This window comes from Motacilla alba, chromosome 15 (genome assembly GCF_015832195.1).
Source record: "Motacilla alba alba isolate MOTALB_02 chromosome 15, Motacilla_alba_V1.0_pri, whole genome shotgun sequence".
In the NCBI taxonomy this organism is placed as follows: domain Eukaryota; kingdom Metazoa; phylum Chordata; class Aves; order Passeriformes; family Motacillidae; genus Motacilla; species Motacilla alba.
In genome coordinates, this window is record NC_052030.1 from 698,687 (window position 1) to 839,465 (window position 140,779).

General features: G+C 55.0%; 1 protein-coding gene across 1 annotated transcript; it reads left to right on the forward strand.

The window, feature by feature from the left end:
- The first annotated feature begins 5,834 nt into the window (after positions 1-5,834).
- Positions 5,835-85,798, forward strand: RTN4R (reticulon 4 receptor). Its single transcript, XM_038152820.1, has 2 exons — positions 5,835-7,409; positions 83,739-85,798. Exons 1-2 carry the CDS (start codon positions 7,196-7,198, stop codon positions 85,163-85,165), a joined length of 1,641 nt encoding a protein of 546 aa, XP_038008748.1. The 5' UTR covers positions 5,835-7,195; the 3' UTR covers positions 85,166-85,798.
- The last annotated feature ends 54,981 nt before the right edge of the window (positions 85,799-140,779 follow it).

Sequence of the window (140,779 nt, forward strand, 5' to 3'; positions counted from 1 at the left end):
CAACCCAGGGGTGACAGCCCACCCCAGCGAGTGCTGCCCTGGAGCAGCAGAGCCCCTGGCAGGCAGAGCTCAGAGCAGGGACCCCAGCGGGCTCTTGCAGGTGTGCCTGTGCTGCCTGGAATCAGAACAGGAAACTCTTGTAAGAGCGCTAAAATAGTAAAATAAAAGCAGATCTTTATTTGGAAGCTTCCAGGTGTCCCAGTGCTCATGGGCACAGCCAGTATTGTATTTTTACAGTTTTTAGAGGTTTAACAAACTAGCATATCTAACAAATATTGCCCAACTAGAGGAGCAGTTGGTTAGGTAATTTTTCCCCCAGGTTCTGCCCCACTGGAGTTGGTCCAGGGCTTCTTTGCCTCACTTCTCGCTATGTCTTCTCAAATTCTGATTAGAAAATTGAATGTTCTTCTTGTAGGTCCTCTACTTGAAAATAAGACTAAACAGCATTCCAGGAATGTGTTAGAAGGTTAGCTTCCTACCCTGAAACCTAAGAGAAAGGGTAGGAAAAATACCAGGAGCTGTATAAACACATTTTAATGGTCTACAAAGTCACAAATACATGAAAAACACAGAAAAACCAAAAATGTTCAGGCATCAGTCGGGCTGGAGCGGCCATTCTTCATCTGCTGCTCCCAGGACTCTCCCGCTCCGTGGCTGTGTGTCCAGCACGCGCCCAGCTGCAGGATGTGCTCACCACCAGGGACTGGAGGCTCTACGGGGACTGTGCACCCCAAAAACCTGCCCAGGGTGGGTCACGTGTCTGCCTGGAGGTTTGGCTCTGGGGTGGGGCTGAGAGCAGCTGCTGCAGGAATGGAGGGGTCATGGTTGTGCAGGGCTGCCTGCTCCCTGGGGGCACCCAGCACTGCCAGCCCAGCCCAGCCCAGCCCAGCACCCATGGGATGCACAGGGCACCCAGCACTGCCAGCCCAGCCCAGCCCAGCACCCATGGGATGCACAGGGCACCCAGCACTGCCAGCCCAGCCCAGCCCAGCACGCATGGGATGCACAGGGCACCCAGCACTGCCAGCCCAGCCCAGCCCAGCACAGCACCCGTGGGATGCACAGGGCACCCAGCACTGCCAGCCCAGCCCAGCCCAGCACAGCACCCGTGGGATGCACAGGGCACCCAGCACTGCCAGCCCAGCCCAGCCCAGCACCCATGGGATGCACAGGGCACCCAGCACTGCCAGCCCAGCCCAGCCCAGCACCCATGGGATGCACAGGGCACCCAGCACTGCCAGCCCAGCCCAGCCCAGCACCCATGGGATGCACAGGGCACCCAGCACTGCCAGCCCAGCCCAGCCCAGCCCAGCACCCATGGGATGCCGGGGCTCCCCTGGCCCAGCCCCTGCAGGAGCAGCTTTTGCTGGCAGGTCTTTGTTCAGGTTTTACTGCACCTCTCCCCCTCCCTTTGGCTCCCCTGCTCGTGCAGAATCTCTGGGGTGGGCTGGCCCCAGCTGGATGTGGGGTGCCCACCAAAGCTGCTTTATCAGTGCCCTCTGCAATGGGAAAGGGGAGAGAAAATACAGGGAGAGGTGAACACTGGCAGAGATCCCTCCCTGGTCACCATCCCAGGCACAACAGCCTGGACATGGGGATGGTGATTGAATTTATTACCAAAAAATCAGAGCAGGACAAGGAGAACAAAATAAATCTTAAAACCATCTTTCCCTCACCTCTCCCTCTTCCCTGTTCTCTCTTCTCTAGAGCCAGGCTGGGAGAGCTGGGGGTGCTCCCCTGGAGAGGAGAAGGCTCCAGGGAGAGCTCAGAGCCCCTGCCAGGGCCTGAAGGGGCTCCAGGAGAGCTGGAGAAGGACTGGGGACAAGGGATGGAGGGACAGGACACAGGGAATGGCTTCCACTGCCAGAGGGCAGGGATGGATGGGATATTGGGAATTGGGAATTGTTCCCTGGCAGGGTGGGCAGGCCCTGGCACAGGGTGCCCAGAGCAGCTGGGGCTGCCCCTGGATCCCTGGCAGTGCCCAAGGCCAGGCTGGACACTGGGGCTGGGAGCAGCCTGGGACAGTGGAAGGTGTCCCCCAAACCATTCTGTGATTCCCTGCCTGCTCCCAGGGGTTCACAGTGAGTGCAGGGCGAGCTCAGGGCAGCCCCAAGCCCAGTGGGGGCCTCAGCCAGGTGAGTCTCCCCAAGGCAGGAAAGGAGCAGCTTTCTCAAGAGACGCCTGGATAAATCAGCAGCCCTTCCTGCACAGCCTCCTGAAGGATTCCTGGCACATCCCAACCTCAGCAGCACCGCCAGGACCAGGTGGGAACCTTTTACAGAGGGGATTGATGTGTCAGGCTGGAGCGGTGCTGCGATGATTTACAGGAACAGCTCGTCCACACCGACCCCATTGCTCAGGCAGGAGAGGCTGAAATGTGAGGGAAATCACAGAGCAGGAGCTGCCAGGGCCATCACTCACTGCTGGGAGCAGCAGCAGCCCGGGCATGGCTGGAGAGGCAGGGCTGGGTGCACCGACAGAGGTGCAGACTGCACAGCAGTGTTCTTGGTCCTTTCCCAGACCTCACCTATCCTGGCATTCCCAGAAAACCCTTCTGCTCCTTCAGAACAGTCCTGCCATGCACTGACAGAGGGCAGCTTTTCTCTCCCTGCCCTGCCCTGCCCTGCCCTGCCCTGCCCAGCGCAGCTCAGCTCAGCCCAGCCCAGCCCAGCCCAGCTCAGCTCAGCTCAGCTCAGCTCAGCTCAGCTCAGCTCAGCTCAGCCCAGCCCAGCTCAGCTCAGCCCAGCCTAGCCCAGCCCAGCCTGGCTCTGGTGCAGTGTTTCATGGCAGGAGGAGCAAAGCAGCCCAGGGAGCAGCTCAGGCACTCGCTGCCTCTCCCTGGGTTCATGAGCTGGGCAGCTGGCAGGGATGGAGCGCCCTGCCTGCCGGAGCTGGAGCCAGGCAGAACTCACAGCAGGGCCAGGGCCAGGGCCAGGGCCAGCCAGCAGCTCCTGCCATGTCCTGTGTCCCTGCACAGCACCCAGGGGTGGCCAGCCATGCCTCTGTCCTCTGGGCTGGCCCTGCCAGTGCTGGCCCTGGGCAGGGTGTCACAGAGAAATGGGAAGCACAGGTGTCACAGAAACATGGGAAGCACAGGTGACACATGGAGAAATGGGAAGCACAGGTGACACAGAGAGAAATGGGAAGCACAGGTGTCACACAGAGAAATGGGAAGCACAGGTGACACATGGAGAAATGGGAAGCACAGGTGTCACACAGAGAAATGGGAAGCACAGGTGTCACAGAAACATGGGAAGCACAGGTGACACATGGAGAAATGGGAAGCACAGGTGACACAGAGAGAAATGGGAAGCACAGGTGTCACACAGAGAAATGGGAAGCACAGGTGACACATGGAGAAATGGGAAGCACAGGTGTCACAGAAAAATGGGAAGCACAGGTGACACATGGAGAAATGGGAAGCACAGGTGTCACAGAAAAATGGGAAGCACAGGTGACACATGGAGAAATGGGAAGCACAGGTGTCACACAGAGAAATGGGAAGCACAGGTGTCACAGAAACATGGGAAGCACAGGTGACACATGGAGAAATGGGAAGCACAGGTGACACAGAGAGAAATGGGAAGCACAGGTGTCACACAGAGAAATGGGAAGCACAGGTGACACATGGAGAAATGGGAAGCACAGGTGTCACACAGAGAAATGGGAAGCACAGGTGTCACAGAAACATGGGAAGCACAGGTGACACATGGAGAAATGGGAAGCACAGGTGACACAGAGAGAAATGGGAAGCACAGGTGTCCAGCACGGGGCACACAGCAGAGCCAGTTTCTGTTCCTTGTCACACAGCCTGGAGGCAGGGCTGGCCCAAGGACAGTCCCTGTAGAGCATCCCTGCATGCCAGGGTCACATCCCCTGTGGAGCATCCCTGCATGCCAGGGTCACAGCCCCTGTGGAGCATCCCTGCATGCCAGGGTCACATCCCCTGTGGAGTGTCCCTGCATGCCAGGGTCACAGCCTCCCCTGCCTCACGGTGACCTCTGTGTCACAGCTGCTGGTCAGACAGCCCGAGGAGGGGCAGGAATCTGCAGCAGGAGTCAGCCCCAGCCCTGTACAGATGTGCTCTCTCCATTTCCAGATTAACCTTTCAGAAATGTCAGCCAAACAACCGCTGCCTCCCTGGTACAACCTGGAATTTCCGGGCCTGTGACTAGAGCTTCAATTAACTCCTTCGGTGCTCCTGCTCACCTTCCAGCCCTCTCCCAGGAAATTCCAGCTCCAGGGTCCTTTCTTCTGCAGCTATTTTGATGCCCCGCACGTCGGTGACCTCTCTCTCCTGCTGCACCACTTGGGATGGTGCAGTCAAAGGGCACTGCTGGAACAGGAGTGCTTGCAGGTGTGTTCAAAAGGCAGGAGCAGCCCATTCCTGACCTGTGCTAGCTGGGCTGCCACTGCAGCAGCATCAGGGCAGGGTGGGATCAGCCTCCCTCCCAGAAGATGTCCATAAACCAACAACAGAGTGTGCTGCAGCAGATCGCACAGCAATGCTCCTGGTCTCGTCCCAGACCTCACCTATCCTGGCATTCCCAGAAAACCCTTCTGCTCCTTCAGAGCAGACCTGCCATGGAGTGGCCCAAGCAGCCAAGAGTGACCCAGGGGTTCCAGCTGTAGCCCAGCTGTGGCCCTGTGGGCACACTGCTCCTCTGGCAGCACGTTCATTAAGAGCTCTCCTGTTCATGAAGAGTGTGCAGGGCTCCTGGAAAACCCAGGATGGGCAGGATGCAGCTGGGAGTCACCCAGAGCAAGCAGAGGGAAGGGGGCAGGCAAGGCAGTAGGGGCAGAGAAGATCAGGGGATGCCTGATCTGGGCTGGAGGTGTGGAAGGAAGAGGATCAGGGAATCAACTCTGCACCTTTGCACTCTGGAGGAGCAGAAGGAGAGCAGCCAGAGGGAGCCCCCTGCCCTCCCCAGGTGCCACCTGCCCTCTCCAGGGGGCTGCAGGAAGGGGCTGCAGGCCTGGGCTGCACAGAACTTCAATCTGCAGTTAGAGGGGGTCTGGACAGCTCTCCTGGATCACTTTCACATGGGGTTTCAAGGACCTATTGAGGGTATTCCTGCCCACAGCAGGGATTGGAACCAGATGAGCTGTAAGGTCCCTTCTAACCCAACCCATGCTGTGATCCTGCGATTCTGAGCCCAGCACCTTGGGCTGGCACACATAAGGCCCACAGCTTAGTCCGTAGTCCTCAGGCCTGCTGAGTAAATCACCCCCAACTGCCCCAAGTGTCCAGCTGGGAGCCTTTGGCTGAGGTTTTTTTGCCATAGATGATTGTGGGCTGGCTCAGCGTGAGGCACCCCCAGCCTCTGGGTGTGGGGAGGGGTTTTGCACACAGGAGAAACTGAACCCTGGCTCACCTTGCAGTGATGCCCACATGGAAAGGTGGAAACTGGGCAGGCCTTGGAGGGATGTGGTTGTGACAACAACCCTGAGGGCAAGCTGGACAGATGGCCAATATTGGGGTGACAAACCCTGCGAGGAATGAAGTCTCAGTAGCATTTCTGTACCCGCTGTACGCAGGTAAAGATAAATACACACAATGTGGAATGTCAGAATGGATTGGGCTGGAAGGGACCAGCTCATCCAGTGCCACCCCTGCCATGGCAGGGACACCTCCCACTGTCCCAGGCTGCTCCCAGCCCCAGTGTCCAGCCTGGCCTTGGGCACTGCCAGGGATCCAGGGGCAGCCCCAGCTGCTCTGGGCACCCTGTGCCAGGGCCTGCCCACCCTGACAGGGAACAATTCCTTATTCCCAATATCCCATCCATCCCTGCCTCTGGCAGTGGAAGCCATTCCCTGTGTCCTGGCACTCCAGTTCTTGATGAAAAGTCCCTCCCTGGCTTCCTCGTAGCCCCTTCAGACCCTGGAAGGTGCTGTGAGGTCTCCACACCACCTTCTCTTCTCTGGGCTGAGCAATCCCAGCTCCCAGCCTGGCTCCACAGGGGAGGGGCTGCAGTCCAGAGCTGCTCCCGGAGTTCCATGTCCCGTATGCTGGGGGCGCCAGGACTGTGTGCAGAGCTCCAAGTGGGGTTTCACACGGATACAGACACATCCACACATTGTCCATGCTTCTGGTGGCAGCTGAATCTCTGCCTAGCAGGGACGGAGCCGCCACCTCCCCATATCGTGGATGCTCAGCTTTCCCCGGCACAATCCTTCCCTCCTCCCTTCCTCACTGAGCAAATGAGTTCACTTAACAGAAATCCATCTTTCTGCTTCCCAGGTGGGACGGCTGCAGACGGGATCTGCCTGGCAGGAGCCCTCGTCCCTCCAGGCCAGGGAAAGGGCCAGAGGGCTCAGCAGGGTGGGAGTCCAGCTGCACCCTGCTTCGGTACAGTGTAACCCTCGTGCTCTCTGGGTAAACTGAGGCGAGCTGCTGTCCTTCCTGCCCGTGCCAGAGCGATCTCAAAGGGCAGGCATGGCGAGAGGGCTCAGCCACAGGGAGGAGTTCTCCTCCGGGCCGTACCCAAAGGGCTCTGTGACATCCTTCCCTCGGGAAAGCAGCAGCTCCGCACCCGCAGCAGCCCAGCCTGGCGAGGAAGAGGAGGCACCGCACGTTCGGATTTCTCTCGCCGCCTCCCCGGCGCGCAGATCCGGAGCAGGGGAAAGCACCCGCCGAGCTCTCCGGTGCCTCCCGAGGGGCTCCGAGCCGCGGTCCCCGCGGTCCCCGGGGCGGTGCGGGCGCGGCTGCGGCGGGAGGTGGGGAGGAGGGAGCGGGCCCGGTGCCCGCCGCCGCCCGGGCGTCCCTCTCCGCCGCTTCCTTTAGGTGGCACCTCTCCTCCAGGAATGAGGCTCCCGGCTCCGCGCAGCCCTGCCCGGGCCGCGGCCGCGCACCGCGGGGGCTCCGCCACGGAGCCACCGCCGTCGGAGCGGCCCCTCCTCCCCTCGCCAGCCCGTGCCCGGCTCCCCCGTCCTCCCGCTCACTCCTCCAGCCAGTAAATCCGATCTAGGCTGATTCCTCTCACGTCAAACCACATGATCCCATAAAACATTCATCGCCTCTCCGTCCCCGCTCGCTCGCCGCTCGCTCCCGGGATACAGCGCAGCCGGCTCCGCTCCCCGCCGCGGATCCGCCGCAGCCCCGGCCCCTGCGTGCGGCGGGCGGGCGGGCCGAGGAGGAGGAGGCAGCCGAGGCGAGGCGAGGCGAGGCGAGGCAGGGAGGGGGAGCCTCGCCTGGATGCTGACTCCAGCTCGGGGGCTGCTCATTCCCCCGATGAGCGAGGGCACCGGGAGCGCCCCCCCCCTCCCCGTGCGCCGCCGCTCCCCGCTCGGGCTGAAGTTTGGCTCCGGGATCTGCCCCGCTTTCCCAAGGATTGTACTGCTGCCGCTCCACTTTGCGCCTCCGGACGTGCCTTCCCCGGCCCCTAAGATGAAGAGGGCGACAGCTGAAGGTAGGTGCGCCCCGCTCTCCCTCCGCCGCCGCGGCTCCCCCGGACAGGGCACGGCGGCCGGGGCTTCAACTTCGCCCGGCGCCGGGAACTTCCCTCGCTCCAACTTTTTTTTTATTCCCCCGTGGGGTCTTCGGGAGCGGCCAAGGTCCGCTTGGAAGAGGGTCGGGAGAGGCGGCCGGGGTCGGGCCGGGAGAGGCGGCGGGAGGGCGCGGGGGGAGCGGGAGCGCCGCGGCTGCGGGAGCGGAGCGGCGGCGAGGCCGGAGGGGGAGCGAGCGGCGGGCACGGCTCGGCTCCAGCCGCGGAGCACGGCAGCGGCGTGGAAGGAGGACAGAGGGATGGTGGAAAGGGAGCAGCGGGGTGGAGGGAGGGCAGCGGGCTGAGCCCCCTGCAGCCGCCGCCCAGCCTCGGCTCGGCTCAGATCGGCCTTGGGGTGACCGGGCGAAGTTGGTGCCTCCGGGGGAAGCGCGTCCCCGCATCCCGCATCCCGCATCCCGCATCCCGCACCCCGCATCCCGCATCCCGCGGCGGAGGGGCCAGGACGGGCGGCAGAGGGGATGGGGCAGCCCGGCTTCTCCCGCTCGCAGCCCGGCCGCCGGAGAAGCTCCGGCCCCGCTTGCCGAGCCCGTCCCGCTCGCCGAGCCTCCGGACGGGGAAGTTCCCGGAGGGTCCGGGCGCCCCGCAGGGTCCCGGGGCGCGGTGGGGGCTCCCCGCAGAGCCTTCCCTTAGGGTCCCGCCGCTTCGTGTCCGGAAGCCGGAGGCTGGGAAGGGCTGGGGGTGCAGGGCTGGACCCCCTTTCCACTCGCTCGCAGCGCCGGGGGAGAGGCACGGAGCTCGCAGCTTGGCACGGCCGGACTCTGCCTGAACCTTTTCCCCGGACTTTGGCGATCGTCTTTGCTTCCCGGCGCCGTGTGCGGGCTGGGGCTGGGGCAGGGCTGGCACAGGGGCCACGGGGGGACTGCGGCGGCTCCCGGAGCCCCCCGGTCCCGCCGTGCCGTGGCCGCTTGCGGGGGCTCCGGGGAGCGGCGCCAGCTCGGTGGGGGACACTCGGCGCTGTGCGGGCTCAGCCCGCTCCAGAAGCGTGCGCCGCCCAGGTGTGCTCGCTGGGAGCCCAGCGCACGGATTGCAGCTCCGGAGGGATCAGCCCATCCCGGGCTGGCCAGGCGCTGGCCGGGGCAGGTTTGGGCGTGCGGAGCCTCTGCCTGCTCCGAATCTGCTCCCGCCTGGGCTGTCTCCAGCTCGCTTCCCGCTCCCGTCAACGACACAGATATAATTCTCTTTTCCTTTCTATCTTGGAGGGCACTCTGGCTGATTTATTTGTGACGATCAAAGGACACATCCGAGCTGTGATCCACACCGCACACCGCCTCCTCGAGAGGCTTGGTGTCGGTCTGAAACGCGAAATGGCCAATTTATTCCTGTTTGGGGAGCACCTTGGGAGCAGGCTCGGCTGCCAGCTTCTCGCCGGGCCCGGAGGGGATGCTGACAGCCGAGCCTCCATTTGCCGGGGCCGTGGGGCTGCCATGGATCCGAGCCCGGCGGCTCGGTGCCTGCTCCGGTGCCGGGCTGTGCCTGTGCCGTGCCGGGCTGTGCCGGGCGCTCTTTGTCACCCGCGGGGCCGGCAGAGCAGCGCGGGTGCTGGGTGTGGTGCGGACAGCCCGGTCCCCTGGGCTCCCTCCCCGCTGCTGCTGCAGCCCTGCTGCCCTCCCCACGCACAGACACTCCCGGCTGCCGCCAGCACCGCGCGGAGCAGCGCAGGGGATAATGAAATAGAAAAACTGTCTTACAACGGCTTTATTTATAGAACACGGCTTGGAGGAGTTTGGGGTTGAATTATTTGCTTTTTTTTTGCTGCGGTTTATGAATCGCTCCTGTGAGAGGCTGGCTTGCTGGCAGGTTTGGCTGGAAAGTCCTCCCGAACCTGGGGGATTCTGTTTAGCTGAGTGTCCATCCTGCTGGATCTGGACTACATTTCCCACTGTGGGCTGCCAGGATGCTTCAAGTGCCTTGTAAGCCAGAAATAGCCACCAGGGGCAGTTGGACAGGCAGAGCTTTCCCTGTTCTCAGCACTTGCTGCCTTATTAACACGATTCATTTTTACTGAAAAAGGGCTTTCTATGCTTATTCTTTCTTTTTTTTTTTTTTTTTTGTTAACCCGAATACAAACCCCTGCAATATGAGAACCTACATCAACATCACCGATGTGAGAGCAGCTCTTTTTTTTCCTCTGAGAGAATACACCATTCATTGCATTATTCTGTATTTCCTGTCTTTATAATGTAAATTTTTAATCAAGGGCCTGCTGCATTTTCTGGGCTTTGTCCCCACTTTCCCAGCCGGTGGCACAGATTTCAGACCTGTATTCCACGGGGCCATCAAAGGCTGTGTTTGGAGAGGATTTCTAAGGAGGAATGTGCTTAAAGAGGAATTTTAGGGCAAAAAGGTGGAGGTGCTGTTGCACCACTCGGTGCCGGGGCGTTGAACTGGTGCGGACATCATTGCTCCCTGCTGGATCTGGGATGTTTTCCCAGACAAAGCTGGGCCAGAGGAGGAGTTAATGAGAAGCAGTGAGAAAGTGTGGAGGGCTGTGGGCAGCACGTGCTGAACCAGCCGGGCCCCTCGTGAATTCCCTCAGCTCAGGAGCTCCAGGCTTGGCTTGGGAAAACCTCCGGGAGCCTGGTGTGCCCAGAAAGGAGTGGGAATGAGCGGGAGAGGCAAGAAGCAAGGGGACAGTTTGCCACACAGCATCTCTCTCTGCCCTGCCCTGCTCCCTGCCCGGCTCCAGGGGCTGGAATGCAAGGGCAGGAGGGTGGCTGCAGCTCCATCTGCCCATCCTGTGGGGCTGGAGGCTGGCAAGGGCCCCAGGCATGCCCAGCTGAGATCCCCCATTCCCTGTGCCAGGTGTGCCTGCTGACACAGGCCCTGTGTGATCTTCTTCTGACCCCAGCCATGACTTGGGCCTCAGCCTTCCCAAGGAACAGCCAAAATCAGCAGCACAGATGGGGATTTTCCACATTTTTCATCTCAGAGGCAGCGAGGAGCCTGCGAGCTGGGGGCAGGGCAGGGGAGGATGCCTGAGGCTGCTGCACCCCTGCACAGCTCTGCACAGCCCTGCACAGCCTTGCACAGCCCTGCAGAGCCCTGCAGAGCCTGCACAGCCCTGCAGAGCCTTGCATAGCCCTGCAGAGCCTTGCATAGCCCTGCACAGCCATGCAGAGCCTTGCATAGCCATGCAGAGCCTTGCATAGCCCTGCACAGCCCTGCACAGCCCTTCAGAGCCATGTACAGCCCTGCAGAGCTCTGCACAGCCCTGCTGTCTGAGGGCATTGGGGCTCCTTCCCTTCCCTTCCCTTCCCTTCCCTTCCCTTCCCTTCCCTTCCCTTCCCTTCCCTTCCCTTCCCTTCCCTTCCCTTCCCTTCCCTTCCCTTCCCTTCCCTTCCCTTCCCTTCCCTTCCCATCCTCCCAAGGCATGCGCCAGGAGAGGGAATGCCCTGAGCCAGAGGCTGCACACCGAGCAGGACGAGGCAGCCTGCACAGAGCTGAGCTGGAATCTCTGCCCTGAGCCTGCCCGGGCTGCTGCTGGGCCCTGCCCTGCCCGGGGCAGCTGCAGCCCGGATCCACCTGCAGGGGCCAGGGAGGAGCCCTCCCATCAGGTGTGTGTCTCCTCCCCTCGGATTTGCAATGCTCCCTGCTGCTGTCACCCTCAGTGAGACAGAGCCCCGAGTGCCAGGCACCTCTTTGGATGCTCCTGAGGAGGTTTTCTCTTCATGCAGGAGGCACAGTCCCCGTGGAACAGGAGCACCCTGCGCTGCTGCACAGAGGGGCTGCCAGAGGCAGCAGCTCAGCACGGGGCTGCAAGGGTGGGACTTTCTGGGAGGGCTTGCCCCTCCTGGGACTTTCTGGAAAGGCTTTTCCCTCCTGGGATTTTCTGGAAAGGCTTGTCCTTCCTGGGGGTTTCTGGAAAGGCTTGTCCCTCCTGGGGTTTTCTGGGAGGGCTTGTCCCTCCTGGGGTTTTCTGGGAGGGCTTGTCCCTCTTTGGAGGGCTTGTCCTCCCCCGGCCATGTGGGAAGCTCCGTGCTGTGTCCCAGAGCCCATCTGGGGTTTGTGAGTAGCAGGGTGTCAGGGCTGCTCCATCACAGACACCCAGCGCTGTGGGAGGGAGGGGTGAGGCTGGTGAGACACAAAGCCCAACTTCTCCTCCCCTTTCCTGCTGTGGCTGCAGCTCCTGGAGGTTTCCAGACCCTGAGGGAGAAGGGGACAGTTGTACTGAAAAGTCTGAATCAGCTGAAGGAGGCTGAGGGTGGGTCCTGCAGTGCTTGCACAGAGGTGCCAGAGAAATTTGTGCAGTTTGCTCAAATGTGCACACTCACCCCAGCCTGAGCTGTGTCTGACACTGCTGGGACACAGGGGAGTGGGCTCTGGGGTGGCTGCTCACCTTTGTGTGGGGTTCAGGGGGCAGTGTGGGCTCAGGGCAGATGACAGAGCTGTTTCCCTTGGGCTGTGGGCAGCTCACCTGTGGGCAGAGCACACCTCGTGGTGTGGCACAGACCCTGAGCGTGCCTGCTTTGCTTCTGGAGTGCTCCTAGAAGGCCTCTGGAGTCTGCTCTTGGCCCTGCTCCTGCCTGCTCTGTATCCTTGACCAGGTCAATGAGCCTTTCTGTGATGTAGTCTCAGCTTTTCCAGCGCTGCCCTCGGACAGTGATGCTGAGCTATGCCCCAAGGGACCCAGGATACGCTTAAACTGAGCCCAGAGCTGAGGTGTGGAGGCTGAGCAGTCACTGATCACCTCCTCAGCAGTGCCACAGTGGCAGGTGACAAGACTGATGATCTCCTGAGGGCTGTTGCTGCATCCACAGCAGGTTTGTGTCTCTGGGCTGGCCCACCTTCCTCCCAGCCTTCCCACTGCAGATTTCACAGCATTTATTGTCCCTCTCCTGGAACCAGCAGATTAGAAAAGCACTCGAGTTTTATTTGGAATCCTCCCTGGTTGTCAAGGAAAGCAGAAACACTCCACAAGCACACGCAAAGCATCAAGGAGACTGGAAACAAGGAAACACAAACACTCCAGTGCTGGGGTTTTTAGCTCAGTTTCTGGAGAGCTCAGCAGTTTGAGGCACCCCCCTGGTGACTCTCAGGCAGCAGTGCTGGGTCCTGTCCGCGTGGCTCGGGCAAGCCAGGCTCAGAACATTTGCTTTCATGAAATCATGGAATATTTTGGATGTTATAACCTGGACACACCTGGAGCACCTCTGGAGGTATCTAAAGAACCTCTTGCTCAAAGCACAGCTGATTGCAAAGGCAGACCTGGCTGCTCAGGGGCTTGTCGTGCCCAGCACGGATGTCTGCCCCAGGATGGAGCTGCCCTGTCCTCCTGCACGGCCTGCCTGGCCGAGGCAGCCCCGGCCCCCTGGCCCTGTGGGAAGCCTGGCTCTGTCCCTGGGGGTGGCAGGGCTGGGGCAGGAGCGGTGGGGAGCTCTGTGCTGGCTCCTGTGAGGTCACAGCAGGTGCTGGGGAGGTGTCAGAGGGGGTAACAGCAGGGGTCACAGCCAGCTGCCATGGCAGGGACACTCAGGGTGGCAGCAGGATACTCAGAATGGCAGCAGGGACACCCAGGGTGGCAGCAGGATACTCAGGGTGGCAGCAGGGGCATTCAGGGTGGCAACAGGGACACTCGGAATGGCAGCAGGACACCCAGGGTGGCAGCAGGGGCATTCAGGGTGGCAACAGGGACACTCGGAATGGCAGCAGGACACCCAAGGTGGCAGCAGGGGCATTCAGGATGGCAGCAGGGACACTCAGGATGGCACCAGGACACTCAGGGTGGCAGCAGGGACATTTAGGATGGCAGCAGGACACCCAAGGTGGCAGCAGAGCCTTGCAGACCCTGTCCTGTGCCTGTGTTCCCTTTGGTGTCTGCTCCTGGGGACAAGCCCTGGCCACTTTGATGTGGCCCGGCCGCAGCTGCCCCAGCCACATTGATGGTAATCAAACACAGCTGCCCTGCAGCGCTGCAGTCCTCAGCTGCACCCTGAGCTGGAGCCCTTCTCACACCCTGCAGGGACAGGGACCTCTCTGAGGACACACAGAGCTGGCCTGGCACATCCCAGAACCCTGGAGCTGCTGGGGGAGGGTCACAACGGGGCCATTGCCCTTCAGCCCGGTGTACTGTGATTTCTGTGTCCCACTGCCCCTCAGCTCAGCCTGCTGTGATTTCTGTGTCCCATTGCCCCTCAGCTCAGCCTGCTGTGATTTCTGTGTCCCACTGCCCCTCAGCTCAGCCTGCTGTGATTTCTGTGTCCAGGCTTTGGAAAGCTCCAGTGATGGAGCCCTGCTGCCCTTTCCTAGCACTGGGGCTGATTAAAAAGCTTTTCCTGGTGTCTGAGCTGAAGCTCCCAAGCTGCAGCTCTTGGCTGTGGCTCCTTGCTGTGTCACCTGGCCACACAAAGGTGTGGTTTTCTCTGCCATCCCTTCAGCTGCCCTGGAGTAGCTGGAGGCTGGCATGAAATCTCCCTTCACCTTCTCTTTGCCAAGCCCACCCATCATAATTCCCTCTGCCTGACCCTGTAGGACATACTAGGACAAATATTGGGAAGGAATTGTTCCCTGGCAGGGTGGGCAGGCCCTGGCACAGGGTGCCCAGAGCAGCTGGGGCTGCCCCTGGATCCCTGGCAGTGCCCAAGGCCAGGCTTGGAGCACCTGGGACAATTCCAGCCCAGGCAGCCAAGGACAAGGGCTGGACATCAGCTCCTCCTTCCTTCCAGGAGCTGCATCCTGAGGGATCCAAACCCTTCTGCCCCAAGGTGCTTGCTGACTGGAGCTGACTCACAGACACCTCTTTGTCCAGCATCTTTGTCCTTGCTCCGTGTCTGGAGAGCGTTCATTGCCAGCTGTGCTCTGATCCCAGCTGCAGCTGCAGTTCCACCCGAAGCAGAGGGATCCAGAGGCTCAGTGCCTGGATGGGGTTCCAGCCCAGCCTTTCTCCATCCCGCTGGAGCTGGGCTTATTCCCTCCCTGGCTGTGGGAATCCTGGTGCCTTTCCAGCACTCTGTGCTTTGTTTTCCCTCTCGTGCTGCACCTTCTGCTGGAAACAAAGGGATGTTTGCATTCCAGCGCCATGCTTCCCTTTCTTCCCTGAGTGCAGGGGATAATTACAGTGCCTCGCACTAATTGATCCCTTATTAGTGATAATGGTGATTTACGTGGTGCTTCAGGAAGGGGCATTTCTGTGGCAGAAGTGATGCTGTAATGTCACACTGGTGATGTGTCACCTCATCTCCCGTGAGCTGCTCACGGGGGAAGCGGGTTCACTTGGATTTTTTTTGTTAAAAACCAATCTTTTACGAGAACCATCTGGCTGCTAAATTCTCCTCCCGGAGCTGTGCGGTTTGCAGGGAGTTCATTTGCGTCTTTAGCTACTAAAGAGGAAGTAAAAGTGACTGATTAGTCTGAGACTGGGACCGTTCACATCAAAGTGACAGATTTTGCGAGCTGGATTTGGGGAAGTGTTTAAAACTGGTGTGTTTTCATTACATTTTGAAGACCGTGGGCAGAAGTGCACTCTCGGCACTGCAGCTCAGCGCTCATCCCTGCACCCTGCCTTCTCATGTCACAGTGAATTGTGGGGCTGCTCAAACCTGCCTCTGCTTGTTTGATGACTTTAAATATTGATTTTAATTGTGCCTCTTTCTTAAGGCTGAGTGATGGTGGGAGCAACGGACAATAATCCCTGAGCGCAACACAGCCACGTGCACCGGGAGCTGGGAGCTCAGCCTGGCTGGCTGCACAGGGGAGGGAGAGAAAGGAAAACACCGCTGGGGCCCCCAAACTCAGCTTTCCCTGCTCCCATGGGGGCCCTGCAGGGATGTGCCACGAGCTGCTGGCCAGGCTGGGCTCTCAGGAGCCTTTTGGGGGTGCTGGGGGAAGGCTGGGAGGGCTCCACACTGTGCAGAGGGGTCACTGGGAAGCCTGAGAGCAAATCCAGAGTTGGGGAAGGTGGGATTTGTCTGTGCAGAGAGAAATGGTCACCTGGGAGACACCAGGACTTGCACTACAAGGGTCTGGAGGGACAGGACACAAGGAATGGCTTCAACCTGAGAGTGAGTGGGTCTAGACTGGATATCAGGAAAGATCCTTCCCTGGCAGGGTGGGCAGGCCCTGGCACAGGGTGCCCAGAGCAGCTGGGGCTGCCCCTGGATCCCTGGCAGTGCCCAAGGCCAGGCTGGACAGGGCTTGGAGCAGCCTGGGACAGTGGAAGGTGTCCCTGCCATGGCAGGGGTGGCACTGGATAAGCTTTGATGTCCCTTCCAACCCAAACCAGTCTGGGACTCGGGGACTGCACATCCCTGGGGCACTGGCACGTTTTCAGGAGCAGCGGGAGCTGTGGTGTCCCTGTCCCTGTGCCCGGCTTCCTTCCCAAGCACACATCCTGACGGATGTGGCCCTGATCAATGCTCTGTGGCCGTGCAAACACGGTTAGCATTGGCTTTACACTAGAGGGCTGTCTGTCCCTTTCCCTTCTGAGAGCAGCAGTGTGCCGGGCACGCTCCTGTGGCAGGATCCCAGTGTGATCCCGCGGGCTGGGGATGCTGCAGGCTGCTGTGAGTGCTCAGCTCTGCTCTCCGTGCTGCTCACAGCAGCCTGCCCGGGGCTGGAGGCCCTTTGGAGCTGTTTCTGTGAAGTGGAGCTCTCTGGCTCTGCCCTCTGTCCAGCTCAGCAGGAAGCAGCAGTTTCCACACTGGATTCCTTCCCCTCCTGCTTTTCCAGGCCCCTTCTGCTGTCAGGAGTAGAGCACTGTGGTAGCACAGGGGTGTGGGATTCGCAGGGGTCCAAGGACGAGGGAAGAGACGAGAATCTTGACTCCGTGTTTCAGAAGGCTGGTTTATTATATTATCATATATATTATATTAAAAATGCTAAACTAAAACTACACTAACAGAAGGCAGGACAGGAATAGAAAGGAATGAATAACAAAGGCTAAGACTGACCAGAGAGTCTGAGCCAGCTGCCTCCTTGATTGGTCATTAATTAGAAACACCTCCCATGGACCAATCCCAGATGCACCTGTTGCATTCCACAGCAGCAGAGAGTCATTGGTTACATTTCTTTCCTGAGGCTGCTCAGCTTCTGAGGAGAAGAAAATCCTGGCAAAAGGATTTTCATAAAATATGTCTGTGACACAGGGTTGCTCTGGGTGTGGCATTTCCTGCCTCTGCCCTGCCCTGGTGAGGATCTGCAGTCCTGAACATCTGCACGTCCAGCTGTGGGGTGACAGACAGGAATTGCTCTGGGGGCTAGAGGAGCCTGCAGTGTCCCAGGGCTGAAAGAGATTTGGCAGCTTCTGCCTGAAAGTTCAGCTGGGACAGCTCCTCTGGCTCTCTTGCCACCCACAGGACTGGGACCCCTGGGGACATTGCCACCACGAAGCCTGGTTGCTTTGGTCCCCTGCTGCCATTTGTTTCATGGAATCACAGAATATCCCGAGCTGGGACCCCCCAGGATCATCCAGCCCTGCCCAGACCCCCAACAACCCCACCCTGGGCATCCCTGGCAGCGCTGGCCAAAGGCTCCTGGAGCTCTGGCAGCCTCGGGGCCGTGCCCATTGCCTGGGGAGCCTGGGCAGTGCCAGCACCCTCTGGGGGAAGAGCCTTGCCCTGAGCTCAGCCTGCCCTGCCCTGGCACAGCTTCCTGCTGGTTGAATTGAATGGATTTGTTTAATTCTGTCCCCACTCACCTTTATCCCAGGTAAAGGCAGAACCTGCTGAAGTTGCCTTTGCCTGACAGACGTGCTTTGAATTCAGGCTTGCCTGGAGAGTTCCAGCCCCAGCACAACCCCTCAGTGCCTGCTGTGTGCCTCATGCCATGCATTTGTGCTTTCCTGCTCTTCCCTCTTCCTGGGTGCCTGGGCAGCAAAGGTTTGGCTCCGTTTGGGCCTAAGTGGTGATAATTGAGAGCATGGCCAAGGGTGAGCAGGGCTGGGGAGTGGGGAATGAGCTAGGATGGCAGGAGGAGTGCAGGGGGCACTGCTGGGTCCTGGGAGCACTCTGGGCTGTGCCCAGCACACACTCAAGTGCAGAGGGTGGCTCTTTGGCACAAGTTGGTTTATGAACTCTGGGCACTTCTCTCCCTCCCTCAGTTTGTCCCTGATGCGTCCTGAGTGGGGGGAGGAGTTAATGATGGTGGCGCTGAGCTCTGGGTGGTGGCACTGACCCCAGGGATGGTGGTGGCACACTGCTGGGCCGTGGGGACCGGGTCTTGGACCTGCTGGGTCCCACGGCTGGGACAGGAGCAGAGCAGCAGTGGGCCCTGCTGTCCCTGGGGCTCAGGACAGGGATGTCCCCAGGCCGAGGGTCCCTTTGGTGCTCAGGGTCACTGCTGCAGGCAGCATCACCTGCTGTCCCTGTCCTGTCACCCAGGGCACAGCTGGCAGCTGTGGGCAGGCAGGAGGGCCCCAGCTGGCCCTGCTGGCACAGAGCTGCTGTGCCCTGCCTGTGTGCCAGCCAGCCAGGGCAGTTCAGGAACCACAGAAACATGGAATGGCTTGGCTTGGCTTGGGAGGGACCCTGCAGCCCACCCTGTGCCACCCCTGCCATGGGCAGGGACACCTTCCACTGTCCCAGGCTGCTCCAAGCAGTATGTGAGCCCATGGGTGTGGAGCTGGTGAAAGCCTTCTCCTCCTTCTCCTTCTCCTTCTCCTTCTCCTTCTCCTTCTCCTTCTCCTTCTCCTTCTCCTTCTCCTTCTCCTTCTCCTTCTCCTTCTCCTTCTCCTTCTCCTTCTCCTTCTTTCTCCTTCTCCTTCTCCTCCTCCTCCTCCTCCTCCTCTCCCCATCTCTGGGAGGAAGTGGGAAGGGGATGAGCCCTGGTGAGGAGGAAAGGGGAAGTGCAGATGTAGGTTGGTGCCTGCTCCCTTGGGGAATGACAGTTCCCTTATTCCCCTCTCTCCTCAAAGACCCAAAATGCTGAGGACACAGCGAGGGCTTGGCATGGACAGGCTCAAGGGGCTGCAGCTGCTGAGGGACATGGAGCAGGGGGACAGGGTGGTGACAAATGGCACAGGAGAAAGCTCGTGGGCAGGAGGGGCGTCCTGGGCTCCAAGTCCAGGGCAGGTGCAGCAAGGGCCACATTTGTAATTTCAGGAGACCATCCAGCCTGCAGCTCTCGCACCTCTGGCAGGGCTGCAGGAGAGCCAAGGCTTGGAGAGAGCCCTGCTCCCTGTGGGAATGCAGGCAGGGGTCACCACCAGTGCCCACCAGAGCAGCTCCTCTTGCAAAACCAGCAGCTGCTGCCCTCTGCCCCTCTGGGGACCCTGTGCTCTCCTCAGGTGACAGTTCTGGGCTCAGGGGCATCCCCAAACGCTGCTCCCTCTCAAGCATTGCCACCTCAGTGTTCCAGAGGAGCTTCCAGGAGGTGAGGCCAGGAATGGGGATCCCTGAGCACAGCACAAACACCTGGAGGGGCAGCCAAGGCTTGAGCAGCACAAGGTGATAAGAAATTATGGATCAGGAATGCTCTTTTAACAGCTATGGGGTGCCAAAGGATGAAGGATGGACTCCATGAACCTGGAGGTCTTCTCCAACCTCAGGGACCCTGGGGTTCTGTGCTGATGCTGAGCTGGGGGTCCTGTGCCACCTTTGAGGGGACCCTCTGTTCCTCCCTGCCCCAGGGGCTCTCCCTGTGCTCTGGGAGCCTGAGGCTGAGCCTGAGTGCTGCCCCAGAGCCCTCCTTGCTCAGCCAGGGCCAGCCTGCCCTGAGGGGTCATTCCCTCCTGGCTCAGTCACTTGGGTGTAGAACCATCCCCGAGGTGTCCTGGCAGCACTGTGCTCATCTGGGCCCCTGGGAGCTCTGCTGGGCACGTTCTGGGGCCTCCCTGGAGAGCTGCAGTGCCAAGGGCACCGCTGGAGCAGGTGTTGTGTTAGTAAACGCAGAGGTGGCTCCATGGCCCTTCCCAAGGACCATCCACGCTGTCCCTCCCAGGGACAAGGAGGTGGTGCTGGTTTCCTCCTCCCTGCCCTGGGCTGCTCTGCAGAGGGAGGGTCACAGTGGTGTCCCCTCCAGTGCCTCTCCTTTGCTTTGCTCCCTCCCAGGACCAAAGGCCACTGTGGAGAGTCACAGAACCATGGAACCATTAGGGCTGGAAAAGATCTCTAAGATGATCAAATCCAACCTCTGACCAACACCCCTGGTCACCAAACCATACTGTGAAATGCCACATTTTGAACACCTCCAGGGATGGTGGCTCCAGCCTGTGCCAGGGCCTGACCACTCTTTGAGTGAAGAAATTGTCCCTGATTTCCAACCTGAGGCTCCTTTGCTGTGCAGCCTGAGGCTGTTTCCCCTTCCCACTTGCCCAGGAAGGTGCCTGGTGCCACCTGAACAGGTCCCTGAGCCCTGCTGGCACAGGCTGCCGGTGCTGCCGTGCCCCAGGCTGGCAGCAGCTCCTCCTGGATGCCAGCCTGGCTCTCTGGAGCAGCACAGGGAATATGCAAATTTAACCTTTGCATTTACTGGGCTGTTCTTTTCCTGGGAAATGTCACTGGGGCACCAAGCTGGGATCGCCTGTGACTGGGACTGGGGGAAGGAGCACCAGAGGCATGTGCCTGGCTCCTGGGCATGGTCCACATGGAGCTGGCTCCTCCAGGGAGAGCTGGGAGAGCTCTGGGAGCTGCCCTGCCCTGCCCTGCCCTGCCCTGATGGCACTACAGGACATGAGATGAACGGCACGCACACTCAAGGTGAAGAAAAAAGGGAACGTTTATTTTCTGACTCCAACATTTATAGTTTTCCAAAAGTGACAGGGGATTGGAGGGTGACAGTGCCACCTCTCCAATGACACTGGGCAAACCCACAGTCCATCAAATTTCTCCTCTTCTATAAAGAAACTCAAAACAATGAGTTATCTACAGAAAGTCTATGAAAAAGTTCATTACAAGAATGTAAACATCAAAAAGCTTAAAACATCTTAAAAAATCAAAGCGACACCCTGCTCTGCCCTGCCCTGCCCTGCCCTGCCCTGCCCTGCCCTGCCCTGCCCTGCCAGCTGCAGGGGTGGATGGGATGGGATGCACAGGGTGGGATGGGATGGGATGGGATGGGATGGGATGGGATGGGATGGGATGGAGGCAGCTCCTGAGTGACAGAGGGAGCGTTGTGTCCCTCGTGTCCCCATGGCTGGGGGAGCTGTCAGCAGTGACACATCTCCTGCTGCTGGGGGGAGCTTTGGGAGCCAGTGCTGCTCTCCAGGGATGGATCCAGAGGCTGCTGCTGTGGCAGGAGGGAGCTCCCTGCTAGCTTGGAGAGGGGAAGGGAATCCCAGCTGGCAGAGCTGGCAGAGGCTGATTGGACTGTCCCAGCTCAGCCCAGACACAGGTGAAGGGCTGGCGTTCCTGGGAAGCACCAGCTGAGCCCAGCCCTGGGGCTGCGGGGCTGGGAGAGCTCCCCAGGCTTTGCCCTGGGGCTGGGGACATGGGAGCAGGGCAGGGTGTGCCATTCAGAGGACACTGGGACAGGCTCCCGGGGACAGGAGGGACAGAGCAGAGCAGGAAGAGCCCGGCCTGGGGCCAGGCAGGCTCTGCAAGGTGTGGGATTATTCACACCCAGGGGAACGGCCCCAAAGGCAGCTGGGGACTGCAGCATCCCCCCTCCCAGCAGGGGCTGCTGGGGAACATTCCCTGCCCAGCCCTCACAGGAGCAAGGGCTGTGATATCCACAGGGTTTTCCAGTGATATCCACCGAAAACAGTGAGAACCAGGCCAGCTTTTTAATGCCTGAGAGAAGAACTTTGTCCCAAAGATGAGAGCAAAATGTATCCCTTATTTCATGTGAACCATTTTAAGGAGCATCGTTAGGCTGTGTGGCAGGTGGGAATGGCTAAGGCCTGAATTATTTATTATTTACTCAGAGGGTGGGCAGGCCCTGGCACAGGGTGCCCAGAGCAGCTGGGGCTGCCCCTGGATCCCTGGCAGTGCCCAAGGCCAGGCTGGACATTGGGGCTTGGAGCAGCCTGGGACAGTGGGAGGTGTCCCTGCCATGGCAGGGGTGGCACTGGATGGGCTTTGAGGTCCCTCCCAACCCAAACCAGTCTGGGATTCTGTGATTCTGAGATCTGGGGTAGAGCTGTTGCTTCCCAAATTCCTTCAGGACCAACGTGGGCTGCTGGTGCACACATGGAGCTGCCCCTGGCAAGGGAGGCAGCAGAGGGCTTGGAGGTACTGCCTGTTTTCCCACCCAGGGAGAAGCATGCCCTGTTGTAATTGCCTGGCTGATTTGGAAAAAACCCACTGTAGTTCCTAGAAATTCAATATTGAAAGCACTGGGTGGGACCCTCTGTGGATTAATTTTGAGGAGAGAAGAAGAATGAGGAATTTAATGCTCACTCTAATGAATGTCAATCTTCTCCCATAATGAATAGGAATCACAGTTTGCTGCACATTGTTGGGAAATGAAAAGCATCCTAAGTTCCATTCACTTCCTTTTTTTTCCCTTCCCCTTTCTTTCTTTTCTGCCCTCTTTGAGCGAGATAATGCTGTGCACAGCAGATGTGAACATTCATTTGTGAGCACTGAGGATTTTTATCTCTCCCTGTACAAGGCAAGGCTCTCCTTCAGCTGAGCTTTGTAACATTTCCTGTACGATCCAAACCCTGCTTCAGAGCTGGATCCCTCACAGCCAGCTGGGGTGGGGCTTTTCCCTTTTTCTTGGGAAACCATCCCGAGAATGCAAAGCAGAGCTGGCCCGGCGTGTGCTCAATGTGTTTGCTGCTCTCAGCCTTGGTTGGAGTGGCAGAGGGGAGGCTCTGGTGTCTTTTTTGTCCCTGGAAGGGACACCCCCCCCCCCCCCCCCAGCCCATGCCACCCCCTCCCTCGGCAGAGGGCTCCCCAGGGGCGATGCCAAGGGGATTGGCAGCAGGAGCTCTGGGTTTGGGAAGGGCAGCACAGGGCAGCTCCTCCAGGCCCAGGGGCTGGGCAGGAACCTGAGGTTCAGCAAGGAGAGGGGAACCCCAGCATTGCCCTGTGGTCTTTGCAGGGCAGCCAGGATGAGGGAAGAGATGAGAACCTTGACTCCATGTTTCAGAAGGCTGGTTTATTATACTATGGTATATATTATATTAAAAATGCTAAACTAAAACTATACTAAAAGAACAGAGAGAAAGGAATTATTAGAAGGTGAGACAGGAATCGAATGGAATGATTAACAAAGGCTCGTGACTGACCGAGACAGTCCGGACAGCTGGACTGTGACTGGTCATTAATTAGAAACACCTCCCATGGACCCATCCCAGATGCACCTGTTGCATTCCACAGCAGCAGCGAGTCATTGGTTACATTTCTATACTGAGGCTGCTCAGCTTCTGAGGAGAAGAAAATCCTGGCAAAAGGATTTTCATAAAATATGTCTGTGACACTGCCCAGCTCCCTGGGCCTCAGCCCCTGGCCCTGGCAGAGGAGGATGGTCCAGGGCCTTGGCAGCAGCAGAGCATCCCCATTGCAGCAGGGGATTGCATTCTGTGCAGCAGCAGAGCCCTCGGTGTCCAGGAGCCCTCCTGGCTCTTCTCCTGCTCCTTGTCCTGCTCCTTGGCAGCTTCATCCCTGTGGGAGAGCCGCGGGATCTCCTGGGAGCTGCTCAGCTCCTGGCTGGGGCTCAGTTCAGCCAGCCTGGACACTTGTCCTTCCCCATGGCCCTGTTTGGATCCTGGGGACACCTCGGACCCTGGGGACAGTCTGGGGACACCCCAGCACGGGCCCTGGCACTGGAGGCAGCAGCAGCAGCCGCTGGAGCTGCCAGGAGAAGGCTCCATGGTTTCTGGGGCTTTGGGAGGGATTTGGGGTGTACATGGGGGCTTTGGGGTCTGTGTGGAGGTTTGGGGTGTGCATGGGGGTTTTGAGGTCTGTGTGGAGGTTTGGGGTGTATGTGGGGGCTTTGGGGTACACATGGAGACTTTGGGATCTGTGTGAGGTTTGGGGTCTCTGTGGGGGCTCTGAGGTGTGAGTGGAGGTTTTGGGGTGTACATGGAGACTTTGGGGTCTCTGTGAGGTTTGGGGTGTGCATGGGGGCTTTGGGATCTGTGTGATGTTTGGGGTCTCTGTGGGGGCTCTGAGGTGTGAGTGGAGGCTTTGGGGTGTGTGGGGGGGCTTCGGGCTGTATGTGGAGGTTTGGGGGTCACGTGGAGGTTTTGGGGTGGATGTGGGGGCTTGGGGTACACATGGGGGCCTCTGGGGTTCATGTGGGATGTTTGGGGCGTACGTGGAGGCTCTGGGGGGCGTGTGGAGGCTTTGGGGTGTCTGTGAGGTGTGGGAGCACACACAGAGGCCCCTCGTGCTGCTCGCAGGGCTCAGACCCAGAAGGGACGAGGGGCTGCAGGAGAGGGAAGGGGATGCTGAGGAGCAGGGGGACAGGGCTGAGGCCCCATTCTCCAGGGGTGAGGCCCAGGAAGGCCCTGGGAAGCGCCGAGGTGTGGGCAGAGCCTGCAGCACCCCTGGCAGTCTGGGAATGCGGTCTTGGCAGGGCAGTCAGGACGAGGGAAGAGATGAGATTCTTGACTTTATGTTTTAGAAGGTTGATTTATTATATTATGATATATATTATATTAAAAATGCTAAACTAAAACTATACTAAAAGACTAGAGAGAAAAAATTTATCAGAAGGCGAGACAGGAATAAAGTGGAATAAATAACAAAGTTTTGTGACTGACTGAAATAATCTAGACAACTGGACTGTAATTAACCATTAATTAAAAACAACTACATAAAACTAATCACAAATCCACCTATTGCATTCCACAATAACAAATAATCATTGTTTACATTTTATTCCTGAAGCTTCTCAGCCTCTCAAAAAAAAAAACCCTAACAAAAGGATTTTCATAAAATATATCTGTGAAAGGTGGTCAGGGTGCAGAGCTGGAGCAGGGGCAGGGATTCATCCCTGTGTTTTGGGGTGTGCAGAGGAAGGGGCAGCCTGGCAGGCAGGGCTCTCCAGAAGGGGTTTTCCTTTCTGTGTCCCTGTGGGCAGACGTCTCCAGCTGAGGGGATGCCGGCTGGGTGCCAGAGGAGTTTCGAGTTGCACTGGTTTAAAATATTTATTAATGCGAAGATGTTGTTAGCACTTAAGCCCAGGCAATACCGTAGAAGTCTTTTTGCTGGAGTGGAAGTTAGTGATGCTGAAAAGCCATTAAGCTGTAAATATAAACTATATTAAGTGCTCAGGAGCAGCCTTAAATATCCCTCAGCTGGCTGCTCTGCCTGTGCGAGGCTGAGTGTCTGAGAGAGGATTATTCACAGAGATCCCTCTGCACAGGGCCTGGCTCTGCCCAGCCTCCAAGAGGGGCCTGAGGGGATTTGCAGGCGGGGTTTTCACCTCAGGGATTGTTGTTCAGTGCCTGATATCCCCCAGAGTAGGGACAGGAAGAGAGACAGTTCAACCCTGCCCAGCCTGGCCTTGGGCACTGCCAGGGATCCAGGGGCAGCCCCAGCTGCTCTGGGCACCCTGTGCCAGGGCCTGCCCACCCTGACAGGGAACAATTCCTAATTCCCAATCTCTCATCCAGCCCTGCCCTCTGGCAGTGGAAGCCATTCCCTGTGTCCTGTCCCTCCATCCCTTGTCCCCAGGCCAGGCATGCATGCTGAGCCCCAGAGAAGGAGGCTGTGGGTGACATTCTGGGGTGGCTGCTGTCCCTGGACATGGCTCACGATGCATTCAGCCCCTGCTGAGGCTCCTGCCCATGCCCATGGGCTCCCTGCCCAGTCGGGGTCAGCCCTGATCCTCCCAAGCTGCCAGGTCAGGCACAGGAGCTGGGGTTTCTCACCAAGGGCTGCCAGAGCTCAGGCAGTCGGTGGCTGCAGTGCTCCTGAGCCCTCTCTCCATCTCTCTGCTCACAGGGACACAGCTGATGGGTAGGTGGTGCTGACCCTGCCCTGGGGTCCCTGGGGTCTGGCTCTGGCCCCCAGTGCCTGCTCAGCACCCCCCAAAGCTGGGCAGCAGAAGCCCCTGAACCCTGCTGTGTCTGGGGTCCTGCTGCTGTGCCAGCCCCACTCTGCTGCCCAGGCTGTGCCCAACCCTCCCAGCCTGGGCTCATGGATGCTCCAGGGCTGGAGCCAGGCTGGGAGAGCTGGGGGGGCTCACCTGGAAAGGAGAAGGCCCCAGGCAGAGCTCAGAGCCCCTGCCAGGGCCTGAAGGGGCTCCAGGAGAGCTGGAGAGGGACTGGGGACAAGGCATGGAGGGACAGGACACAGGGAATGGCTTCCACTGCGAGAGGGCAGGGCTGAATGGGAGATTGGGAATTAGGAATTGTTCCCTGGCAGGGTGGCAGGCCCTGGCACAGGGTGCCCAGAGCAGCTGGGGCTGCCCCTGGATCCCTGGCAGTGCCCAAGGCCAGGCTGGACACTGGGGCTTGGAGCAGCCTGGGACAGTGGGAGGTGTCCCTGCCATGGCACGGGTGGCCCTGGATGAGCTGCAAGGTCTCTTCCAACTCAAACCATTCCATGATTCTGTGAGTCCATGGATTTTGCTGAGCCCAGGGCAGCCTGGCCATGCAGGCCCTGTCTCCCTCTGCTGCTGGACCCTCCTTTGTGCTCCAGCCTAAGGCTGGCACTTGATTTAGTAAACTCCCTGCGCCCAGGAGAGCTCACATTTCAATCTTTAAATCCAACCTGAATAAAGATTGCAGAAGTGAGGAGCCCCCGCACGGGCTGCTGAGAGCACACAGTGATATGGATTTCTTAGGCAATTAAATTGCACATAATAGAGTAACTGGATTGTACAAATTTAAAGAGCACCTGGAATATGCAGGCATATTCTGAAATTTCTAATCTCATATTTCAGCTCTAGCCCATTAATCTGTCATATTTAAGGCCTTTATTTCTTTTCTGTTCACACTGCTGCAGAGCTGGGATATTGCTGGGAAGTGCAGCTCTTCCATGGCTGCCTGGATCTCCTGCTCTGCTCCTGGGCACCTTTCCTGCTCACATCCTGTTTTTCTTCACTTTTCATCCTCACATTCCTGGTCATCCTGGTTTTCTGAGGAGAGTGGGGCAGGGCTGGGACAGCTGCCTGGGAGCACCCTCAGCAGGGACAGCCCTTCCTGGGGACAGGGGCTGCAGCCTCACGTCACCATTCCCATGCCCAGGCAGCCCCCGTGCCCCCCTGAGCTGCTCTCCTGGCCAGCTGGGCAGCAGAGGGGTCCCCATGGAGAGGCAGGGAGGGAGCTCAGTGCCTGTGCTGGGATGCAGGAACCTCAGCAGCGAGAGCTGCTGCTTATCCTGATTATTTGGGGTCTGGGATGCAACCAGGGCCATCTGGGCCCTGAGTTTGGGGAGGATCTGGGGGAACACCTGAAGAAGAGGAAATCCAGCCCTGGCTCACGTGCCCTGGGCAGGGTGGAGTCCCCATCCCTGTGGATGTAGGGGAGGGATGCCCTGGGCAGTGCTGGGGGATCTCAGCCGGCTTCTCCAGCCTTTCTGACTCCATGATTGCTTGCTTTGTGCCCTCACCCCACAGCGGTGCCTGTGCCTGTCTCAGTCCCACGGGGGCCCTTTCCTGCCTGAGTGACAAATTCCCTGTGTGCAAACATTCCAAGTGCCCAGCTCAGGAGCCCCGCTGCTGCTGAAGCCCAGCAGGCCCCATTGTTGGAGCCCAGGACATCTCTCTGACGTCCCTGGATGTTCCAGGCCCCAGCCAGGGGGGTTGAGCCCTGGCATGCAGCCAAAGACCCCTGTGGCTTTGAGTTTGACCCATGGAACCAATTACCAACTTTGTATGAAGAATTAAATGTCACAGAGGTTTAGATAGCACAGCAGTAATGATCACAGGGAGAAGGGAAAAGTTTTAAGATTTTTGTACGTGGGGGTTTGGGACTTTGAACGTGGGGGTCTGAGGCTCCAAGATGGAGGAATCAGGGCGTGCCCTGTCCTTCTTCCTTCTTCTTCCCAGCCTCCATGATTTGGGTGATGTTGGCTCTTTTAGATTGGTTCAGAATAGAAGCTGAGTGTCTAACACAGGTGATGGGTATTGGAGCATAATGGTAAATACAGTACACGTAGTTTTTAGTATAAGAGACAGCACTGGCCCCGTGGAAGGGCAGTGTGCCCCTGGCTGACCTGCTGAACAGATCGTGGCAGGCCAGACAGAAAATGTTTTAGATAACAATTAATAAACAACCTTGAGAACGACAGCCAAAGAGTCCTGACTACTTCTTGGACAGCCGGGTTGGGAAAAGGACTTTCAACACAATCTCGGGGTTGCCCTGATGGCAGCGACTGGGATACCCCCTGGATGGCATTGGATCCCCATGCATTTGTGGGTTTGGGTCATGGGGATATCTGGGGGATTTTTTCCCTTCATAAATGCCAGGACCAGCCCAGCTGTCCCCACAGGAGATCCCTCAGGGATTGCCCTGGGGACAGGGCTGGGGCAGTCCCTGGAGTGGTTCTGTGCCCACCTGCAGCTCGTGCTGGCTCTGCTCAGCTGAGGCTTTGTCCCAGCACCGTGCAGGGCTCGAGTCAGGGCCGTGTCCCTGGAGGGCTCAGGGTGACACAGACAGGAATTCCAGCTCCTGCTCACTCCCAAACCTCAGGCCCTGTGTCTGTGCCAGTGTGGTGTGCTCGAGGGTCCCCAGGACGAGGGAAGAGACTAGAATCTTGACTCCATGTTTGAGAAGGCTGATTTATTATATTATGATATTATATTCTATTAAAAATGCTATACTAAAACTACACTAAAAGAATAGAGAGACAGATACAGACAGAAGGCTGGACAAGAATAGAACAGAATGAAAACAAAAGCTGGTGACTGACCAGAGTCCGACACAGCGGGACTGTGATTGGTGATTAAGTAAAACAATTCACATGAGACCAATCAAACCAGGTTTACCTGCTGGTAAACCATCTCCAGACCACGTTCCACATCATCAGACAGTTATTGTTTACATTTCTCTCTGCGGCTTCTCAGGAGAAAATCCTAGTGAGAGGATTATCATGCAATATCCCAGTGGCAGTGCCAGCTGGGCAGCCCCAGCCCTGTGCCACCGACCTGGCTCTCAGCTGCCCTGGGCTGTTGTTTTGGGGCAGCCTTGGCAGCCCTGGGCTGTCCCCACACCCTCACCCTGCACTGCTCTTGCCCTTGCCACAGGGACTGTGCCTGCAGCAGCCCTGGGATGGGCTCTGACTTTGGGATTCCAGCTGCTTGTAAAATCAAAAAAAGTCATGGACTGCTTTGGTTTGGGATGGACATCAAATCCCATCCAGTGCCACCCTGCCATGGCAGGGACACCTCCCACTGTCCCAGGCTGCTCCAAGCCCTGTCCAGCCTGGCCTTGGGCACTGCCAGGGATCCAGGGGCAGCCCCAGCTGCTCTGGGTACCCTGTGCCAGGGCTGCCCACCTTCCCAGTATTTTCCCAATATCCCACTGTCAGGAAAATTAACCACAAACACCAACCAGAGGTTTATGTCCAAAAAGGAGACAGAGGAGCCCTGTACCTTTATCTGAATAAAGTGGCAGGCCATGGGGCATTCCTCTGGGTCTCTCACATGGCTGGAGGGCACAGCCTCCTTTTTATCCCAATTTCCTGGCTGCAGTTCCCTCTCTTTCCCCACTGGCTGAGGTACCTGCAAGGTGCAGGCTGCCCAAATGACCTGCTACAGATCCCCTTCTAATGTGCATTCCCTCCTCCTTTTTCTTAGTGTCTCTGCTCTTTTTCTCTAAGTCCAGGGATTTAGCACAGCCTTGGGGGAGCCACAGTCTGTGTCAATTAGTGGAACTCCTCTGGTATTGATGGCTCCTCCCACTGCTTCTCTCACCTCTCAGCATCTGCCTTTATCTACCAGCAGAGCCACTGGTTGTTTTAAAGACACCTCATTCCTTACACCATCCATCCCTGCCCTCTGGCAGTGGAAGCCATTCCCTGTGTCCTGTCCCTCCATGCCTTGTCCCCAGTCCCTCTGCAGCTCTCCTGGAGCCCCTTCAGGCCCTGGCAGGGGCTCTGAGCTCTGCCTGGAGCCTTCTCCTCTCCAGGGGAGCACCCCCAGCTCTCCCAGCCTGGCTCCAGCCCTTGGAGCATCTCCGTGGCCTCCTCTGGGCTCTCTCCAGCAGCTCCAGGTCCCTCCTGTGCTGGGCCCAGGGCTGGGGCAGCTCTGCAGGTGGGGTCTCACCTGAGGCGCAGAATCCCCCTGCCCCAGTCCCTGCAGGGGGGTTAAACAAGGAGCCCTGGCAGTGCCAGAGGGAGTTCACACGAGCTCAGCTGCATCCCAGACATGTCCCAGACACGGAGTCCCAAGGCATGGAATCCCAAACATGTCCCAGACATGGAGTCCCAAGGCATGGAATCCCAAACATGTCCCAGACATGGAGTCCCAAGGCATGGAATCCCAAACATGTCCCAGACATGGAGTCCCAAGGCATGGAATCCCAAACATGTCCCAGACATGGAGTCCCATGGCATGGAGTCCCAAACACATCCCAGATACGGAGTCCCATGGCATGGAATCCCAAACATGTCCCAGACATGGAGTCCCATGGCATGGAGTCCCAGACACGTCCCAGACATGGAGTCCCATGGCCCTGCCAGAAATCTCTGTGGGGTACCCCTGGATTCAGGCATCCCCAAAAGGCTTTCTGTTGTTTTTGCCTCCCTGGGGCAGGAGGAAGGTGGAGCAGGGAGCTTGGGCTGTTCCCAGGCTGGCTCTGAAGTTCTGGGAGCCAAGGACACGGGGTGGGGGGCAGCGGGTTCAGGAGGCGGTGCCACGCGTGCCACCCTCCTGGGGCACCCACAGGGCCCTCTGGGGCTCAGGATCCCTGCAGCCCTCTCTGGCACAGCATCTTGGAGCAGCACCAGCCCCTGGGAGCTCCTCTGGCACCCAGGCCGAGGGAAAAGGCAAAATCCGGACCCGCTTTGGTTTGCTGTGCACAGCCCAGGCTGCTTGAAACCCCTGGCCTCGATTAGTGACAGCTAAATTGTTTTCCTGTGGAATTGTTCGAGAGTAAAGAGAGGTCTGGGGTGTTAATTTGCTCTTTGTTTTCGCTAAAGGAACCACGGGGGGTTGGAGTCTGGCGGCTCGGTGAGCAAGGCAGGCAGGTTTGTGTTGGTTTGTTTGCAAAACAAAGTTTCAGGGATTGACTTTGCCGAGCAGAACAAGCCAGGATGGAAGAAAAGATGTGAGTCCTCTCTCAGGAGAGCTTTAACAGTCTGCACATCTCGCAGACGCTTTAGAAATTCAGAGCTGACCCTGCTTGCTTTGTTTAAAAAAAATTAAAATATAAATAAAATTCTGCCGCACAACCCCGCCCCCGTGGCTTTCTTTGTGAGGAACTTCTGAGAGACTCGGAAATGCTCTGGCTGCTGAATAAATTATAAACCCCATCCTCGGGCAGAGGCTGCGCTGCCTGAAGCAAATTAAATCCTCTTCAGCGCAATATCGAATGGAGATGTTTGCTTCAGTTTGAGGAGCGCGGATTCAGATATTTACCTTTGCTCAGGCTGCTCAGGAGGGCAATCTGTGCCCGGGAGCCCGGCTGGGGAGGGCTGGCTGGGGAGGGGCTGTGATGCTCTCCAGAGAGGCTCCGGAGCCTTTCCGAGCCAGGGCAGCCGAGGGCCAGGGCTGGGCGGGCACAGGGCAGCCCTGGGCACCCTCGGGATGGGGCCTGGGATGCTGCTGGCTGTCCTCGGAGCAGGGATGGGCTGGAGGGGGCCAGAGCTGTCACACAGACCCCTGGTGTTACACCGGCCCTGGTGTCACACAAACCCCTGGTGTCACACAAACCCCTGGTATCACACAGACCCCTGGTGTCACACAGACCCCTGGTGTCACACAGACCCCTGGTGTCACACCAGCCCTGGTGTCACACAGACCCCTGGTGTCACACAGACCACTGGTGTCACACAGACCACTGGTGTCACACCGGCCCTGGTGTCACACAAACCCCTGGTGTCACACAGACCCCTGGTGTCACACAGACCACTGGTGTCACACAGACCCCTGGTGTCACACCAGCCCTGGTGTCACACAGACCCCTGGTGTCACACAGACCACTGGTGTCACACAGACCCCTGGTGTCACACCAGCCCTGGTGTCACACAGACCACTGGTGTCACACAGACCCCTGGTGTCACACCGGCCCAGGTGTCACACAAACCCCTGGTGTCAACCAGCCCTGGTGTCACACAGACCCCTGTCCCTGCTCAGCATCTCAGACACCCCAGATCCACGTGGCAGGTGATGCTCCAGGGCTGCTGAGCACCTCTGAGCTGGGGGTGAGCTCCTTCTGGGCACCCAAAGAGGGGAAAAGTGGGTCCAGGGCTGCTCAGCTGTTCTGTTCCCACAGGTGACAGGAGAGGCACGAGCCATGGCTTTGTACGTTAATTATGCTGGGATTCAGCAGCACCCGGTGCTGCAGAGCAGTGCCAGCTCCATCCCCCTCCTGCCTGCTCCCTGCACCCAGGATGTGCCACCTGCAGCTGGCTCTGGCCCCAGCCTGGTGCCAGCAAAGGCTCGGAGCTCATGGGAGCACAAAGGAGAACAGAAAACAGAACCCCCCTGGATCTTCTCCTGTCAGAAATATTACAGATTGATCTGTATTTTATCTGGGAAGGAGGATGGCTCCTTAACATCATTAAGTGGTGACCTTTAAAACTCATCTTCTGCTGCCAGCCTGGGCAGGCAGTGGATGGAGCGGAGACGGATGGCGGCGGTGGGGAATCAAATAAATTGTTTGCTGAGATCACTGCGGGTGTGTTTGCAGTGCTGTGGAGGTCCCTGGGCCACTGCTCACTGTCTCTTTCTTTTTTACAGCAGAATAAATCCAGTTTGGTGCCCAAGATGAATTTTCAGGGCCATATGTCATGTTTTACAAGGGGCTGACAGCTCAAATTGGGGCAGAATAATGGTGCCCAGCCTGAAGTCACCTCAATGGCTTTATTAGATTCCTCATCCCCAGGCAGAGGAGCAGGCTGGGTTTGGGGGTGCTTTCTGCTGGGAGGCTGGTCCTCTTTAGCTCCAGCCTTGAACGTCAGTGTGTGGGGAATGCTGCCAGGCGTGGTGCCAGCTCCAGGGCCAGGCTGGGATGTGCACAGGTTCACACTGGGGTGCTCCAGGTCCGGGACCTGTCCCCTGCACCCCTGGGACAGGGGGTGGACATTCCTCACAGCCTGGCATCCCGCAGGGGTCCATCCCACAGGGCTCTGGGCAGGACTGCCTTGCACCCTGTGAGCTCCTGGCAGCCCGTGGTGGTGGGGACCTGCTCCCTCGTGCCCTGGCTGTGCTCTCCTGTGTCTGGAGCCCCTGCAGGATGCTGGGGAAAGCAGGATTTCCTCAGGGATGGAGCTGGATCACAGCTGGCAGTGCTGCCCCACGGCAATGTCCTCACGCTGCTGGCTGTCCCCTCCCAGCTCCTGCAGCCTGGAGGGGTGGCTGGAACCTTAAAGGTCCCTTCCAACCCCAAATCCATCATTCTAGCACTAATTGCTTGGGCAGGAGAAATTGCCCAGGAGAGGCAAGAAAGAGTGGGAAGGAATGAGGTGGAAGCAGAATGGCTGTAACTCCCTGAGGGGGTTCAGCTGCCTCAGGGCACTGGGGCACTGCTGGATCCCTTCCCCTGGGGCTGGGCTCAGGGTTGTAATTCCTGCCATAGCCTGGAGCTGGATCCAGGAGAGGAAATCCCACTTTGGGTCCATTTCCAGGAGGGTAAATCCCAGTTTGGGTCCATTTCCATTGGTGCTGCTCTCGTCCCTGGGGCTCCCAGCACAGCCTGGGATGGTGCTTGGGATGGAGGATGGCACAGGGCAGAGGGAGCGCAGGCAGCCTTGGTGCAGTGAGGGTCAGCCTCAGGGAAGTGCTGCATCCTTTTCATGGCCTTTTCATGGCCCTTTCCTTGACCTTTCATCCTTTTCATGACCCTTTCCTTGACCTCTGAGAGGTCAGTGAGGACTCAGAGCTTGTTCTGTGCGCTCAGTGAGAACAAACCAGGGGCACAGGGACAGAGGAGCTGCATCCCCAGGCATGACAGGCCCTGAGGACACAGGAATAGCTCCGACAGCAGCCCTGGTCCTCCTCTGGGGACAGAAACTGGGGGTTTCCCAGGCCCTGGGCTGCTGGCACAGCTCCTGTGCCCCCTGGGCTGGGGTGTGTTTGCCCCTTGTCCCAGGGCCGTGCTCCCAAGGGAAGTGAGGACAGAGTTCCCATGTCTCCAGCGAGGATGTGCCTGACTTTGGGATGTCTTTGCAGAGTCAGACAGCTCTTAAAGCAGAAGGTTACCCTAATTTATGGGCCCTGGATTTATGGGAGGTATATATCAGGCACAGAGTAATAGCTTTCCTGTGGCCCATCTCCTGGGGGGACATCCTGGAGTCTCTGGGAGCAGGGACAGCTGTGGGAACACTCACTGGTGGCACTGCTTTAACTCCTTCAGCTCAGCAGCAGGGCAGGGACAGCCCTGCCACTGCCCCACGCTGCCCAAAGTGCCCAGGCTGTGCTGGGAGGAAGCTGGCAGTGGGCTCCAAAGCCTTCTGGCAGGGAATGGGAAACTCAACAAGGGGAGAGTTCCTGTGTGGGTTGCTGTTATTACGGTGATTTTGAGATTGTGTTAGAAAGTTGGTTTTTTTTCAATTCGGCTGTTTAAGAAGGAGTTAGAGGTTTTGGGCTGTTGTTTTTAAGGTTGTTTATTAATTGTTATTTGGAATATTTTCTGTCTGGCCTGCCGCGATCTGTTCAGCAGGTCAGCCAGGGGCGCACTGCCGTACCACGGGGCTGGTGCTGTCTCTTATACTATAAGTTATGTATTTGATATTTATTATTATGTTCCAATACTTATCACTTATGTTAGACAGTGACTTTCTACTCTAGACTAATTTGAAAGTGCCAACATCATCCAAATCATGGAGGCTGGGAAGAAGAAGAAAAAAGGACAGGGCACGCTCTGATTCTTTTATTTTGGAGCCTCAGACCCCCATGTACAAAGTCCCAAACCCCCACGTACAAAATCTTAAAACTTTTCCCTTCTCCCTGTGATCATTACTGCTGTGCTATCTAAACCTCTGTGACATTTAATTCTTCATACAAAGTTGGTAATTGGTTCCATGGGCCAAACTCAAAGCCACAGGGGTCTTTGGCTGCATGCCAGGGCTCGACCCCCCTGGCCAGGGCCCCAAAGCCCCCTGGCCGGGGCCCGGATCATCCAGGAATGTCAGAGAGACTTCCCGGGCTCCGACAATTTCCCAAAGCTCAATCCTCCCAATCCGTGCCTTTCCCTCAGGCCTTTCCTGCAGTGCCCTGTGCCCACCCCTCTCCATGCCCCCCAGCAGGGGCAGTTTGTCCTTCCTGTCCCTCCCTGTCTGTTGCCAGAGCTGCTGCTGCAGTTCCTGGGCTCTCTCTCCCTCCTGGCCCTGGCCCCTGCCCCAAGGTGTCCCTTCAGGCAGCGTCACCTCCTGCTGCTCCTGCTGTGGATGCCCTCGTGTCCCTCGGCTGGTGGCACAGGAAGAAGGCTGGAGGGGCAGATTGGCTCCTCTCTCACTGCCCATTCCCAAAGCCCCTGGGAGCAGCCCCTGGGAGGGTGGGGATGGAGCTGTGGGGAGATCTCTGTGCTCTCCCTGCCCCTGATGCTGTGCCCCATTGTCCCCCACACTGGGGCTGCCCAGGCTGGGGTGGTGCCCAGGCAGCAGAGCTGAGCTGCGGGTGCTGGAACCATCTGTGGAACAGGACCCTGGGGTATTCAGCAGGCCAGGACAGCTGGAGCTCCTCTGGGAGCTGAGGATCCCAGCAGCTGCTGGAAAGCTCAGCAGGACCCCGTGGGAGCTGCTGGTGCAGCCCGGAGCAGCCCAGGGCTGGCAAAAGCTCTACTGGGTTTGGTGCTGGCAGTGCTGGGGACTGGGCTGGGCTGGCCAGGCTGCACGCCCTGCAGGATAAATCCCTCTGTGACTCATTCCCCAAGCTGCAGGCAGGTCTGGAGCAGCTGATGGTGCAGGGGCACTGGGAGGAGTGGGGAGAGGGAAACAGAGGTGGGAGCATGGGCAGGGGTCCCAGGCACCGGGCACTGCACCTGCCGGCCCCACCCAGGGCAGAACACAAGCCTTCCTCCCATCCCAGAGAGCAGAAATGGCTGGAGCAGCTCTGCTCCCTGAGCCTCTGCTCTCACTGACATCCTGAAAAGCCTGAAATCAGCAGGAATTCCTTGGATTTCTTCTCAGAGCCACTGGGGCAGGCTGAGCCCTTTCCCATCCCACCGCCCCCTCCAGCTGGAGCTGCACTTCCAGAGCTGCTTTGCTGTGGCTGTAGGAGGAGGGGGGTTGAAAATCTGCTATTCCTGGGGCCCAGGCTCTCCTGTCCCTCCTCCTCCTCCTCCTCCTTCCCTGCAGTCCCTGTGTGGAAATGGCTGTGCCCACTCAAGGAGTTGGCACTGCTGCTTGAAGATGTTCTGCTTCTTTAACAGAGCCTCAGCAGTTACAAAAACTTGTCTTTAAAAATTCATGCTGTTCTGTATCATGTTAAATATTTATTCTAAAGGAACAATGCGTTCCCCCCTCCCCCCTTCTGCTATGATACCTATTTTGCATATGAGCTGATTAATTATTAAGCATCTACATTTTATTTTGACAAACAGAAGATGTGCTCCAGTCAGTTGGATGCCGTTGTGTTCTGCTGAGCTGTGAATTCACCTTCCCTCTCCAGGCACGGAGATCCTCCCTGGCTGTGTCCTGGGGCTCCCCCACGCCGGGATCCCGAGCTGCCCACGGCCAGTCCTGGACCTTCGTGTCCTCAACCCTGCAGAGCCCTGGCCATGGAGGAAACTGCAGGATCCCCTTTCCCCGCTCACCCAGCAGAGAGCCAGGGCGGCTGCTCAGCCCAGGTGTGTTTTTACCTGCCCCATCAGCTGGCTGTGCTCAGGTGAAGGTGACGAACCTTTCCTGATGGGCATGCCCCTGGGCTGGGGCAGGAGGAGGTGCTGCTGGTCCGGCCGGGCACCCAGGGTGTGCCAGGGCAGCATGGAGAGCCCGGTGCCAACTCCCACCCCTGGAGACCAGGGAACGGGGGAGAACTGGGATGAGCTGGGCCCGAGGCAGCTGTGTGCCAGCTGTGTCCCAGCACGGAGCTGCTCCATGACAAACGTGGATGGTGGCACGAGGTCCCAGGGGACATTTGCTGCAGTGGAGCTTGGAGCTCCTCTGGGGATGCCAAGACCCAAATTCCCTGAGTGATTGCTGGGAGTGGGAGGGCAGAGCCGTGTCCTAGGAATAGAGAGCTGCCCTGGGGACACAAACGGGTGTGTCCTCCCTGAGCCCGCTGGGCACTGCCCCCTCGGTCCAGCTGGAGCCTCCTCGCAGGAATTCTGTGGGACAGGGAAGCACGCAGTGTGCAGCTCAGCTCCCTGGGGCCCAGGTGTGTGCTCCTCCCAGCAGGAATGGGTCCTTCCCTGGGCAGTAGCTCTGGCACACATGGGATAGGTGGAGGAGAGGAGCTCTGGCACCCAGGGGCCTGTGCTGCTGCAGGGGCACCCCATAGCACCGCTGCTCTGACCCTGCAAACTCGGGAACAAGGGCTGAGCAAGGAGCTGATCCCAGGGCAAACCCGACTTCAGGATCATCAGGAATTAATCCTGCCTAGAAAAAGGGATTACAGTTCAGGAGAGATGCTGAAAACCCAGCATTTGTATTCCCTGTGAGATTCCAGTGTTAGCCCCTCTTCTCCCTGCCCCAGATTCCCAAGGAAGAACAAAAATAACTCTGAAGTTTTCCCATGGAAATGTGATCTGGCTGCTTTGCAAACATGGGAGCATCTCTCTCTCTCTCTCTCTCTCTCCCCGTGCTTCCCAAGCAGGCTTTGCACCAGTAAAAACACAGCCACAGGATCCATTTTGGAACTGATGCTCAGCAAACCAGGAAAATGAAGCAAATTGGGCTGAGGTGTTTGTTTGGGGAGCACAGAGCTGAAATGTGGAACGAGGCTGAGAGGTGGCACAGAGCAGAAAAGTGGCACAGACTTGAAAGGTGGCAGAGGGCTGAAAGGTGACACGGGGCTGAAAGGTGGCACGGGGCTGAAAGGTGGCACAGGGCTGAGAGGTGGCACAGACTTGAAAGGTGTCATGGGGCTGAGAGGTGGCACGGAACTGAAAGGTGGCACAGAGCAGAAAGGTGGCACGGAACTGAAAGGTGGCACAGGGCTGAAAGGTGGCACGGAACTGAAAGGTGGCACAGGGCTGAAAGGTGGCACAGAGCAGAAAGGTGGCACAGAGCAGAAAGGTGGCACGGAACTCAAAGGTGGCACAGGGCTGAAAGGTGGCACAGAGCAGAAAGGTGGCACAGGGCTGAAAGGTGGCACAGAGCAGAAAGGTGGCACGGGGCTGAAAGGTGGCACAGGGAAAGGTGTCGTGACAGCTCCTGCGGGGGCTGATGGAGCCCCGGGAGAGGCTGCAAAACCCAGCCCAACGGGATGGTGCCTGGCTCACAGCAAATGGCCCGGGGCAGATTGCCACGGGACTGGTGTTCTGTGTGCTCCTGCTGCAGGGGTGCTGTGATCCACCAGCTGCATCCCCCGGGGTCACTCTGCCACGGGCTGCACTGGGATTCCAGCAAAGCCCTGCAAACCTGGGGGTGGGCAAGGCACCAAGGCAGGGCAGGGCTCTCGTCCCAAACCCAGGGCTGGGTTTGCTGCCTGCCCCACCGCTGCTTTTAGCAATGACAGGGATGATGAATGTCGACAGTGCCACCTTGGAAGGGGCCGTTTTGGGGAGGCAGGCAGTGGCTGGTGTAGAAACAGAGCTGTGCCCTCCCCTCGAGCAGCCAGAGCAGGGGGCCCTGAGCAGGGAGCTGCAGGTGCTGGCTCCAGCCTGGGCCTGGTCGCCCTGAGGGGCTCTGCTGGGACAGGGATGGAGCAAGGTTCAGCAGGGGAGTGTCCCAGGGGAGTGACAGGACAAGAGGCAATGCATTTGAGCAGCCAGAGGGCAGGGATGGATGGGATATTGGGAATTAGGAATTGTTCCCTGGCAGGGTGGGCAGGCCCTGGCACAGGGTGCCCAGAGCAGCTGGGGCTGCCCCTGGATCCCTGGCAGTGCCCAAGGCCAGGCTGGACAGGGCTGGGAGCAGCCTGGGACAGTGGGAGGTGTCTCTGCCATGGTAGGGGTGGCCCTGGATGGGCTTTAGGGTCCCTTCCAACCCAAACCATTCTGTGATTCGGTGCCATGGGGGAATGGGAAGACTCTTACAAAGGCAGGATGGAGCCTCCTCTGCCTCCGTGCCGGGCTGTGCCTTGCAAACTCTGTCTGGGGATGCAGGGCTGCCTGGCTCCCATGGACCAGGCTCAGGAGCAGGGCCAGCAGTGGGGCTCAGCAGAGCCAGCAGCGGGGCTCAGCAGAGCCAGCAGTGGGCTCAGCAGAGCCAGCAGTGGGCTCAGCAGGCACAGCCGCAGTGACTGGGTGCAGGAATGCAGGCTGGGTTTTGGACAATGGCTTGGAAGGCCCCGGCTGATGGAGCAGCTGCTGCTCCCCCCAGCCTTTATGGCTGGGGTTGCTCACTGTGACTTTCCCTGAACTGAATTCCCAGCGGGAACCTGGGTCTTGCTTTGCTACCTTCTGCTGGATTAAAGAGCCTTTGCGTGTCCCCTGGTTTCCTCCCCTGGAAGTCCTCCCCCACTGCCTGCTCCAGGCCCTCTCCCGGGAAAGCCCCTCTGGAAATAGCAGGCTGAGTGTTTCCAGCTTCCAGAGTGCTTCAGCAAAGAATCACATCCAGGGCTCTTAATGCTCCACCTTTCCCATCTCCTTCAGTTCCTGAGTGCCAGGCTCAGGCTGGGAAGTGCCTGGGGACACTTCTATCCTCACCAGCCTGTGCTTGGCAGAGAGCAGAGCTGCAGCTGGACCGAGGGACAGCCCTGCCACCCCCAGCTGCTGCTGCTGGGGACACCTGGGCCACCCTCTGCAGGGCTGGCAGACCTGCACACACAGCTCTGCCACGGGCACTGCCCAGGGGAGAGAGAGACTGGCGGGTTGTACTGGGTCATACTGGGTTGTGCAGGGTCATACTGGGTTGTACTGGATTGTGAAGGGTCATACTGGATTATATGGGATTATACAGGGTTGTACTAGGTTGTGCAGGGTTCTGCTTGGTCATACTTGGCTGTATTGGGTTGTGCTGGGTCATACTGGGTTATATGGGGTCATACGGGGTTGTGTAGGGTCATACTGGATTATATGGGGTCACACTGGGTTTCCCTGGGTCACACTGGGTTTCACTGGGTCACAGTGGGTCTCACTGGATCATACTGGGTTTCACTGGATCATACTGGGTTTCCCTGGGTCACACTGGGTTGTGCTGCTGGTTTGGGTCTCTAAGTTTCCCTGGATGAAGTCAGGGCAGCCCAGTGATCCCAGCAGTGTGGCACTGGGAGCTGGAGGAGGCCCCTGGGATCCCTGCTGGGAACTCCACAACTCCTGCCAGGAGGGGACATCGGGGGGGGGGGGGGGGTCGGGCTGTGCTGCCAGGAACAGGGACAGGAGGAGAGGGAAAGGCCTCAGCCTGGGCCAGGGCAGCTCAGGGTGGACATCAGGAGGAGTTTCTGCATTGAAAGGGTGCTCAGGCCTTGGAGCTGCCCAGGAAGGTTTGGAGTGCCCATCCCTGGAGGTGCCCTGGATGTGGCGCTCTGCTCTGGGCTGGGGACAAGGTGGGATCAGCAGAGATTTGACTCAGTGACCCTGGAGCTCTTTTCCAGCCTGGATGGTTCCACAGTTCTGTGACACTAATTCCACACGGCAGGAGCAGCTCCCAGCAGCACCATGCAGAGGCAGGGGCTGTGTGGGGCAGAGCTGTGGGACAGCAGCTGCAGCTCAGGTTCCACCTTGGAGCTGCAGGACTTTGGAGTGGCTCAAGCACTGGGACACCGGAGTGCAGGGAGCTCTCCTGGCCAGGCAGGGCTTGCTGCCAGCAGCTGGAGCTGAAATCCCTGTTTGAGGAGCAGGAGGTGCCTGCTGGGACACGGTGGGGTCTGGGGCAGCTGGATCAGAGCAGAGAGGTGGCATTTCCCTCCTGAGCAGCTGGGAGAGAGAACTCAGTCCAGGGAGTTCTGCTGTGTCTGCTTTGGAGGGGTCAGGGGAACGATTCTGTCCTAGGGCTGGGCAGTGCTTCCCGGCAGGAATGGCACAGGCTGCTGTGGCTGCATGCCCTGCTCGCCCCGGCACACTCAGGGGCTGCAGGACAGTGCCCAGGGCACAGCTCCAGCCCTGCAAGGCTGGCCATGGGCACGGGAATGGGAATGGGGAATAGGAATAGGGAATGGGGAATGGGAATGGGAATGGGAATGGGAATGGGAATGGGAATGGGAATGGGGATGGGGATGGGAATGGGATGGGGATGGGGATGGGAATGGGGATGGGGATGGGGATGGGGATGGGGATGGGGATGGGAATGGGGATGGGAATGGGGATGGGGATGGGGATGGGGATGGGGATGGGGACGGGAATGGGGATGGGGATGGGGATGGGGATGGGGATGGGGATGGGAGTGGGAATGGGATGGGACTGGGAGATGGGAGTGGGAATGGGATGGGACTGGGAATGGGGGGGATGGCAATGGGAGTGGGAATGGGATGGGACTGGCAATGAGAATGGGAATGGGGAATGGGAATGGGAATGGGAATTGGGAATGGGGAATGGGAATTGGGAATTGGGAATGGGAATGGGAATGGGAATGGGGATGAGCTTGGACATGGGCATGGGGATGGGAATGGGAATGGGACTGGCACTGGCAATGGGAAGGGTTGGAGCTGCTGGTCTTGGAGGGCTTTTCCAAGCAGACTCCATGGCTGCGTGCACAGAGAAGGAACAGCTCCCCAAGGCACACACCTTGCCCTGGCCACTGCTCTCAGCCCTGCTGGGGGATCTGCTGATCCAAACCAGCTGCAAAATCCAGCTTTGCACAGCATTCCCTGGGTGGGAGGTGGCAGTGGCTGAGCTGTGGCCCAGGGCTGTTGTGTGCAGAGAAACCAGGGTAAGCACAAAGCAACTGGGGGAAAAAAATTAAAAATAAATAAATTTTTAAAAAAGTTTTTAAAATTTAAATGAGTTTTATTTCTTTTCATGTTGCAAGGCTGCATTTTCTTTCCCTCATTTTCTGCTCCTCTTAGAGGCTGGTACTGCTGAAGTGGTTGTTTTGTGCTTGTTCCTTTAATTAGTTTCTTAGCAGCTTCCCAGCTTTCCTATGGAGACTTGTTCTTCTTCTGAAGTTGATTTCTTAAGGTTAGGCTTAAAAAAGCTCATCCATACGGAAAGGCATGAAGTGAAAGGGAAAGCCAGGCTGTAGGAATGATGCAGACACGTTGGCTGGGCCTCAGTGTCCAGGTCTGATGCACTGGGAGAGATCCAGGGGCTGGGATTTGACCTTACAGGTCACAAAGACTGATGATCATCAATCAGCAATCACCACAGAAAGGGTCAGAGGACTGAAGCACTTTTCCCATTAGGAAGGGCTGAGAGATTGGAATTACCCAGCCTGGAGAGGAGAAGGCTCCAGGGAGAGCTCAGAGCCCCTGCCAGGGCCTGAAGGGGCTCCAGGAGAGCTGGAGAGAGACTGGGGACAAGGCATGGAGGGACAGGACACAGGGAATGGCTTCCACTGCCAGAGGGCAGGGCTGGATGGGATCTTGGGAATTAGGAATTGTTCCCTGGCAGGGTGGGCAGGCCCTGGCACAGGGTGCCCAGAGCAGCTGGGGCTGCCCCTGGATCCCTGGCAGTGCCCAAGGCCAGGCTGGACACTGGGAGGTGTCCCTGCCATGGCAGGGGTGGCACTGGATGAGCTGCAAGGTCTCTTCCAACCCAAACCATTGCATGATTTTATATCCAATCAGGGTTTCCAGGTTGAAGTTTTTGGGACTTGGGCACCTCAAGCACTGAAATTCTTCAGCAGCCCCTCCCTGTTCCCTCTGGCTGGAGCACGGGGCTGATTTTTCCTGCTCCCTTTGGAAATGTCAGCCCCTGTGCTCAGGAGCTTTACAGCCACCTTGTGCCTTGCAAGCCAAGATCACTTTTTAATGCTAACAAGGAATCAATTTGTTTTGAATGTGCAAAGATTTTATGCCACTGAGAGAGAAGGGTTTTTAATATGGATATAATAAGCCTTATGCTGTGTCCATGGTTTGAGTAATCCATGGATTTCTCATTGTCCTGCCTCAGAAAAGATGCTGGAGTAAAGGAAAAGCTGCTGAGAAGGGCAGCCAGGGTGAGCAGAGGGCTGGGGTGGGCACAGACCCACAAAGAGGTTTTACACCTTTTTGCCAGAGGTGTCCAGGGCAGGGCAGGGGGCACAGAGGAACTGGTCACATTTCTAACCCTGGTGGCCCTCCGGGAACAGGTGAGGCTGGAGCCTCACCACACATCCATCACCTGTGGAGGGCTTTGCCCAGGATGCCGTGGGAGCCAAAGGACAGAGTGAGTTGAAGAGAGGAAAGGCAGAGTGGCTTTCTGGGAGCCCCTGTGGCCATGGAGCAGGTGGTGTGTAGCCATGATATTTTATGAAAATCCTTTTGTCAGGATTTTCTTCTCCTGAGAAGCTCAGAGGCCTCAGCTTCAAAATGTAACCAATGACTCCCTGCTGCTGTGGAATGCAACAGGTGCATCTGGGATTGGTCCATGGGAGGTGTTTCTACTTAAAAACTAATCAAGGATGCAGCTGGGTCAGACTGTCTGGTCAGTCACAGCCTTTGTTATTCATTCCTTTCTATTCGGGTCTCGCCTTCTGAAGCATCTTTCTCTCTATTCTTTTAGTGTAGTTTTAATATAGCATTTTAAATATAATATATATAATAGTATAATAAACCAGCCTTCTGAAACATGGAGTCCAGGTTTCTGAGTCTCTCACCCTTGTCCTGGCTGCCCTGAAAACCACAGTGGTGCTTGTGAATAATTCCAAATCTGGAGCTCTCCAAAGCTCTGCCTGTTCCCTGTGCCTGTGCAAGGGCACGCTCTGCCCTGCCTCACCTGCCCGGACCCACGTGGAGCCTCTGCTGTGCCAGGGCAGGAAGAAAGCCCCATGATCTCTGTAGTGCTTCCAGTGCCTGGACAAACAAAGAGTTTTAAAAGTGTTCACAGGAGCAGCCAAGGCCCAGATTCCAAGCTGCTTGGGTGCTGCAGAAACAGGGATTTAACTTTTAGAAGCTGCAGATCTCATCCTGGCTCATATCTGTCTTTTTTTTTTTTTTTTTTTTTTCTTTCCTTCTTCATTTTTTTTTTTATGGTTTTCTAAAATTACCAAAAAGCACCCACAGATGGTGGAGTTCTGATTGGTTTACTGTGTGTGTGAGTGTGAAAATCCACAGCATGCTGGTGCTCCCTGCTTGGTCTCCAGAGACACACAGACCCTGCAGCTGATTGGTGAGATGAATATCACAGAACTGTGGGATGGCTTGGGTGGGAAAGGACCTTAAAGCTCTTCCAGCTCCACCCCTGCCATGGCAGGGACACCTCCCACTGTCCCAGGCTGCTCCCAGCCTTGTCCAGCCTGGCCTTGGGCACTGCCAGGGATCCAGGGGCAGCCCCAGCTGCTCTGAGCACCCGTCATGGATCACATGGCCAGCACAGATACCTGAAATCACGGCAGGAGGTTTTGCTGGGAGTGGGATGAAAACAAGAACTCCCCCTCCCCAAGCTTGCTGTGAGCCAGGGCCTGGCTGTCACCTCCCGAGGACATTTCTGTGCTCAGGACACCTGATGTCACCAGTCCACGAATGCAGGGTAGTGACAAATCTGTCCCAGATCTCCATCAGCCTCTGTGTGAGCTGGGGTCAGAGTCACTCTGGCTGGACCACGTGGCACCTTCAGCAAGGTGCTGTCACTGCTGTCCTGCTGTCACCGCTGTCCTGCTGTCCTGCTCTGCTCTGGGACAGGCTCCCTTCCTTCCTGGAGCTGGTGCAGGGCCGTGTTTGGGATTCGGTGTGAGGATAATGCTGAGAACACCCTGCGGCTGTGGCTGGTGCCAGGCCGTGTTCGCTACAAACCCAGGAGTTCTCAGGGTGCCAGGCTGTGACAGTGAGCTGGGATGGAAGGTGGCCAGGAGAGCTGGGCCACACTGGCCAGAGGGATGTTCCTCACCACAGAAGGTCCTGCCTGGGGTAGGAAGCAGGGAGGGGTGGAGACTCCATCCCTGCATGTGCAGATGTGCAGATGGAGGAATGGCCTGGGCAGTGTCTGGGGAATGAGTCAGTGCTTGGGCTCCATGGCCTTGGGGGGTCTTTTCCAACCTTAACTCTGTGACTGTTCAGTGCCTGGAGGGGCTCCAGGAGAGCTGGAGAGGGACTGGAGACAAGGGATGGAGGGACAGGACCCAGGGAATGGCTCCCACTGCCAGAGGGCAGGGCTGGATGGGATCTTGGGAATTAGGAATTGTTCCCTGTCAGGGTGGGCAGGCCCTGGCACAGGGTGCTCAGAGCAGCTGGGGCTGCCCCTGGATCCCTGGCAGTGCCCAAGGCCAGGCTGGACACTGGGGCTGGAGCAGCCTGGGACAGTGGGAGGTGTCCCTGCCATGGCAGGGGTGGCACTGGATGGGCTGTAGGGTCCCTTCCAACCCAAAGCATTCCATGATTCTGTGGTTCTGTGGCTCTCATGCAGGGAGAACCCAGAGCTCACATGCAGCATCCAGAGAAGTCCTGGGGTCTCTGGAATCCCATCCATGTCCATCCCAGACACCATCTCAAGGAGCTTTTTATTCTACTGCTGGAGCTTCCTTAGGCTGGCATCCGGCTGCTGAGGGCCTGCTGAGGAAACGCTCTTCAGTAGATTGGAAAAGGAATCTCTTGGATAAGAAAGAGACCCTCAAGTGCTGATTTTCTGCCCGGTTGCCTCTTCTTGCAAGAGGCAGCTGAACTGCAGTGGGAAGAAGGTTCTGCAGCACTTTGCAGCTCACACACTCCACCAGGCCCTCGGTGTCCCCACTCATTTGAGCTCATTTTTCTCCTCCTTCCCTTTCCACAGGAACCTTTTCACTCCTTCACAAAGAACTTGCAATAAGAGCATTTCCAAAATCATTGTTTATTCAATATTTATGAAATCCTCAGAATGCAAATTAAGTTGTAACAAATGAGCACACAGGTGGGTGCTTTGCTCCTACACAATTCCTGAATTACCCTCCTGGAGCCCTGATTTTCCATGGCTTCCTTGCAACACCCTGATGGTGCCTGGGAGCTCTGTACTTCACCTCTCTCTGTGAATTTCCTTCCATCCCTGCCCTCAAGTCCTCCAGCAGGAGTGGAGGTCTGCCCCTGAGCTGGACTTGACACATTTTGAGCAGGAAGACAATGAAATAATGGAATGCTTTGGGTGGGAAGGGACCTCAAAGCCCATCCAGTGCCACCCCTGCCATGGCAGGGACACCTCCCACTGTCCCAGGCTGCTCCCAGCCCCAGTGTCTAGCCTGGCCTTGGGCACTGCCAGGGATCCAGGGGCAGCCCCAGCTGCTCTGGGCACCCTGTGCCAGGGCCTGCCCACCCTGCCAGGGAACAATTCCTAATTCCCAAGATCCCATCCATCCCTGCCCTCTGGCAGTGGAAGCCATTCCCTGTGTCCTGTCCCTCCATGCCTTGTCCCCAGTCCCTCTCCAGCTCTCCTGGAGCCCCTTCAGGCCCTGGCAGGGGCTCTGAGCTCTGCCTGGAGCCTTCTCCTCTCCAGGGGAGCACCCCCAGCTCTCCCAGCCTGGCTCCAGAGCAGAGGGGCTCCAGCCCTTGGAGCACTGGAATGTCCTGCTGGGCTCTCCCAGGTTTCTGCCTTGGCATCTCCAGCAGCTTGGAGTGCCCAGGGTGAGGCAACCACTGTGCCACTGGCAGGGAAATCTGTTATTTGCATCCAGAGGTTCAGGATATCTGTGTAAGCTGTCCCAGTGGGTTCCTAGTCTGGAAGTCCCCTGTGTAAGCCCAGGCCCAGCAAAGCCAGGTGTGGGTGCTCTGCCTGCCCTCCACCTCCCCAGGCTCCAGGTACAGGGTGCTGCCTGGTGCCTGGGGCCGTGTTCTCCTGCCCAGCTCTGCCACCAGGCTGCCTGTGCCTCACACTGGGCTCTCAGCTCTGCTGAGAGATGCTGCCCTGCTCTGTCCTGCAGAGGCCCAGCCTGGCATTCTCCAAGGCAAAGACTCAAACAGCAGCACCAAAATCGAGAAGAAAATCCCGTATGTCTCCTTTTCCTGTAGCACCAAAGCTTTGGTGCCTTTTGGGTTTCCCTCCTCTGGCAGCTGTAGAACGAAGGAGATCATCAAGATTTAATTCAGCCTGTGCCTTGAACATGATCTCTGTACTTGTCCTGCAGCCCCTTCCCTTCTCCATCTGCCTGCCTGCCTGCATCTCAGCATGGATCAGATCCAGTCAGCTGGATGGAATGGAGCTGTTCTCCACCCAGGAGCCACCTCTTGCTCTCTCTTATTCCCTGAGCTGCTTTTTGTTGCTCGGGTGTTGTGGAGAAAGAGCAGCTGGGATGTCCCTGTCCCCAGCCCCGCTGTGCCCTGCCATCCCTGGTTCCCAGCTCTCCCTGGAGGTTGGGTTTGCAGTGTGGGATGAGGTGTTGGGAGCAAGAGCTCTGAGCTCCTCCCTGTGCCCTTCCTCCAGCTGGGACAACGTTTTGTCCCTCCCCACTGACACCGATTCCAGAGGCATTCCTGTCACCTGCAGAGGAGCTGTGGCACTCTGTGCCCTTCCAGAGGCATTCCTGTCACCTGCAGAGGAGCTGGGGCACTCTGTGCCCTTCCAGAGGCACTCCTGGCACCTGCAGAGGAGCTGGGGCACTCTGTGCCCTTCCAGAGGCACTCCTGGCACCTGCAGAGGAGCTGTGGCACTCTGTGCCCTTCCTGCAGCTCTGGAGTTGGGGCTGGGGCTGGGGCTGCCATCCCTCCTGCTGTCAGGAACAAAACTCTGTGGGTAGAGATTTATCCCTTCCCCTTGCTCCTGAACACAGCCCTTCTGGGCTGCCTGACGTAAATCCTATAAACGTGGAATCTCCTGAGCCGGAAGGGCCCCACCCGGATCCTCCAGCCCCCAACAACCCCAGCCTGGGCATCCCTGTACCCCCTGGAGTCGTCCCTGGCAGTGTTTGCCCTGGGTGTGCAGGGACAGCCTGGAGGAGATGGCCAGGAAGGTGAAGGGAGACAATTTAAAGGGCCTGGAGAGGCAGGACAAGGGGAAAGGGATTCACACTGATAAAAAGCAGGGTTAGATGGGATCTTGGGAATTAGGAATTGTTCCCTGTCAGGGTGGGCAGGCCCTGGCACAGGGTGCCCAGAGCAGCTGGGGCTGCCCCTGGATCCCTGGCAGTGCCCAAGGCCAGGCTGGACTGGGCTTGGAACAGTCTGGGACAGTGGGAGGTGTCCCTGCCCATGGCAGGGGTGGCACTGGATGGGCTTTAAGGTCCTTCCCACCCCTGCCATCCTGGGATTCTGTGCTGTCTCCATGAGCTGACCCTGTGGGTGGTGGGGCAGCCCTGGCAGGAGGGGCAGAGCTCCCTGGGGCACTGCAGATGCCAAGGGGATGCATTCCCTCGGTGCTGGTGGATCCCAGCGTTGAGAAGGCCCCGTCCCTGTGTCCAGGCAGATAAACCCCCCCTGCTGGCCCTGTCCCATGTCCTTGGATGGGCCCTGAGCAGGGCACAGCATCGCTGGCTCCCGGGAGAGCAGCGGCGGTTCCAGGAGAATATTTATCCTAACAGAAGGAGGCAGAGCCATTGTTTACCCTGCTTTTGTTAATCAGTTTGTTTCCCTTCGTGATCCCAAAATGAAATTAAAAGGCTCTGTTTACATTGCTGAATTATTATCTGCTCCAGCAGGTAAAGCACTTTGGTGGAGAATTAATGGAGCCACGGACAGATTTGTGTCAAAAATATGTGCCTATTTTCCCAGCGAAGGATTTGTTTAACTGAGCTGGAATCTCATGGCTTTATGTTTAAATAAAACATCAGCCACCAGCCACCCGCCAAAGCTGCTGGAGGCTGTGGCCCTGGGAGGAGTTCACCTTTAAAACAGCTGAGCTGGAGGCTTTTCTGCTGCTGCATTCCGAGGTGATGCTCCAGGAGCAAAGGCACCCTTGGAGTGCAGCTGAAGAATTTGTAATCTTCTCCAAGCAAAGATCCAGCCCTGATACCAAGGAAACACAAGGGAGGGTGCACAGGGCTCGTCCTGAAGCTCTTCTGCTGAATTGTGCTGGGGGCAAGGTGGGGATTTCTGTCAAATTCTCTCCTCTCGTCCCACAGCACAACCCAGCACAGGGCTAGGCCCTTGCACCTGCCTCAGAAGGCTGAAAAATATCCAATTCTGCTCATTTTTGCTCCAGCTGCACTAAATTTATAAGCCAGCACAAGGAAGACAAGATCTAAAAACCAATTTAGCAAAAAATAGCCTTTGCAACTAAAAATTAATGCTTGGAAAGGCCTAAATGAAGCTTGAAAATAGCTTTTTTTCCCCCTCTCCAGCCGATGATTCACGTGCCTATTTGCAAACAATTCAAATGCAGTAAATTGAGAGGAAATATAAATCAGGTTCCTAAGTGAAGCTGCATAAATCCAATAAATGATTGATGAGAGGATCCTGTTTTAAGGCGCTGCTGTCTGTCTCCAGTGCTGCGGCAGAAAATAACGGGGCCTCCTCCTCTGTGGCCGTAGCCAGGGGAGCAGGGAACGGGCACAGGAGCCAGAGCTGCCGGTGCAGCCCTGCAAAGGCTTCAGGGGTCCCCAGGAAATGTGGCACCATGTCTTGGTTTGAACAGGCAGGTGTCTGCTAAGGAGGGGAGGAGCCTCCCCTGAAATGGAAAATGCAAACCCCCTCCCTCCGAATTGTTATAATTTTGAAATTCAGGGACTCTCAGGCAAAGATATGGGAGCAGGAATCACAGTTCTTTATCCAGGGGTGCTGTGGATGGGCCTGGTCTCCCTCTGGGAATGCAGTGGGAAGAAAGTTGCTCCTCTGGGAATGCAGGGCAGAGGCTGCTGGGATGTTCAGGGAGCGATGGATGTGCAGCAGCAGCAGCAGCAGCTGTTGGAACAGCCCCCAGGACAGTGTCTGGAAATGGAGATTGCAGCTGCCAGCACCCTGCCCCCAGCACGGAGCTGACCCCAGAGCATCCTCCCCAGTGCCCCCAGGAGCCCTGTGCCCATCGGGAATGGGTCACACAGGGCATCCTCCCCAGTGCCCCCAGGTGCCCTGTGCCCATCGGGAATGGGTCACACAGGGCATCCTCCCCAGTGCCCCCAGGAGCCCTGTGCCCATCGGGAATGGGTCACACAGGGCATCCTCCCCAGTGCCCCCAGGTGCCCTGTGCCTGTCCTGCTGGCATGGAACGGGAATGGGTCATACAGAGCATCCTCCCCAGTGCCCTCAGGTGCCCTGTGCCCGTCCTGCTGGCATGGAACAGGGATGGGTCACACGCTGCTGCCACAGCCCTCGGGGCACATCCTGAGTTTTCCATCCCCACTGAGATGGGATCATGGAGAACAGGACTCAGCTCAGAGGAGTCACTCTGCAGCCATGTGGAGCACGATCATTTTGGGGTGCCACCTCCCCCATGTCTCCTGGAGCCCTCTGAGGGACCGTGGGGACCGTGAGGGGCAGGGCTGTGCCCCACCAGCCAGAGCTTCCATCTCATTGCCCTCATCCTGCCCCACCAGCAGCATCCCAAAAGCAGGAGGGAAGAGGATGAGCTGCTTAGGAGGCATCAGTGCAGCCAGCAGTGCAATGCCAAGGTTCTAGGAAGAGCCTGAACAAAATCCAGAGCCTTGGCATCGGGAGGTTCAAGCACTTTTTCAGCATGTGACAGGCCAAGGCAGCTGCCACCAGCTGCTGCTCCCAGCCTGGCATAAATCAGCAGTAGAGGAACAAGGTGACTTGTCTCCACTCCAGGTTGTCCCTCTTTGGAGCTGGCACTGACACAGTTTTCATGAAAAATTTATTTTGCTAGAAAATGGGTTTTCAATCAAAGCAAGCGTTTCTGCACAAAACATTATTTACATTGACATTTCCCCATTTTTTCTCAATGATACACTTCCCTTCCTTCCTTCTCCCACTTTCTTCCAAAGAGACAAGCCCAAAAATAATTCAGAGGCAGAGTTAATTTTTCAGTGAAAGTGTCTGGCTTTGGGTAACAGAGGACTGCATATTTTGAGAGAAAATCAAACATTTTCCCTCCAAACTAAGGAAAAGTGAGTTTTCAGAAATGAACGAATCCACTGGTGTTGGAGTGGGGGTATCAGAACGATCTGGGGAAGGGTTTGCAGAGAGGAATGGGGGATGCTGTGTCCCACAGCAGCCCTGAGCACGGGGAGGGGACAGCAGTGTCCCCCGCCTTGGGTCCATCCTCTTCCTCAGGAGCCGGAGTGTCACTATAGGACACGAAATGACAACACGCACACTGCTGCTCTCAGGGTGAAGAAACAAGGGAACATTTATTTTCTGGCTGTAACATTTATAGTTTTCCAAAAGTGACAGTGGATTGGAGGGTAACAGTGCCACCTCTCCAATGACACTGGGCAAACCCACAGTCCATCAAATTTCTCCTCCTCCATAAAAGAATGCAAAACAATAAGATATTTACAGAATTGTGTGAGAAAGTTTGTTACAAGAATGCAAACATCAGAAGGCTTAGCAAAATCTTAAAACATCAGAGGGACACCAGAGCCCACGAAGTGCCCGGATTCCCTGTGCCCATCTCCTGCTCCTGCCCAGCCCTTGGTTTGAGCCTAAGGAGGCTGGATGAGGCACCTAATTAAGGCACCTTATTAATCCGCTCTGGTGGCACAGGAGGGAGGAAGCACTGTTCTGGGGACACCCGCTCCCAAATTGCCACAGGTGCCACGAGGGCTGGCTGCTGCTGGGGCCATGCCAGCCCCTGGTGCCCTGGATTCAGCTTCCTCTGCCCTATTTCTGCCTGGCACATCCAAGTGCTCAGCTTTCCCAAAGCATTCCACAGGCAAAGGCTTTGCTTCTGCGAGCCACAGGGAATGGGGTCATCCCTGGCTGTGCCTGGGAACCAGAGAGCAGCACCCGTGGGTTCTGCATCCTCTGGGTGCGGCGCTCCCCCGGCGTGGGGCTCAGGGCCAGCCTGGGGGGCTCCAGGAGCACTCGGAATGTTCAGATGGAGCAGAGGACACTGAGGGCAGAGCTCACCCCAGGGACAGCTCCAATCTCTGCTCTGGGACAGGGCAGGAGCCAGGGAATGGCTGAGGCTGGGCCAGGGCAGGGCAGGCTGAGCTCAGGGCAAGGTTCTTCCCCCAGAGGGGGCTGGCACTGCCCAGGCTCCCCAGGGAATGGGCACGGCCCCGAGGCTGCCAGAGCTCCAGGAGCCTTTGGCCAGCGCTGCCAGGGATGCCCAGGGTGGGGTTGTTGGGGGTCTGGGCAGGGACAGGGGCTGGGCTGGATGATCCTGGGGGGTCCCAGCTCAGAAGATTCCATCATTCTGTGACCCCATAACCTGAGATCCCACAGCAGCCCTGAGCTGGGTGTTCACCCCCTCTCCCTGAGCCGGAGGGGAGCCAAGGTGCTGGGGGAGAGAGGGTCTGAGGCCGTGGCCGTGCAGAGCAGCTGGAGCTGCCGAGGCGCTGCCCCTGCTCCTGCCCGGGGATGCTCCCTGTGCCCTTCCCAGGAGCACAGCCAGCTCCAGAGGGGCTGGGGGAGGCTCCCCGTGCCAGCTGTGGCTGGCAGCTGGCTGGGCACGTGGCCTTGGGAAATTCTTGCTATTTTCCAGCTCCTGCTCTTTTGCAGGGCTAGCAGAATTTCTCAGTGTGGAGACATTTGTCAATTTGCATAATTAAAGCACTGCAAACTCATCCAGATTCACAGATCCCTGCGCTGGCTCCCTGGAGACTCCCCACCTCTCTCCATGAATTATTTATCGGCAGTGCTGGCTCTAACAGGGCCCTTTGTCTGCGCCTTTGCTCCACATTTCAGAGCTCCCCCGAGGCAGGGCTGGGGACAGGAGCAGCTCCGTGTCCCACAGCCTTGTCCTTCCTCTCTGCCGGGTGGGAACCACGGCAGTCCTGGAAGCTGTGGGGCTGCCCGTGCAGAGGGAGCTGGAAGGGTTTGGTCCAAGGCTGGGCTCGATGGTCCTGGAGCCCTTTTCCAGCAGCAGGGATCCTGTGAGTGAGTGAGCTTCCTGTGGAGATGGAGGTGACTGCTGCAGGGCAGCCCCAGGGCTGTCCCCACACTGCTTCAGGCCTTGGGTGCATCATCAGCTCAGGGTGCCTGGCACCTCTGTCCCATGTCCCACCCTGTCCCTGCAGGGGGCCCGAGGGCTGGGAATGTCCATGCACAGTCCCCTGAGCTGGCACTGCTGGGGCACCTCCAGTGCTGGGGCAGCTCTGGGACCCTCCTGACAGGAGAGACCTGGAGGGGCTGGAGCGTGTCCAGGGCAGGGAACGGAGCTGGGAAGGGGCTGGAGCCCCAGCAGGGGCTGAGGGAGCTGGGAAGGGGCTCAGCCTGGAGAAAAGGAGGCTCAGGGGGGACCCTGTGGCTCTGCACAGCTCCTGACAGGAGGGGACAGCCGGGGGGGGTCGGGCTCTGCTCCAGGGAACAGGGACAGGAGGAGAGGGAACGGCCTCAGGCTGGGCCAGGGCAGGCTCAGGGTGGATTTTGAGGAGATTTCTTTGTGGAAAGGGTGGTCAGGCCCTGGCACAGCTGCCCAGGGCAGTGCTGGAATCCCCATCCCTGGAGGTTTTCAACAGCCACGTGGAAGTGGCACTTGGGGACGGGGGTCAGTGGTGGCCGTGGCAGTGCTGAGCTGACAGTTGGACTCAATGGTCTTACAGGGCTTTTCCAACATTAACAACCCTGTGATTCCATGGTTCTGGAAGGAAAGGGACAGTCTGAGTGGTCACTCTGAGCCTGTGTGCTCCCAGTCTCAGGGGCTGCTTTGCCTCTGGTGAGAGCACCCAGCAATGACTTTGTCTCTCCAGAAACCACAATTCCCTGGGTCAGGCAAGGAACAAATGGAGATAACATGACGGAGAAGCCAGAGGGAGGGAGAAAGGCAGGAGCAAGTGGTGAGTGCACAGAAAGCTCGCCTGTGTTTGCAGGCTCTCCCTGCTGCAGTTGAGTGTGTGCTTGTAAATCCCACAGCAGAGGAATACAAATATTTGTGCTGCAGAAACACTTCCCATGAACTCCTGGAGCTCCCCTGCTCAGCTCCTTCCAGCCTCTCACAGGCCTCTTGTACTTCCTGGGCTGTGGGACAGGGGGCTGCACTTGCAGGGACAGGAAAGGGGGGGAAATGGTTTTGAATTTAAATAGGAGCGATTTAGATCAGGTGGGAAGAAGGAACTGTTCCCTGGCAGGGTGGGCAGGCCCTGGCACAGGGTGCCCAGAGCAGCTGGGGCTGCCCCTGGATCCCTGGCAGTGCCCAAGGCCAGGCTGGACACTGGGGCTGGGAGCAGCCTGGGACAGTGGGAGGTGTCCCTGCCATGGCAGGGGTGGCACTGGATGGGCTTTAGGGTCCCTTCCAACCCAACCCATTCACTGATTTCTCTGGTTCCCTGGATCTCTCAGTGGTGCCTGTAGAGCAATGTGGGGCTGAAGCAAGAATGAAATCAGAACTCAGGCCCAGGGCTGAGCAATTCCAGGTAAATCCAGGTGGCAGCTGCTGGGTGCAGCTTTGCTGGCCAGGGGTGCAGGTCCTGGCATGGAGCAGGGCAGCAGGGGGTGATGCTGGTACATGGAGTGCTCCAGGGACACCAGAGTGGCACTTTCCAACCCCACAGCCCAAACTGCCCTGTCACCCTGGGGCTGGAGCTGGACCTGCTGAGGGAGTTGGCAGCTTCAAACCCAGCCCTGAGAAGGTGCAGTGTGCCCAGGTTCCAGGTGCCTGTGCAGTTCTCATCCCTCCCTGCCTAGGAATAAGGATCCAATAACACCAGCACCTGTTCTGAGAGCTCCTGGGCTGTGCCAGCCCCGGGGCTGCCATGGGCAGGAATGGCCCCTGGATCCCTGGCAGTGTCCAAGGCTGGACAGGGCTTGGAGCAGCCTGGGACAGAGGGAGGTGTCCCTGCCCGGGGCAGGGCGGTGAAATGAGATGGGCTGTAAGGTCCCCTCCTGTCACTATAGGACACGAAATGACAACACACTCACTGCTGTTCTCAAGGTGAAGAAAAAAGGGAAATTTATTTTCTGACTCCAACATTTATAGTTTTCCAAAAGTGACAGTGGATTGGAGGGTGACAGTGCCACCTCTCCAATGACACTGGACAAACAAACAGTCCATCAAATTTCTCCTCCTCCATAAAAGAATGCAAAACAATGAGTTATCTACAGAAAGTGTGTGAGAAAGTTTGTTACAAGAACATAAACATCAGAAGGCTTAGAAAATCTTAAAAAATCAGGGGGACACCCTCCCAACCCAAAGCAGTCTGGGACTGGCTGAGCTGGGAGCACTGGGAGTTGGCACGGGCTGGGAATTCATGGTGGTTTTGTATCATGAGCCCTCGTGGCCAGGGCAGCGGGGCTGAGAGCTCTCCTGGGAGTGCTGGGGGGCTTTCCCTGCATGGAGAGCTGCAGGCTGGCCTCGGGGGGCTGCAATGTTTGCTGTGGCCAGCCCAGCGCCGCTGTGCTCATCACAAGGTGTGATCACGCCTGCAGAGAGAGGCCCCCAAGAATCATTTTCAGCTCCCATCCCCTTGCTTCCAGCAGACAAGGCAAGAAATGGTACAATGCAGTCAGGGGCTATTGTGAAAAGCCTCTGCAAAGGGTTTCTCACAGTGTGATGGAAGCTGGAACACTCATCTGGGCTCCTTTGGTTCTTCATTTCTATTTATTTATTTATTTATTTGGTTTTCCCAGAGCCTGTTGTTGCTGATGTATTATTTATACAGCAGGAAATTAGACTCTGAGGACTCAAGTATTCTTCAAATAAGCTTCCTAATTCTGTCAATTAGGAATGCACAGGCTGCTGGGGTTCTGGCAGGGGATGAGCCGTGCAGGAGTGAAAGCTGCCCTTGGTCATTGCTCTGATGTGCTGCTGCAGAGATTTTCAGCTGGAGGAGAAAATCTCTTGGTCCCAAAATCAAAGGTGTGAGATGCTGGGAGCGTTACAGGGAGCAGCTCTGGCTGGTGCCAGGGGGACAGACAGCTCCCTGTGCTCTGGCAGGGCAATGCTGAAGTGCTGAGTGTGTGCTCACTCTTTGTTCTGCTCTGCACTGAAATCTGGGGCTTTTCCTTGCTGGTAACAAACAGCTGCCAGGGCTGGGAGCCTGTCAGGGATGAGTCTGGGGTCATTTACTCCCTAATTAATGCAGTAATTCTTCATGTGCTCCCGGTGTAGCTCCAGAGCAAATCAGTTGATGTGTAATTAATACATACAAGAGCATCTTCCCTCCTTCACTGCCTTTCCTTGAGCAGCCACTTATAAACGAGTTTGGAACTGTCCTTCAGCACCAGGGCTGGGCACAAGGCTGCGAGATGGGCTGTTCCCACCTCCCCCAGGAAGGGCAAGGGTGGGCCAGAGGTGTCGGCGATGGAGAGAGATGGGGAGACTGACTCGGTGATCAGAATCCGATTTTATTGTGGGATATAAACACTTATGTACTGTTTTAGGAAGACTAGTAATGTGTACTACAATGATTAGGTTAAAATCACATGCACAAACTTATGCATATTACATCTCTTACTTGAAGAGTTTAATGAAATTTTATTTTTATTTTTCTGGTAAACCAGTCTGATTGAATCTTCTCGCAATCAAGGTCTGATTTTCAAATTTCTGTTTGCTTTTGCCAAGGCATCCTGTTATCAAATCTCATATGTTAGCCAGGTCCAAAGTCCATCATCTGCCTTGTGTCCCCCAACATTCCAACACAGAGAGGGCAGGGAGAGCTGTGTCCAACATCCAGCTGGGATGTTCCCTTCACCTGCACAGTGCTCAGCCCGGCTGTGCCCCGGCACAAACAAGGCAAGACTACTGGGCTTTGTTTTCCTTTGGGAGCTTTCCAAGCATCAGTACTTTGCAGGTTACCCCCATATGCAATTCAGTGTCTGTTTCAAGTTAATGTGCTTTGTTTTTCAGGCCACAAATAAAATCAGAACAATGCAAAAGTTCACATTTGTTTGAAAACAACCCAAATTGTGTATCATGTGAAAAGAAAGGTAAAAAGAGGGTCAAGGAAGCTGGGAGTAGAGAGGGCATGGGATAGAGAAAATCTCTCCAGAGGAGGAAAAGTGGTTTTTAATACACAGAAAAAGAATACACTGAAGAGAGGAGAAAAAGATAATAGTAAGAAAGTCTGCACGAAAATAACTCTGAAATATTGTAGCTCTCTTTTTCCTAGTGAGGTTCTGGTCTCACTCATAAGAGGGTCACAGGCACTGAAACTACTCTCATTGTATTAGAGACGCATGAAGCAGATGACATTAATAAATAACTTGTTTGTGCCAGCACAGGGAAAAGCCCTGGGATCACTGGGCCCAGGGAATTCTTTCCATCACATTCCAGTGTTCTGGGGCATTCCTGCACAGGAATCCAGCATAGGCACAACTGGATGCTCGTCCTGCCCTCGGGTAGCTGTGAGACAGGTGACCCCTCAGAGGTGTCACCCGTGTCCCCTCTGCCTGTCCTGGCCTGGACGGTGTCCCTGACACCGCAGGCACTCCCTGGCTCTGCCTGAGGGAAGGAGCTTTATGGCTGCAGCACAGTTTTTCTTTTTTATTGTTGCCGGGCATTTAATGCCCACTGCAAATGCAGATCACTGCATCTGGAGGAGGGGTGGAGGCTGCTCTGCCTGCTCTGCTCAGGAACCCCTCAGGAGGACATGGATGTGGCATTGCCGGGCAGCCAGGACGTGGGATGGGATGTGAAATCTTGACTCCGTGTTTCAGAAGGCTGATTTATTATATTATCATATATATTATATTAAAAATGCTAAACTAAAACTACACTAAAAGAACAGAGAGAAAGGATTCATCAGAAGGCTGGGCAGGAATAGAAAGGAATGAATAACAAAGGCTGTGACTGACCAGAGTCTGAGCCAGCTGCCTCCTTGATTGGTCATTAATTAGAAACACCTCCCATGGACCAATCCCAGATGCACCTGTTGCATCCCACAGCAGCAGAGAGTCATTGGTTACATTTCTTTCCTGAGGCTGCTCAGCTTCTGAGGAGAAGAAAATCCTGGCAAAAGGATTTTCATAAATTACCATAGCTACACATGGACACCACCCTCAGGTCCTGCCCAGGGGACAGGACAGGGCTGTCACAGCTGTCAGAGGCCTGGGTGATCCCTCTGCTCCTGGGGACTGCCAAGGCCCAGCCCAGGGGAGGATGGATTCCCCTGTGCCCCTGGAATGTGTAACCATCCCCTGTGTGGGCAGAGATGTGCCCAGCACCCTGCAGCCCTTCCCAGACCCCAGAGGCTCGCAGGGGACACTGCAGGGCCCGCCTGGCACAGCCTATGCCAAGTGACCTGGGGACCCCCAGCCACGGGGCAGAGAGAAATAATTCCCATTGAGGTTCTGTGACCCTTGGTAGCCTTGGATCCTCCTGCCTCTCCTCTGTCAGCTGAACCAGCGTCTCCTCCCAGCCCGATCCTTGTGGAAAACGAGCAGCTGGGAGCAGGGCTGTGACTGTGCAGGCAGTTTGTGGTGCTGATGGCAGTGCAGAGAGATGAGATGGCAGGAGATGGGACATCCCAGCCCTTTGGGCTCACACAGAAGCACAGCTCAGCAGCCCCCCACACTGGGGACCTGCAGGAGGTGCCATCAGCTGGGTGGTGCCCGGGAGGTGGATGTGGGAAATGTCCTCTCCCATTGTCCACGTAGCCAGGGCCAAACCCCGGCTGTGTCCCTGTGCAGGCAGCTTGGCACCAGCAGCAGAGGTGACCCTGCAGTGCTGGGTGGGCAGAGTGGCAGCAGAGGTGACCCTGCAGTGCTGGGACAGCACGGTGTGGCCCCTGTGCTGCCTTCCCAGCTGCTGTGGGAGGAGGAACACCCTGGGTGCAGCCTCAGGGTCCCTGGTAGTGAGGTGGGACAGAGCAGAGCCGTGAGGGGAATGTCCCACCACCCCTGATCCAGGGGCTCTCACCTTTTGTGGCCCTGGCAACACCCAGCACCTCCCGGGGGTTTTGCAGGGCCTTCATCCCTGGGAGTCCTGCCTCCCACAGGACTCAGTGCTTTCGGCCATCTCCATCTCCCCTTGTGTCGGAGCCCAGGACATCTCTCTGACGTCCCTGGATGTTCCAGGCCCCAGCCAGGGGGGTCGAGCCCTGGCATGCAGCCAAAGACCCCTGTGGCTTTGAGTTTGACCCATGGAACCAGTTACCAACTTTGTATGAAGAATTAAATGTCACAGAGGTTTAGATAGCACAGCAGTAATGATCACAGGGAGAAGGGAAAAGTTTTAAGATTTTGTACGTGGGGGTTTGGGACTTTGAACGTGGGGGTCTGAGGCTCCAAGATGGAGGAATCAGGGCGTGCCCTGTCCTTCTTCCTTCTTCTTCCCAGCCTCCATGATTTGGGTGATGCTGGTACTTTTAGATTGGTCTAGAGTAGAAAGTCACTGTCTAACACAGGTGACGGGTATTGGAGCATAATGGTAAATACAGTACACGTAGTTTTTAGTATAAGAGACAGCACTGGCCCCGTGGGAGGGCAGTGTGCCCCTGGCTGACCTGCTGAACAGATCGCGGCAGGCCAGACAGAAAATGTTTTAGATAACAATTAATAAACAACTTGAGAATGACAGCCAAAGAGTCCTGATTCCTTCTTGGACAGCCGGGTTGGAAGAAGGACTTTCAACACAATCTCGGGGTCGCCCTGATGGCAGCGACTCGCACACCCTCGGTCCTCCCCCTCCTGCCAGGACGTGCTGGTGCCCTCACTGCCTCTTGCCCTGGGCAGGTTTCCTCTGTGCTTGGTGGGGCAGGAGCAGCCCATCCTCCCCCTGGGCATCTCCTCTGGGAGATGAAAAATCCATGGATTGGGAGCAAACCTCAGCTCAGAGCCACAAGGGCTTCAAGGCCTGGCTTGAGCAGGAGACCAAAGCTGCCAGCAGGCTCTGGCTGCCAGGCTCTCCCTGCTGAGAGGGAGCTCATGGAATCTGAGCCACTCGTGGCACCGGAGCTCCGCGTGCCCCTCATGCCTGTGGGGGAATAAAAGCTTTTCTCCTGGGCTCTGCTGAGCTGAGCCTCTCCCTCTGCACACGTTTGCTATGGAAACCAGGCCCTGCTCTAACAGCTCAGCCCTCAGCAGCAAAGACAAGGCTGCAGGGTGGGCGAGAATGATAGGAGAAGGTTTTAAAATCATAGAAAATTCGGGGAGTTTGAAAGAAAAGCTAGGCTTAGTGGGCCCTGGGAAAATGTCCGAAGTAGGCCCTGGAAATATTAGGCTTTGTGTTTGCCAGATCATGTGAAATTGCACCTGCGTAACCAGTATATGATAAATGATATAATTGTTAGATGTGATGATTGTTTAGTAATTAAATATAATTATTGTTTAATCATAAGAAAAATCATGAGAAAACTATGTTAGAAGTTTGAGGGGGACCATGAGAAGCCCATGTTTGGATGAAATCAATGTATGCAATAGAACAATGTAAGTTTAATAATTAACATGAAAGTTATATAACAATAGACTATAAAAACATGTTCATCCTGAACCCATGTCAGAGTCAGATTTGGGTCTGTACCCCTGACACCCAGAGCTCTCCAATAAAAGCACCTGCATAGAATCATTCCGTGATTCTGTGCTCCTGAACGCTAACAACAAACAGCAGGGAGGCTCTGAGCCTCTGCTGCACCTCAACAGGCACACCAGGCAGCTCCTGCCCCTCTGGCCTTGCTCCCAATTGGGAGGGCAGGAGTAGAGAGGGGGACTGGGCACTGAGGGGGACTGGAGGGAGGGCAGGACAGCAGAATTCTCCCCATTCTGCTCATTTCTAAACGGATCCTTTTCTCCTCATCATTTCTCTTCTCAGTGTTTCCCAGCCCCTCCAGACAGGGATGCACAGAAATGGCAGTGCTTTAAAGAGGCAGCACACTCACAAACTAGGAGATGTGTCATTAAAAGTTTGCATTATTCCTGCTTTTCTGCTTTTGCCAGGAGCATGGCAGGGACCTGCCAGGCAGTTCCTGGGAATGACAGAGGCTGTGGCTGAGAGGAGGAGCTGGCCAGCCCCGGGGATCACCTTCCTGTCATTCTCAGACACCTCTGGCATGGCAGGAATGTCCTGCAGTGCTCAGGAACGGGGGAACCCAGGCGTTGCCTGCCCACACTGCCAGCCTCTGCTGCCAGGGCTGTCCCGAGTGGAGCAGCTCTCTGCAGAGCCAGGACAGACAGACGGGGGGGAGGCTCTGTGAAACAGGGGGCAAAACCTCCCCCCCTCAGGGCCGCACTGGGGGCTCTTGCAGGATGTGTGGAAAACACCTTCACTCTCCTGGGAACATTTAAAAAGTGTAATAAAGGACAATAGAGGACAAGGACCACAGAGCAAAGGTTGTTATGGCCAGCTGCATCTTGGCACTCAGCTGAGAGCACCCTGTTATCTTCGGGGTACCCCTTAAATACCTTTTAATTCCATTAGCCTGTTGCATATTCATAGACCCTCATGCACAGTAACCTTTTCCCCAAACCGGTTCACATGTCCCAAGAGCTGTTCAGCCTGGCTCCTCCTTGGATCCACCTTTTTAGAGTGTGTACATTCTTTGGGTGTGGTTTTGGTCCTTTTTTATCCCCTCCAGTTTTTGGGCCTTCAGACAGTGAGTGCTGATGGCTGGCAGATCTGTGCAGGTGTGCTCATGCTGTGTTCACTGGGTGTTATCCCATCCCAGCAGGCTTTGTAACACAAGCACGCTGATAGCAGCTATTGCACTCCTATGTCTAAGCTTAATTAACAAGAGAAATAAAAACTATATCAAAGTTACTTTAACACATATCAATCCTTTTTAATATTTTCAAAACCCCAATATTATTATATGCATCTATAACAGGTGCCACTGCAAAAAAAAGAGGGATCAGCCCCACGGGGATGTGAAAATCCAATCTCCTTGCCCAGTGACATTTATTTGATGGTTTGAAAGTCCCTGCAGGTCACCTGTGCCCTCAGTGGAGTCCAGGGCACCGCGGTGTTTCCTCCTGAGCAGCAGTGTCCCAGTCTGGAGCCCCGAGTGATGCCCTCCCCCAAATCCAAGCGGTGAAATGCAGCTACAAACACCCCCCAGCCTCTGGCATCTGTGGGGCACAGCCAATCCACGCTTGAACCACAGCTGGCCCTTGAAACGGGGGATAAGAATTCATCCTGCCATGGATCAGCTGCAGGAGCCGTTCTGGGGAACCCTGGCTCTCCCGTTCTCCAGCCAGTCAAACATTTCAGGCAGGAAGGCCTGAGCTGCCTCTGCGGCTGCTCCAGCTTGTAAATCACCTCCCCCTGCCCGCCTGCCCTCCCCAGGAGTGCTTAAATCAACCCTAAATGAGCTCTTTTAAGGAAATGCGGGCAATCAGCGCTGAGTTATGGCGAGGCACAAGGGCTTTCTTAAAAGCGACGAGCACTTATTGGTCATCTGCACTCCAGACGGCACAGCCTGTAAATCAGAGCCCGGCCGAGCCTGGAGCTCAGCCTGTGCTGGAGGATTGTCGGCATTGTGCTCCCTCCCTGCTGGCTTTTCAAACAATCCTCTGTTCTTTCAAACCATCTTCTGTCCTTCCAAACCATCCTCTGTCCTTCCAAACCATCCTTTCTCCTTCCACACCATCCCCTGTCCTTCCACACCATCCTCTGTCCTTCCAAACCATCCTTTCTCCTTCCACACCATCCTCTGTCCTTCCAAACCATCCTTTCTCCTTCCACACCATCCCCTGTCCTTCCAAACCATCCTTTCTTCTTCCAAACCATCCTCTGTCCTTCCAGACCATCCTCTGTCCTTCCAAGCCATTCTCTGTCCTTCCACACCATCCTTTTCAGTGCTCAGGCTCTGGTTTTGAGCCCTTCTCCTCTTTCCACACTGCCCTGCTTGGAGCCCACCCGAAATCAGAAGATCATGGACAATGGTGCCGTGTTCCTGAGGAAGGGGTGTTGCTCTCTGCAGGGCTGGTGTGATTTGGGAGCGTGTCCCTGAGCCTTTCCTCATGCACCCTGTTTGCAAACAGCTGCAAACCTCAGGAACAGGGAAGGAGATTCCCAGAGAACACAGTTTGGGATATTCCATACGCCTCCTTCTCTCTGAGGTTCAGCTAGAGTTCATGCTTCATCTTCTTTGCCAGAAAAATAAAATAGCATCATAAAGCAGTGAGGAGCCCCTGGATCCAGAAGCTGGCACCTCAGGAAATGTGCTCAGTGCCCTGAGATCAGTGGCAAACCCTGAAACGTGGTGAGAGCTGCAGCGTGGGAGTGCCTCACATCCCCTGCCTTGGGGCTGAGCTCAGGGGGCTCCTGCCCCCTCCCTGCCTCTCCTCCTGAGCCTGAGGAGCAGGGATGCTCCAGGGATGCTCCATCCCGTGTTTAACAGGAACAGACACTCCCCAGCAGCCTGATCCCATCATTTCCCTGCCGGTGCTGGCAGTGAGTGACAGCTCTGTCATCTCCCAGGGGGAGCCATCCCGTGGGTCAGCCTCCGCCAAGGAAACCATGGGCCATGTTTGGAGCTCCCTCTCTGGATTCTCCTGCTTTAAAAGCATTGCAGAGTTCCCTGTTGTCTGTAATGTCAGGGGAGTGGTGATAAATGTCATCCCTCCCCAGGACATCGTACCTGCAGCCAGCTGTGGGTTTCTGACAGGCTGGGCCGGTTTTGGGGTGCAGAAAGGGGAACAGGAGCTGGAGTTCAGCACAGGAGAGGCTGCAGGAGCAGAGAGGCTGCATGGGAGAGCAGAGCTGAGTGGCAGCTGTCAGGAAAACAACGTCTGAGGATGACAAACCCTCAGTGAGCTCGCTCTCTCCAGGGCCTGGCACTTTTCACTGAAGCATTTATTATTTTTCCACACTGAGTGTGCTTGGGTACCCAAACCTGGTCATGGTCACCTAACCAACCCAGCTCCTAGGCCCTGGCAGGGGCTCTGAGCTCTCCCTGGAGCCTTCTCCTCTCCAGATGAGCACCCCCAGCTCTCCCAGCCTGGCTCCAGAGCAGAGGGGCTCCAGCCCTGGAGCATCTCCGTGGCCTCCTCTGGGCTCTCTCCAGCAGCTCTGAATCCTCCTGCTGTTGGGCCCAGGGCTGCAGGCAGTTCTCCAGGTGGGCCAGGGGTCAGCAAAGAATGTGAACTGTGAATAATTTGTGACAGCTTGATGGTGACACCTCCCTGAGCTTTGCCATCAGGCTCAGAAGTGGGGGAGCCATGGCAGAGGCTGGAGATCGTGGTGCAGCTGCTGCCAGCAGCCCCCCCAAGAGATGGACAGTTGTGTCACCACAACATTTTTATGAAAATCCTTTTGCCAGGATTTTCTTCTCCTCAGAAGCTGAGCAGCCTCAGGAAAGAAATGTAACCAATGACTCTCTGCTGCTGTGGGATGCAACAGGTGCATCTGGGATGGGTCCATGGGAGGTGTTTCTAATTAATGACCAATCAAGGATGCAGCTGGCTCAGACTCTGGTCAGTCACAGCATTTGTTATTCATTCCTTTCTATTCCTGCCCTGCCTTCTGATGAATCCTTTCTCTCTATTCTTTTAGTGTAGTTTTAGTTTAGCATTTTTAATATAATATATATGATAATATAATAAATCAACCTTCTGAAACATGGAGTCAAGATTCTCATCTCTTGCCTCCTCCCAGCAAAGACCACACAGTTGGGAAGGGAGAAGGAGGGAAGTGGTGATCTGCAGCTTTTCCTTCCCATCCCAGCTGCATCCAGCAGTGCAGGGATCCCGAGGGAGCAAGCAGAGGACAGCAGGAGCATGCAGGGGGGGAAGGAGCCCTTTCCCCCTGCCCTTCTCAGCAGAGCATTTCTGGTTTTTAATTCCCAGCTGTGTCATGTCAGATACAGGAACAGTCCTCAGAGCAGGGCCTGGAATAAACCTTCTCCTTCTGCTCTCTGTCCTGCTCTCAGGTTCATCTCCTGCCTCATTTTCTGCAAGCTCTGGTTGTATTTGTCATGGCAGAACTGTTTCAATTTCCAGTCCTCCTTGACAAGGCTCCCGACCCAGCCCATTTGCTGCTCACAAATCCACTTGGATGTGGCTGAGAGCTGGACAGTTTCTTGCTCAGTTCCCCCCCTTTCTCTGGAGCCTCTCACCAAGCCTTGAGATGCCCAGGGATGCAAGGCACAGCTCTAAGCCTGGGGATTTGCCTGGGCAGTGCAGGTGGACACAGGGTTTCACAGGACACCAGGGCTGTGCAGGAGCCCCTCCTCACTCTGCAATGCTCCTGCATCAGCATTATCACTGTGAATCCATGCAGAGGCTGTGTTTTGCAAGAAACTGGTGATTTTTAACCTGCCCATGGGGTCTGACAGCTCTGCTCCCAGGATTTATGTGCCTTGCAGAGCACCTGAGGGATGGCTCTTCTCACCCAGCAGTTGTGGGAGCGTGTGGGAGCGTGTGTGCAGAGCTGTGCTGCTGGGACAGAGCTGCAGATGATTGTCTGAAAGGGGCTTGGTTGTTGAACATGATTTACACCCAGGGGCTTTCCTTTCCACTCTTTTAATTCACCTTCCCATTTCCCTAGGTGTGGTCTTCAGGGCAGCCAGGACTTAGGTGAAGAGACGGAGAAATCTTGACTCCATGTTTCAGAAGGCTGGTTTACTATATTATGATTTATATTATATTAAAAATGCCACACTAAAACTATACTAAAAGAAAAGAAAGAAAGATGCATCAGAAGGTGAGACAGGAATAGAAAGGAATGAATAACAAAGGCTCGTGACTCCCAGAGAGTCTGACCCAGCTGCCTCCTTGATTGGTCATGAAGTAGAAACACCCAACATGGACCAACCAAGGAAGCACCGGTTGCATTCCACAGCAGCAGAGAGTAATTTGTTTACATTTGTTCCTGAGGCTCCTCAGCTCCTCAGGAGAAGAAAATCCTGACAAAAGGATTTTCATAAAATATCATAACTACACCTAGGATCTGTCCTGTGCTGCTGTTAACAGTGTCTGAAATGTTTAGACCTCTTCATGAGCAAGACTTTCTCCATTTACATCTTCATTTTTGCCTGGGGATGGAGCCCAGCAGCATCTGGGGTTTTTGTGCTGTGCTTGGCAGCCGTGCCCAGCTCAGCCCCTCCCTGTCACCTCTGAGGCAGGAACAGGAGTGAAGGGGACACATAGACTCCAGGTCTCTCAGAAGGTTAAGCCGAGTTTATTAGAAACCCATTCCTTTCTATACACCTTTCCCATACAGGTGGAGCTGACTGGTCATTTAATCAACACCCATCACCACTGGATAATTAAGAAGACACCCTTTGGTAAACATCTTAGGAGAAACAACTGCTCAAAACCCCAGCTGCAAGATTGTTTTAGTTCTTTCTCTGAGCTTTCTCAGAATTCCCCAGAACAACTCCTGGGAAAGTTTCCCTGGCTTTCTCTCTCTGAGCAGGCTGTCAGTGCCCACACTGCCCAGCTCTGTCACCCCAGCCCGGGCTGGTGCTGGGCTGCCACCAGCCCTGGCTGCTCCCTCCTGCCCAGGTGTCTGCAGCTGATGAAGGCTTCCCTTGCCTCTGAAGTTGTTTTCTCCACCTGTAATGTCAGAGTGGCCGCAGAGGCCGTGCTCTGAAATGTCACACTGTTAGTGCTGCCTCCGGGGGACGTCGGGGCAGGGATGGCAGCTGAAGGGCAGCTCTGACCATGCCTTTAAAGGTTGGGCCTTCATGCAAAGGTTGGCAGTGATCTCAGCAGAGCTGTGGCCCTACCCTGCCCCTGCTGTCCTTCCAGACAGTCCCAGGGACAGGGTGAGGGATGGAAAACTCATCCTGGGCTCCAGCTCCACACTCAGGTGGGCAGGAAAACGCAGAAGAGGCAGAGGTGGGGCTGTGCCCTTCCAGCTGGGACCCACTCTCTGCAGAGCTGGTGGGACCCTCTGCTCCACCAGAGCCCATTCGGACCTTCCTTAAAGTGCCACAGAATCTCCAAAATCACAGTTACGGGGTGCCAGGGTGGGTCAGGCTGGAGGGACCCCAGAGGGTCCCTGGTGTCACCTCCCTGCTCCAGCAGGGCCACCCCAGAGCTCAGGGCACAGCAGGCTGTGCTCACGGCTCTGCCGTGGCCCCAGGGAGGGGTCACTGGGGGACACTGGGACAGACACAGGGACACACTGGGAGACACAGGGACACACTGGGGGACACTGGGACAGACACAGGGACACACTGGGAGACACAGGGACACACTGGGGGACACTGGGACAGACACAGGGACACACTGGGAGACACAGGGACACACTGGGGGACACTGGGACTCACTGGGGGACACTGGGACAGACACACGGACAGACTGGGACAGACAGGGACAGACAGAGTGACACAGGGACAGACAGGGACAGACTGGGACATCCAGGGGCAGCCAGGGACACACACAGGGACACACCCAGGGACAGAAGGGACACCCAGGGACAGACTGGGACACACAGGGGCACACAGGGTCAGACTGGGACAGACAGGGACAGACACCCAGGGACAGACAGGGACACCCAGGGACAGACTGGGGCACACAGGGTCGGACTGGGACAGACAGGGTCAGATACCCAGGGACACAGAGGGACAGCCAGGGACAGGCAGGCACCGCCAGGGCTGCCCCCCCTCTCCCTGGGGCTCCTCTCCAGGCTGAGCAGCCCCAGCTCCCTCAGCCTCTGCTGGCCCCGAGCTGCTCCAGCCCTTGCTCAGCCCCAGCAGCTCCACCCCAGCCCAAACTCTCTGAAGCCCCTCGGTCTGTCACTCTCACCCTGGTGGGTTTCTCCTCTCACACTGGGGTTATAAAAAGCTCCTAAGTCAGAAACGCAAGTTTCATGCCTTTTGTCTTTAATTTCACTGTGGTGCTGAGTGGCTCGTGCTGGGTGAGATCTGATCAGTGGTGACACAACGTGGATTCACACAAGTGCTCGGGAGCTGACAACCTCTTGTTTATATATGGGTTTATTTTTTTAATCCGAGCCCTACACCACTGATTTATTAATTTCTGCACGTCTCAGATGCACCGAGGCTTACAAGCATCTCAACAGAAACCTTTTGTGTCCCTGCTTGCCAGGGCTTTTCAATTCTCTCTTTCTCATTTAGATTTTCTTCTCAGGCTCCTGTAAATGCCACTCAGCCATGGGCTTTGCTCCTATTGTGATTGTCAGGAATGGTTGAATTCCCACCCCCAGGCAGGAGGGATCCCTTCCTTCTTCAATTGTGGGGCTGCTCCTCCCAACATCCAGGGATTATTTTGACAGCTTAGAGAAATTGCTTTGATTTTGTGCATTAATGCTGCTCTCATGCCTTAACACCTTTTTTTTTTTTTTTTTCTCAAAGCTTGCTTTATTGCCTCCTCTCTGCTCTTCAGGAGCTGTTTTAAGTAGTCAGACTTCCACAATTGCCTTGAATACCTTCTCCCTCTTGTTTGAAGTCCCTGCCTTTAGAGAAGGGTTTAAGTCATTTAGTCTTTCACTGCTGTGGTTTCAGAGAGCACTTGGACTGCAGCTGGTTTAAGTTGGAGGATTCCAGGGAAGTTCTGACTCTGGGGAGAGCAGAACTTGGGACAGACACACTGTGCCCACATTTCTGCCTTGGAAAGGTGACATTTTGTTGTCCCCTTTTCCCCAGGCTTTTTCTCCTGAAATATTTCTTTTTGTGGAGCACCAAACATCCTTTCCTTCCTTTCCCTTGGATAGGGATGACAAAAAGGAAGCCAAATAACCAACAACAGGCTGACCTGGGGTGCTGTGCTGGTCTGAGGGATGATTTTGCAGCCAAATCACAGAATCCCAGAATGGTCAGGGTGGGAAGGGACCTTTAAGATTATGGAATTCCACCCCTGCCATGGCAGGGACACCTTCCACTGTCCCAGGCTGCTCCAAGCCCCAGTGCCCAACCTGGCCTTGGGCACTGCCGTTTGCTGAGTCCCAGTGTGACACAGACTTCAAGCTGGGACTATTTTGCCCATAATTTCCTGGGTTTTTTTGTTTCCCAGCTCTTTGCAAGCTGCCAGGGGTTGTCCTGGTGTGCCTTTGCTGTGTCCATGTGGTACCATCCCACACAGGATTCCCTGTCATGGCACAGCTCAGTTAGGAGGTAGATCTGAACTGGAGAGGTCACACAACATTCTTCTCTGCTCTCTTTGCACATCTCCTTGCTGATGAGCCCTGGAAGTCCTGGAGCTCCTCCTCCTCCAGCTTAGTTAATTCACTGTCCCACACTGCTCCATCCCGTTTTTCCAGGATCCCCCAGCTCTTCGGGCACACAAATGAGACATTTCTACCTGTGCTGCTCCAAGTTCACCTGTGGATAGAGCTCTTTCTGTCCCCCTTTCTCTGAGTTTCTTGGTGTTTTGGTTGAGGAAGAACATCAGCCTCTAAGAGCTGCTGGAACAGGGATCAATAACAATTGGGTTCTTTCTGATCGGCTCCAGGAGCCCCAGGCAAGGAGTAACATTTGGCAATACAAGCTCAGAGCAAACATCCCCTCCCGAGTGCCCAGCTCTTCCCTCTCTCATTATCAGGCATCACCTCTCAGCTCCTGGCAGCTCCTCACGCACAACCCTCTTATCTGCAGCCTCTCCCCTTCCTCTGAGCTGGGAGGAGGCTCGCTTTCCCCACAGGGAGCAGCCTAGAACAATCTGCCAGCCCTTGCCACAGCCCTCCCTGCCATTTATCCATCCCACTAAAGCTGAAACCTTCCCCAGCTCAGGAGGGGCAGATTTAATTACCCTGCTGTTTCCTGCCCTTCTCATTGGATCATTAAGGAGAGTTCCAATGAGCTGGGTGTGATGGTGCTCCCGGTGGCCTGTCACAGCACGTGTCCTCCTCTCCATCCATCAGCCACTGAACACTGATGGATTATTCAGGTTATTCAGTTCCACACCCCTGTCATGGACAGGGACAGCTTCCCCTATCCCAGGCGGTTCCAAGCCTTGTCCAGCCTGGCCTTGGACACTCCAGGGATGCAGGGAGCTGGATCTCCCAGGCAGAGCAGAGATTCCTCCCTGGAGTGATGTGGGCCAGGGATGCTGACAGTCAGGTCAGAGAAAGAGTCAGATGAACTTTCCCAGGCATTATTCTGGGAACTTTTGAGAAAGTTCAGAGAAAAAATGAAAACCATCCCTAATCTTTACAACTAGTGTTTTAAATGTGTTGTTTACTTGTAAGATGTGTACAAAAAAAAAAAGTGTTACTCCTAATTAACCAATAGGATAAGAAGTATTAATTAAGAACCAATCAAGTCCAGCTTTGTCAGAACTGTCTGTTAAAAGATGTGCAATATCCAATAAACTCAACATTTTACCTTCTGAAAACATAAGAATTTCTATCACTTCATTCATCCGTCGTTAATATAAGAAGAACAGACAGTGGTTCCCCCAGCCCAGCAGAGCTGCCAGGAAGCAGCTGCTGGTCCTGCAGCGTGCTGTGCTCCTGCCTAGGGGGTGAGGGTGCAGGGCTCTCCTTCAGGCCAGCCTTTGGAAGGATAAAACCGACAGATGTCCCTCCCTTGTGCTCCTGGGTGCCTTAGCAATGGTTAGGGAATGGTGGCACAGCCCTGGACACCTCTGCAAGCCTCGCCGTGCCCAGCTGGCCAAGCAGTGCTCCACTGGCACCTGGGGATGGAAACGTGCACCCTCACACTGCTGGGTGGCACGAGAATTCATCTGCCACAAAAGTGCCTGGAATTTCATCTAAATTTGACACCTAAACTTCCCAGGGGACTGGGATGAGTTGGAGAGGTGCAGTGGCAGCTGCAGTTCAGGTACTGGCAGCTCCTGGGGACATTTGCCACTGCCAGAGGCCCCCTTGTCCCAAGGACAGGTCACTGCTGCTGCTCCACTCATGGAACCACAGAACAGTCTGGGTTGGAAGGGACCTTTTAAATACTACCCCCTGCCACAGCAGGGACACCTCCCACTGTCCCAGGCTGCTCCCAGCCCCAGTGTCCAGCCTGGCCTTGGGCACTGCCAGGGATCCAGGGGCAGCCCCAGCTGCTCTGGGCACCCTGTGCCAGGGCCTGCCCACCCTGCCAGGGAACAATTCCTAATTCCCAAGATCCCATCCAGCCCTGCCCTCTGGCAGTGGGAGCCATTCCCTGTGTCCTGTCCCTCCATGCCTTGTCCCCAGTCCCTCTCCAGCTCTCCTGGAGCCCCTTCAGGCCCTGGCAGGGGCTCTGAGCTCTGCCTGGAGCCTTCTCCTCTCCAGCTGAGCACCCCCAGCTCTCCCAGCCTGGCTCCAGAGCAGAGGGGCTCCAGCCCTTGGAGCATCTCCATGGATTCCTCTGGACTCTCCAGCAGCTCCAGGTCCCTCCTGTGCTGTTCCCGGGGCTGGGGCAGCTCTGCAGGTGGGGTCTCACCTGAGTGGGACAGAGGGACAGAATCCCCTCCCTTGGTCCCCACTCTGAGGGGTCAGGCCAGGACATGCACAAAACAGGGCAGGAAGTGTCCCTGGTTCCGTTGTCACCCTGATTTGCTGTCACCTTCCTGCAGAGCTCCGTGTGGGTCTGAGCAGCCTGTGCACAGGGGAAGAGGGTTTGGGCTGCTTTCCCAGAAAAAGGGCTGTGTGAGGGGGTGTCACCCCAAATAACAGCTGAGGAGGAAAGTGGGAAGGAAGAGGCCACAGGTGGTGAGGCAGAACCAGCAGCATTCCTGGGAGGAAACATTCCCATGAGCGGAGCAGTGGTTTAGGATTTGGGCTCTGGAACTGACGGGAGATTGGCTGAGTTTGCTCTGGAAAAGTCCTCAAGAAAGGGAAGGCAGTGAAAGAGGCATCAGAAAGAGTGACAAGTTGGAATTCCCAGCTTCACTCCAAAGCATTCCTGCTTTTCCCGTGAGAGGCCCCATGGTGCCCCCCTTGAGGCTGGGAGGGGATTTGCTGGACACTTTTTGTGGAGTTTTGGGGTTGAGAGGTGGGAACACTGAGCAGGTCTGGGAACCAAGGCTGGCACCAGGAACATTTTGGGAAGCAATGTCTGGAGAGCTCCTGCTGGAACCAGCAGGGTTCGTGCTCCTTGTCCTTGCTCCTGTCAGAAGCTGCACAAATCATTTCCCCTGGGGAAGGAGAGTTGGCTTTCACTTTGCCAGGAAAAAAAGAGCAGGAGAACACGAGGAGATGGTTTTTTTTCTGTCTTCAAATCCACAAGATTTACTCTTCTTTTTCCTTGACTTGCATTATATGAGAAATCCCCCCAAAAACCCCTTGTGAATATGCTGGGATGAGGCTTTTCCAGGCTGGAAGAGATGGGATATTCTGTTTGGAAATTAATATATTTCCTATGAGGTGCCATTTGGGTGCCTGATGTTATTGCTCCTGCAGGTTTGAGCTTTCCAGTGGCATTTCTGTGATTCTGCTGTAATTTCTATTCATAATTTGACCAATTTCTTCCTTTTTCTCACTTGAGTTCATTCCTTTGACGAGACTGTTCATATTTCCCCCACATGAGCAGTTGGCCCTTGGTCTCCCTTTCGTGCTGCAGGAGGTGAATTAAACAAAGATGGCAAATGAAATGGAAAGGAATTCACTTAGTCCCATGAAATATTAACAGGCACTGATGGGAAGCGAGCCCTGCTGCTCTGGAAGGGCTCTGCTGGAGGGAGGGACCTGCAGGGCGGGGGTCCCCTGGACACTTGCAGGGCCTGGCTATGGGATGGTGACTGCCTTCAGTCAGATTCCTGGTTTGGTTCTTTCCACTGAGGAACGAGCCCCAGGGGCTGAACTCAGGGACAGGCTGACCCTGTGTGCTTGGGGTGCAAGGGGAAGGACAGCCACCTGGGCCCTGCCACCAGGGCTGGAGGGGTGACAGCAATGCCCAGTCCTGGGGACAACCGGCTCCCATGGGAAGGAGAAAATACTGTTTATTTAAGGAAATCTTTCCTTTCCTCTGCAATGATCCTGAATGCTCTAGCAGCTGTGGAGAGGGGTGAGATGCATGCCTGTGTCCAGCTGGGATGGGAGCCCCTCCAGCAGGATGGTTTATGGACAACAAATCCCACAGGGATGGATGCTCCAGCCCTTTCTCAGGACTGTGTGTGCAGGAGCATGGCCAGGACTTGCTGACAAGATCCTGGCTCTAATTCCTCATAAACCTGAAAGCAAGAGGATTCCCAGAGGCAGGGAAGGCCAGGGAGGGTTGGAAGGAGCAAGTGTGAAAGCCCTGGAGGTGAGGAGAGGCTGCTCAGCTCGGGAGCTGTGCTGTGGAGAAAGAGGAGATGTAAACAGAGCTAAGGATCAAAGGCACAGAAATCCAGAGAAAAATACCTGGAAAAGCACTGGACCAGGCTGTCCAGGGAGTCACCTGGGAGTGCTCCAGAAACGTGTCCCTGTGGCACTTGGGGACTGGTTCAACAGCACTGGGCTGACACTTGGGCTTGGAAATCTTAGATGCCTTTTCCAACCTTATTGGTTCTACAATTCCATGAAACACAAATAATTTCCACTAGTATATTTCCCAGAATTTTTTTCTAAACCCAGTTGTCTTCTTTTTTTTTTTTTTTTTCTCTGACTTTTTTTTAAAGGTATTGCTGTCACAATTATTTATTGATGGCATCACCTCGATGCTAGCAGGCCCCGGGCTTGGACCGATGTCCTGGTGGATGAGATGTGTACAAACTCCCCCAGCCTCTGCTCATGGACCTGGATTATCATAATAAATTCAGATTTCTGTCAGGCGCTCAATTTCCATGGTGCAGAATATCCTGTCTATGGAATCAATGGACAGTTATTAAATGGATTAAGAAACAGGCAGCTTAAAGCCCTCAAAATGCGATTGTTGGTGGAGGATCAGTGCAGAACAAGCTGCTTGCACAGGAGCTTTGCAGGATTCAGCTTCCACCCTGCTGTATCTCCCTATTTTCATGAATGATCCAGAAAATATCCATAAATTACTGCCCGTGCAGATGGCAGCTGGCTGGGACTTTGCCCTGATAAATACAGCTGAAGGCAGGGCTCTAACGCAGAGAAACTGCAGCTCCTGGGAGGGTGGCAGCAGGAACATGGAATCCAAATCCAGCAGGGGCTTGCTCTGGGAGCGGGGAATGGGAGCTGCAGGGCCTGAAAGTGATTCAAGGCCCATTGGAGAGCAGGTGATTATGGACATTTAGTGCCCTGTAGTGGGGACATGCATGGACACCGGGAACAGGGCAGGCTGCAGATGGAACAGGAGTTTTACCCACCTGGAGGAAAAGCAGGAGGGTGTCACAATAGGACATGAAATGATGACACGCACACTGCTGCTCTCCAGGTGAACAAAAAAGAGGGACCTTTATTTTCTGACTATTTTCTGACTCCAACATTTATAGTTTTCCAAAAGTGACAGTGGATTGGAGGGTGACAGTGCCACCTCTCCCATGACACTGGACAGACTAACAGTCCATCAAATTTCTCCTCCTCCATGAAAGAATGCAAAACATAAGTTATTTACAGAATTGTGTGTGAGAAAGTTTGTTACAAGAATGCAAACATCAGAAGGCTTAGCAAAGTCTTAAAAAATCAGGGTGACAGGAGGGCGCTCTCATTTCTCTGCCTGCAATGAGACCTTGAACTGAGGACTTTGGGCATGGAAGTCTGGTGTGAATTCCTGGTGGAACTCTGTGGGATCTCAGGGTGGGTGTGAGGTGAGGGCAGCTCAGCCCAGCACCGGGGGCTCAAACCCTGCTGGGCTGCAGGAACCTTTCCCCATTGCTCCCAGGAAAACAGGGAGCTGTGTAATCAGCAGCCTGTTGTGTCCTTGTTGAGCTCGGCTGGAGGAGCTGCACGTTTCAGAGGAATATGTTGATTTATAGAGCTCTGGGTGCCGTGCTCCTCACCTGGGGAGCGTGGCTGAGTGAGCTGCACTCACCTGAGACACACACACTTACCAAAACCCAGTCCCAGCTCGATCTGGGAATGAAAGGATGAGGCACGGATGTGTGCCAGGAGCTGGGAGAGATGCTGGGGGAAAGGGGAAGGAGGGAGAGGGGGATCATGGCCAGGCTGGAGGGGCTGGGTGCCCCAGGGGGATGAGGGATATCCTGAGCCTGCTGAAGGCCACCTTGAGGTGGAGACCTCACAGATCACAGCTCTGCTCCTCCCCTACTCCAGGTGACAAACCTGGGGATATCTGGAGAGCTCTGGTCCTCCAGGCTCAGCAAGGGGAGCAACAAGTTGTGAGCAGGGCAGAGACATCTGATCTCCAGTCCCCTGTGCCTGCTCTCTCCTGTGGTTGCTCCCGCTGTTCTCTGGGACCGTGGCTGTGTCCAAGGGTGGAGTTGGAATGTTCTCCCCCTCCCTGTCCTGCCTGAGGGGCCTGGGGCTGTTTGCTCACTCTGCATCCACACACACCACCAAACTGAGGCCATGGGGGATGTTTGGAACAACTTTCCCTGCCAGGCTCTTTCCTGAACTTCATCCCTGCACTTCCCATGATGCAGATGCTGAGGTTGTGAGCAAAACCTGAGATCATGTTATTTCAGAGGAAAACCGAGGAAAACGCTGCCTTGGGCAAGGGGGCTCTTCCAGAAGCTGTGGGGGTGGGACTTGCAGCTGGCAGGGGGTGCAGTCCCAGATGGCTGGAGGGGAGAAGGTGTAAATTCCATCTGGAGCTTCACCTCTCCTCTCCCTGAATCACTCACACACAGAGCAGCCACCAACGCCAGGTTTGGAGCTGCAGGAAACTCTCCTTTTTCCTGAGAAGATTCTGAAGATTCCTGAGGTACTTGGTGCCCCATGGGAGACCTAAATCATCTCAGGAACCTGTGTTTCCTTCCTTTGGACACCTGTTTGTCCCTGATTTTTTACAGATATGGCACAGATAATCCCAGCTTCTGGAGGAGCTGCTTGTGATTCACAGTGAATATTTTGTCACTTCATTCTTCCCAGCGTGGGGATGGAATGGTGGCAGGATCATACATGATCCTGCTCGTGCAGTGTGCTGGATGCATCCCAGCTGGATAGGATGGGAATGAGGACTGGGGTTACTTAGGGTGCCCTCAGCAGAGTGTTAGAACCAGGAACAGCTTTTCTGGTCTCGTTCTCAGGGATCTGCTGGGTTTGGCTTTACTGGGCTGGGTGTGGGTTTTGGCCGTGAGACTCCTGGCAAAAGGCAGCGTGACAGGGACAGATTTGGGGAAAAAATCCTTCCCTGTCAGGGTGGGCAGGCCCTGGCACAGGGTGCCCAGAGCAGCTGGGGCTGCCCCTGGCTCCCTGGCAGTGCCCAAGGCCAGGCTGAACAGGGCTTGGAGCAGCCTGGGACAGTGGGAGGTGTCCCTGCCATGGCAGGGGTGGCACTGGATGGGATTTAAGGTCCCTTCCCACCCAGACCATCCCATAATCCTGTGACAGCTGTGACAATACCATGGCCATTGGTGGCTGTCACTTGGAGAAAGTGCAGCTATGACATTTCATGTAACCCTGGGATGGAAGAAACCTTAAAGATGAACTCATTCCAACCCCTCTGGTTCTCCCAGGCTGTGAGGAAGGCCCCCTTCTTCCTCCTCCTCCTCCTCCTCCTCAGCTCCCTGTGCTCAGTGTGGCTGGGCCCAGCCTGGCAGGTGCCCAGTGCAGCCCTGGGAAGTGGATCAGGATCCCAGCAGCTCTCAGAGCTGCTCTCCAGGATGAACTCAGTGGGATTTGGAGAGCTCAGCAGGTGTCTGCAGCCTTTCAGGGATCTCCCCCTGCCCTGCAGCCTTCCTGCCCATTCCCTTCCCCTTCTGGTGCCCATTTTTCCCAGGAGTGCCTCAAGTTCTCCAAATGCACATTCCTTTGGGCACTGGGCCTTTTCTGCCTGTCATCCAGCTCCCACAGACTTGGGCCCCTGCCTTTGGCACAGCTGGCCCCTGCTCTGTGCATCTCCTGGAGACTTTGCCCTGTCCTCCCGCTGTGCTGTGGAATTTGGTACCTGACAAAAGGCACACTCACTGCTCTGAGCCAAATCCCACAAATCCCATGTGCTCCCTGAGCCGCGAGGCTGCTGCTGTGCTGCAGGGGCTCTGTGCTGGAGAGGGCCCAGGACAAGGCTCTGCATGGTGTGTTCAGGAGAGCTGGACAAATCCATGGTTATTCCAGCTCCAGACACATCACACCCTGAAAAGGGCCACACTCCTGCATGCACTGGGTAACCAGTTCTGGGGAAGGAAATGGGAATACTGGGAATTTGGGTGGCCAGCAGCATCTGAGACCTGCAGTGTCTGCACAGAAAGGAGCAAGGCTGGCCCATGCCAAGCCCAGGAGTGGAATAAACCCACCTAAGAGGCCTTTTCCACAGGAATTCCCCATGCTTTACTTTAAGCTCATCCTTTTCTCCCTTTAAAAGGTCAGGAGCTTTCCCCTTCCAGATGTGCCACAAATGGAAAGAGGTCAGGTGGCAACCATGCAGATTTATTTTGTACTACATGAGAACAGCTGAAAATTCTGCTTGTGCTGATGGACCTGGCAGAGAGAGCCCCACCAGGTGAGGGGCAGAGCACTGACAGGAGGACTCACTGCAAAATGGGCTGGTGTATCCATTGGATTTCCCAGTGCCTATCCACAGGAAACAGGAATAACTAGGTCAGGATTTCAGTGCTTAAGAACCTCAAAGATTATTCCTGATTTCATGAAAATAATTTTAGATACTATCTTTGACCTGTGTGGGTTGGCCAAGTCCTTATTTATTGTTCCCTGTAAGGGAGGGAAGGTGCTAAAATGGAATTTCCAGAGAAGCTGTGGAACTTCTGTACAAGTCCATCTGAACCCTTGAATACATTTGTTTAAACCTCTGCAGCTGTCCATCTAAATCTGTGCAAATTTCCATCTGAATCTCTGCAATTGTCCATCCAAAGCTCTGCAAAGTCCATCTAAATCTCTGCAAAACTCCATCTAAATCTCTGCAAAACTCCACCTGAACCTCTGCAAAACTCCACCTGAACCTCTGCAAAACTCCACCTGAACCCCTGCAAAACTCCATCTGAACCCCTGCAAAACTCCATCTGAAGCTCTGCAAAATTCCACCTGAACCTCTGCAAAACTCCATCTGATCCTCTGCAATTTTCCATCTGAACTTCTGCAAAATTCCCTCTAAATCTCTGCCCAATCCCATCTGCACCTCTGCCATGGCCCGAGGTGCCCCTGCACCCCACGTTTCGCGCTGTGGAGTACAGCAAAAGCGTCTGGAGCAGCATCCCTACAGGGACCTGGGGCTTGGGAGAATCCCCAAGAGGGGAAAGAAGGTTTTCTGTCTGGTAGGAAGCCAGGGAAGCTCTGCCTCAGGCCACTGTTTGCCCAGGGCTTGGAGAAGGTGCCAGGGAAACGCTCCCACAATTTAGAGCTGCATTCCCACCCCTGTCTGCTCCTGGATGCCATCTCAGCCCAGCCCAAATGTCCCTGGCCAGGCTCCCGGCAGCTCTTCTCACCTTCTCTTATTGGAATCAGGACTTTTCCCATTGCCTGGCCTCCCAGGGCACTCCTGGGCTGTAATAATTGATAATTGTTATTGTTAACCAGGGACCTGGTGACTCCCTTGATATTTCTCTCAGAAGGGTTCTGTGACCTTTTCTCTGAGCAGCTCTCACACCTCCGTGCCTTGCAGCAAGCCTTGGGAATTCAGCAGGATGGAAACCCTCTGGCTACAGAAGCAACTTTAATTTTTGTGCTCCTCGTTGGGTTCTCACTCAAATGGGCTGAAACACAAACTGTTCACTCTGCCCTTCTCCTTCCTCTCCCTGCTGCTGCCCAGGGAAATGCTGGCAAAGCACCAAAAGCATAACCCTGACCAAATGTTCTTAGGCTAAACCCAGGCTGCTGCCAAAATTTTGGGAGTGAGGGAGAGCCACTGGCAGGGGTGGGGAGCCCCACGAGTGGGAGCTGCTTTGGCACATCCCAGGAAAGGATGGAGCTGTCCCAGGGAAGGGCTGTGCTGCCCTGAGCCCCTGGAAGGAGCCGTGGAGCTCGGCCCCGAGCAATGCTGAAGAACCAGCGTTCAAACCCCCCTGGAGGTTTGGGAGGATGGAGTGGAAGAATTGCACAAGATAAAACTCGTTTTTACCTTCTTCCCTTCAAAATATCCCTGCAATATTAAGTCTAAAAACCACATTAAGGGAGTGTGATTTAAGAGGGGAAGATGAAGACCCGAAGTGAGGAGATGGCACATGCACTGCCTGCCTCCCTGCCGGGATGCATTAGGAAATGACCTCTCAGCCCTGGGATTTTTCCTGCTCAAACCCTGTTCAGGGTGTTCAGGAGGGGCTGTGCTGCCGAAGGCAAGGAAGAGCACCTCAGTCCCAAATGTTAATGGGTCTGGATGCAGTCCCAGAGGATCTGGGATCAGGAACAAGCCAGGGGCGGGGTTCAGGTGCCTAAATTGCTGCCCCTGCTGCTGCTCACATCCCAGCAGCTCCAGGCAGGGCTGGCACAGGTCTCACACGGAGCTGCACCAAACCTGCCCGCAGCGCCCCTGCTGCCTCAGGCCCCCAAGGGTGCCCAGAAGGGAATTAGCTCCCTATTTTCAGGCTGCTGGGATTTATCACCGGTGTTCTGGTGTGAGCTGGGGCTCAAGATCCAGCCCCTGGACCTGAAGCATCCCCAGCAGAGCCTGGGCAGCGATTCAGAGCCCCAGAGCTGACCCACCCCAGTGACCTCGCTGAATGTCCCACCTGAGAGGGGTGTCTGACACCCCAAAATCCCCATGGAGATACAGAGGTGCCCCAGGACCTGCTTCAGCCCCAAAATGTTGTGCTGCAGCTGCCTGAGGGTGGCAGGACCTGCTCTGCCCCGCAGCTGTGACGCTGCTGCCTGTCCCAGGTGTTTCTTGGAGGCAAAGCTTCGCCCCCATCCTCTCCTCCCAGCTGGAGCCGCTCCCGCTGCACCTTCACGCTCCATCCTTGCTCTCCACAGCGGAAGGGAGGGAAATTCCAGACTACCCCGAGCCGACTGTCCTTCCTCTCTGACCTCTCGATCCACCTCCACTTGAAATGCATCAAAGCGCTGCCCTCTTCCCTGAGGCACAGGCACAGCCCCACCTTTGGCCACAGGACAAAGCGGGAGGCACCAGGAACAGCCGAGGGCGGAATTTCAAACGGCGCCCACGGAATTTCAAACCATGCCCACTCCGAGTGGGGAATTCGGCAGCTCCAGTGTGTCCCTGCTTTAAACAAAGGCGAAACGCTGTGTGCATCAGCAAAAGGCTTTGTATTGTAAAATGTTCCCTTCATGTCCGAGCAGGAGAGAATTCTGATGGTTATTGACCCTGCACTGCAGGAAAGGCACATAGGAATATCTCCAAATCAATCGCAGAGCAGAGCAGCGGGGAGAGGCCGGGCTCTGCAAAGGGCATCACGTTGCAGCTCGCTCCGGCCTCCTGGAAAAAAGTTTGCAAAAGCATCTGTTGGAGGCCCCCGGAGCCTTTTCTTTCTAATTGCCACGTTCGACAAGGCGATGGCCCGGGGGAGCGGCGGAGAGGCAGATAATGGACCCACTTTAATTGCTTCCAGTTCCATGAGTCACAGCACTCGGGAATGGCAAAGGGGAAGCGCTGCAGCTTCACTGAAGGAGCTTTCTGGCTTTCAAGAAAGCTCTGGAGGAACAAATGCTAAACTCAAAGCCAAAGAGTCTTGGAGGGACTGAAGGTTCCAGGTTCTGGAATTTCTTTCATGTTTTGCTTTTGACAGAAACTCTCGAGTTAAGTTTTAATCCTGTTCTGAAAGAAGGAGGGATGGTTTCTCAGCTAAGAGAGGAGGGGATGGGTGTCATTCCTGAGCCTTTTCCTCAGGGATGGGCACTGAGATGGGTGCTGAGTGGAAGAGTCCAGCTGGAGGTGGAGGATAACATCCATTGGTGGTGGGAGCTCACTGCAGACACAGCAGTGGGGATGGATTTATCTGGAAGGTGAAGGGAGGATGCTGCTCCTCACTGGCAGCTGAGTGTGGCATGCTCTGGGAATGGGCAGACAGGGAACCTTCTGACCTCCCTCCTCCCTGACAGCCCTGAATACCAGAATCCTGGAATGCTTTGGGTTGGGAAGGACCTTTAGGCTTATCTTGTTCCACCCCTTGAGACCTTCCACTAGCCCAGGTTGCCCCAAGCCCCGTCAAACCTGGCCTGGAATATCTCCTGTCCTTCTGGCCTCAGGGCAGGGGGGGTTCCCGGAAAAGTAAGGAGCTCACAGCCAGAGCTGAACCCAGTGCTCCAGGAAAACAAACCAAAATAACCCTGTGCGAGGTCTGGGTGGCTGACAGCACTTGGTGTCCACTGGGGTCTGGGGCACACTGAGACCAGGCACAGCTGCTGGTTGGACACCAGTCACTGGAGAAGGGTTTTGGAGGAGCAGGGAAAGCCATGGCAGGGTCCCTGGGCTCTCTGTCACGGCACACCCAGCCTGGCTGGGGACAAAAGGGTCACCTTGGCTTCCCATGGCCTCATCCACTCCTGCCCCTCCCCCTGGCCCTGCCCCGGCTGGGACTGACAGCGGCTGGGCCGTGCCATGATCAGCCAGGACACGGCTGGGCTGCACGGTGGGGAAGCCACTGGAAAATGGCTTTGGGGGATGATTGACAGGAACTGTCTCGCTGGAAGGAGCTAATCCGAGCAGCTCATGAACACCAGGTCCCTAATTAAAGCGCACAGCCTGGCCCTGCTGTAATTAATTTCCCGGTGCTGCTGGCTGGCAGCGCTCTCAGTGCCACTGACTCAGCGCTGCTGGCAGCCTCCGGGGCATCGGGAGGGACAGGGGGGCTGAGCCTGGCAGCAGGACGTGCCCCTTCCCTCCTGGAGCCACCGTCCTCCAGCCCTGGGCACAGCCAGGAGCTGGGCAGGACCCTGCTGCCTGGCTGGGAGCTTCTCAGGGAAAGAGAGATCCTGTGGGTCCCCTGTGCCCGCTCAGCTGTCGGGAGGGCTGGCACAGGGCAGGGGGATGCTCGTGGCTCCCTCTGCCAGCAGCTCTGTCCCCGTGTACACATGGATTTACAGGGATTCACCGTGTCCTTAGCTGGAGTTGGGACAGCGATGGTGTCACTGTGGCTCCTCTCGCTTGGCAGTGGGTTTTGGCATTCCCTCTGCTGTTTCCCATTTATTCCTCAGGCCTGTGGGATGCCCCCGGGCTGTGGCTGGATTGTCCCCAGGCCGTGGCAGGGAGGAGCAGCCGGGGCACAGCTGGATGCTGCCCCAGTGTCCCGTCCGAGCTGTTCTGCTGGAGTGGGAGGTGTTGCATGAGGAGGTGACTCCCGCTGCTCCAGTGTCACCCCGGCCCCATCGCCCGAATCACGGAGCTGACAAGGGAGGCTCCAGAAAGTCCCGTTTCTCTGCCCATGGGGTTTCATTATCAGCTGCAGAGGGCTGGCCAGAGAGTCGCCAGCAGTGTTTTAATTTCCCAGGAGGCTGCTCTTGGTGTGCCATGGCTGCGGCAGGGAGTCTCAGTTGTCTCATTTTGCTGTGCTTCATGCAATGGGACGTGACACGTCAAAACATGACAAGGCAGCCAAAATGTGTCACAACACTGCACTCAAACTCTGCCTTGCAGGGCTGCTCAGCAGCTGATAGCATCAGGCTCCAATTATCTCTGCATGCTGAGCTGGGGTTTTTATTCCTTGTGGAATATGATATATGGGAGTCTGCTGCCTGTATTGGACTGTTGGATCACATCAGATTCATTTACCACACATGGTGAACCGTTCTGACCAGACTGACACCCAAAGCTGGGATCCCGGCCTGTTCTTGCAGGAAGGAGACCTTCCCACCTCAGCTTTTCCAATTGTTATTCCTTCAGTAAAGATTTGGTGAGGTTTCCATGCGGTTAAAATCTATTATTGTTGGTGTTTGACGTGGTTTCATTGGCCACTCAGCACCTGCCAGGCTCTAAGGGAGGTGCAGCCACTGCCTTCAGAGTCCCCCTGGGAATTTGCAAGTCTGGATTTGGCTCCAGTCTCCCCAGTTCATCCCATTCTGCTCCACTGGGCTTTCCTGTCTGGCTTTCTGCACTCTGCTTTTCCACCTTACTTTGTAATGAGGCATCAACATTCCGGAACAATGTTTTGAGTTTTTCAAAGAAAAAACCCTCCCACAAGAGAGGCATAGCTGCTCTTGACCCTGAGCTGGAGATTCCCAGCGATGGGGAGGACGTGTCCTTTGGCCAGAGGTGCTGTGAGGAGCTGGGAAGGAGTCACAGTGCCCCTGCTCACATGTGGCATTCCCAAATGGAGCCTCCCGCTGCTCTGGCTGCTTTCCATTCATTTTATCTCCCGTTTGGAGGAATCACACTAGTAATTGGCTGCTAATTGCTGGGAAAGCACTGCTGGCACTGCCTCCCTTCCCAGCAGTAGCAGGGAACAGCCTGGCTCTCCTCAGGTCTCTCAGGGGACCTTCAGGGACCCTCGAGGTCCCTTTGGAGAAGGTGCTGCTCTGTCCGTCCCCTCCCTCCCTCCAGGCTCATTCCCAGCTCCCCAGCTAGGGAATTTGGTGAACCAAAATGCTTCCCTGGGATTCCAGTGCAGCCCAGCTCCTGGGGAAGTGGGTGGGCATCACCAGGAAAAAAATTGTTCCTCTCTGGGATTTTCCAGCCCCATGGAGCTGCCAGCATGCTGGGGACACATGGAATCTGTTCCTGTCTTGCACACTTGGTGGGATCCCTGAAGGAAGCCTTGCACGTGACTTTCTCCTACAACAGCACGATGGAAAATCCTGCTGTTTCCTCCTCTTCCTCGGTGGCTGCACAGGTTCAAAGGAAAAAAAAAATATGGGGAGAGAGGAAGCAGGAATATGTGGCTTAAAGTTTTGAGCAGGAGAAGGAAAGGATCCTTTTGGTCCTGAGACTTCTCCAGGCAGGTCTGACCTGAAAGTTATTCTGGGAATGTCTCACAGTTATTTCTCCCAGGAGATCAAATCAGTTCAAAATTATTTGTGGAAAGTCACAGTCATGTTTTGAGAGCAGTGTGGGGACACCTGCTTGTTTGGAAGAGTTGTTCCGTGACCCTGCAAAGTGCGGAGCTGGTGGCACTGCTGGGATGAGATCTGGGGTTTCCTGGTACATGCCAGGTGCTTTTCCAGGGGCTGAGCTGTGCCAGGTGTGCCCATGGCAGAGGGAAATGCCCCAGCATTTGGTCCCTTTGCTCACAGTTAAGATCTTGGGAACAGAGCTGGTGTTGGTGCAAATCCAAAGCTCTGATCCCACTCTTTCACCTCCTGAGGGTGCAGGGCAGAGGAGGCACTGGGACTCCATCTCTAAATGTGTACATTGTTTTAAGCTCTTGAGCTGAGTGGCAGAATCCCATTTTTAATCCTACATTTTAATCACTGGCTGCCCTGGCGTCTGTTTGTGGTTGGTGGTGCCACACTCGGAGCAGGAATTTCAGGCTCCTCTGCCAGGAGAAGCGCTCTCCATGACCCTGCCTAATTCCCACCCTATTTCTGTCCTTCCTCAGGAAGCAAACTGCTGATTTTGGTGCTTTGCTTGAACATCCCATCAGGAGTGGAGTCCTGCCCCGGGGCGTGTGTATGCTACAGTGAACCCAAGATCACCATCAGCTGCCAGCAGCAGGGGCTGACAGCCATCCCCACCGAGATCCCCATCCAGAGCCAGCGCATCTTCCTGCACAACAACCGGATAACTCTGGTGAGGGCCACCAGCTTCACCTCCTGCCGCAACATGACCATCCTGTGGATCCACTCCAACAACATCAGCCTCATCGAGCCCGGGGCCTTCTACGGGCTCACCAAGCTGGAGGAGCTGGACCTCAGCGACAACACGAACCTGAAATCCATCAACCCTGTCACCTTCCGGGGGCTCGTGCACCTCCACACCCTCCACCTGGATCGCTGCGGGCTCCTGGAGCTCTCCACAGGGCTTTTCCGAGGGTTGTTCTCCTTGCAGTACCTCTACCTTCAGGATAATAACCTCCAGATCCTGCTGGACGACACCTTCATTGACCTGGCGAACCTCACGTACCTGTTTTTGCACGGGAACAAGATCAAGAGCTTGTCGGAGAACGTCTTCCGCGGGCTGATCAACCTAGACCGCCTGCTGCTGCACCAGAACAGGGTGAGCGTGGTGCACCGGCGCGCCTTCCATGACCTGGGGAAGGTGATGACCTTGTACCTGTTCAACAACAACCTGACCGTGCTCACGGGGGACACCATGGCCCCCCTGGTGTCCCTGCAGTACCTGCGCCTCAACGGCAACCAGTGGATCTGCGACTGCCAGGCCCGCTCGCTCTGGAATTGGTTTAAGCAGTTCAAGGGCTCCTCCTCGGAGCTGGAGTGCCACCTGCCCCCTCGCCTAGCAGGGCGGGACCTCAAGCGGCTGCAGAGCTCCGAGCTGGACAGCTGCGTGGACTCCTTCAACCAGATCCGCACCAGCATCTTCAGCACCAAAACCAGGTCGGGGAAGCTCCCGACGGGGCTGCCCCCGCTGGGCTCCCACGACGGCTCCTCCAAGTGCTGCCAGCCAGAGATGGACAAGTCCTTTATTTATGAGGCCAAGGGCAAGGCAGGGCCCTCCTCCCACAGCAGCCGCTCATCCAACAACCACCTCAAGGAGAAGGAGAACATGTCCAGGCCCAAGTACATGGAGACGGACCCTTCCAAAAACGGCAGCAACAAGCAGATAAATGATTCCCCCTTTGGGACCTTCCCCAGCATTGTAGACCCTCCTTTGACCAAGTTGAGACCCGAATTTCTAGAGCCCATTGAACCTTCCACAGTCCCAACCAAAAAGAGGCAGGGCTGCTCTAAAAAGAACAGATCAAAGGCCCAGTGCCGCCTCACTCAGCAGGGGAACAGCTCCACGTTACAGCTCAGCCTAAGCCTTTTGATCCCCCCCTTGGTGTGGAGCTTACTGTTATTCTGCTAAAATTAACTCTTTTCCTGGGTTGATGACACTTTAATACTCGACTTTTGCTGACCTCCATAAATGTTGCAAACAAAAGCAGGACTCCCATCCACCCTGAGAAAGCTTTGTTACACAAAACTTAACTGGATGCCTTTATTAAAACAAACAAACAAACAAACAAACAAAAACAAAACAAAAAAGACAAATGCTGAGATGTACATAATTTATTTGTCCTGAAACCTGTGAATTATACCTTTGGTCTTCGGAACTGCACTTGCCCACAAAGCAGCTTTTGCTACAGCAGATGGTAAAGAAGTATGGTTTATTTACAGGAAAAAAAAAAAAAAAAAGAAGTGTAAGAAATGCTCTGAAAAGAATGTCTAAAGTCTGTTTGTAACTCACCATCTCACTGAACAATGTTGCAGGTTCCCATTTGCAGAGGTAATGGATTTGATGCTGTTTTAATCCTATGTTGATGACCCTTGCAGTTTTTCCGTCTCCATTCCATCCTTTACACTGCGTTTACGGGCAGCATTTGTTAAAGAATGCTGCCTGCCCCTTCACAAGATTGCAGTATATATAGATATGCATTTTATTTTACTTGTGTACAAGTATACAAAAAAAACCTATAAAATAAAGATTTCTTTTTCCTAAGTGGTTGTCATCTGCAAGGGGTGAAGGACTGGGAGCAGCTGAAAAGCTGAAGATTTGAAAGGATGTGGAGTGTGATCTGAGCGTTTAACACCACAGTGATAAATAAGGCATTTTTGGATGGTTATGCAACCTGTAACTGGTGCCAGCAAAGAGTTTGGTTGTGTAAAACATGCCCTGCTCATGCTCCTGTTTCCCTGCAAACTGTCCCACCTCCTCCCAGCATCATTCGGGTTCCAGAATGATCAGAAGAGCAGGAAATGCTGGCCCAGCCCCTCAGAGCTGGGGTAGAGGAATGTCAGAAACAATCCAAGCTTTGGGCAGGGCCGTTTTTCTCCTGCTCTGCACGGATGGGCTCAGCTCTGTGGTAGGTCTGAAGTGGAGCAGCACTGGGATTTAGGAAATATGGGGGTTCTCCCCAGAAACACAGGGCCTGGCAGCTCAGGCGCCCATCCCTGGAGTCACTGTGCCAGTGGCTCCATCTCCAGGGAGACCTTGGGATGCTGAGAAAATAAACCATTGCTGTCCACGTGCAGTGGATGCCACTCCACGGGACCCAGTGGGCCACAAAGTGGAGCTGGCTGTGCCCCCCTGGCACTGCAGCCACCGCCTGGGCCAGGCCAGGAAGGGTTGGGCACAGAACTTATCAGGAGGCTGCTTTTCCTTTTCAAAGCACAGAGATTGTCCTGTGCCCCTCTCTCCTGCTGGGGTTTGGAGGTCTCTGAAGGCAGGAGCAGCCTGTCACACGCAGGGGATGGGGGCCAGAGAAGGGCAGTGGCGCAGTGCCAAGGGAATGTGCACTCCAGGATTATGTGTGGAAGTCAGACTGGGGGGCTCCAAGTTGCACCATCCCTTGGGGTTCCAGCACTGCGACTGGTGCTGAACTTCCCAGAAGGAGTGAGGCACTGCCAGCCAGGAGCGAAGGGCATCAGCAGGGCCATGGCTTCCTTCCAGCCTTGTCCTAGGCCTGATGGCTCAGGAGGAGGGAGCAGAGACCGTGGGGAGGAGCAGGAGGATGCTTGGATGGCCAACGTCCCACCCGGGGACAGGTCTGTGCCCCACTCTGGGGTGCTGCTGGCTCTTCCCACCTCTGCCACAGCCAGTTGCCACCTGGGTGAGTGACAGGGAGTGCCCAAAGTGCTGCAGTTGTGATCTGTCTCCAAATCCATCCCTGGGGCTGCCAAAAGGTGTGGCACAGACTCCTGGGAGTGACCATCTGCCTTGTGTCACCGCGATGGGGACAGGCCTGTCTCTGCCAACTGGGCAGGAGCTGCTGTGCAGGACAGCCCTGGGATCCCAGCAGATCCCATTCCTGTCAGCCCAGCTCCATGATCCAACCTCTGCAGAGGCTCTAGGTGTTTGGGTGCAAATTCATTGTCCTGCCAGAAGGATGGAGCAGGAAATCAGTGCCTGTGCTGGGACAGTGCCAGGTGAGCTGGGCAGCCCTGCCAGCCCTGCTGTGTGTGCCCCGTTTGGGGTGCACTTGCCCACACTCACAGGCCACTGACTGGGACCTCCCCAGCCACTTCCTGCCATTCCTGCTCGGATCTGTCCCATCATGCCAGCACGGAAGGATTTCCCAAGGTCCTGCACTCTCTGTCTCATCCCAAAAAGCACCATCAAGACTCCTGAAGGATTCAAACCTACATTGGAATCTGAAGCTCAGGAGCAGAGAGCAGCTTGGTCAGCAGTGCCCCAAAGCCCATGGAAAAGCTGGAAGATCTGCTGGATGCTGTGACAGGCTCCCATGGAACCTCCTGTTTGGGTCAGAGGCTCAGTGTGACTCCCTTGTACAGCAATTAGTGAGTCTTGTGGTCCAAATTCCTGCTCCTTGGGCAGGAGGAAGCCAGACCAGGTGACAAAAATTCAGGATGAATCTGGAAGGAAAAATTTGAGAAACAAGAGACCATTCCTGCTGCTTCCCCCCAGCAGCTGAAGGGCAGAGCTGGGAGCTGGGCTTGCCCTGCCCAAAGCAGGGTCTTGGAGAGTTTGGCTCCCTTTGGACAATGCAAAGCAGACAAGGAATTCCTGTCACTTATCCTGAATGGAGCAGGAGCTGCACTCTGCCAACCCAGTGACACCATTCCTGCTTTCTAGAGCTCGGCTCTGCTGTGCTTTCAGTGGATCCTAGGACTGTACATTGGCCACAAGCCCAGGAGAGTCCCTCGTGCTAATTTCCTAGATTTCCTGCTGTCCAGATGCCAATTCCTGTGTTTACAGCCAATCGAATGACAAACATTGGAGAAGGGGATGCAGTGGGCAGTAGGAATTCCTGTAGAAGCTTGGTCTTCCAGAGGCTGAGCTCTGGTATTGGTGAGGTAGGAAAGGAGTTCAAATGAAGGGAGTTTCACCCCTGCTGTGTGCTTTGCTGGGGTCAGCAATTCTTTTGGATATTCCCAGACCTATTTTACCCTCAGATGTTGCTGAGTTGAGTGGGATTCACCCAGCAGGGCTCAGGACCTTGTTGGCTGTTCCCCTTCTCAGGATCCTTCCTCTCCCTTCCTTTCTCACCGTGCAAGTCACACGCAATTTTATGCTCCTGTCACTGATGCCAGCAATGAAATCAAAGAGTCAAAGGCAGCAGCAAGGAGCCAGGAGGGATGGGAGCCCTGGGAAGAATGGGCTCCCCATCATCAGCAGAGACCTGCAGCACTCAGCACCCACTGTCCCCTGGCACTGTCCCCACCAGACACCTGGCACTGCTGAAGAGGCAGCCACACCACAGGCCCTCAGGCAGTGGTAGCAACACACCATGTTCTTCCTTAGTTCTCCAGGATCTGTCGCCGTGGATTGGTGGCTGGTAGTTCCAAGCAGGAGCAGAACCAGAAGAGAAACCCTTCTTCCAGGTTTTCAGGTCCATCTGGAAGGACAACCCAAGCTGGCAAGGAGATGATTGTGCCCCTCCTTGTCATGGTCACAGGGAAGGGTGTTTGTCCTCTGCCCCTCCCTCCCCCTTCCCATCCTCCTGCACAGGAGATGGGGCTGTTCCTCTGCCTGTGGATGGGGAAGTGGATTCCAAAGGCCTGTGCAGGTGGGGATTTGTCCCATCCTGAATGGGGTCCCTGGCACATAGGTGTGGAGACCCCCCCACTGCAGGGGACCCCATCTCTGCTGCCAAGCTACAACACCTGATGTGGACAGCTACAAAACCTGTGGACAGGTTTTATGGAGAGGAATTTCATCCAACTGGTTTAGGAAGATTTTCTTTTCTTTTGCTAATGGATAACTGTGATTCACCAGGATGAAACCTTCATGGAGGGATGCTATGGCTCTGATGTGATTTCCATCAGCGAGACCTTTCCCATCAAAGCTGGAGGCAAGAGAGGGATAATGCAACGTGGAAGAAGCCCCCTGATGGCCTGGTTCAGCAGATGTCCTGGCCGTGGATTAGGAAAATATCCTGGCTATGGATCAGGAAGGACTGAGCTGCTCTGACACCTGCGGCTCGGGCAGTTCGAGCACAAGCTGTGTTCTCCTGAGGATCCCTCCCTGTTCCTGTCCAGAGCCCCTGCAAGCCTTTGGAATATGAACACTCTGAGTCTGGGCAGTGACATGGGGCTGGGGCTGGAGCTCGTGGCTGCAGCTGCTGAGCCAGCCCTGCTGGAACACCCAGCAGGTGACTGGGAGAGACCAGGGGCAGCCAGAGGGATCATGGGCAGGCGGCTGGGGCACAGCCTCTGTCCACTGCCCACAGCAAGCTGTGTCCCCAGGAGCATTCCAGGCATTTTGCTGCATGCAGAATGACAGAATCACGGAACATGCTGAGCTGGATAGGACAAAGATCATGGAGTCCCTCCCAGCCCTGCCCAGAGCCCCAACAACCCCACCCTGGGCATCCCTGGCAGCGCTGGCCAAAGGCTCCTGGAGCTCTGGCAGCCTCGGGGCCGTGCCCATTCCCTGGGGAGCCTGGGCAGTGCCAGCACCCTCTGGGGGAAGAACCTTGCCCTGATCTCAGCCTGCCCTGCCCTGGCCCAGCTCCAGCCGTGCTCTGGCTCCTGTCCTGCTCCCCTCAGTGCCTACTCTGGTGGTGTCTCTTACCTTCAGACTTGAGGAATCCACAGTTGCCTCAAATGTGTTTGTTCTCCACTTCCCGCTCTTCCACTGGATGTGGGAGGAGCTGCCTTTGCCTCTCCTGGGACAGGGAGCTCCCATTTCCAAGCTGTTCCCCCCAACAATGGCACTGGGGTTCAGCTCAGCTTCCTGAGCTAAAATCAGCTCCTTAACAAAGCTCCTGAGTCCTGCTTAGCTGCAAATGGGTCTGGAGACCCTTTTCCCAGGCTTTTCTCATCTGAGGCTGGAGTCTCCCCACTCCTCCTTGGAGTGGGGGAACCAAAGGAAAAACCCCAAATGCCACAGGAATGAGGAGAGCACTGAGAGCTCTGTGTCAAGGAGCTCCTGTCCTCACCTGTCCATGGGGACACCTGGGCTGCAGGCAGGTGGCATCTCTGCTCCATCCTTCCCCAAAAGAAGATCCTGGGGCAGATTCCCAGCTGGCTGTGACTCCACAGGGATGAGCTCTCTGCTCCTAAAGAGATTCCCCATAACCCTGTGAGCAAGCTGTGTTTCCACATCTCTGCTCTGACACGGAACAGATTATCCGAGCTGCTGAGTCTTGCTCCAAACAAACATGATGCATAGAAATAATAAAGGCTGGAAGAGTTTTTAATTCCAAGCTGTGTTTCTGGATTAGTTCCCCATCATTAGGCAGTCAGGGAGTAGAGTTTTTGCTGTTCTGCCTCCTTCTCAAAATCAGGAAGGGGTAAAACATGCCGGAGTCATTGAGAGCTGGGGGTGGGCAGGAGAGCAGAGAGGAGGCAGGAGAGACAGGAGTTTTTTTAGGGATGATATTGGACCACGGTGCATGATTGCTGGTGGGAAGCTCTGGAGACAGCAGGAATTCTGCCTACAACCATGGCGAGGGCAAGGAATCTGTGAAAACCTTTCTTATAAATCCAAAGTCAAACATTTGAGTCTTGCTCGGGCCAGAAACTCTAATTAGAGCCCCCTTGATTTGTGCCATAAGTAGGACACTGCAGGGGGAACTGCTGAGGCAGGTGAGACTTATTGGAATTGCATCCCTGGGTATCTATAAATAGGGATAACAGAGGCTGGGCAAAAAGAGGCACAATGAGAATAACGGTGCACCCTGCCCACTCACTGAAGGATGAGGCACTTCAGATCTCAGAGTGACCCACCTTCCGTGCCGGTGGAGAGACTTGTTCTAGGTCAGCAGGTACCAAAACGGCCCAGCTGTCATCAAGCACAAAAACAGGGCCGTTTTTTGGGATGAAATCATCGCTTTTGATAGCCTGCTGCACTCCACATGGCAGCGACACGGGCACTGCTCGCATGACTCACGGGCTGGGCTCCTTCGCAGCCTCTCGCGGGTGGGCGGCGCCATCTGCACAGATTTACTGGAATCAGGGTCCTCCTGTAGGACCTTACTGGAGTCAGGGACCTCCTGCAGGGCCTTACTGGAGTCAGGGTCCTCCTGCAGGGCCTTACTGGTGTCAGGGTCCTCCTGCAGAGATTTACTGGTGTCAGGGTTCTCCTGCAGGACCTTACTGGTGCCCGGTTCCGCCCTCAGTGGTTTATGTGTGCCAGGACCCACCCTCAGTGGTTTATGTGTGCCAGTTCCATGCTCAGGGGTTTATGTGTGTCCAGTTCCACCCTCAGGGGTTTATGTGTGCCTGGTTCCGGTTCCATGCTCAGGGGTTTATGAGTGCCCGGTTCCATGCTCAGGGGTTTATGAGTGCCCGGTTCCAGTTCCATGCTCAGGGGTTTATGTGTGCCCGGTTCCATGCTCAGGGGTTTATGTGTGCCCGGTTCCAGTTCCATGCTCAGGGGTTTATGAGTGCCCGGTTCCATGCTCAGGGGTTTATGAGTGCCCGGTTCCAGTTCCATGCTCAGGGGTTTATGAGTGCCCGGTTCCATGCTCAGGGGTTTATGTGTGCCCGGTTCCAGTTCCATGCTCAGGGGTTTATGTGTGCCCGGTTCCAGTTCCATGCTCAGGGGTTTATGAGTGCCCGGTTCCAGTTCCATGCTCAGGGGTTTATGTGTGCCCGGTTCCGGTTCCATGCTCAGGGGTTTATGAGTGCCTGGTTCCATGCTCAGGGGTTTATGTGTGCCAGGTCCCACCTGCAGGGGTTAGCTCCGGGTCTGGCTGCGGGCAGTGCTTTGCTGACTGCTCAGCTCCTCTCTGTTGCTGTGGTTGGGGCTGGGTCCCAGCTGCATTTGTTGTTCTGTGGCTGGGCTGGAGTGTTATCCCTGGAATTTCAACTAGGAAGGGAACAACTGCAGAGTCTGGTGTGAGGAAGGAGGGCCGGACTTTTCAGTGGGAGTGGGTAGCTCATGTTTTTGAAGCAGCAAGGCCGCAACTCTGAGATGGTGGTGGTTGCTGGGGGTTTAAAATGGAATTCCTGCAGCTCCCTGCTGAGCTGGGACATCCTGCTCTGCTTTCTGCTCCAGCCTCTCCAGTGCAGGTTAACCCAGCAGCTCTGGAGGAGGAGCAGGAGTTCCCTGGCATGGGCAGCAGGAGCACAGCAGTGATACAGGGAACCTTTCCACGTGTCAGGAGCACCTTTCACCAGGTGCCCCGACAGGCTGGGGACCCCCCTGCTGCCCTGGGCAGGGGCTGTCCTGGGCTTTGCTGTGCCCGTGGCTGCCAGGAAATGCCCAGCACCTTCCTTCCTCAGCACCCATCATGACCCACAGCCATCTTCCTGAGGAGCTCTGTTTGCCTCAGCCCTGGGACACAGCCAGGGAGATGCTGCAGCCCCTGGCAGTGTCACCTGCACTCGGTGACACCACAGGTGCATCCTTCAGTCCCTTCCCAGGGCCTGGCTAGGTGCGTGGGCTGGCTCTTCAGACACATCCAAGCAGCAGGAGAAGGGCAGGACGCTGGGCTGCTCGCTGTTGTCACAGGAGCCCAGCCCTGGAGTGGCTGCCTGAGGATTGAGCTGCACGCTGCTAAATAAGGGCAGAGCTGCTCTTTTCTCCCCAGTGTTTCCATTCAAACCACAACAACAATGGAATATTTATGAGCTGTTTGCAGAAATGTCAAGAAGAGCCAGCAGTTGTATGAACACCCTCTCGGAGCAGTGGGCTGGGAGAGTTACCCTGTGTGATTTGTGCTCCGAGTGCTGTGTGGAATGGTTACAAGGGCTTTACAAACCCCTGTGACATTCCCGTGTCCTCACAGTGAGACAGGAATCGATCACCATCGCTCCACCATGAGCATCCCCATGCTGTCCCCAGCCAGCACCAGGGCTCTGCCTGCCCCGGAGGGCTCCCAGGAGGTGCAGGAGGCTCACCCCCGCCAGGCGCTCGCACCAGTTCCAGGCTCACCTCAAGACTCCGGGACTAAATGTTCCCGTTGGCTTTGGGCAGTAAAAGCTGGAATTCTAACGAGGTTTCCGAGACAGACTGTTACATTCTGTATTTCACTAAATGCCTTTTCCTTGCTCTTTTCCTGCCTTGCTGCCAGACTGACCTTGCTGGCATGTGAGGACGAAGGAGAAGCAACTTGAAGTCTGGGATGCATTCCCACACACACCCTGATCTCTGTCAGTTTGGGGTGGCAGTGGAAAAAACCCAGGATGTTTAACTTTTCTCTGTATGTTTTAATTTGTGTGTCCCTTTTAGGAATTTTCCAACAATTCCAGCTTACCAGAGGTGTTCAGTGCCAGCTTTCTCCACGCCCCATGAGGGTAAGTTTTAAATTGGCTTGGTAAGACCTGAGAGGTGCTTTGGACTTTGACCACATTGCTCTTGGCTGACTCCTGTCAGCTAGAGGGGCAGGAATATTTAGGTGATGTCAGAGGACCCTTCAGTTTTTGATTTGTTCTCTCCCTTGGAATATATTCTTTATTTCCGGCAGATCTGTGGGCTTTAAACAATCTCTGAGATGATTTCCAGCCACTGGGGGAAGCAGAGCCATCCCAGAAGGAATGGAGGTTTTGTAGAATCACAGAATATCCTGAGTTGAAAGGCGCCCACAAGAATCATCAATCCAACTCCTGGCCCTGCACAGACACCTCAACAACCCCAGCCTGGGCCTGGCTTTCTGGGAGAAAATATTTGGGAGAAAAAGTGGCCTGAGGGGTCAGGGAAGGAGCAAAGTGACCCTCAGCAGCCCCGCTTTCCGTTGTGTTTGTGGTGCAGCTCCCACCTTGCCAGGGCCCTGCTCTAACTCTGGGTGCTCCTGGCCCCGGCCAGCCTGGTTCAGTGTCTCCACCCAAACCCTGGGCCCAGGAGCTCCAGTTTTGTCCAGCCTGGTGTCTCCAGGCCATACTGGAGAGTGCTGCTCTGCACTGGCCATGGCCGTGTCCCTCCTGGCTTCTCCATGGACTGATTTCATGGCTTCCCCTTGGAGCTCTGTGGGCCCCTGGCTGGATCTGGCCACCGTCCCTTGATTTGCTCCCTCACCCAGGTGCTGTGGGAAAAGGTGTGGCTGGAGGGGCCTTTTCCAGTCGTGGCATTCTAATTCTGGCCTTCCCTGAGGGAGCAGCTGCTCCTGCTGCTCCCTGACACATCCCAAACCCCACAGACTCCAGCTCAGAATGGGTGAGCAGAACAAAAAGCCACCCAGGTGGCCAAAAACTGGTCTAAAGGGGCCTTAGCTTTCTCCAGAGCTGCTAAATTCTGCTGCTTGCAAAACCTTTTGTGGTGCTGGAACAATGCATGTGTGTATAAGGAGAATCTAGGCAAGATTTCTACTTTCCAGTTATTTTTGGTTTGCTTGGAAAAAAATGAGGAGGAGAGTGGGCTCCAAACCACATTCCAAAGGCTGGAAAGGAAGCATCTGGTGTGCCCAGGGGTTGTCATAGTGAAGATGAGTGACACATAATAATGATGAATCCAGAAACTTTCACCTTGATTTCCCTGCCTGGTGGAGCTTTGAAGTGAGCCTCTAATATTATGTTAGCAGTTTATTGTGTGTGCTTCATTAAAAATACATCACAGGCCTCTTGGAGCTGGAAGGGACGCAAATTAGGTCAGCGAGTCCAGGCTCCTGCTGCTCTGCCAGGGCTCTGATCCTGCTAATGACTCCAGCCCAGCCCTGGCAGGTGCTCGTGTGCTGCCAATTCCAGCTCTGGGCTGACAGGGAAAACAAGATTTCACTCTTTAAAATGTTCAGTTCTTGTTAAAAGGGGTTTATTTCATGTTCCCTGCCCAGCCAGTGTTTGAGTGTGAGGGGGCAGCTCTGCCCCAGCCCTGAAACCCCCCTGAGCCTGGGCTGAGCCCCAGCGTGGGCAGCAGGGCAGGGGGGATTCTGTCCCTCTGCCCCACTCAGGTGGGACCCCACCTGCAGAGCTGCCCCAGCCCTGGGCCCAGCACAGCAAGGACCTGGAGCTGCTGGAGAGAGCCCAGAGAAGGCCATGGAGATGCTCCAAGGGCTGGAGCCCCTCTGCTCTGGAGCCAGGCTGGGAGAGCTGGGGGTGCTCACCTGGAGAAGAGAAGGCTCCAGGGAGAGCTGAGATGTCCTGTATCCCTCTGTGCTTTCAGCCAGGCAGAAGCAGGCTCTGGATCAGCCCTGGAGTAGTGCAGGTGTTGGGGTGTGACATGGAGCTGCTCTCCTGTGGGACATCTCCTCCAGGCTGGCAGCACTTTGGTGGAGGAGTGAATCCAGGAATGTGGCTGTGGTAGTCCTTCCTCGTGGCTTGGCCCCAGCCCTGCTGTTCCCTTGGCCACTCCTTTGGGATATAGTGCAGGTTTAGGTGCCTCAGAATGACCAAGGGAACAAGAATCCCTTTGTTCTGAGTTCTGTGATACCAGAGATGAAAGGTTTGCCTCCAACTCTTTGTCACTTTGAGCTGAAGGACATGAGGGACTGAGGAACCCCAGGGTTTGCTGCCACCCCACTGTCCTTCTGGGCTGACTCTGCAGGGGTGAAACTATTGGGGTCGGTGGCACCACAGCATCCCCCATTTCGTGTCTAGCCTGGGCTGCTGGTGCTGTGACTGAGCCCAGGGTTAGGTGGGATATTGGAAAGAAATTCCTGGCTGTGAGAGTGGAGAGGCTCTAGCACAGGTGCCCAGAGCAGCTGGGGCTGCCCCTGGATCCCTTGCAGTGTCCCAGGCCAGGATGGATGGGGCTTGGAGCAGCCTGGGAGAGTGGAAGGTGTCCCTGCCATGGCAGGGGTGGCACTGGATGATGGGCTTTACGGTCCCTTCCAGTCTAAACCGTTACTTGATTCTGTGATTCCATGATTTACTCCATCAGCTCTCCTGTGGGCATCCCAAGGATCCAGGCAGCCAGGCCTGCACTTGGAGCTGTGGGTCCTCCTGATGTGGGTCTGGATCTCAGCAACCTTGGAAATACATCTGAGATGTGACTCAGGGCAGAACAATCTGACCCAGAGTTCTCTGCTCCTGGAATAAGGTTTGGCCAGGGTCAGTGTGGGGCTGGCACCTCTGGGGAGAAATAGAGCAGCTCTGCAGGAGAGGCACCAGCGGGGTTTGCCCTGAGGAACCATCACACCCCAGAGCTGTTGTGCTCTGCACTGAGGTCCATGACCAGGGCCTGATCCTCTGGGGAGTTCAGAGCCCCTCAGAGCCCAGGGAGCCCTCACTCTCCACCTGCCTGGCAAGCCCCAGCACCCTGAGGTGTCCAGCCTGGACTGTGTGGCAGAGGACACCTATTCCAGCTTGAGGATGCTGCTGTTCTCCACTCGGGCTCCCCGGGGAAGGAGAGCACAGCCCTTCATTAGCTGTAATGAGTGTCTGTCTTGGCTGGGGCCACGGGCTCTGGGTTCTGCCAGAGCCTGCTGAGCAGCCCGGCCTGACCTAGAAAAACCCCTTAATGTAGTGTTCGTTCTGCAAGGGGCAAGGCTCTTATCTAATCACCAGCCCCATCCTTCAGCAGCACAGCCACTGCAGCCGAGTTAACTCAATTAGGAAATCACCACGCCGAGCTATTTACAGGCTGGGTTTAATGGCTGCAGCGCCAGGAGACAATAACACGGAAACAAAGGGCACGGTGGGCTGTGATGGGATAACCGGCATCCCCCTGCACCCCAGGCCGTGGCCAAGCACTGCTGCTCCATGGGGTTCTCTCCTTCCCACCGAGCCCTTCTCCCTGGGGCTCTTTCTTTGTCATCCCTCAGCCTCAGAGAAACTCTCACATTTCCAAAGCATTTCAGCTGGAGAGGGGGCGTGGTGGGGCTTTTTTTGCCTTTTTTTTTCTTTTTTTCTTTCCCCAAGAACCTTATTTTAAGGCTGTCCTCTCCCCTGCTCCAGGTCTGCTTTGCCTTGTGTTGCCCAGTGGAGATGTCAGAGCTGCCCCCAGGGTGCTGCCTCCTGCCAGGGGGATGGAGCCCAGGTGCTGTGCTGGACATCCCTGGAGGTTCCCCAGGGAACGGGGTCAGACCCTGGAAGGCGTCTGCACCCTGGGAAGCTGTTACTTTAGGGCTCCCGGGATCTTTCCTTCCCACCTGCAAGAGCAAAACGCAGCCAAAGCAGGGTGACCAGAGCCCTAGTGACAGGAGTGTCACAGAGACAGGCAGGGCTGCTCTTCCTCACCCCATTCCCTCCAGGAAGGGCTCAGCCCTGTGTTGTCACTGCTCATAGAGCAACAGAGCGTCTGGGGGAGTGAAATGCCCCAGGTGGCCTCCAAGGGTGAGAGCAGAAGTGGGATTTGGGCACAAAATGTGTTTTCATCTGGGGTTCACATAATCATCAGAATTTAAACCCTGAATTGAGCAACAATCAGCATCTTTCCCAAATATATAAATTCCCTCATGTATGGTTTCTCCTTTGTGTTTCCTCTCATGTCTCACCACCAGAAGAATATATGAGATCTGAGTGGATTTTGGAGACATTTCCCCCCTCGGGATAGGCAGCTGGAGCTGGAAAGCCTGGCCTGGGGGGCGACCTTGTGGGGGGATGAGGCAGGAATTCCAGGGCTGCCCCGCGTGGGGTCAGACTCCTGGCAAACATTCCTTCAGATGAGGAACGAAATGATCTCATCGTTTTCCCGGTGGCCTCACCTCACTCAACCTCGAGAGCACCGGGGGTGGAGGAGCAGCTCTGTTCTGCTTCCCACAGGCACCGTTTCATGTGTGGCCTCTTTCCCCCAGCCCTGCTCTGGATACAGCACTAAAAATGGGCTGCTGCTCATTGCCCAGCTCTTCCCAGCCAGCCAGGAGCGTGTGTAAGTGTTGGGAAATAGGGAGGTTATTTTAGCAGCATTGTAGGCAGCGTTTGTTTCCCAGGTGCTTGGAGAGCAGGGTTGGGGTTAGTGACCTCTCAGCTGCCCAAAATGCACCTGGCTTGTTGGGTTGTTAGAGCAGCAAAGTGCCAAGGAGCTGCTCCCAAACTCCTCCTTTTCAGCAAACAAAATATCTGTGATTGGACTGCTCTGAGGATGACACACAAGTTAAAAAAAACCCAAACAAAAGCCACAAGAATAACAAAAAAAAAAAAAAAACCAACAAAAAACCAAAAACAAAAAACAAACAAACAACAACAACAAAAAACCAACTCAAAATTGTAGCATTTCTATTCTTTCCATCCCAAACATTCAGCTAACAGGCAGCATTTATAAAATCATGGCATGGTTTGGGTTGGGAGGGGCCTTTAAAGGACATTTGCTTCCACCCCCTGCAATGGGCAGGGACACCTTCCACCATTCCAGCGTGCTCCAAACCCTGTCCAGCCTGGCCTTGGACACTTCCAGGGATCCAGGGGCAGCCACAGCTGCTCTGGGCAAATTTCCTGTGTCTCTGATGAGAGTGTTTTGGGGTGCAGGTTCATTCCCTGAATTTGGACCCCACACCAACCCTCAGCATTTCCATGGCCACATCAGTGTCTTGAAGCTTTTCCAGCATTTTTTTATTGCTCCCAGTCCACCTCCCAGGGCGGTTTGGAAGTCTCAGTGCTCCTGCTTCAGTCTCAGCAGGGAGCTGAGCCACCCAACATCCCAGTAATCCTTGAGGCCAGAAGAGTTGGACCCAATGGAAATATCAGCAATTTTCCAGATATAATTTTTTTTTGCCTCAGGAAGACTGGAAAGACAAAAACTGTGTGTTCAACAGAAAAAAAAAAAAGCTGTGGGATTGCTTCTATTTCAGGTTTGACATTGGAAGCAGAAGCTCAGTAACAGCGGCCTGCAGTGAGGTGCCAGTCCCTGAGAGCAGTGGGGGGAAGCCACCTCCTGCCCCCCAGGGCAGCCCTGGGACCTCTGCCAAGCACAGGCCTGGTCCCCGCTCTGCTTCTGCCCCTCTGAGAGCGATCTCAGCCGTGCCAGGCAGCAGAGAGCACACTGGAGGCCAGTGGAAGTTCTAGGGCGTCCCCTTTGCTGCTTCTCACGGTGCACGTTGGGCTCAGTGTGGAATCCCCCAACTCCCTTCTCCTCTGGGGTCATTTCCCTAGCTGCAGCACCGTGCCAGGCTGTTCCCATGGCCATGCAGGTGGGCAATCCCACCTGTCCTGCACCCTCAGCAGCACCTTGGCCTTCCCTCCCCTTTGTCCAGAGCCCTGCTTTCCCACGTGGAGCAAAGACTGTGTTTGTGCCTCAGTGTCCCCATGGTGCCACATCCTGCACTGGACTCCCTGGTCCTGGGGTGCAAACTCACCCCCGCCCCCCCCTCCCAGCACCACCCTCAACATTCCCATGGCCACATGGTGCCCCTGTGGGTTGTAGAATTATGAAAACAATCACAGAGTCACCGAGTTTGGAAAAGGCTTCTAAGACCATCAAGTCCAACCTTTGACCGTGCCCAGTAGTCCCCAGGTACCACCTCTGCTCAATTTTTGAACATTTCCAGGGATGGTGACTCCACCACTGCCCTGCCAGCCAGTGCCAATGCCTGACCACCCGTTCAGAGAAGAAATTTTCCAAATATCCAACCCAAACATCCCCTGAAAACTGGAAGCTTCACAAACATTTTTGTGCCCAGAGTCACCACGCGTGGAAGCTTGGAAGGCTCAGTGTTCCCACATCAGTCTCAGGGAACTGAGTCACACAAAGACTAAAATGTCTCCAAAACATCTCAGCTCCTTTCAGGAGCTTCTTTTTTTCAGCCTCAAGAAATGTTTTGCATGTTGAGTACAGCCTGGGTGCCTCCTGCCTGAAATCAATGGGCTTTTGGTCAAGATGGAGCTGAGGGAAAAAATCCCCCCCCAAAGTAGACTTTTGCCCAAAATGCCTGTGGACATCTGTAAATCTGATAAGAGTCTGGATTCCTTTTCCTCAAGTTTTTGCAGGAAACATTTGCAACAGGAACCTGCTGATGGATTTCTCACAAGGGCACAAAGTGACAGGACACAGGGAATGGATTAAGCTGGAGGAGAGGAGATTTAAATTGGATATTGGGAGGAAATCCTTCCCTGTGAGGGTGGGCAGGCCCTGGCACAGGGTGCCCAGAGCAGCTGGGGCTGCCCCTGGATCCCTGGCAGTGCCCAAGGCCAGGCTGGACACTGGGGCTGGGAGCAGCCTGGCACAGTGGAAGGTGTCCCTGCCATGGCAGGGGTGGCACTCGATGGGCTTTAAGGCCTTTTCCAACCCAAACCATGCCATGATTCCATGAATCCACAGCATTGTAACTGTCACTGAAAAAACCCAAAAGACAACAGCTTTAAAAAATGAAAATTTTGGTGGAAAACTGCAATCCCTGGGTGATTTCCTTTCCCAGCGCTAAGGGGAAATGTTGAAAAAAGTGGAATTTTGCTGCGAAGGAGTGGGAGCTGTTGCTGTTCCTCAGGCAGCTGGAGCATGAGCTCATAGAGGCAAAATAGAAGTGGAGCCTGTGCTCTGGGGGCGAAGGCGTCTGGGGAACAGGAGCAGATTGTTGCACCAGAGAAAGGCATTAGGATTCAACAAGTGCAAACTGACAGTCACGAGGAAGGAGCAGGCAGGGAGAAGATCAGGTTAATTAGCAGCCCGGAGGAATTGCAGGCCACGAGCTCAGCAGAACTTTGTGGAGGAATTAATTAAAGGTTTGTTTGGAGCTGAGCTTGACGATAAAGAAAAAAACCTAAAAATCCCCTGTTGCATGCTGCCACTGGGAGCTGGTCCTGGAGCACTGCCAGGCACTGGCACAGCCCCTGTTTACACCTCCAGGAGCCGGTGGACAGGAGGGAGAGTTAATTGCAGAGAGGCAGACGGGGCTGTCAGAGGAAGCCCGGCAGAGCTGCCTCATCCCTGCTCCCTGCTGGGTGGGCAGGATGGGGAGAGGGAGGATGGCAGGATGGGGAGGGATCGTTCCAGGGAGGCTGGCATGTGCCAGGCATCACTCGGCGCTGCAGCGCCACCGGGGACAGGGACAGCCCGATTCTGGGGACAGGGCAGGAGCGGAGCTGCCAGCGCAATCCCTGCAGGACTCCACTCCCTATTCCCCATGGATAATCACTCACCGTGCTGGAAAAGGCACAGGGGCAGGGCAAGGACTGGCAGAAAGGCTGTGCTGCTGCTGGGAGTGGCACCACGAGAATTGCCTCAGGAGGAGCAGAGTGAATGCAGCTCCAGTCCACAGGGCAGAGGGAATTCCTGGCTGGAGTTGGATCAGAGAATCCCCAAAGGGTTTGGGTTGGAAGAGGCCACAAATCTCATCCAGTTCCAGCCCTGTCTCAGGGCAGAGACACCTTCCACCATCCCAGGTTGCTCCAAGCCTGGCCTAGGACACTTCCAGGACCTCAGCTTTTGCTTCTGGGCTGCTGTGAGGTTCAAGGACCTTTGTGTGTGGTGTGACTAAAGCAGGACACAGTGACACAATACTGGACTCCAAGCCACTGAAGTCCCTCTCAGCTTGGAGCTGACAGATATAACCATGAAAGGGACCTGACATCATCCTCTGTTTTTAAACATTAATATTTGGGCATTACCTAATCCATGTGAAATGGGTTGGGAAGTGACAACAAACTCCGGAACATGAGTAATCAACACAGAACTGTCACTGAATGGGGACATTTCTGCTGGGATCGCAAGGAAACACTGAAGCCTTTGTACTTTTCAACTTTTCTATCAATTATCTAAAAATAAATGCGAATTTGCAGATAACATCAGGCCTGGCAGGATGGATGTACAGATAAAAGCAGGCAGCTCTGCAGCCTGAGATAATTCCCCGGAGCAGAGCGGGGCTGCTCCATTAAAATGTGTTTTCTCACCAGCAGATGAGTGTTGGACGGTTTGGGGCAGGGCACCTGGAGCTGCTGGAGGCTCCAGCTCTGGCAGGAAGCAGGGGAAGGGGATGGTGCTGGATGTCACTGCCAGGCCAGCACCTTGGGGTGGCATTTCACAGCATCCAGGGCAGGGGAACAAAGGGGATTTTGGCTTTATACGAAGCACTGGTGGGAGTGGTAGAAAGCTGCTTTTCCTTCGGCTCTCTCTGCTTAGTGAGTTCCAAGGAATATTGATGCTGTGGGGTTAACTGGTGCTGTTACTGGTGTTACTAGTGTTACTGGTGTTACTGGCAGGCAGTGTGGTGTCAGCTCACAGCCGGACTGGGCCTCTGCTTTGGACAACTCCCTGTGCCCTTGGGGTGGTGCAGCTCCTCTCAGGCAGGAATCACAGGGAGATGCCATCCCCAAATTCCTGCAGGATATCCCTGCAGGGGTGTTGGCTGCTGGGCTGTGTCAGGGAACACCCAGGGTGCCCCACAGGGATCACTGGAGGCATTTCCATGGGCTTGGATGCATCAGGACAGCTCTCCCAGAGCCCAGGCAGGTGTGACACAGAGCCCTCGGTGGGACCCAGCTCTGGGGTCCCTTTGGGCCAACAGAGGAAAGAGTCAAACACAGATTTTCAGCTCCTTTTCCCAAGGGATGTGTGCCAGGTTGGACCCCAGTGGGCACCAATGTGGGATCCCTGAGGAGCAGCAGGAGTTGGGAATGCTCCAGCCTGGTGATATGGATGCAGATGACTCTAACAATGTCCCTCAGTGCATCATGGAATCGTGGAAACGCTTTGGGTCCGAGGGACCTGAACAAGGCTTTGGCACGATCTATTTTGTCTCAGCTCTGTTGCATTTAAATCATTCCAATTTTATACCTGAGTAGGAACAGCCCTGGCTGAAGCTGTGTCCCAGGGGCTCCTGCAATTCTGTATTTCAAACATGTTCCTGCTCTGTGGCAGGTTACAAATGTCCCGTGAGGGCATTTATGTGACATCAGGCACAGCTTGTCCAGCTTTGAGGCCAGAGCTGGACCTTCCCTCTACCTGATCAGCATGGGGATGGAAGGAAACTGCCATTTCTATGGATGCAGGGCTCCAGCACTGGCAGGTGCCTGCCTGGAAAACAAACAGCAAAGTGCTCCTGGAAGAGGAATTTTAGTAGGAATATCACATTTTGCAGGATCTGTCCATGCAGCCTTAGGGGTTACAGAGGAGGGGCAGGGTCTGGCTGCAGCCACTGCCACGCGAGCTGCTCCATCAAACCAGGGTGGGAATCCTTTCCCAGCCTGTCCAGAGAAATAAATAAAGGGAGCTGAGGCCAGAGGAGAGGAAGGTGGGGATGCCCTGGGGTGCTGGGCTGGTTTCAGCTCTGCAAGGAGAACTAATGATACATGTAAAGAGGGAGCTGGAATGTTACAGGGATCCTGAGATCAGAGGGAAGATAAGCAGATGTAAACCTCTCCAATTCCTACAATAGGGGGATTCTTTTTCTGGAGGTGCTGAAGAGAAAAGAAGAATTTTAGCAGCAGCCCCAGAGCTGATTGGGGGTGACACAGCAGCCCCAAGCCTCCTGAGAGAGGGGGATTTATTTAGAAGACAACCACAGGCAAATATGTTCTTTTTTCTTCCCTTGCTTTTTGATGAGGAATATTGCTGGAATCAGCTCAGGGGAGAGAGGCTTTGATCATCCTTTCTGAGAGTGAAGAGGCTGCTTTGAATTCTGCTGCAAAGCAGGTCCCAGAAGGGGCTGTGGGAGGGATGCTCACCCTGGGGCGCAGCCCTGGGCAGGTGTAGGACTGTCTGGGGAGAGGGAGCAGCCCCTGTCCCCATCCTGCCCTTCAGACAGATCTACAGGGGCAGAGGAGCCTTGAGAGCACCGAACTATGGAATTGTTTGGAATGGAAGAGACCTGAAAGCTCATCCTGTTCCACCTCCCTGCCATGGCAGGGACACCTCCCACTGTCCCAGGCCGCTCCAGCCCCAATGTCCAGCCTGGCCTTGGGCACTGCCAGGGATCCAGGGGCAGCCCCAGCTGCTCTGGGCACCCTGTGCTAGGGCCTGCCCACCCTGCCAGGGAACAATTCCTAATTCCCAAGATCCCATCCAGCCCTGCCCTCTGGCAGTGGGAGCCATTCCCTGTGTGCTGTCCCTCCATGCCTTGTCCCCAGTCCCTCTCCAGCTCTCCTGGAGCTCCTTCAGGCCCTGGCAGGGGCTCTGAGGTGTCCCTGGAGCCTTCTCCTCTCCAGGCTGGATATTCCCAGCTCTCCCAGCCTGGCTCACCCTCAAAGGGCCGCAAACGAGGTGAGGAGCTAAAGGTGCCACACAAACCTGAACTGCTCCTTGAGAGGAGCCCAGAGCACCAGGCACCTCCAGAAGACAACACAGACCAACCACCTTAGGCTCTGATTTAAGATAAAGCCATCCAGAATCCAATCCTGGTGTGGAGGAACCCAAGGTCCAAGTGGCCAAGGCTTCCTTGGTGGTAAAAATAATGCCCGGATGAGCTCCTCAAAATGGGAGGGAAGGAAAAACAAAGGGGCAGGAACAGATTCCTGGCAGGAGCTGCTAAATCCATCCCTGCTCTGCATGGAAAAGTTGTGGCATCAGGAGATGTCCCAGGAGAATAGAACTTTGGTTTGAAGTGGGTCATAAACATCCTTCCCCCAGGAAAATGCCCTTGGGATTTTTAGAGTGGCTGAGGACAGAGAGGAACCAGATCCAGTGCTATGTTAAAAACTCTTTGTTTGTGGATTTGCCTGCTTTGTCATGCTCTCAGAAACAAGTGTTTGTTTAGATGGGGCTAATCGGAGGAGCATGAAAAAATTCCCAAAATAAATGTCTTTCTTAATTGAAGAGCCAGTGTTTCTCTGAAGGAAATTGCTTTGAGAGACTGACACTAATTTTCAATTTTTTTTTTTATTCTCTGCTTCTATTTTAAGCAAACAAAAAGGAAACCTCACAAGACTTTGAAAGTGCACTTTGTTGAGTGGGGTTTTTTCCTTCTTTTTGGCCACTGAAAACCCCATGAGAATGGTGATAACTCCATTTCTCCCATGTGGATATTGGCTCTCACCTGATAAAAGCAGCTTTTTTCCAAAGGTACCTGTATGAAATCATGAATATTTAAAACCAAAACTTCACTTGTTAAACATGAGGAGCTCTCCTCTGCTTGCCCATGGTTTTGAAGCGGACAAAGTTCAAATGAGAGGGAAACTCCACATGGGAAAATGAAACCCTCCTGTGAAAGGAATTTTAAACATATTTCTTTGCTTCCTGAAAATGCTGTAATTGAAAAGAAACAATCAGAGGCCACCTCGGTTCTCTTATCAGTTTTAGTGTTATTATTTCTCTATGCCATTTTCCAGGATTTTTCTCTGACTGCTGGTGGAGACAAACCAAGGAAAATTTATTCCCAACACCTGCACAATGTGGCACACTGATCCTGCTAGGCATCCCAGGTAATTGCTATGGAATGGTTTCTTTTGGGGAAAAGCCTGCTCTGGCACCTCAGCTGTGGGCATTAAATGATATTTATCTCCCCCATGGGATTAAACCTTGGGAAGGGTGGTCTGGGATAACCCCGGGAGCAGAGCTAGGCAATCCCACGGCTCAGCCTGGAGCAAAGGAGGCTCAGGGGGGCCCTTGTGGCTCTGCACAGCTCCTGCCAGGAGGGGACAGCCGGGGGGCTCGGGCTCTGCTCCAGGGAACAGGGACAGGAGCAGAGGGAATGGCCTCAGGCTGGGCCAGGGCAGGCTCAGGGTGGATTTTGGGAAAATTCCTTCCCTGAGTGAGTGGTTAAATCTTGGCAGGGGCTGCCCAAGGGGGTGGTGGAGTCCCCATCCCCGGAGGTGTCCAAGGAAGGAGCAGATGTGGCACCTGGGGACAGGGCTCAGTGGTTGAGGAGTGGTTGGGCTGGGTGACCTTGGAGACCCTTCCCAGCCTTAATGACTCCATGATCCTGTGATTCCATTCCTTGTGGGGCCACAACCAGCTGGGCTGTGCCACCAAGCTCTTCCTCACCTTCCCGCAGCAGCCTTTGCTGGAGCTGATCCCAGAGCTCCTGCTCAGTATGGGAGGAGAAGCCAAGGACACTCCAGGAGCCCAGAACTGCAGCCCCAGGGGTGCTCTGGGTGCAGCCCCGCCGACTGACCCAAACCCAGCCCTCGCACTGGGATCCTCCTGGGCCTGGCTGCTCTGCCAGGAGCTGCTGTGTGCCCCGGCTGTGTGGCCCCAGCTCTGTCCCCGCTGTGTCCCTTGGCTGTGTCTCCCGGCTCTGTTCCCCAGCTCTATATCCAGCTCTGTCCCGTAGCTCTATCCCCGGCTCTGTCCCCCGGCTCTGTCCCCACGTCCCCGGCTCTGTCCCCACGTCCCCGCCTTTGCACTTTGCCGCTGCCTTTGTTCTCCTTTCATCTCGCCTTTATCACGGCAGCCAGGCAGCGCTTCCAGCCCCGCAATTAACAGCGGCAATTAAGAGCTGCCGAGGTAGGTGTTTCCCCTCCGAAGGGACCTGATGTTTTCCGTGCTGAGCAGGAGAGATTCCCACTGAGGGAGCTCATTTGTGCTGATTAGGAAGTGTTGTCCTCGCTGGAATCTGAGCTCAGGATAAAAAGTTGCAAAATATCAACTTGGTTTTGTTTTTTGTTATCTATTGCCAGTCCCAAATCCCTGCCAAAATATGAAAGCACAGAAATTCCAGGTGATTGCTGCCCAGGCTGTGCTTTTTGGAGTTCAGGAAATCGGTGAGCAAGGAGGAAAAGCAGCAGTTACCCAGGCAAGGCCTCTTTTCCCACATCACTGGAAGGGAATGGTTGTGATGGAAAGGGAGGATGCAGCCACCGCTAAGTAAATGATGCCTCAAAAGGTGTGTGTTGAGCCTCTCAAACCCTTCAGTGAATGATCAAATGGGAAAAGCTGGGAAATAATGGGAAAAGATAATCTGGGCCCAAATGGAAAAAGCCATCTGCAAAAATCTAATCAAGCCCCCAGTGACACTGAGCCTTTCCAGGGACTTTTAGCTCAGAATTCAAACACTCCTGGTGTCAGTAATGATGTTTTATGTCCTGTGCACCGAGTGCCAGTGTGGAATTAACTGGGAAAATATGGATTTTTATAAATAAGGCTGGCTTTCAGTACCTGGAAAATAAGTTTAGGTCTCACCCTGCTTGTTCTCAAAGTGATCTAACATTGAGAGGGAAACAAGAACAGCTTCCACCACTGTCTGGGTGCTGATGAGAAATGATTAATCCAGTCCTGGCTGGAATAGCTTCTCAGGCATCCCCAGGACAGCTGGATGGATGGGGCACTCCACAGAGACAGAGCCCTGTGCAAATAAAACAATGAGGAAATAAGGGAATATTATTGATGGAGATTATTTCTCCCCTTACTCGATCATAACAGTTTTATATCTGTGTAAAAATGAATTCTGCTCCATAATGTGGTCTCTGGGAGTTGTATTTATCCTGTTTATTGCTATCAGGAACTTATTCCTTTGCATAAATTATTCATGGGAATTAGACGTGCTTGTGAGGCCTCATTTGTGTGGGGAGGGATGGGGAGCAGGAGGCAGCAGGAAACTTCCTGGGCTGGGTTCTTTGGAGGAGGAGCACTTGGAACCCGTGGGGAGTGAGGGAAAGTGGGAATGGATCACACCACCACGTCCTCCTGGGCACGGGAGCCGTGGGGCTGCTGGGCTGTCTCTGGGGGGGCACAGGGAGACCCTCAGAGCAGCAAAGAGCAGGAGAGGAGGAGCTGCCCCCTTTCAGACGGCACACAGTTCATCCCCAGCCTCCAGAGGTGCAGCATTCTGCGCACACAGAGCATTTAGGGGATTTAAGGTCCTGCTGGAGCAGCTGCTCTCCCTCAGCCAAAAAGGGGCTGGGTGGCCATTGGTGAGAGGGGGAGATGGGAGGAGATCAGCCCTGGTGTCCCCTGTGGGGAGGAGTGTGTGACAGGACACAAGCACTGCCACCACAGGTGCCAGGCAGGAGCAGCCTTGGGATGAGCGACGGAGAGGAGTGACAGATTTGTCTTTACAAACAAGCTGTGGGCCTGCTGGGGGATAAAACTAGCACTGAGAGATAAACAATGGGAAGGATTCTACTGATTGATGAATGGAAAAAAGATATTTGTCTTTACAAATAAACTGTAGGTTTGCTGATAAATGAAATTGGACATTTAAAGGTAAAGGAAATGATTGGGGAAAACCCTAAATCCCATAAGAATTAAAAGTTAAAAGGGAAGGTGATGCATTAGAAGGGGTCTTAGGTGTTTTGGGAAGTCAGTATCTCTCAAGTACCTCAGCCAGAGGGAAAGTAGAGGGACATGTGGCTGGAAATCAGGATAAAAAGGAGGCTCCATCCTCTAAAAACTTGACAGACCCCAAGGGAAATGCCCCATGGCCTCTCCCTTTATTCAAATAAAGTTCCAGGACTCCTCTGTCTCCTCTTTCGACATAAATCTCTGGTGTTTGTGGGTTAATTTTCCTGACAGGGACAAACCCCTGGGACTGTGCCTTCAGCCCTGCCCACCTGCAGGCAGAGGCTGCTCCTGGCCTTGCCCACAGGGTCTCTTGCCAACCAGTTCTCTTCTATTTAAAAGTGCATTATTATGCTTAAAAGCACATTTCTTCCCTAATGGCATGGGATTGTGATTTCAGTATTGCCCCAGTGTGGTTTTGGTGTCAGGAGCTGGGTTTGCTGGGCTGCTGCAGCTGGGGGGGACAGAGCTGCACCTCTGACCACAGATCTCTCCTCCCCCTGGTTGTTCCTGCAAAATCCTCTCCCGGGTGGCTGCTGTTTCATGTCCTCTTTCCGAGTGGTAATTCAGGGGGCCTGGGTGATTCTGGGGAGAGTTCCTGGCGCTGCTGGGGTATTCTTGTGCCCACCTGAGCCCTGTGTGTATCCAGCACAGCTGGGCCATGCTCAGCCTGTCTTGATATCCCACCTGGAGCAAAGCTGGCAATGCCTCTTGGATTTCTGCAGCTGCTGGGTGGATTTTCTGTGCGGCATTCACAGGGCTGTGGTGCACACAGAGCCACAGCCACAGAGCTGAGGCTCCCATGGCTTTATCCTTGGAAAAGAGCAGCTCCCTCTGAGCCCCACAAGCACCAGGCTGCAGCTGCAGCTCCAGGGTCTGGGTGTCACATCTGAGCTGTCAGGTGGCTCATTCCTCCTCCAGGAGCCTGGGAAGCTGTGAGGGAAGTGGCCGGGTGCTCTGGGACTTGCTCTTTTCCAATTGGCATGGCAAGAATGGAATATCCTGGCAAAAGCCATGATGGAAAACACAGAGCAGGGAGGAGAAAGGTGTGATATGAGTAACTGGCAGCTTCCTCTCAATGCACACAGGAATCACTCAAAATCCTCCTCTCACTGAGGAAGAGGGTGAGGAGTCACTTCTTTCCCCATGGTGTCATTCCACACAGGAAACCTGGTGAAGCAAATCCCCACAGAGCTGCCCAGCCCCAGCTGGGAGCTGCCTGCACCCTCTGCTGCCTTGGGGATGTTTCCAGCCCCAAACCTCTCAACTCCTTCCCAGCTGAGCTGGAGGAAGCTACAGGAAAAACACAGAGAAACGCAGGTCAGCTGGGAAGGGTCAATCCCAACTGGAGCAGCTGAGGGCACTTGGAATGTTCAGCTGGAGAAGAATGAGGGTGATTTCACAGGGGCTGCAGCTCTGATCTCTGCCCTGGGACAGGGACAGGAATGGCAGGAGATCAGGGCAAGGTTCTTCCCCCAGAGGGTGCTGGCACTGCCCAGGCTCCCCAGGGAATGGGCACGGCCCCGAGGCTGCCAGAGCTCCAGGAGCCTTTGGCCAGCGCTGCCAGGATGCCCAGGGTGGAGTTGCTGGGGGTCTGGGCAGGGACAGGGCTGGGCTGGATGATCTCTGTGGGTCCCAGCTCAGCATTCTGCAATTCCATGATCCATGTGCATCTGAACCCACCAGACACAGGAGCCTCAATCAAGGCACAGACAGCACAGATCAGATTGGTGATATGAGAAATGATAAAGCCATGGCCAATGACTGGGAGATGAGCAGAGATAACAACTTAATGGGAGCTCACTCCCAGATAAGGAAATGGGGATGGTGAACAGGAGCCAGGAATTTATTCATAGGGAAATGCCAAGTGGAGAGAAAGAGGTGCTGTGATTTCTGCTTCCAACAATGGGGAGAGATAATCTGTGCCCCCAGAGCTGATATCCACATTGTTCAAACACGTTGTCATGCTGCAAAAGGGAGACAAAGCCTCACAAGGATGAGTCAAGGCTTGGAAAACTGAGTGTGCCAAACAGAAGCGGCTCCATCCTTCAGTTTATTAAAGTGAAGTTTGTGAATAATAGTACAGCACAAAAATCCCCCCAGAGGGTGCAGATTCCTGATAGCAAAACAATGTCTAATTTTGCAGATAAGCACAGATCAAGATCCAGGGGTAGGAAATTGCAGGCATGGGAGGCTGAGGCTGGGAATGACGCAGGGACTCCGTTCCTGATAACAGGAGCTCTTTAAAAAGCTCAGGATCTGTTGTAAGAACCTCTGAAAAACAGGCACACTCTGCACCAGGGGGCCCAGGCTGGAAAGGCTGGATCTTGCAGAGGAATCCAGAGCCCTGGGGCTACAAAGAGCCCAAAGTGAGAGATTTTTTTAGGCAGCAACCTGAGATGGCATTTTAGGAAATTTTGGATATTCCTGATTTACAGCCCGAGGCAGGGCCACCCACGTGTTCCTGGGTGTTGCTTTGGTGGACCCCAATCCTTCAGTTTTCTCAAGGAAGGGGGGAATTCTGCCACAGATTCCCATTTCAGACCCCAATTCTTCAGTTTTCTCAAGGAAGGATTTTCTCATTTCAGGCAGAAAGAGCAAGGTCATGCTGTGTGGGATGCCAGGCTGCTTCCCCAGCTCTGAATCCCAAATATTCTCTGCTTGCTGGGGGCATCCTGCTGCCAGCATTCCAAAACCAGGAGCAATTAGCTCCCAATCATGGATATAAAAATGAGAAGATGCTGCTGTCAGTCCCTCCTTCCGAGGTGTGATTTGGTTCCTCAGACAGTCCCTTTCCACGGAGATGGAAATGACACCAAAAACCCCAGAGGACACAGTGGAAACCACTGGAAATCAATCCTAGAATGAGCAGTGAAAAGGAAAACACACCTTCCACCCATCCTGCCTGGAACCTGCATCCCCATCAGCACTGCACGGGTGCCAGGGCTTGAGCAGACACACAGAATCCCCCCATGGAAGGAGGGATGTGGCATTTGCCAGAAAAAAGATGGGACCAGCAGCTGAAATCCTTGGAAAATGTTGTTCCTTTTGTCACATCGAACACACGATCTAATTTCTCCCTGTTTTCTGAATTTCCCAGATTTATGTGCCCTTGTTGGCTGAAAGCAATGGCAGCAACAGGCACAGAGCTGTCCTGCAGTGGAAAAAAATCCCCAGGATGTCGCTAAGAAACTGCAAATATTTAATTATCGATAGCTCTGGGCCAGGATCCGTCGTGATTAGATGCCCTGTGTAATCAGTCTAATTGGGAACAGCCCTGAATGGAGGTGCTGGGCTCTCATTGAGGGCTGCTCTGCCTTTCCTGGAAACATCAATGCTGCCTCTGACGTGGGCTCTGCCTGCATCTCATTTCCCTTCCCTAATGCCGGCTTTTCTTCCGTGAATCTCCAAACCACATCCATTCTCTGAATCACAGCCCCACCCGCTCTCACTGCTCCGGGCCAAGGAGCTCGGAGAATAATTCACTTTCCAGTGAAATCCCATGTGTTCCTGGGCCCTGGCGGGGAGCTGGCAGGGCTCAGACCTTCCACCTCCTGCTCTTTGCAGATGGGGCAAGGCTGCCTTGTCAGATTGTCAGGAGCAGGGTTCTGCAAGGAATTGTTCCCTGGATTTCGCCAGTGAGCCAGAAAAAAAATACTAGCATCAGGCTGACCCAAAACTGCAACTTTACAGAGATTTTGGTGAAGTGAAACTGCTCCTTTTGGGGTAAAATGCCAAATGAAACATTTTCTCTGACAAGAATTGGGTTGTTTATGTCGGGGGAGTTGTTTTTATTATGATTTGTAGGAAAGGGGGGATTTTAGTCCCCAGCTGCTCACCTGGCTTGTGTTGGCGCTGGGGTGGGAACCCAGAGGCTGCATGGACACAATTCCCACTGAGATATGGGGAAGAGACACAGAATCCTGGAATGGTTTGGGTTGGAAAGGACCTTAAAGCCCATCCAGTGCCACCCCTGCCATGGCAGGGACACCTCCCACTGTCCCAGGCTGCTCCAAACCCCAATGTCCAGCCTGGCCTTGGGCACTGCCAGGGATCCAGGGGCAGCCCCAGCTGCTCTGGGAACAGGGATGGGGAGCAGGGGAGTAAGGAGGATGGAGGATTCTGTGAAATGTGACCCTGAGAGCAGGGGGAGGATTGGGCTCCCTCTGGACATCCGTGGGTGCCAGATGGTTCAGGCACCCAGCAGGATCCATCTGCACAGACACTGGGGCAGAATGGAGAAGTCTCCATCCCAGAAATGATCCAGAGTCCCATCATGGTCAGCAGTGAGGGATCCTCTCTGCCAGGAATCTCTCAATCCATCCACGCTGCCAGCAGGGAGATCTCTAATCAGCCACAGCAGTGACTTTCCTGCAGAAACCTGGATTTTTCTCCGTTTGGCTCCATGTGCTGAGGCTGTTGAAGGATAAATTTGGGCTGATAAATTTCTCCTTTCCTTGCTGCTCTCCCAGTTCCCAGTTTCCTCCTGGAGGAGCAGGTGCAGGACTGGAGGAACACTGGTGAGGGGCACGGTCACCCCATCCCTGGGGGCTGCTCTACACCGGGAGAGCTGCTCCTTGTCCAGGTTCTCCTGCTTTGCACCTGCAGCTCCTCACAGCTCCAGAATCCACGTTCGGAAGCAGATTTTCCCTCAGCTACTGCAATTCATGGATTTGGGTCCTGCTTTGTGGTGCTTCCCCAGCGCTGGGACACGGCCACCATGGGCAGCCAGAGGGACGGGGTTGTGCCAACATCACCGACCACTCGGGCATTTGGGAATTGCTGAACTTGGAAAAGGAGGGAAACAAGAAGAATTGAGCACAGCTGGAGGTCAGGAAAGAGGAAATCTTCTTTGGGAAAGCCAATACTTGCACTGGCCTTGGTGTCCGGGTCACAAACCTGCCCTCCCAGGCTGTCCTTGGACTCTGCAAGGTGAAGCTGGGGCTGAAAGAGGAATGGGGCGCACAAAGCAAAGGCCCTGAACAGCTCCAGTCCAAAACAATCCCACCTGGAGTTTGGGAGGGGTTTTGGAGCTCCCTGGAGCCAGGGTATGGGAATTCCCACCTGGAGCCAGGGTTTGGGAATTCCCACCTGGAGCCAGGGTTTGGGGGCCTTTTGTCTTTCCCCAGCCCTTGGTGGCTGATTCGCAAATCCCAGCCATGCCTGTTGGGTTTCCCAACTGGAAATTCAGCTTTGTCAGGAGTGTTGGGAGCATGAATGAAGGTTGTCTGCTCCTGGGAGAGAGAAATATTTACTTTATTCCCACAGGAAATGTAGGATAAGCCCCAGGAGCTTTGCTCACCCAATCAGGCATTGCACACTTCCTTCCTTCTTTTTTCCACTGTTGGTGTTTTTCCCTTTCCCATTGCCATCTACCCAGGAAATGGAAGCACTCTCCTGCCTTCCTGGGTGATAGAAATCTTCTAAGAAGAGATGGGAGGCACCTGCTGTGTTCCAGTCTGGGACCTCTCCTTCCTTCCTGCCTGGGATCTGAGGGATGCAGGGGAACAGTGCCATGGTCCCAGTGCCCTTGGCCTCTCCATGGATTGGCTGTGGTGTTCCCTCACTGAACAGCACATGGAAAAGTCCTCCTGGGAATTTCGGTGTCCATCCCCTTGGCCCCTTCCTCCAAAACCTCAGATTTCCCCCATTTTCCACTGGGATTTCCCTTCACACCTGTGGCTCCCCAAGGAGGGGCTCCATGGAGGGTCTCCCAGTGGAGCTCTGGTCCATCCATGGGCAGCATTCCAAGCACAGGGAGATGCTGAGCACCTCTGGGGAGAGAGGACAACAACCCACATGTGGCTCATCCCCAGCAAGTGCCAAAATGCCAAACACAACCATTTTCCAGGGCTTTTCTCAGGAAAGATAAGCTGGGAGTGGAGAACGTCCCTTCGTGCGTCCTTCAGTTCCCAGCCCTGATGCAGATCTCATCTGGGTTTTGCAGATGAAAGGAAGAAGAAAGGAAGGAGAAGAGCCTCTGCCTGATTTGCTGACTGAGTATTTATTAAAATAGACTGGAGCAATTAAAGACAAAAGCTCCCCAAACTTGGGATGCAAATTGAGGAGCTGGAAAACACAAAAGGAGAGAATTTGGTGGCAACTCCAATTCTGTACAAACCCAGATCTTTCACAGAATTGCAGAACTCAGTTCCAAGCTAAAGCCAAACCAAAATTTTCAGAAAAGCAGAAACTCAAAGAAGAATTTCTTATGGCTAAAGTGAAAATTAGTTTGACAAACCACATACATTTCAATTGAAAACTGGGACATCCTCTTTTCTCTCTCTCCTTTTTTAATTAACCTCAAACTCTCAAAAGCACAATGATGGGAACCCAAGGAATGTGACATTGCCCAAGTGTCTCTAATAAATGCACAAGCTGCAAAACAAATATGGATTTGCAAAACATTTTGTTTTCCCCACATTTCCATTTTCCCTGACTAGAAGTATTCCTGCAAAATTTCAGCCAATTCCCTCTCTAATATTCGGCTGCCTTAATGCAATCATTTAATCCTGATTTAAAGGCTGTGAAATGAAGGATGAAGAGCTGATATTTCTCTGTACCCTTTTGAATTTCTATATTCTGACTCTGGTCCATTGGATCCATAACATCCAGATTGCAGGAGCAGAAGGGATTTTTTACATTTATTTTCATAATTTAATGTTTGTTTTAGAAAAAGGAGGGGAGGCAAAGCTGCCAGGGCTTAATCATGCAGCAATCTTGAATCTCACCATGACTGGGGGAGGCAAAGAAGCTTTGGCATCTTTGCTGCAGTGCTAATTTGCATTGGGGAGGATCTTTCCCCTCCACAGCTAAAAAAGATGAAGTGTGAACTTGCAAAGTGACATTTTGGAATTTGTGTGGAGCTGCTCCCGCTGCCGGGGCTGCGCTCGGCGCTCGACTGCTGCTTTTATTGGGGCAGATTTGTCCAGGGGAGTAAAGGCTGTGGGGACAGGCCTAGTCTGGGGGCATGACTCAGGAAGGGAAGCTGAGCCCACAGATAAATGCAGCTGGTTGGAAAAGCCAGAGTGTGGACACACAGGAGGTGGAAGGCACTGATCACCCAGCCATGGGGTCCTCCCAGAGACCCCCTTGTGCCCAGCCAAGGGCCCTTCTCTGGGCCAAAATCAAGAGTCAGAAAAAGCAGCAGGGTAAATGCCAGGGCAGCAGATGTTCTGTACCTGCAGCTGAGGCTGCTCCACTGCCCCTTCCCCCCTGGGAGCATTTGTCCTTCTCCTCTGCCACAGAGCACATCCTGCCCCTGACTGGAGCAATCCACAGGGAGCAGGAATGGCTGCAGAGAAGCTCTGGGAGAAGATTTGGGGTGCTAGTGGGTGAGACCTGGACCTGCCCAGCCCTGAAACCCCCCGAGCCTCGGCTGATCCCCAGCATGGGCAGCAGGAGAGGGGACTCTGTCCCTCTGTCCCACTCAGGTGGGACCCCACCTGCAGAGCTGCCCCAGCCCTGTGGACAGCACAGGAGGGACCTGGAGCTGCTGGAGAGAGCCCAGAGGAGGCCACAGAGATGCTCCAAGGACTGGAGCCCCTCTGCTCTGGAGCCAGGCTGGGAGAGCTGGGGGTGCTCATCTGGAGAGGAGAAGGCTCCAGGGAGAGCTCAGAGCCCCTGCCAGGGCCTGAAGGGGCTCCAGGAGAGCTGCAGAGGGACTGGGGACAAGGAACGGGACAAGGGGGAATGGCTTTAAACTGAAAGAGAATAGATTTAGGTTGGCTATTGAGCATGAATTGTTCCCTGGCAGGGTGGGCAGGCCCTGGCACAGGGTGCTCAGAGCAGCTGTGGCTGCCCCTGGATCCAGGTACTGCCCACCCTCCAGGGAACAATTCCTTCCCCATATCCCACCTAACTCTGCACTCATTCCATTTACCGTCACTTTTTTTGCTTGTTTTGTTTCTTTGGTTTTTTTATTGTGTTTATTCGGTTGTGTTTTGGGGAGTGCTGTTTGTTTATTTGTTTCAGAGGGTTTTTGGTGTTGCTTTGGCAGTTTTTGGGAGCTGTCCTGCTTGCCAGTCTGACAAATCCAAACCTTCCCGGAGACAGAAGCACCAAAGAGGAATCCAGTTCCCTACCTGGAGATGGCTCCAGTACAGGCACCTGTGTGTGGATGAGACCCCTCAGAGCCAAGGAAAACCCCTGGGCTTGAGCCAATGAGTCCCCAGTTCTTCCTCCAAGCAGGATGAGGATGCAGCCCTGGATTCCCTGGGGACTGGAGGACCTTTCCTGACCCTTTCTCCTGCGTGGATGTGGCCACGCTGCTTGAAGGCAAATTCCAATTTTTCTGGAATATTTTTTAGACATGTTCTCCCTTCAGCTCCACCCCCAGCATCTCTCCGAGGTGTTTTTACATCCTGGAGTTGGTGCATCACCTGGAAGTGGCAGTTTTCCAAAGGCAGTTTCCCAAAGGCCATGGCCAGTCCTTCAGCTCAGAGGAACAACTTCCCAAACGCTTCTTTCCAAGCCTCAAGGCAGCTCTGGGAGCCAAAATAATCCAAGCCTGAGGGCTTGGGCAGACCCACCACGGAGATGCTGAGGTGTCCTGGTTCACAGAATTCACAGAATTCACAGAATTCACAATATGACTAGGTTGGAAGAGACCTTCAAGATCGAGTCCAACCCAGCCCCAGCACCTCAACTAAACCCTGGCACCCAGTGCCACATCCAGGCTGTGTTAAACACACCCAGGAATGGTGACTGCACCACCTCCCCGGGCAGCCATTCCAGAACTTTATCACCCTTTCTGTAAAAAGCTTTTTCCTAATATCCAAGCTATATTTCCCCTGGCTCCGCTTGAGGCTGTGTGCTCTGGTTCCGCCAGTGCTGCCTGGAGGAAGAGCCCAGCGCCACCAAAGCACAGGCACCTTTCAGGAGCTGCGGAGAGTGACAAGGTTGTGATGTTCCCACTGCCCCGTGTCCGTGGGGCACTCGGCACCACAACACATCCCTGCTCCCCCTGGGACTCCTGCTCCTGGTTGGAGGCAGGCTGTGGCAGGAGCTGGCACTCATTCCAAGCTCTCCCGAGCGGAGGGGATCCCTGGGAACCCCCAGCTGCAGGATCTCATTAACAAGCAGGGCACATTGCCCGGCCCGGCAGCAGCCCCGAGCTGCGGCAGTGTCACATCAGCCGCTCAGCTCTGTGACAAATATTCCATGGCTCATTATCCTTGAGAGGAATCTCCCTCTCCAGTGCTTTTAAGACCTGGAGAAATTGGCAGTTGCTGTTTGCTTTTTGCTCAGGCAGCACCGAGTTCTCCAATTAGAGATTTGTTGGAAGCCCCCTCGTACGCGGAGCCCGAGGCCAAACCCGGCTGTGCCAGGGAGTGGTTCCCAGCTGACCAAATCCCTGCCTTTGGCACAGCTTCCATGAAAAACCTTGCACTTCAGCAGGGAAGTGTCAGCATTTTCCTCAGCAGCACCTGCCTGCCTTCTAATCAGAAAATGGGGATGGTTTTGCTCTTGGAAAAAGCCAAATAAGGAACAGAGCAGAGAGGCCCTTTGATGTGGAGCAGAGTTGGAATGCTGCATGTGGAGAATCCGTGGGGATTCTTCCTGCTGACTGCTGAGGGCTTCTCCATCCACTGCCTCCATGTGCTGGGAATTCATCCTGAGTGCTCAGGATCAGGGGAAATGCAGGGAAAGCTCTGGAAAGCCTGCACCCCACTCAGGCAGCTGTCCCAGCATGTCCACAATGTTGTTCCCAGGCATTCTCTGGGAATGCCCAGGACAGCTCCTGTGTCCCCATGCTCCATCCCAAAGCCACACCAACCCAGAACCGATGAGGTGCCATCAATTATTCTGTGCACAGCACAGTGCTCAGGGATTTACAGCAAAACCAGCTCCTTTGGGCCTCTCCCATGAATATGCAGCTCATTGGATAAGGATCAATATTTGAGGGAGACTGTTATGCTTATTATGGACCCCAAATCCCAACAAAAACGGGAAGTCCAGATGCCAAGTGAGACTTTCATCATGCTCAGAGGAGAAAAAAAAATCAAGGAACAAAAGAGAAAACAGTGAGGAGGGAATAAAATCCAAGAAACACTTAATGACCTCTTTGGGGACTCCGAGTATTTCTGAACAAATTCATCAGCAATTCCTGGGATGTGCAGGAGGGTCTGGGGCATGGGAACAGGGTGTCACTTGCAATGTAGGCAGATGGGCAAGGATTTCCTGCCCAAACTCTTCCTGGATGGAAAGTTGGATTCTTGACTAAACCAAATTGATTTCAGATAGTTCCTGATTCCTGTAGGGATACAAAATCATATTTTCAACTGAAATTTTGAGGCAGAAGAAAAGGGAGAGCTTTGATGAAAAATCAGCTCTGAGAAATGAGCTTCTGTCTGCAGCGATTTCCCTCCTGAACCAATATTGTTACAGCTGCTTAATATTTCCCCAGTTAAGTCCTATTTTGATGGAGAATTGAATATTTTTTCCTAAACTACTCCCTTTTCTCCCCAAGTTTTTCCTGTGCAGGCTGTTGAACTTCTCACAAAACCACTTCAGATAAACCCTTGGCTTTAATTTTTTAATGACTAATAGAAAATGCTGAGGGGAATATTAAAATCATTTTCTGGAGACATTTTCATTCTGACAAAACCCAGCCCTGAAATCAGGATTTTCCTGGCTGCTGATGCCTCTTCAGGCTCTGTTTTTTTATACAGCTGGTGCTCCCCATGCTCCCAAAATCCTGGGACCAGGAGGGCCCTGATGGACACACGCATGGTGCTGGGTGTCCCAGGGCTTTACCTTAGGAATGTGGAAGGAAAGGCTGTGCAGGGAAGGCTGGAGCCCCATGAAGAGCACCTGGAAGAGCACGTGCGAGGTCCAGCTGTGGGTTTGGGGATGCTCCACTTGGCTCTTGTTCCAGGAAAGGCGGGATGAGGCCCTGGATAGCCCTGCAGATGGCAGAGATGATGATGGACCCTTCCAGCCCAAACCACTCTGGGATTCTGGAATTCAGCATCACTCCAGCACCTCTGGTGCTCCATCCCTGGGGAGCTTGTTTAGTACACAAGTCAGTGAGCAAGGGAGGGACGAAATGAGGCATTCCAGGGCAGTACAGCTCAAAATAAACTGGGTTTATGAGGTACCAGACAATGATTTGGGTTATTGCCTCTCTTGTCTTACCTGCTCTTTGACCTGCCAGCACTGTTAAACTCCCAGTGCAGGGCAGCCAGGAGGGTTTGAGGGATTTATGATGTGCTGGGAAAAGGGTGGGAGGTCAAGGGGAGGGAAAACTCATGGAGGGAAAAGTGGAGACTGCAGTGGAATGGGAGACTCGAGGGACAGGAGGCACCTCAGGAGGGCAGCAGGGAAGAACATGGGTGACACACAACAGGGAAGAGAGGAACAGGCTGAGGAAGGGGCAGGGAGAAGGGGAGCAGGGGACACTCTGGGGTCCCAGGACAGAGCTTTTGTCCTTGGAAATGATGGCAAAATCCAGTGGGAACACATCCTGCAAAGGAGGAAAAGGCAGTGAAGGATAACAAGAGAGCCTTGCAGCAGAATCAATTAATGAGTGAATCAGCTGCTGCTGAATGAGATTTGAAATTCACACCAGTGCTGGAAACCCCAAAATAAACCATTCCCCTCCCCAGTGCGTCAGAAACTCTGCCTTTTAAGGCAGCATCGCCTGCTGGCTGTTGGAGGGGCAGACAAGGGACAGAAAATAAACTCCAAAGCCCCTCCTCTTGTGTCTCTCCAGCCCTTTATGCTGCTCTAGTCCTCAGCTCCTGGTGGAGTTGGGAAGGGTGTTTTCACCCAGGAGGGAGGAGAATGCCCATGGGATGGAGAGCAACAGAATTCCAATTTCTGACTCAGTGCCTGCAGCAGTCCTGCAGCTGAGTGGGGGAAAAAGGCACCTGGCAAGGTGTGCTCCCCTGGGAGCTGTCCTGCCTGTCCTGCTGGAATGGCCCTGGAAAATAGAGCTGGGGGGCAGGGCAGGCTGGGGACACCTCAGTTCCATGGATGGCCTGAACTAGGCTAGGCTGAATTTCAGTGGGAGTCAGCCCCAGACAGAGCAGGGGCAGCTTTGTACTGGGATTTAGTGAGGCAGAGATGCTGTCCTCAGCATCAAAGAGGCTTCCATTTCCAGGGGATGGCAAAGATTTCATTCCCAAATGAGCACAGAAATACCTGAAAATCCTCAGCGCTTCCTGAGCCCTTCCTAACTCCAAACAGCTCTGCCAGCCCCAGGGAAAAGCCTGCCCAGAGCCAGAGCACGTGGCATTGCGTTGGCACGTCCGTGACATCACAGGCTGGGGATTGTGCCAAGCAACACCCTGGATTACCCATTGGTGCCAGTCCATGGAATCATGGAATGGTTTGGGTGGGAAGGGACCTTAAAGGTCATCCCATCCCACTCCTGCCATGGCAGGGACACCTCCCACTGTCCCAGGCTGCTCCAAACCCCAATGTCCAGCCTGGCCTTGGGCACTGCCAGGGATCCAGGGGCAGCCCCAGCTGCTCTGGGCACCCTGTGCCAGGGCCTGCCCACCCTGACAGGGAAGAATCTTTGGGGCCATGAGATGTTTTACCAGGAATTGTTCCCAAGATTGGGCACCTTCTGGAAAGGGGATGTCCACTAAAACCTCTCTTCCTTTTGAAACAAGCATTGCTCTCAATCCTCTTCCCATCATCTCTGCCATCTGCAGGGTTATCCAGGGCCTCATCCCACCTTTCCTGGAACAAGAGCCAAGTGGAGCATCCCCAAACCCATGGCTGGACTCACACATCCCCTTCCAGGTGGAATAGGGACTTGGGACACCTGGGAATGGGGACACAGGCCACCTGGAAACAGGGACTTGGGGACATGGGACACCTTGGAATAGGGATATGGGACACCTGGGAACAGGGACACGGAACATTTGGGAATGGGGACATGGGACACCTGGAACAGGGACATGGGACACCTCCCACCACACAGCTTTGCCCAGGTGAGCAACACCCCAGTGCCAGAGCAGAGGATTCCCAGGGAAATCCCACACAGGTTTCCCATTAGGGCTGGATGCCCTGGAGTAGATCCCAGCCTTGCTCCCGAGCTGATCCCTGCAGCAGCCTCCATTCCATGCTGCAGCCTGTTTTCCCTCTGAAGTTCATCCCAGGATGGCTCCTCGCTGCGTTTCATCCCAAGCAAACCTCTTCTCTTTGTTTACCTTGGACAAATATTTGCAGATTCCAGAGCTCAGATCCTTGGGAGGGATTATGCAAAAATCCCTGTGGCCCCTCCACCTCCCAGGCAGGATCTGGGATGTGCTGCCAAGCTGGGCCCTGCTCCCCAAATCCTTAAGCTGTGCTTTACCTGCCCGCTGCCTGCATGCCTGTGCTTCCCCATGAAGGCTCTGGGAAGCACTGGGAAGAATTTATCCGTGGATTTCACTGAAATGGCATAAATAGATCAACGAGCAAAACCACTGCAAATCCTTTTCATCCCTTTGGCTTTGATAGAGATACAGGGTTTGTTTGCTGTTTAATTTTTCACTTTAAACATATAAATAAATATGGGATTCAAGCGGGATTTTTTTCCCCATCCCTATCCATCTCCTCCCATGCCTGGATTTGAGGCATTGTGTAACTGGTGGAAGAGGCTGAGTGGCAATTTGGCTTCAGTGGGCACTCAGTTCTCAGCAGAGGCTGGGAATTGGGGCAAAGAAGTGGGCAGAGGTGGGAGAGGCTGTGATTCATGTTTGAGGGAATGGGAAGCACCTCCCAATCTCCTCTCAGCATCAGCTCTGCTCTCCCAGAGCATAAATAACTGGCTCATCCCTAATGACTCCACTCTTGTTAAGGGGAAGCTTTGTCTGGGAGCTGTGCAGCCACTCAGAACTCACCCTGCGTCCTGCTGAGCGTGAGGCAGGGTGGCTTTGATCCCGTCTGTCCACGGGGATGATGCTGAGCAGGAGAATCCATGTCCAGCTCCTCCTCAGGGTCCCAGACCTGCTCTCCCCCTTGTTGGGGGGGACATGGGGGTGCCCTGCTCAGCCAAGCTCCTGGAAGCTCCTGGAAGGCTCCATCCTCCCCTGGATGAGGAAAAAGGGGATGCTGACCATGGGTGAAGCTCCTGGAAGCTTCTGAAAGCCTCCTGCTTCACCTGGATGATGGAAAAGGAGGTGCTGACCCTGTGTGAAGCTCCTGGAACATCCCAGAAGCCTCTTTCCCCACCGATGGACAAGGGGGCTGATGGAGAAGGGGGTGCTGCCCCTGTCTGTCCCAGCTGAGCCCATGGATTCCATGTCCTCCAGAGGAGCACTCCTTTGAGCAGCCAGCTGGGCTTTCCACATGCCAGGATTCTGGAAATCACACAAAAGGCACCTTTGGCATCCCACTGCCATGAAATGCCTCAACGCTTCCCCAAAATACGTTCAAGGCAGGATAATCCCTCCACACTCCACAGCTGGTTGACTGCAGTCACCTCTTTTCCAGACTTGGAGCTCTTTGGAGAAGGAAGAATCTCGTTTTGTTCGTTTGCTCCAACTCCAGCAGGATGGGATCTTGGCCAGTGGTTGGGAAACCCATGTGTTCCGTGAATACAAATGGAATTAATTAATGAGGAGAACCAGTGGGGAGGCAGAGCTCATGGCTGGAGGGGCTGATTCCAGGCAACAAGATTTCTTTTATTCGTTCCAAGCTCTTCTGTGCGGGAAGCAGCTCTGGAGCTGGCACGGACCGCCAAAAGTTCTTCCACCTGTTCCCAGCATTAACCTTGCAGCTCCAGCTTAGCTGAAGTGAGATTCCAGCCCCCTGCCTGGCTGGGAGTGTCTTGAGCAGAGCCACTCAGCAGCTCTGGAGGGCTGAAGGGTCCCCCTGGCATCTCAGAGCCAGGCAGGAAAGAGCTCAGGGCTCCTCATTAATCAGCCATCACACAGGGAAATTCCAGTGTCTTCCAGCAGGCTTTTCCCCTGGATGAGGAAGCAGCTGCCTCTTAATTAGAGGCCAGCTAAATGCTACGTGTGCTCTGCCAGGCTGTGCATATTTAATAGCTCAGCTCCCAGCTGCTGCTGCTCGCTGCTGTGCTGGAGGAAGCGCAGGCTGCAAAGTCCCCTTTGATGTTTCCTCATGCCGGCTGTCCTTGGAAACAGGGGGAGCACAGCCACTCAGGCACCCCAAAATCCACAGGGAGGGGCAGGGAGGGGCCTCCTTGGCTGCACTGATCCAGCTGCTGTACCCAGGGTGGGGCAGGGGCAGCAGGGCAGGAGGTGTGGGTGCTCCTGGTGAGGAGCAGGACTGACCTGGGGAGGGCAAGTGGGACACTGCTGCGGCTCTTCCTTAGCCAAACACATCCAGTCTGGGCTCTGCCAGTGGATTCCTTCTCCTGGTGCTGCTGGGGACAAAGATGAATGTCAGTGCGATTGGGGCTGGTCCAGTTCCTCACACAGTGACCATCCAAAGTGGCCACCACTGTGCTGTCCCCTGTGCTGAGCCAGCAGCAGCAGGAGGTGGCAGAAGGAGGCGTGGAAGTTCTCCTGCCAGGTGTTGAGAGCCTAAGGATGCCCAGAGGAATTCTGCTCATCCCTGAGCACTGGAACCCAAAGGTTTCCCCGCCCTGCTCATGTTCCAACCCTTGTTAACTGTGTTTGAGGACTCTTCTGTCTGTATTTTCTGCTTTCCAGTCCGTGTTCTCTATGTAGCTCCCTGGATATTTCCACGTCTATCTTCCCCTCCATTTCTTGATCCTCCCTGAGGCATTTTGCAATTTTAAATTGCAGCGCTTTGGCTCCTCACCCTTTCCAACCCAGTGCATCGGGGTGTCACCAAATTGCTCTCAGTATCTTTATTTTTCCTCTTTGGATGTCAGGAAAGGCTCCACAATATCCAGGTGAAATTTGTGTGCAGGAAGCCATCCATGGAGGATTGAATCAGCCTGTAACTCCTTAAGGACTTACAGAATCCCAGAATCCCTGAGGCTGGAAAAGCCCTCCAAGGTCATCGAGTCCAAACTGTCCCAAATCCCCACCTTGTCCCCAGCCCAGAGCTCTGAGTGCCACGTCCAGTCCTTCCTTGGACACCTCCAGGGATGAGGATTCCCCCACTGCTCTGGGCAGCCCCTGCCAATGCTCAACCACCCTTTCCAAGGGGAAATTCCTCCTGATGTCCAACCTGAACATTCCCTGGAGGCCGTTCCCTCTCCTCCTGTCCCTGTTCCCTGGGAGCAGAGCCCGACCCCCCCGGCTGTCCCCTCCTGTCAGGAGTTGTGCAGAGCCACAAGGTCCCCTCCGAGCCTCCTTTTCTCCCCCTTTGTCCCCTGTAGCAGCTGCTCCTGCCCCTGGTGCAGCTTCGTCCTGCCAGAACCCTTCATCCCTTCATCCCAGAGAGCAGCAACTGCAGTCCATGAGATCCAGGGAGAGGAGAGCCAGGACATTCTGGCTGCTGCTCCCCAGAATTTCCCCCAGGCAGGGGTTTGCTCCTTCTCCATCCCCTCCAAGGTGCTGTTCCCCCTCGGCCAAGTGGATTCTGAAGTCCAGGACCAAGCTCAGGTCATTGCTCTGCAGGGACCCCAAATCCTCAGGGGCTGTGAGGCACCAGCGGCTGGGAAGAACCAGATTCCCAAAGGCTGTGGCTCATCCATCTGCAAGGATGGCCAGGAGCAGCTCTGGATCCAGCCAAAACAGGCTTTATTTGCAGGAACAGAAGCAGATTTTGGATTGGGAGGAGACAGCCAAGAGGCTGAGCAGGGAATTTGCTAAACACAATAATTTTTTGCCACCCTTCACTTGTTTGCTTATTTTTTTTTTGTCAAAAGTGAAATGTCTTGCTGGAAAGTCTCCATTAAAGCTGAACTGGGAAAGCTGCCAAGATCTGGGATGGGATCTCAGGTCAAAAATGTGCTAGGGAGTCAACCTTGAAAACAAGGCTCTGGTGCAGGGGATTTGCCATGGAGTGGGAGCTCCGTGCTCCAGTCCCTTCTGGAGGATTAGGATTTCCTTGGAGTCCGATGCCAGTGCCCCAAACACGGGGCAAAATGTTCTTGTAGTCTGTCACTCACTTATTAAAAGTTTGCTCCTGGACCAGAGAAATAATTTTCCCATGAATATTTCATCAAAACCGATGTGTTTGGGGGGGGGGGGGGGGAAGAAAAAAAAAATGGATGAAATGATGTTTTCTACAAAACAAACACACACTGCACCCAAAGCAATTCTGTGCTGCCCACCCCCATCCAGCAGTGCCCTCCTGGGTGCTGCAAGGCTCCTGGTGCTGAGCCCAGGCAGGAGAGCCTGGAACTAAGCAGGACATTGGATGGGCTGATATCCCTGACCTTCCATTCCTGTCCATTGCAGGAGGAAGGGAATTCTGGCAGGAGGAGGCTGAGGGGTGAATTCAGCAAGGGGTAGCTCCAATCTCTGCTCTGGGACAGGGACAGCACCCAGGGCACGGCTGGGGCTGGGCCAGGGCAGGGCAGGCTGAGCTCAGGGCAAGGTTCTTCCCCCAGAGGGTGCTGGCACTGCCCAGGCTCCCCAGGGAATGGGCACGGCCCCGAGGCTGCCAGAGCTCCAGGAGCCTTTGGCCAGCGCTGCCAGGGATGCCCAGGGTGGGGTTGTTGGGGGGTCTGGGCAGGGCCAGGGGCTGGGCTGGATGATCCTGGTGGTTCCTTTCCCACTCAGGGGATTACCTGATTTTAACATTTCACCTGGAGGAAAAAAAAAAGGTAAATAAAAAAGCTCTGTTGGAAGAAGAGACCTGGAAGTTTCTCTCCTGGCCATGGATGCAGCTGATGGTGTTGGGGTGGGATGAAGGGGATGCTCCAGGGGTGCTCCTGGTGCTGAAGGACACGCTGTGGATGGAGGTTCCTCAATCCTCCAGCACAGCTCCTGCTCAGCCCACTCTGGGCGGGAACTGAGTTAATATTTCACTGGCAAATCTCCTAAACTTGGGCTCCCCGTGGGGCTGGCATTGATCACTGATCCTCAGAGCTCCCCTCTTTCTTCCTTCAAACCTTCCCTGGGCTGGGAAGGCGGCTGCTGATTGATATTCCAAGGCAAACGTTGCAGCCTTTCAAACGCTGCCAGGCTTTATGAAGAGCTGTTAATAAAATGGATTCCCCCCCAGGAGAAGCAAAGAGAAAGGGGAAAAAAAGGTTGGAAAGAGCAGAAGGGTCATTTCCAGACAACTGAGGGCTTTTCCCTACACTGCCTCCAAGGTCTTGACTTGGGATTGTTCAGGAACAAGAATTCCAAGGGCAAATTGCTGGGATTTTAGCATTGGAGCAAAAAGCTAATGTTGAATTTTTGAGAGTGGCTTGGCTTGAAGAATTTGGATTCAGCCATCCTCAGATGTTCAAGATTCCAAAGCGTTGGATGATCTCTGGGGAGGAAGTTGTCAGCTACCCATGTTTTTTTCACGGGGGCAGATGTTCCTTAAAGAAAAGGAAGGACTGGGACAGAGGATGTGGCACCTGAACCCCCCAGCAGGAGCCCTGTTGCTGGGGATTCAGCAGTTCTCAGTTTGTGCCACTTTCTGACCTCTCTGCCTTTGCAGGAGGGATGTCCCACCCCCTGTGGGACCCCTGTGCCACAGAGAAACCCTTGGAGCACCTTGCTTCTCCTTCTTTCCAGCATTCCTGAGTTTTGTCTTCAGCAGTGGAGAGCCAAGAAAACCAAGTGATTTGGGAGAGATCAGCTTGGAAGAGCAAGTGACAGATAAAAAAGACATCCCAGCACTGCCTGCAACCGAGGCATTTCCAAGGTGTTGACAGTGAGGAGGAGGAGGGAGGTATACTTGGCTCCCAGCAGCTGGAAAAGAGAGCAGAATATGGTTTCTTTCCTCCCCCACAAGGAGAAGGGCTGGAGGTTCCCTTCTCTGGTCACAGTTTTACTTGGGGTCCCTGTGGAGAGGGAGGGGACCTGCCCTGAGCAGGGACTGACCCTCAGGGTGGGGGCTGGGGTGGTATCACGCTCTCTCCTTGCTGGGGACTGAGGGTCCTCTGCTCCTGAAACCTGCCACCAGCTTGGGATGGCCCTGCCCATCAACTATGGATCCTCTGCTCCTGAAACCTGCCACCAGCTTGGGATGGCCCTGCACATCAGGCACAGGTCTTCTGCTGCTCCCCAGTCCCTGGGCTGGACGGGCTGGTGGGTCACACATACCTGGGCTGGGAGGGGAAACAAGAACAGCCCCAATTCCAGAGCTCCAGGAGCATTTGGACAGCACTGCAGGGGATGCACAGTCTGGGATTGTTGGGGGTCGGGGCAGGGCAGGAAGCTGGACTAGATGGTCTTTTTGGGCCCCTTCCAGCTCAGAATAGTCCATGATTCATTGTCCTCTTGGTACCACACCACTCTGTCACCTTTGGTGATTTTTAAAGGATTTTAAAATATATTTAAAGGACTTTCAAGCAGATTTTAAAGGATTCTGCACAGCAGTGTCTGAAACCCAGGGCTCTGTGGTGGAGCTGGGGGTGTCAGTGAAGGCCCAGGCTGCTCAGTGCTTCCAGGCCCTCTGCCCATCCCATTCTGTGCTCTCCTTGACATTGGAATTGTGGTGCAGCCACCGCAGGGCTTTGTCTGACAGCTGCTCCACTCCGGGATTTCCGAACTTGATTTCTCAATTTGGGAAGTCTGGGGGGACTCAGTGCCTGAATGGCCATTGTTTACTCCAGGCCTGGGAAGGACATCAGGACATGTGCCCGTGCTGCTGGCCTGGGGGATCGCCTGGGACACTGGCACAAAGAGCCTGGGAAGCCACAAAACACAGAGTGACTCATCCGCCCTCAGGAAGGACTTCCAGCCTCCTCGAAGGTCGCTCGTGTTTCTCTCACTTCTGCAAGGCTGTTCACAGCATGGCAAAATCCCCCTCAGGATTCCCAAGGAAGGCACTGGAGCCTTTCCTCAAGGTGACCATTGCTGGCTGTGCCTCTTCCTCAGGAATGTGGAGGGGCCTGCACAGTTCAGCCACTCTGCTGTGGGAGGGCCAAGAGCTGCCATTGAACAGAGAGAAAGAGATCCAAGGGGTCTGCTGAAGCTCCCAAGCCTTCACCAACCCTGTCTCCCATCTCTGCAGGGATGGGATCTGCAGCAGCCCCTGCTCCTGGCACCTTCCCGAAGGACACTGCTGGGGGGACGGAGCAGGGCCGAGTTGTTCTTCCAGCCCAGGAGCAGCTCATTAGCAAAGGACTCTTTGTTTTCAATGTCTGAGGGCTCAGGGCACGGGGGAGGTCGGGAAGGCCTGGCAGAAAGGCCCTGCTGAGGCTGCCCTGCAGCACACGGACAGCGTGGGGACTGAGCTCACACCCACGGGGGTCACACCAGCCTGGCACACGTGGTCCCTGGCCCGAGGGCTGGCATCTGCCAGGGCCTCTGCTCTGGGAGAGCACAAGGACAGGAGCAGATGGGGGAGAGGGCAGTGGCTGGGCAGCAATTCCATGGTGCATCTCCTGCTCTGCCTTTGGCCCTGCTCCTCCCAAACTCTTCGGACAGTTTGCACATTCCCTTTGAAACGGCATTTGTGTGAAGGCTGTTCCGTGGCTGGGATGCTTGGAATGCTGGGATCAGGGGGCTGAGCACTCTGCAAAGTCCCACTCTGGCCTTTGGCAGCAAGGGAGCAGCACCCTGCAAGAAACAGCTGCTTAATTATTTGTATCCCTTGCCTCGTTATTAAAAGTGGGTCCTCCACCCACTTTCTGAAGATCTCCGAGCATGTTTGTAAATGCCAGTGTAAGATCTCAGAGCGTGTCTGTCACTGCCACTTTAACCCAGCTGCTTTTATTGTCTGCAGGTCACGTTTGGGGACCAGCAAGGAGGGGCTGGGAGTCATGGACTGGCTGCTGCAGGAGGGATAAAATGAGGCTCCTGGACAGAAGGAACAGCCCAGTTCCTGGGAGAATTCCAGCTTGTGCACAGTGGGAAGAAAGGAGAAGAAATAGGATGTGAACACCCCTCAGACCAGGGGTTTGTGGCCATGCAGAGCATCCTACAGACTGGGTTTAGGCACTGGGTTGGCAGCAGCACCAAAAATGAGAATTGCCCTGCAGGTTGCTCATCCATCTTGTGTCACAGGGTGTTCTCACACCAGAGCTGCTGGGAACATTCCTCACCAACCTTCCTTCCCCGGGCCAGTGCAGGGGCAAAGTCACAAATCATTCCAGAGCCAGGAGGAGAAATTAGATGTCCACGCCCTCCAATGATGCGTTGTATCCTTGACACCTCCTTTCCTCACAGCAAACCTCTTACCCTTAGGAGCCACTCCAGGACCACTTTGTCCCAAAGGTCCGTGCTGGAAGGGACCCCTGAAGGTTTGTTCCCACACTAGACCAGGTCTCTGCTTCTGGATCTGCAGCCCCAGAAGATTCTGAGCTGGAAGGGACCCACAAGGACAACCTAAGTCCAGCTTGGTCAATTCAGCTGTTCCAAGACTCTCTCCACCCCTCTGGTGGCCTGTCCCATGGCTTCACCACCATCCCAGGGAACAATATTTTCCCAATTCCCAACCTGAGCCTGCTCTCCTTCATGCTGTGGCAACTCTCTCTTGCCCTGCTGCCACAGAAATTTGCTGCATCACCCTTTAAATGCCGTGCCAAGCACAGGTGGCTCTCTGACCCCTCTTATCCTCCTGCTTTTTGCCAGACCCAGCCACCCCTAGTCTGTCCTCATGTGCCCATGTCCCTCTCCACGGGGCCAGCACTTCTCCAGGAGGTTTGGCCAGACCCTCCAAGGGGGGGGTCCACCCTTGGAGCATGGCTGGAGCTCTGCAACCAGATCCAGAGCACTTTGGTGTCTCCAGCCCAGCACAGCTCCAGGCAGACATGGAAAGGGTCAGTGCTGCTGCAGCAGCCTCCCCTGCTCTGAGCTTTCTCTATTTTAACCCTCAGTTGGTTCTTTTCATCCTGGACCACTGAGCATCCCAGCAGGCGAAGGTGAATAATCTTCTGCCTTTGGATCCCTGGGGAGCAGCAGGACAGGCCTGGCTGGCTTTTGTGTCCATCACACCCCGAGTGGGCACCAGGAGGGAGGGGAAAGCCCTCTGCTCCTGCCAGCAATCCTCGGGAGCCATCCCTTTGGCTGCAAGGGCAGCTTCTTGGAGGCAGCTGAAGAGGATGTGCTCACTCGGAGCCAGGCACACTCTCAGCCCTTCAGAAGGGTTCTGGACACCCTCTGTAATCTGGTTTCTCTGCGCTGCGCCCATCATTCCCATTTCCACATTAAGCACGACCAGGACATTCCCTTTCCTGCGTTTCTCTGATCCCAGCGGCTCCTGCATGGCTCGCTGTGACTCCCCTGGCGCTCCTTGCATCCTCGTGCTCCTGCTGCTCCACCTGCCCTGGGGCCACCGCAGCAGTTCAGGCAGCAGCCACCAGGCTGCTGTATTTCCCTGGAAATACCAGAACAGGTTCTGCATATGTAAAAGCCTGCCAGCGGTGACTCTCTGTGAAGGGAATGAATATTCCTGAGCCGGCAGCAGCTCCAGGCACAGCCTAATCTCCAAGAGCCTCCCAGCAGCTCCTCCTGCTCTTATCTCCTCCTTCCCAGCCACTCCAAGGGCTGCTTTCCTGCATGATCTGTTCTTCCGGCTCCAGGAGGAGACTTAGCACCCAGTCTGCCTTCAGAAGGGCTTTGTTTAGTCCCACATCCCAGTCAGAATTGTCAAGAAGGAAATCTCACAGAATTCCAGAGTGATTCAGGGAGGTGGCACCTCCCTGCTCCAGCAGGTCCCCCCCAGCCCGTGCTGGTTGTTCCTCCCCAGCTGCAGGACCTGCATTTCCCTGGTTGAAGCTGGGACATTTCACAGAATTCAGAGGATCACTGGGTTGGAAGAGACCTTCAAGATCATTGAGTCCAACCCAGCCCCAACAGCTCAGCTAAACCCTGGCACCCAGTGCCACATCCAGACTGTGTTAAACACACCCAGGAATGGTGACTGCACCACCTCCCTGGGAAGCCATTCCAGAACTTTATCACCCTTTCTGTAAAAAATTGTTTCCTAATATCCAACCTAAATCCAATGGAGGAAGCCCTGCCCCAGACCTTGTGACCCTCAAGCACAGGCAACACACCTGGTCAGGGCTCCCACAAATTGCCACTCAGCCACAGGGGAAGCACCACTCTGGTCCTGCGTGGCCCTTCCCTCCAGCATCTCCCCCAAAGCTCCCAGGAGATGAGCACACCTGGCTTGGGCTGTCCCACCCATAGCTTCCCACCCAGCCTGGAACCTTGGGAAGCCCTGAGGAGCAGCAGCAGTGCTGCATCTTGGAACACTCCATCTAAATTCAGCCCAGATCCAGCACAGCACAAACATGGAAAACCAACCCCAGCCCAGATCCAGAATAACACAGACATGGAAAACCAACCCCAGCCCAGATCCAGAATAACACAGACATGGAAAACCAACCCCAGCCCAGATCCAGCACAACACAGACATGGGAAACCAACCCTAGCCCAGATCCAGAATAACACAGACATGGAAAACCAACCCCAGCCCAGATCCAGAATAACACAGACATGGAAAACCAACCCCAGCCCAGATCCAGCACAACACAGACATGGAAAACCAACCCCAGCCCAGATCCAGAATAACACAGACATGGAAAACCTCAGCCCAGATCCAGAATAACACAGACATGGGAAACCCCAGCCCAGATCCAGAATAACACAGACATGGGAAACCCCAGCCCAGATCCAGCACAACACAGACATGGGAAACCAACCCCAGCCCAGATCCAGAATAACACAGACATGGAAAACCTCTGGAGGACTGGCTTGAGCAGTAATAATGCTTTTCATAAGAAGCAAACATTGGGCAACTTTGTGATTAGACTTTTATAAGTTAAACATTAAAAATACCAACAGCTCGGGTGAGCTGCATGTGTGAGTGGTGCTCAGAGATAAGCCAGGAATCTGCCATGAATATGGATCAAAGAGCCTTCATGGAAGAGCACCATCCTAAAATTCTGTTTGTGGGGGGCTTGACAAAATATCCATGGAAGGAAAAAAAAAAAAAAAAGCAGCAAGGGAAAGAATGAGAATTCACTCTGCTTCTCCCATGGAGAGGGTTGGGCTGGTCTCCATCTGGGAGAAGGGAATTCTCTGGGAAGTTCAATGGGAAATATCCACTGTAGGAGTGACTTTGGGGCCTTGGAGATTGATGCAGCTGCTGCTGTTCCTAATAATGTCTGCTTCCCTCGGGAATGCTGGGATCTGGATAACCTTGTCTGGAAAGAACAAGCTCTGGGCCAGCCCCTGTGGAATGGCTGCAAATGAGGAATGGGGCTGGGAGTTCCTGTCTAAGGGCATTCCATGGAGATCTGGGCTCTCTGAAAGGTTTCCAGAGAATGGTGTGGTAATGGACAGCCTGGGAGAGTTGGGGGTGTTCAGTGGAGAGGAGAAGGCTCCAGGGAGAGCTCAGAGCCCCTGCCAGGGCCTGAAGGGGCTCCAGGAGAGCTGCAGAGGGACTGGGGACAAGGCATGGAGGGACAGGACCCAGGGAATGGCTCCCACTGCCAGAGGGTAGGGCTGGATGGGATCTTGGGAATTAGGAATTGTTCCCTGTGAGGGTGGGCAGGCCCTGGCACAGGGTGCCCAGAGCAGCTGGGGCTGCCCCTGGATCCCTGGCAGTGCCCAAGGCCAGGCTGGACACTGGGGCTGGGAGCAGCCTGGGACAGTGGGAGGTGTCCCTGCTATGGCAGGGGTGACACTGGATGGGCTTTAAGGTCCCTTCCCACCCAACCCATGCCATGATCCCATCATATTTCAGCACTTTCTGCAGTTCCCAGGATCGTCACAATCCCTGCACTGGCCGGGGAGCTGGAAAGGTTTGTGTTCCCTGAGGATCCTGATCATCCTGCTGGGAACAGCACCCTTTGGAGACAACACCCAGGAGCTTGGTAAGGCTGATCCATTCCCAAGGAAATGCCTTTTCTTCCCAAATGGGTGTCCTTGGAGGCTCCCTGGAGTCCCTGGTCCTGCAGGGGCTCAAGGGGACGCTTGGAGCTGGGGACAACTCTTCTCAAACACCTCAATTCCAAATCCCAGTGGCTGAATCCCTCTTTAACCCCTTTATCCACCCATAAACTGCTCCTTGGTTTATTCCTCAGCTCTCCCTTTCACCACCACCTTTGCGTGTGTAAAAACCCACTTGGTTTTTAGCAGGCTTAATGTTTTTTCCTGATTTCCCACCTAAAGTAGGGCAGTTGTTTTATCCCTGAACTGGCTGCTGCTCTCTATGTAGGTTAATAAGGTTTGCCTTCATTATTTACACAAAGTTCTGTTTGTTTATTTGCACTTCTGCAGGAAATTTAACATAAAATGCTACCAGGAGCAAAGAAAAAGAATAATTCTGTAAATTTGTGGGTTCTTAGGGGAAAAAGACAACAAAAGAACAACACAGAAATGATGTTCCCAACTAAAACACCAGAATTAAGTCTTCAGGGAACCCTTGGTCACTCTGAGGAGCAAAAGGAAGGTTCGACATTATTTTGAAATATTTTTTTGACGTTTGCAAATGAGAAAATTGGATCACTTCAGCCAGTCCATTTTCTTTAAATGGGAGTCACAGGATGAGCCCCTCCTAGGAACCTGAACTCTGCAAATGCTTGCCATAAAGCTGGAGGATAAAAAGCAACATTTAACCCTACTAATCATCAATGACATTTTGTTACTGTTAATACCCTGCTGTCAAACACAAAGAAGGGAGGTGGGTAAAGTGTGAGCAGTAAAGGTGCGGGATCTGGCTCTAGGGATGGTTGTCAGGTACCAGGAACTCCCAGGCTGACAAAAAACCCAAGAAAGATTAAAAAATGTCTCAGGACCAAAGCAGGTCTGGCAATGAACCAACTCCTGCAGCAGCAGTGGGGATGGAGCCAGCAGAGATGGAGCAGAAGGTGGCACACCTGGAGTGAGGGTGGCTGTGGGGTGATGGAAGAGCTGTCACCCTGTCCCACAGCACCGGGGTTGCAATGAATATGGCAGGAGATCTTTCTCCTTTTTAATGCCTTTATTGAAAAGAAATCAGCTCGGGTGGGGAGAACCGATGGGTCGCGCACACGCCGCCGCTGCTCCCAGGAGTGGCACGGAGGAGGAGGAGGAGGAAGATTGCAGCTGTGTCCGCTGGTGTGCAGGCAGAGTTGGGGCCTCATTCCTCACAGGAGCATCAGGAGATTCCAAATTTCCAGCTTGACATTCGAGGTCCTCTTTCTAGCTGACATCCTTTAGGTTAGGGTGAGGGGTAAAAAGGATCTTAGCAGACACTGGATTCAGTTCCTCACCTCTAGACATCCCTTAGATCCCTCAATTCCATGGTGGCTCGTTGTTTTAGGGGTTTTTCTTGCTAGATTTGGTGAGGTGTTTCCACATTTGCACACCAGCTCCGATGTCATCTGCTCCTCGGTCCCGGGTGCAGCAGGGAGCAGGGGGGTACCCGACGATTTCTAACCATCAACAACAGGTAATTAAAGCAAAACTATTAACAGCAGGTGATTACAACATGAAATTATTAACAACAAATAGATAAAACTCCAACTTAGCAGCAAAAAAAAAAAAAAAAAAAAAAAAAAAGGACAACTTTTCTACTCATAACAAGGGTCATGTCCCACAGCAGCAGGGAGAGGGGCAACTTCTCCTGGAGGCCCAGGTCAGCTGCGCCAGGAGCTGCTGATGCTCACTGCCACTGTCATTTTAGTGAGAGTATGTTAATGGGAATGGGGATGCTCCAGGAGATGAACTTTTCCAACAGCACTGGGGGATGGGATGGGACGGGACGGGACGGGACGGGACGGGACGGGATGGGATGGGAAGAGAGGCATGGCCTTGCCCTGGCTGCCAGGAAAATAACAGGAATGTTGGTACAAATCACCAGCAGCACAAGGATAAAATCACCAGCCCTGGATGGCTTCCAGCAATGGCAGATCATGCTGGGAGGGATTCCACAGCCTGAAGGACCCAGGCAGGAAATCAGGATCAGATTGCTGTCCCTCCAGGGTGGGGTAGATGATGGGAAATCCAGGATGGCAGCGCTGGCCTCCTCCCTGCCTAGGCCAGGACACAGCCTTTGGCTTCCCATGGGCAGCCTCAGACTTTCTCTTCCTCTGCCGCCCTCATGTTATTAATATTCATGATCCAAATCATCCCTTTCCTGCTCAGGAAATTGAAAGCTCAAATAAAATGTATTAATGTGTCCATTTGCCTGCACATATTTCCGAGCCTGATTTCCCAGAAGTTTATCCAGGGCACATTCCCTGCCACAGAGCTTTCAGTGCTGAAGAAGCAGCCAAGACACCAAAAGGCTGGAACGGGGAGAGCTCTGCTGGGATCATTCCACCTTCCCAGTCCCCTGCTATTGCCACTGGAGATGAGTCCAGGAGGGGATCAGGAATGGGCAAAATCTCCTGGAAAGGTGTGAGGGCCAGGTGCCACCGTCAGTGTGACATGGAATCCCAGCAGGGAATGCTCTAGGGACAGAGGGATGACCACAAGAGGAGGAGCCTGTGTGGATGGGCAGGACAGCAGGGGTGGGAGATCCTGCGGTATCCCAGAGAGACTGAGGAAGAGCATTCCCAGCAGGTCAGGGCTGATCCTGCCCCTGTGCCCAGCCCTGGGGGCACCTCTGGGTGCTGTGTCCAGCTCTGGCTCCTCAGCACAGCAGGGACAGGAGCTGCTGGAGCTGAGCAAGGGCTGGAGCAGCTCGGGGCCAGCAGAGGCTGAGGGAGCTGGGGCTGCTCAGCCTGGAGAGGAGCCCCAGGGAGAGGGGAGGCAGCCCTGGCTGTCCCTGGGTGTCCCTGTGCATCTCTGTCTGTGTGTCCCTCTGTGTCCGCGTGTGTCCCAGTCTGTCCCTGGCTGTCCCTGTGTCTGTCCCTGTGTCTGTCCCTGTGTCTGTCCCTGTGTCCCGCAGCATGTCCCTGTGTGTCCCCAGTGTGTCCCAGTGTCCCAGCGTGTCCCTGTGTGCAGAGGGCAGAGCAGCCCAGGCTCTCTCCAGGCCCAGCGATGGCCCCAGAGCCACGGGCAGGGCTGAGCCCAGGAGCTGCCCCTGCCCAGGAGGCAGAACTGCTGCCCTGGGCAGTGCCCAGCCCTGAGCAGAGCCCAGAGAGGCTGTGGGGGCTCCTCCCTGGGGCCACGGCAGAGCTGTGAGCACAGCCTGCTGTGCCCTGAGCTCTGGGGTGGCCCTGCTGGAGCAGGGAGGTGACACCAGGGACCCTCTGGGGTCCCATCGTGTGGAGATGCAGCAGGGAATGGTCTCCTCAGGTGTGACAGACAAAGTGCTTCAAGCTGACCCCTAGGAGAGGAGCTGCTAAAGCAGACACAACATCCTGGCTCAGGCTGGGATCCCCAATGCAGACTGAGCCATGAGAGCACAGGGATTGATTCCCTCCTCCAGGAAAGGCACCTGCTGAAGGGCTGCCCCCAGAACTGCTCCCTTTGTTCCAGGGGGTGGGAGTGCTCCAAACTGTCCTGAAAGCAGAGCTGAGTCTCAGCCCAGGGCCAGCATCAAGGCAGAGGCTTCAGTTCCCCCAGCATGGCCACTGGGATTTTGCCAGTCCCTCACCCCAGGCCAAGTTCCCACCTCCAGCAATCTGGAATGGGATCTGATCCCACCATGATCCCACCATGGATCACACTGGGGATGCAGCTCAGCGTGTCCTGCCTGCAGCTCCTGGGGACACTTCCAGGGAAATAATCCCATGCTCTCATGAGATCTTCAGAGCCAAAATATTCCAAAAAAGTCTCCTAATTGGCTGCACAGCCCCAAGGAGTTTATCCCACATCAGCTGAACCAGATCAACCATTGGCACGGGCACTTTGAGCCCACAAATCTCCCCTGAACTCGGTCCTGGCTTTAGGAGCTTTGCCGAAGCTTTATCATTCTGCGCCTCTCACCTGCTAAAAGCACAAATCTGGGTAACTCTGGGCTCAGAAAATGCATTTTGATCCCATAATTTTGTAAATGGAGCAGGACCAGGTATGAAATATGGCTTTTGTAGAACCGTGGAATCACCGAGGCTGGAAAAGACCTTCCAGATCCAAGTCCAGCTTAGTCAAAAATGAGTGAGTTGAAACATTCTAGGAAAAATCCTGTTTCTCTGAGACTTCCTGAGACAGCTGTGCTTGGATGTGGAGTTCTGTGTGGGTTGGGAGCAGAGCCATTGTCACATCCAGATGTTGCTGCTGAACTTCCCAACTGGACCCAGAATTCCCAGATATTTTATGAGAAAGGAATGTGTGACCCTGCCCAGGTGGTCACACTCGTGTGGGAGGGACATGGGGTGGGCTCTTCGGGGACACTGACAAAGTATCAGTAGGACAACACCGATGACAAGGCTTGGGGAAGGTGAAGCAGCTTCCAGGGAACTTCTCCAGCTCCTTGAATGCCTCCCCCGTTTGCATAAAACTGCGGAAATAATAGCTGCAGTCAAATCCAACACTGAGTTACTTGCCCAAATTCCAGGGAAAACACCAAGCTGGCTGTTATATAAAAATCAGAAGTGGTGAAGCCACTGGCATTGAAAAGGTTATTTAATGTACGGCACTGAAATCACAGGTTCTGCAGAGCTCAGAGGCATTTCCTGGGCAATTTTCAGATTGCCCAGCACAGCCCTGCCTGGGATTTGATTCTCCTTTGATTCCCAGCATTGCAACGAGAGCTGGAATTTTCCATAAGAATGGGTTTGGGCAGAAGGGTCTAACAGACACATGAGGGAGCATCAGAGAGAAATAGCATCGTGACATCCCTGGGGAGAGCGAGGAGGCAGTGCCCTGCTGGGAAAATGGCAGAGGGATCAATTCCAACAGGGACATCACTGGGATTGAAGGGGAATGAGCAGGACAGGATGGGCAGGGGGAGCCCTTTGGGGAGCAAGACCTGAGTGAGGAGAAACCCTTAAGGCTGAACAATTACTGAGCTCCATCACTGAGAATGAAAGGAAACCTCTTCTGGTAAACCACTGTCAGGCTGGGCAGAAATTACTGCAGGGTGAAAGTCCCCCAGAGCAAGGATGGTGCCAAGGGCTCTGGGAATCCACTGGAAGCAAAAAGCAAAGAGGGAAGAAAAGGCCCATGGAAGCTGATTTTCTCCATCGCTGCTTTTCCCCATTTTCACCTCTGAGGCATGGTCTCACTGTCCCTGTGCTTTTCACCGCTCCAAGTAGGGCAGAGCCAACAGGAAATGTGAGTACTCCCATCTCGGACAGCCTCCAGTGCCTCCAATTTCATCTTAGACAAGTCCAGGCCTGACTCCTCAGCTCAGGGATGGTGGCTGGGCAAGAACTCCCTGCTGCCAGCTGGAGAGTTACTCACCAAGGGCTGGACGGAGCCAGCAGGGTGTTCTGACAAATAACTGGCCAGTTCCAATTAGTAACCAGGAAAAAGATGTGAAGTGCTACATTTCAGAGAATCCTGGAATGTCCTTAACTGGAGGGACCCCCAGCATCATCCAGCCCACTCCTGTCCCTGCCCAGAGCCCCAACAACCCCACCCTGGGCATCCCTGGCAGCGCTGGCCAAAGGCTCCTGGAGCTCTGGCAGCCTCGGGGCCGTGCCCATTCCCTGGGGAGCCTGGGCAGTGCCAGCACCCTCTGGGGGAAGAGCCTTGCCCTGAGCTCAGCCTGCCCTGCCCTGGCCCAGCCCCAGCTGTGCCCTGGGTGCTGTCCCTGTCTCAGAGCAGAGATTGGAGCTGCCCTCAGGATGATGTTGAACACCCCAATGAGTCTCCCGTCTCCTCTTCAGCCTGAAAAAACCACGTGACCTCACATTTTTAGATCTGAAACAGGAGATTACGAGGGTCACAAGATCATAGGATGATGGAATGGTTTGGGTTGGAAAAGGCCTTAAAGCCCATCCAGTGCCACCCCTGCCATGGCAGGGACACCTCCCACTGTCCCAGGCTGCTCCAGCCCCAGTGTCCAGCCTGGCCTTGGGCACTGCCAGGGATCCAGGGGCAGCCCCAGCTGCTCTGGGCACCCTGTGCCAGGGCCTGCCCACCCTGCCAGGGAACAATTCCTAATTCCCAATATCCAACGTGGCTGGTAGTAGAGCCTACGCTGAAGAGAGAGAGAGGTTTTCCCTGGATGACAGCCATGGGACTGTGGACGGAGAGCTGCTCAGGCTGAGCTGGGCTCTGTGCAGCAGCAAGGCGCTGTCTCATTCAAGGAGAAAGCCAAGCAGAAATTAAATTCTGAGCACTGGAATGCACTTAATCATTGGCCCGTGAACTTCTCAGTGCTTTCTGATGAATGAGGAGAGTGTTCCCTGATTCCCTGGGCACAGGAAAGCCGGGATGTGCTGGGCACAGCCACCGAGTTCACAACTTCACAGGCAGCACTTCCACCACATGCAGCTCGTAAAAGCAATTGACTGGAAAGCACATTAAAAACTTCTCCTCTCACTCAATCCTGTCAGGGCCAGGAAGAAGCAGCTCTGGAATGCCAGGAAGAATGGGAGAGCAGGTACCCTGCATAAAGAAGAAAAGGCATTCAGAGCTCAGCTGAATTCACGCATGAGCAGGGGGACAGCTCAGGACTTGAGTGCCACTCAAATCTTGGGGCAAAAGCTGCTGTGCAGATGAGCTGGAAAAGATCCAAACTCAGGAGGAAAGATGCAATCCTAGGAGAAAAGACACAGACCCAGGAGATAAAACCTAGTAAATCTGTGATGGTGGGGACAAGGGCACTTTAGCTCAGATGAGGAAGGTTCTGAGCTCACAAAGCTTTGCCAACACTATCGCTTCAGCCCCTGCAGGAATCCAGGGATAACGTGATGCTCCTTCAATGGAATCATCCCATCTTTGTCAGGCTGGGCTCGTGTAGGTGGGCAGGATGCAGCAGTTGGAGCCCTCCTGCCAGCTCCTCTGTTTGGGTGAGAAAGCATCACTTTCAGCGCTCACCTCCCCTTTCTCTCCTTGGAGTGGCAGCCCCCGGAACCGGGGCCACGCCATCCGCCCTTGGCTCACACCTCCAGCCAGAGGAGTCAGGAGGTGCTGGCACACTGGGAACTCGGCCTTCAGCTCTGGCCTTTGGTGCTGACACCCTCACAAATAATGCAGGAAACCAGCAGCAGAAGCTGGGTCAGATGGAGACGCTCGAGCCAGCCCTGGGTGAGGAGAGAGCTCCAAGGGAGCTGAGCTGGGAGCTCTCGGCACAAGTCAGAATCAGCTGCGTGGGATGCTCCAGTTTTGGCTTTGACATCTCCGTGCAGCTCCCAGTTCTGGGTTTGATGCATTGTGCCCCAAACCTTCTGAGATTTGACCCCTTTTCTGAGGTGTTTCTCTGTTTCTCTGCTCTGTGGAGGCATCACAGAGCTGTGATCTCAGCTGAGAACATTCGGGGGGAAGTGTTGGGGAGGGCGTGGGGAGCTGAAGCCAAAGCTCTGCCCACCTGCAGTCAGGTGATTCTTGCCACAGGTTGTCAGGGAGGGTTTTAGTCCTTGCTGGCTCCAGCCCCAGCTCTGCTCCTGCTGGGATTGAGCAGCAGAGGGGCTGAGGAGCCAAAGGAAAATGCTGGATCTTGGAGCAGAACAGGGTGCCCAAGCACTCACTCTGAGAAGTGATAGCTTGGACAATTACCTGTGTAAAACCAAGAAACCCAGAGACAGTGACATCTGGAAGGTCAGGACAGAGCCTGGGGAGATGGAACTGCTCGGGAGAGGACTCACCTGAGAGGAGAAAAGGGCTGAAAGGCTGTTAGAGGGATTTACAG

Coding starts and splice junctions, on each gene's coding strand:
- RTN4R (XM_038152820.1), top strand. CDS start 7,196: ATGCTGACTCCAGCTCGGGGGCTGCTCATTCCCCCGATGAGCGAGGGC. Junction 7,410..83,738: donor GAAGAGGGCGACAGCTGAAG/GTAGGTGCGCCC, acceptor GTCCTTCCTCAG/GAAGCAAACTGCTGATTTTG.